This window comes from Gorilla gorilla, chromosome 16 (genome assembly GCF_029281585.2).
Source record: "Gorilla gorilla gorilla isolate KB3781 chromosome 16, NHGRI_mGorGor1-v2.1_pri, whole genome shotgun sequence".
NCBI lineage: Eukaryota > Metazoa > Chordata > Mammalia > Primates > Hominidae > Gorilla > Gorilla gorilla.
The window spans coordinates 99,661,734-99,762,953 of NC_073240.2; the positions used below are offsets into that span (position 1 = coordinate 99,661,734).

The 101,220-nt window shown below is 43.4% G+C and overlaps 1 protein-coding gene across 1 annotated transcript; it reads right to left on the bottom strand.

The window, feature by feature from the left end:
- Positions 1 to 1,032: 1,032 nt before the first annotated feature.
- On the bottom strand, positions 1,033 to 79,849 carry FAM169BP (Protein FAM169B). The gene is made up of 6 exons (XM_055364069.2): positions 77,100 to 79,849; positions 49,815 to 49,900; positions 44,522 to 44,699; positions 15,730 to 15,912; positions 4,982 to 5,073; positions 1,033 to 3,660 (listed from the first exon to the last, which is right to left on the bottom strand). The coding sequence occupies exons 2-6, from the start codon at positions 49,818 to 49,820 to the stop codon at positions 3,541 to 3,543; spliced, it is 579 nt and encodes a 192-aa protein (XP_055220044.2). The 5' UTR covers positions 49,821 to 49,900; positions 77,100 to 79,849; the 3' UTR covers positions 1,033 to 3,540.
- Between the last annotated feature and the right edge of the window lie 21,371 nt (positions 79,850 to 101,220).

Below are 101,220 nucleotides of genomic sequence, written 5' to 3' on the forward strand. Positions count from 1 at the left end.
AAAACCTCAAATCAATCCAAATTACATCACCTAGGGAATGCCAAAATACAGTGTTCTACATCCATACCACGGGACGTTATTTGGCAATAAAAAGGAATAAGAACTGATGACACTCACCACAACACGGGTGAACCTTGGAAAAATTATTACGGCGTCTAAGTGAAAGACGCCAGCCGTGAAAGACCCCGTATGGTGTGATTCCACTTACATGACATATCCGGAAGAGGCAAATTTATATATAGATTAGTGGCTGCCGAGGGCAGGAGGAGGGGTGAGTGGGGAGGGAGAGACTCATGGGCGCGGTGTTTCTTTTTGGGGCACTAATGGTGGTGATGAGGGCACAGCTCTGTAAATATACTAAAAATCATTGCATTATTACTTTTTTTTTTTTTTTTGAGACAAGGTCTCACTCTATCACCCAGGCTGTAGTGCAATGGCACGATCTCCACTCAATGCAGCCTCAACCTCCTGGGCTCAGGCAATCCTCCCACCTCAGCCTCCCAAGTAGCTGGGACTACAGGCGCAGGCCACCACACCCTGCTAATTTTTGTATTTTTGTAGAGTCACAGTTTTACCACGTTGGCCAGGCTGGTCTTGAACTCCTGAGCTCAAGTGATCCACATGCCTCTTCCTCCCAGATTGCTGGGATTACAGATGTGAGCCACCTCGCCGGGCCTGAATTATTACTTTAAATGAGGGAACTTTAAGGTTTGTAAATAATATCTCAATAGAGCTGTTAAAAAATAAGAGACAGGAACACAGAAAACCGAAAAATAAAATTGATTTAATAAAAAAAACACAACACACACAAAGATGTGCATTATGGGCAGTCCTGCACACACTGCTGGAAGGGACCCCTGCACACGGCCTCACAGCTGGCATGGACTGGGCAGGAGGTTGCTCTCAGTTCCACGGCATTGCCTTCTAACTTGTGTGGTCAGTACATATGCCCTTAAACAAAGCCATCGATACATCAGCTGTTCTTCCCTGAGAGGTTTCTTTTATTGAATAGTAACTTCATCAAACCCCTGAGACATTTTTAAACATTTATTTTCATGTAAACACAAAATATTAACCATTCATCTCAAATAGCACAATGCTCACAGCACACACATCCCATGTGAAAGGTTGCATCTGACACCACACACAGGGCACCCTCTAGGCTGTAGACTTCACTCTCCTTCTATGGTCTGTGCCACCTGCACAGAGAGCCCAAGTGTAAGGGGGAGGGGGGAGGCAGGCTTCACGATGTCTCCATATGAAGCTCTAAACTATATTTCTAGTCAATTGGACCCTTCCATCTTTGTAATGGGTGCAAGAGAGATGAAAACTCCAGTGGAACACTCCAGAAGAGATTCCTCCAAAGAGAAGAGAGTTTCCTGAGGCCAGTATCCATACCTCACTTATATCCCCTGTCCCCGGCACAGAGCATGTCCCTGAGAAAGCATGCTGAATATCTATTGTACAACAGAATGGATGGATGGATGGATGGATGGACGGATGATGGATGGAGGATGGATGGATGGATGGAGGATGGGTGGGTGGATGGATGGATGGATGGATGGATGGATGATGGATGGATGGAGGATGGGTGGATGGATGGATGGATGGATGGATGGATGATGGATGGATAGAGGATGAATGGATGGAGGGAGGAAGAATGGATGGATGATGGATGGGTGGATGGATAGATGATAAATGGATGGATAGATGGATGGCTGGATGGAGGATGGATGGATGGATGGATGGATGGATGGAAGATGGAGGATGGATGGATGGTGGATGGATGGATGGATGGATGGATAGATGGATGGATGGAGGATGGATGGATGGAAGATGGATGGAGGATGGATGGATGGATGGATGGATGGATGGATGGATGGATGGATGGATGGATGATGGATGGAGGATGGATGGATGGATGATGGATGGAGGATGGACGGATGATGGATGGATAGATGGATGGATGGATGGATGGATGGATGGATGGAGGGATGGATGGATGGATGGATGGAGGGATGGATGGATGGATGATGAATGGATTGGATAGATGGATGGATAGGTGGATGGATGGATGATGGATGGATAGATGGATGGACGGACAGACAGATGGACAGCTGGGTGCATGGATGAATAAATAACAGGTCCCACCATGTGTGTCCTTTGACTGCTCAAGGGAACAGATGATATATTCCCAGAACTTGGGACTGTTGGTAGTCTCCTCACCAGGCCACAGGAGGGGCTTTATTACATCCTAAAAAGGTAAAACCCTATTCTTCTGTCAACAAAGTAACCAGGCAGCCCAGGGCTGACCCTGCAGCTGAACTCCAATGGCAAGGAGCAGAGGCAGCAGGGCCCCTGGCTTCTCCAAAGTCAGTGATGAGTACAGAGGGGTTTGGGATGTCCTCGGCAATGGGATTGGATTTGCATTTTCCCAAAAGGAGGGGCAAGAACTTGGGTTGTCTGCCTCAAGAGGGCCTGACCAGCTTTCTCTGGGAAAAATCCTACTGAAATCATCAAGGCTGGGCCCAATTGCAGAGAAAGCACCACCCCAGCTCTCGGGGAGCAGGCTTTGGGCTCCCTAAAGCAGCCTGGATTTGCGCCCCACCCTTGAGGACGGCAGGCGGCCCTGGGACAACTCTGCCTAGTCCATTGGATCTGGGGCCTAAGAGCAGGTCCTTGTCTCTGCATCCCAAGAGCGGCCATACACAAGCTACCAAGCAGGGCTCCATCAGTATTTGAGAAGGGGGAAGCCAATGTCACATTCGAGCCAGGCTATCATTTTTAGTTACTTTTACTACCACAAGCCTTTCCACTCAAGGCCACCAATATTCTAGAAGCACGATCTGCCCAAATTCCTACCCAGTGCTTCCCATATGAGCTCTCTGAGTGCCTTCTGTATACCAGGCCAGAAGAGCGCTCCAGGCCTACAGTAGGCACCATCCAGCCACTGCCCCTGCCCTCAAGGCACTCCTGATGTGGCTGAAGCCTCCCGGGAAAGGACACGTGTACCCCTGCAAACCTCTTTGGTGTCTGGAAAGGACACGTGTACCCCTGCAAACCTCTTTGGTGTCCGTAGTCTCACGGCAACAGCAGGGCTGGCATGCACAAACCTGCAATGGGTTTCTACAGCCCAGATGGAACGGGTGTGGCCCCTTCCTGAGCATCTTTAAACTTCTATAAGGAAAGAGGTACATTCAGTAAAACATCCCTGTGGTTCCGGTAAAGTCCCACCAATTTATCCTGAGAAACAGAAACCACGTTAGTTTTAACGAGTAAGCTTCTGAAACGTTTAGGAACTGTCAACAATTAACTTAGGGAAATATTTCCTCCCTGTGGCACGGTGTCGCATGCTGAGCGCAGCACGTTCTCAGGTACTCTAGAGCCTGAGCCCACCTCAGAGGTAGGTGGGGCCCGTGGGGTCACTGGCCCCTCAAAGATCCCCAGGGAAGGTACGCTCCCAGCCACACAAGTCTCAGACCCGTATCCTGGGAGCCCAGGCAGGCCTCTGGACCTGGCCCAGATGGGCGTCTGGAGACGTCAGGGACTGGGCCTTGTAAGCTTGCCTGGTGGCTGCCCTGCCAGCCTGGCATCCTCCTCTTCCACTCCACACTCTGGATCATTCTTTGTGTCTTCCATTTCTTCTCCACACATCCTCTCCTGAAGTCAGAAAAGAATCCACAGGCATTCCAATTAAATATGGCAATGGGGTCGTCCTGCACAGTCTGGGGCTGGACGTTCAGGACATGGAGGTGTCCTGTCTGGCTTGTGCCTGCACTTCCTGCTGAGATTCAGAATAGGCCAGGTTCAAACGCTCCAGCCAGCCATGGGGAAATCAGATTTTGTGCATAAAAGCACGTATTTACTGAAAGGAACTAAAGGACAGCCCAGCCTGGGGAGACCAGAGAAAGGGCAGGGAAGGAAGCACTGCTTTCAAAGCTGGCACCCCATGCTCAAATGTGCAGAATTCCCCCAGGTCCACACCCATGGGCGTTACAGTACCCTGGACATTTCTGCTTCCTCTAACAGGTTGAAAAGAAAAGTCAAGGATCAGCAGAAAAGGCCAAGTACAACGCTCTCTGTTCGGTGCCTGTTGGGTCTTAGGTTAGCCCATCTTTCCATGGTGAACCAAAGAAAATGAAAGCCCTCATCTGCCAGATGGCTAGAGCTAATGTCAGACAGGAAGCAGATTTCTAAAACAATCCAGCACTTACTGGGATATTTTCTGCTTTCATTGTTGAATCTTCTATTTCAGAGCAATATATTTTCCAAAATAAGCAGTATTTGTCCATGATGTACAAGTGTAAGTTTAAAGTAATTTTGGACTCTTTAGGGATTTGAAAGTAAAGACCCTTTGGCACCAGAGAATGGACATTTTCACAATACCCGGTGTGGGCAAGAGTCTGGTTTAGCCACAAGAAAACCAGGAAAACCTAAAATTTTATAAAATACTGAATGACAGCAAGCTACTAAGAAATATTCTTAATATTCCCTCAAGATTCTATTCTACAGTCACTCTGGATTGTACAAAAACCTAATACCTAATTCCACTCCATCCCAGCAATCTGGGCTTTTGCAGTGGAGGAGGAAAGAAAGACAAATTTGTCTTGCTTTTTGTTCTGCTTGACAGACACTGGTCCATGGCAAAATTTGAAATTCAGATTTTTCAATATTTCCTTAACGATGCAAGGTTACGGCCAATTCCCATGTGTTCTGTTCCATTTTGGTTTCGTTAGAGCTTGTCTAGTTAAGAGAAGAGAACCATAAAAAATCTAATTACAAAGGCCTCTCCGCGCAACACCCCCCTCCCATGATAGCCCAGAGATTCTGAGCCTAGACCAAGGCCCTGCTGCCACGAGAAGCCCACAGCCAAGTCGTCTGGGAAGCTGCCTGGCAGGTTCAGACCACGGCTTCACTAAGCAAGGACAACCTGATCACTAGGAAAGTGAGAGTTTCATGGGGTGATATAGTATCACCATACCTTGCTGCCGTCTCCAGGGCCAGGCTGTCTGGGTCTGTCATTCTGAGAAGTCCTCGCATGACGGCTCACGTCCTCGGAATTTCCTGGGTGTGCTGCCCTCCCCAAGCAACAGAAAGAGGGTAAGCAAATGAGGGTGGCTCCCAAGGGGCTGGACAATCAAGAGGAAATAGTACACTGGGGACCTTGCAAACATGTTGATAGCCATGAACCAGTTCTATCTCTCTCTCTCTCTCTTTTTTTTTTTTTTTTTTTTTTTGAGATGGAGTCTCCCTCTGTAGCCCAGGCTGGAGTGCAGTGGCACCATCTGGGCTCACTGCAACCTCCACCTCCCGGGTTCAAGCGATTCTCCTGCCTCAGCCTCCCGAGTAGCTGGGATTACAGATGCCTGCCACCATGCCTGGCTAATTTTTGTACTTTTAGTAGAGATGGGGTTTCACTATGTTGGTCAGGCTGGTCTCGAACTCCTGACCTCAAGTCATCCTCCTGCCTCAGCCTCCCAAAGTGCTGGGTCAGTTCTATCTTCTTGACCTTCACTTTGCCATTTGCTGCAATGCTCTCCAGAAGACAGGAATACCTGCCAGGTGTCAGGAGATGCAAAGTGATGGTTCCACTCAAGCATTTCTGAGCTGGAATTGTGATCTGTTCTTCCAACGATTCTGGCATTCAATGGACTCACATTTCCAGTTCTTGTCCTGGATCCTTCTTTTTGCTCACCAGTGGCTTCGCTCACAAGAGAGGTCATAATCACCCACGTTCAGTGAGTCTCCCTCCTCTCCTACCAAATCAGTACCGACTTGGAAAGGGATGACTTTCTCGTCCTCCTTTGCACCTCCACACCCCACGCCCCCAAATCCATATGTGTGTGTGTGTGGTGTTCAGATCCCTAAAAAAAATACACAGTTTTGCATTTCAGCTGAAAATACCTATGTAACACATTTTGTTTACTAAAGAACAAATGAATTATTTAGTTGTTATCTATATAAGTAAATTTTTAAATTTATTTACAGAACTGTATAAATTAGCAAAATTTGGTTTGGCAAAATTTAATTGTGGGCACTTAAAAATACTAGCACACTTGAGTTCTGTCGGCCATAGAGTTTTTATATCACTCAGTAGTAGGTGCCCACGTAGTTAGCTGGTAAATAAGTTCAGAAGCCAGGTCAGCCCTGTTCACGACTGCATCCCTAACGTCTAGGACAGTGCCTGGCACGTCTGTAGATGCCCCATTGACAGTTAGCGAATGAACAAATAAAGGAATACATGAATGAATGAATGAGAAAATGAAGTAGATAACCCATTATCAATTTTCCACCTTTCCTAATGTTTTTATGTGTTGTGAGCTATCAAATATTTACTTGTATTTCATTCCTAATTGAGGTTCATTAAATCTTTAAAAATGAATGCACTAATTACTCATTTGGAAGCACACCTGGAGGTATCAGAGCACTAATCACAGAGGTAAGTCATCATCCAAGGCTGCAGTAGACGACAATGGCCACTAAGGGGAGCCACACAACCTGTCAAAGAGCAGCATTAGACAAAAAAACACACCCAGTATGGTGGTTTTGCCCCCGGCACTTCCCAGCACACTGCACCACCACAAAATCGCTGTTGCTATTGTACTCTATAACGTATGAGTCACCAGAACAAACTGAGAAAAAAGGTCAGAACTGCAGTTTGCTGGGCATCAAACTTTCAAAAAAGTAGCCCCCGCTTCCCTTCTCATATTTTTCACATCTCTTGATGCAAAGATCCTTCTGGTTGAAAAATTAAATGCAAATAAAGTATTTGTGGATGACAACTGAATCCATTAAAAATTCAGCTGGAGAAGGAAAGCAAAAGTATGACTTACAGATTGAAAAAAAATTAATTTTTAAAGCAGTGGTCAATTATTTCCTGATCCCGGCAACAATTTTGTAAAAGAACATTTCACTGTTGACATATTCAGTTTCATTCTCTCTGGTAAAGAAACTTAAGGCATGTTCAGGCTGACCGGGAAATCACATCAGATGCAATTATGATCCTATTGGTCAAGTTTCAAAGGCTTTGTCTGTAACTGAGTGTAGGAAGAAAGAAATTTCCCACAAACTCCTTCCCTCAAAAGGTCTGCATAATCTGTAAATATTTTCAGGGCCATTATAACCTGCAGATGTTATCAACAGCCAAGATCGCACAAACTTTTAAAGACCTGGCCCGCCAATCAGGCTGCTTCAGAAATAGTCTTTAAAACATTTGCAAGGAGCACAAGTTAATTTCCCTTTGAAATGTTGTGAAATGTTCATGCCTTATTTAGAGCAAGAAGCAATTGATTCCACTGGGCTTCTTGCTTACAGTTCTATTTCTATGGCACATAAAATTATAGGATACCTCCAAAATAACCATCAGGAAAAAGAAGGGAGAGCAGATAAAACTTGAAAAAAACAGAACAAGTCAAGAAAGCAACTCTAAGAATCACTGACTAATTTAAGACTAACATCCAGTTAATGGCCTACTGAGATTCCCAGGGAAGAGAAGGTTCCGGAATCTGCATTGTTCGGTGACCCGTAAGAAGTTCTAATCCACTAACACTTGCTGATTTCCATGAAGAGAGAAACAGACGAGAAACTGCAGAGCACCGAGCTAATCTGTGATCACATTTGCAGCCCCAACTCACCAACTTGAAAAAAACCTGAGATGTCAGCACTAACTGTCATAATGGTTGCAAGCTGAAGCCGGTTGGCTGAAAACCTTCCTGAGTGAATTAAAATCCTGACTGCGGGCCCTCGAGGGGAAAGAAGATGTGGGTGAAACTGGGAACTAGCCATGATTTATACAGGCAGTGAAAAGACCATAACTTAGAATTTTTTTTTAAATAAAGAGTTTTAGTAATCTAATTATATCCTAATTATAATGATAACCCTTCTTCCTTCAAGGGACTCAAGCATGCTTCTGGAACATTCTCTGTGCAAGTCCCCTCATTTGCTGTTTTAAAACGAGAGTTGGTGAATCTCAGAGTGAATTAAAGTGACATGTTTGGCATATGACTTCCAGCTCAGTTTCCTCTGCCCAGACCACACCGACTCCCAGCTCTTGAAACAGTCCCAGTGGGATTCTCCAGGAGGAGCCATCTCCCCAATTAGGAGAAAACATCCTCGTCCCTGCTCACTCCTCTGGCCCGTGCGATTTCCACATTTCAATATGCAATGCATTTTCTTTTTCCATTCCCAGCCAAGCAACTGAAACATCCAAGCACAGAGGTTGTGCGAGGCCCCACAGCCTCATTTGTGAAGCGTGTCCATAAACTCCAACAGCTAGACAGCTCAGTGCCCAGGGACCCGACCGGCTTCCCTTCATTCCTAACTCAGTGCCACAGGGCAAGTCACTTAACCGCCTCATTAGGATCACAGCACAGCCCCGCCCTGCCATGCCTCCTTCCCCGGTGCCTGGTCACCCCATGAATATCTGTAAAGATCCATTAAGCCTTCCAGCATAAAAGCACAACTGATCACTATTATCATCAATAAACTCCAAGGCACACTCACCTGTCAACACCTAAGGTGGGTCAGTCACCACGTGGAGAGAAAGCCTGGCACCTCGGCTGCCTGTCAATCCCCTAATGAGCCACATGCAGCCGCAGAAATGGCATTCGACGCTGACGGGAGCACCCACTCCAGGAGTGAAGGAGAGCCAGGGCTTGCATTTTGGACAGTTAATTTAAATTAACTGTCCCCCTCACCTCCCACCCATGGCAGCACCTGAAGCCTGGAGGTGTCCGCTGCCCCAGCCCTGGCCTGGCCTCGCCTCTTAGTGCTGAGCTGAGAAGCGCTAAGCTGAGAAGCGCCTGCTATGGGCAGCCGTTCCCCATTTGCGAGATTTAGAAAGTTCACTGTCAAAAAAGCAACTTGGGGTCGGGCAGGGTGGCTCACACCTGTAATCCCAGCATTTTGGGAGGCCAAGGAGTGCGAATCACCTGAGGTCGGGAGTTCAAGCCTGGCCAATATGGTGAAACCCCATCTCTACTAAAAATACAAAAATTAGCTGAGCATGGTGTCACATGCCTGTAGTCCCAGCTACTCGAGTGGCTGAGGCAGGAGAATCCCTTGAACCCAGGAGTCGGAGGTTGCAGTGAGCCAAGGTTGCGCCATTCCACTCCAACCTGGGTGACAGAGCGAGATTCTGTCTCAAAAAAAAAAAAGAAAAGCAACTTGGAAACCCAGACACTGCAAGCCTGCTTTCCCATCTGGCTGATCAAAGGATTTCCCACCCGCTGCCTCCCCTGGAAACCCACCACCAGAGGCTCTGTTCTCCTGCTTCCTTCACTAAACCCCACTGGCAAACTGCCACTGGGGCACTGTCTCAAGCAACCAGAAACTGAAGACGGAATGCGCATCTGTCAACAGGGAAATAAATGACAAAACGTCCACGCGACATCATACTATGCTGCTGTGAAAAAGACCAGGCAGCGGTTTTGTAGAACGTTGTCTCTGCGATGCTGCCATTACGTGTGCAGTCCCCTCAGAGGTGAGGAGGATAGAAGACTTGCTTGTCATAGTAAACCCTTTTGAGTTTTCAACCAAGTGCACACATCACCTTTCATCACCTGTTCAGAATCGTGTTTTCAACTCACCTTCAGCTAGGCAGAGGAAACCGATCTTCTTATATGTTTCAATAATCTAATTGTAAAAGGGGAGTCCCTTAGTCCCAGGGAGCTCCTAACTGCTAAACTGGGGGTGATCTTTTTGAGCAAGAAGGATGGGAAGGTGTGCTTCACTCAGGGGGGGAACGTTGGAGGATAAGATGTCCTCACCCAGGTCCCGCCCCTCCTTTGTTCTTGCCACAACAGAAATAACATCTATATGGGTCTCATTAGATCACTGTAAATCCACGCTAGTATTGAAACCAGAAATAAATAGACACAGTGCCGTGTTTCAGTCCTACTCAGTCTGGAAGCCTTGCCTGGTGAAGCTGAACCTTTAGCCAGATATTGGTGCACTGGCCCCAGGACCCCCGGCGCTCCACCTCCCACAGGCGTCCTCGCTCCTCCGGACAGACCAGCAAGAACTGCCTGCAGACTGGGAGAAGGGAACGCAGCATGAGTCAGGAAGTCCCCCACCTCACCCTGGTTCACTCTGCACCAGCTCTCTGGGTCTCCGACACAGCCCACTCCAGTCCTCGAGCAGCCCTCCACCCGCTGATCTCTGCTGGAATCCCTGCTGCACTCAAACCACCTTTGCACCTGCCTACCATGGACACGTCCACCTCCCCGGCTTCTCCTGGTGAGGAGCTCTCATCTCCACCCTTCCCATCTGCATTCATTTACTAGGGCTCTCTAACAAAACACTGCAGACTGGGTGGCTTAACCCAGGAGTCTCCAACCCCTGGGCCACCGACCAGTGCCAGGACACACAGCAGGAGGTGAGTGGTGGAGGAGTGCGTGAAGCTTCATCTGTATTTACAGTTGCTCCCATTGCTTGTGTTACCACCTGAGCTCCGCCTCCTGTCAGATCAGCGGCAGCATTAGATTATCATAAGAGCGCGGATCCTATCGTGAACTTCGCATGCGAGGTTGAGAACTCCTTATGAGAATCTAACGCCTGATGATCTGTCACTGTCTCCCATCACCCCCAGATGGGACCATCTAGTTGCAAGAAAATAAGCTCAGGGCTCCCACTGATTCTACATTATGGTAAGCTGAATAATTATTTCATTATATATTAAAATGTAATCACAATAGAAATAAAGTGCACAATAAATAAATGTAATGTGCTTGAACCATCCTGAAACCAACCCTTTGTCCCTGCCCCATCCGTGGAAAAACTGTCTTCCACGAAACCAGTCCCTGGTGCCAAAAAGGTTGGGGACCACTGGTTTAAACAACAGAAATTTATTTCTCACAGTTATGGAGGCTGGACGTCCAAGATCAAGGTGGCCCAGGGTTGGTTTCTCCTGAGGCTTCTCTCCTTGGCTTCTGAATGGCCATTTTCTCCCTGCATCCTCACACGGCTGTTTCTGTTTGGGTCCATCCTGGTGCCTCTCTTCTTAAGGACACCAGTCACACTGGACTAGGGGCCCGCCCTTAGGACCTCGTTCAACCTTAATTAGCTTTTTAAAGGCCCTATCTCCAAATGTGGTCACACCAAGGGCTTCAACATATGAATTTGAGTGGGGGACCCAATTCAGTCCTTAGCACCATCCACCCTGGCCGCTCTTCATGCACCGTCCTTCCTCCCTCCCAAAGAACCTTCAAGCTTATCCTCTGCTCCCTCCCGGATTCCAGAGTCCACTCAAGGTTCCTAGACTTTTATGCCAACATTCATGGGTGAACATTTTCACATGGCAATGTCCCGAATCCAGGTGAATGGGAAACTGCTCCTGGTTCTGCAGGTGCCCATGAGGACTCCATTAGGCCCTCTTCTTAACATTTGGGGGGCCCCGGGGAAGAACACAGATGGAAACCTACAGAGTGCAATGCTAAGTGCAGGCAGGCCTCGGAGATACTGTGCGTTTGGTTCCAGACCACCACAATAAAGCAAATATGACAGTAAAGCAAGTCACGCAAATTTTTTGGTTTGCTAGTGCATACATGTAAAAGTTATGTTTATACTATACTGTAGTCTAGTAAGCATGCAATAGCATTTTGTCTTAAAAATACAATGTACATACCTTAATTAAAATATATTTTAATGCTAAACAATGCTAGTGATCATCTGAGCCTTCAGGAAGTCATAATCTGTGCTGGTGGAGGGTCTTGCGTCAAGGTTGGTGGCTTCTCAGGGTGGGGTTGCTGTGGCAATTTCTTAAAATAACACAGCAATGAAGTTTCTTCCACTAATTGATTCTTCCTTTCACAATAGATTTCTCTGCAGCATGTGATGCTGTTTGACAGCATTTTACCCACAGTAGAACTTCTTTCAAAATTGGAGTCCATCCTCTCAAACCCTGCTGCTGCTACTTTCTCAACTAATTTATGGAATATTCTAAATCCTTTGTTGTCATTTCAGCAATGTCCACTGCATCTTCAACAGGAGGAGCTTCCAACTCAAGAACCCATTTTCTTTGCTCATCCATAAGAAGCAACTCCTCAACTGTTCAAGATTAATCATGAGATTGCAGCAATTCAGTCCCATCTTCAGGCTCCACTTCTAATTCTAGTTCTCTCTCTATTTCCACCACATCTGCAGTGACTTCCTTTGCTGAAGTCTTGGACTCCTCCCTCAAAGTTATCCATGAGGGTTGGAATCGACTTCTTCCAAACTCCTATGAATGTGGATATTTTGACCTTCCATGAATCATGAGTGTTCTTAATGGTGTCTAGAATGGTGAATCCTTTCCAGAAGGTTTTCAGTGTACTTTGCCCAGAACCATCAGAGGAATCACTATCTATGGAAACCTTAGGAAGTGTATTTCTTAAATAAGGCTTGAAAGCTGAAATTATTCCTTGATCCCCAGGCTGCAGAATGGATATTATGTAAGCAGGCGTGGAAATAACATTAATCTCTTTGTGCATCTCCATCAGACCTCTTGGATAACCAGGTGCATTGTCAATGAACAATAATATTTTGAGAGGAATCTTTTATTCTGAGCAGTAGGTCTCAACCGTGGGCTTAAATTATTCAATAAAACATGCTATAAACAGACACGCTGTCATCCAGGCACTGTTGTTCCATTTCTAGAGCACAGACAGAATAGATTTGGCATAATTCTTGAGGGCCTTAGGATTTTCTGACCAGTAAATGAGGACTAACTTCAACTGAAAGACACCAGCTACATCAACCCCTAATAAGAGACTCGACCTGTCCTTTGAAGCTTTGAGGCCAGGCATTGACTTCTCTTTTCTAGCTATGAAAGTCCTAGATGACATGTTCTTCTAGTAGAAGGCTGTTTCACCTACATTGAAAATCTATTGTGTAGTGTAGCCACCTTTATCAATGATCTGAGCTAGATCTTCCAGATAACTTGCTGTAGCTTCTGTATCAGCACCTGCTGCTTCATCTTGCACTTTTATGTTATGGAGACAGCGTCTTTCCTTAAACTTCATAAGCCAACCTCTGCTAGCTTCAAACTTTCCTTCTGCAGCTTCCTCAAATCCCTCAGCCTTCATAGAATTGAAGAGAGTTAGGGCCTTACTCTGGGTTAGGCTTTGACTTAAGGCAATGTTGTTGCTGGTTTGATCTTCTATCTAGACCACTAAAACTTTCTCCCTATCAGCAATAAGGCTGTTTTACTTTCTTATCATTTGTACGTTCACCAGAGTCGAACTTTTCATTCCCTTCAAGAATTCTTCCTTTGCATTCACAACTTGGTTAACTGTTTGGTGCAAGAGACCTAGCATTCAGCCTACCTCAGCTTTTGACATGCCTTCCTCACTAAGCTTAGTCATTTCTAGCTTTTGATTTAAAGTGAAAGACATGTGACTCTTCCATTCACTTGAACATTCAGAGGCCATTGTAGGGTTATTAATTGGCCTAATTTCAATATTGTTGTGTCTCATGGAATAGGAAGAGAAGGAAGGAACAGCTGGTCAGGAGCAGAATCAGAACAGGCTCGTGTATTGATTAAGTTCACTAACTTACACGGGCATGGTTTGTGGTGCCCCAAAACAATTACAATAGTAACGTCAAATATCACTGATCACAGATCACCATGACAGATATAATAATAATGAAGAAGTTTGAAATATTGCGAAAATTACCAAAACATGACACACAGACACGAAGTGAGACCATGCTGTTGGAAAAATATCCCCGATAGACTTGCTCAAAGCAGGGCTGCCACAGCCTTCAAAATGTAAAACACGCAGCATCTGCAAAGTGCAATCAAGGGAAGAGCAGTGAAATGAGGAACGCCTGTCTTCCAAAGGTACAAACCAAGTTAGCAAAGCGCTATATATGACACGTTCTGCCCTCCTATCTTGACAAATATAACTTCCTAACAACAGGAGAAGCTCGTTTCAAATTTAGAATTCTTGGACTCCTTGGAGTGTTGCACCAGAATGTGGCAATACCAAGCGAGCTGGCCCCCAGCCGGCAGTCCACCCCCTTCTCCTCCCACCCCAGCCCCCGATACCTCAAGGGGCCTGTGAGTACAAATGTGGCCATCCTCCCCACACGCCATCCACAGCCCCCCAAGAGCCGCCCCTGGGCTCTAAGGATGTGCAAACTAGTGGCATGGTCCACCCTCATGAGCCTAGACCATGGGATGAGGTCCACTCAGGCCCACAGTGGCCACTGGCAGGAATCCTGGGGTCCTGGTACCCTGAGCCAGATTAGAAGGAGCAGCATGAGCCAGGTGGGTACCTCCTCTTGGGCCCATGGAGTCATCGCCCCCCTGGAGGGAGATGCAGTTGAAAGAAGGCTCAAAGCATGGGGCCCAGGGCAGGAGTCCCTCCTGTCCAGTTGGAAGGCATCAGTGAACTCAATAAAAACCTGACAGGCACATCTGGGTGTCTGAAGCCCAGAGAGAAGTAGCGTGAGTCAGAATCAGCACGTTCAGATCTTTCTTTGCAGGCAAAGACAGTGGAAGGACCAGAGGGATCATAGGGCCCTACAGGGTCTTAGCAAGGCTGGCCCAGGCTCAGTAGCCAGCCCTTAGCCTTGGAGTCCACTGTTCCTTTGAGTAAAAGGCTGTCTTCCACTTCCTTGCCAAAGCCTCCTGAAACCCTGAGGTGGCCTGCACCTGAAACAAGGAGGAGAGGGCCTGGAAGGACATGGGTGTGGACAGAGGACCAGCTGCCTGGGCCCCCGAATGCTCCTGCACCTGAAACAAGAAGGAGGAGGGGGCCTAGAAGGACATGGGTGTGGACAGAGGACCAGCTGCCTGGGCACCCGAATGCTCCTACACCTGAAAGTGAGCTACATGGTGCAGGAAGTCTCAAGCGCTCTTTGCAGAAATTCAAGGCTCTTCAGAGTTTTAACAACAGACTAAGAGTTTGAAAATACAAAGAAACAGCCAGACCCACTTGAGGAAAAGTATGTTTTTACCTGCTTTTCTTTATGACTTCACAGCAACAGAAGCTTCCTTGCCTTTCCTAACTGTTCTCTCCTATCCCTTGAGCCAGAAAGACACCAGAAACTGCATACTAAGCGTTCAAAAACAGCCGCACACCAAGAACAGGGGCAGAGCACAAAGTAGGGTGTGTGTGCTTCATGGGGGAGAAGGGGACTCAGAGACATGCTCTCCAGAGCCTCCGACCCTCATCACCTTAGAGTGTGATGTTTCACATCAGAGCTGTTTCATCCTCCTCTGGCAAACGTGGATAAAGAATATGGGAGGGAGGCGTCTTGTGCGTAGAGAGCTACACAGACGCTGGAAAGCCGAGCCCATTCAGAGCTTGCCTTTCTACCCGGTCCCTGCCTTCCCTTCAGCTCCTGGGCTCTCCCGTGGCTTCTAGTTCAAAGGACAAAGTGAGGAACTACAGGCGTCAAGTGAAAGAGCATAGGCACTCCAAAGCCCCGCAGCCCGCAGCCTGACGGCAGCTGTCCAGATTCCCTCCTCTCTGAGCTCGTTGATTTGTGATTGTTTCCAAATCCAATTATTTTCCAGCTTGGGAGAGTTCACTTCTAGTGATCAAACATGAAGTCTTGGTTTCTGCTGCAGCAACCAGAGATTTCTCAGAAGGAAGGAAAACCCCAAGTGCGTGCCGCCGAGCCAAGGCCTGCACATGCCCACGAGGGCTCCCCAGGGCCTCCTCCTGCAGAATCCCCCGGAATGCACGTGTGTTATCCATCACCCTTACCCAAATGCTTCTGCACGACACAAGGGGGGTTTACCTTGGTACATGGCAGGAGACATCGGGCAGCTAACCCCCAGGGCCTTGTCCTTTGGGAATGTCTCACAGAAGTCCCGCAGCATGGCTGTTCCCAAGCCTCGGCGCCAGTGTTTCCTCCTGATGAACACGGTGTCAAAGACAGGCAGCAGGTAGCACGCACCGGTGCCATCACCACACAGTCTGCCTGCAGAGAAAGAAAGAGACACACACTATCCCCTGGGCTCGCGGCTGACCCACTAGGACCCTGTAAGGCCCCTGCACAGCCAGAGTTATGGGTACCTCCTGGAAACATGGTCAGTTACACAAGCTAAACAAGTGATGCTAAAATAGCAGATCATTCTCCAGTTGACTGATCAGCTTTCTTTACAAACTCACATGATACAAGACCACTGGACTGAAATGAAAGGTGAACCCGGGATACTAGGCAGAGTGAGGCCACTCAGGCAGCATCCTCCTCAGATTCCTCCCTTCACTGCACACTGTTCAATGAGACCCTTGGAGCCAACCAGGAGTATCTGGCAACATCAACTATCTCCCTGCAGAAGTGAAACCTAAAGAGACCAATTCGACCCATCTCTAGGGTATGCACTTGTTTCAGTAACTCCAGCAAGGGCTCACCGTGTCCAATTATAGCAAAATGCACTTACCCCAAATAGACACAGCACCAGGCCCTGCTTCTCATGAAATATTGATGGCCCTGCTGCAGCAGAGCCAGAGAGGTGACAATTGGCACCCTCCCCACTTTTCACCCACAACTTAACTGTATCGCAACCAAAGTCAACACCAGCACAGTTGCCATTTCTGCAATGAGAACATGGCCTTTCAGCCAGGCACCTCTGTCATCACCCTAACTAGAACACCAGTTCTACACTGGGCCTACTAGCTCACCTTCCTCACCTCCAAACTGCACAGATGCCCATGCCCTAGATGCAATGGAAGAAGAAAACAAATATGGAGCATTTTCAGCTTCTGTTGGAAGTGGTGGTATTTGTCCCTGCCAAGATTCAGAAGTGGGTAATTTCCCAAACAAACAAAAATGACTCCGATTCTAATCAGCCAGACTGAAATGCAAAGATACACACTGCCATGGTGAACTGTTTGCAAAAATGGCCACGATTACTTCTTTCCTATGGCCATGCCCCTTTGCATCTGATTTTGAAGCTCCTCCCATCAAGAGATGGGATCAATTTCCCCTCACCTCTAATTCCAGCTGGCCTTGTGACTCACTTTGGTCAACAGAATGAGGCAGAGTGACAGCACCACCACTCTAAGCCTAGGCCTCCTGGGGTCCAGTGTGCCTGTGTTCTCTCTCAGATCCCTGCAACACACCACAAAAGCAAGCCCAGGGTGACCTGCTACCATGAAAGGAATATGGCCCACGCCCTGCTGCGGTCCCAGGGAATGTCTCGCCAGCCCCAAGCAGCAGAGCCACCTGACAGGCAGGTTACCATGGATAAACAGCAAGCCCAGCTAGACTAGAAAACCACCCAGCTGAGCTCAGCCTAAAATGCCAAGCAAAAGAATTGTTAGCTAAATAAGCAGTTACTATTTCATACCAAAAATGAATTTAAAAATAAATAATCTACAGCCAATAAGGAAGCTCATTTCTCTTGAGACACTAACTATAAAATATTTGGGATTTCAAGCTTGATGCGCTTGAGATAACAGTACCAACTTGCTTGCAATTATATTATTTCAATATATAGAAGATGAGAGCAATGTTCTTGTAATTGTGAAGTCTTCCAAAACTAAAAGGCTTTAATATTAAATAAAGATGCAATTTAATTTACAATAGCATTAAAAAGAAGTAAATAATTAAGAGTATGTTTAACAAAAGAATCTTGAACACCAAAAACTACAAGACATTGTTGAGAGAAATTAAAGAAGAGCTAAATAAATGAAGAGAAATTCCATGTGCATGGATTGGATGACTCAATTCTTACGATAATTCTTCCCAAAATGATCTGTAAACTCAATGCTAGCTCTATCAAAATCCTCTTTGTAATTCTACAACTAAGCATGTGAAAGGATGCTCCACATCATATGTTACTAGGAAATCACAAATTTAAACAATGAGATGCCACTACACACCTATTAGAATAGCCAAATTATTTTTTTCGAGACAGAGTTTCGCTCTTATTGCCCAGGCTGGAATGCAATGGTGCGATCTCAGCTCACTGCAACCTCCACCTCCTGGGTTCAAGCAATTCTCCTGCCTCAGCCTCCCAAGTAGCTGGGATTACAGGCATATGCCACCATGCCCAACTAATTTTTGTATTTTTAGTAAAGACGGGGTTTCGCCATGTTGGTCAGGCTGGTCTCGAACTCCTGACCTCAGGTGATCCGCCTGCCTCGGCCTCCAAAAGTGCTGGGATTACAGGCGTGAGCCACCACACCTGGCCTAGAATAGCCAAATTCTTTAACACAGACAACAACAAATGCTGGTGAGGATGTGGAACAACAGGAACTGTCATTCATTGCTTGTCAGAATACAAAATGGTGCAGCCACTTTGGAAGGCATTTTGGCAGTTTCTTACAGAACTAAACATACTCTTACCTTGTGATTCAGCAGTCACACTCCTTGATATTTACTCAACGGAGTTGAAAACGATGTTCACACAAAAATCTGCACACAAATATTTATTCATAATTACTAGAACTTAGAAGCAATCAGGATGTACTTTGGACGGTGAGTGGATAAACTGTGGCTCATCCAGTCAATGTAACATTATTCTGCACTAAAAAGAAATGAGTTATTACTATAAAAAGATATAGAAAAACCATAAGGGCATATTACTAAGTGAAAGAAGCTAACTGAACAATGACATTCCATTGGATTCCAACTACAGTAATGTGCTTCATAAAGACGTTTCAGTCAACAATGGACCACATGTGCAATGGAGATCCCATAAGATTAAAATACAGCTGGAAAATTCCTGTCGCCTAGTGATAGTCATAGGCATCATAAGTCGTAATGCAACACGCTCTTCATGTGTTTGTGGTGATGCTGGGGTAAACCCACCTACCACACTGCCAGTCGTGTAAAAGTCTAGCACATACAGGCCGGCCACGGTGGCTCATGCCTGTAATCCCAGCACTTTGGGAGGCCGAGGTGGGAGGATCACTTGAGGTCAGGAGTTTGAGACCAGCCTGGCCAACATAGTGAAACCCCATCTCTACCAAAAATATAAAAAAATTAGCCAGGTGTGGTGGCATGCACCTGTAATCCCAGCTACTCAGGAGGCTGAGGCAGGAGAATTGCTTGAACCCAGGTGGCAGAGATTGCAGTGAGCCGAGATTGCACCACTGCACTCCAGCCTGGGCAAGAGAACAGGCCTCTGCCAAAAAAAAAAAAAAAAAAAAAGTCTAGCACATACAATTATGCACAGTACCTAATACCCAATAATGATAATAAATGACTGATACTGGTTTATGTATTTACTATACTATATTTTTATTGTCATTTTAGAGCATACACTTTCTACTCATTAAAAAAACAAAATTAACTGTAAAGCAGCCTCGGGCAGGTCCTCTAGGAGGTATTCCAGAAGAAGGCAGTTATCCTAGGAAATGATAGCTCCACGCATGTTACTGCCCCTGGAGACCTTCCAGTGGGACAAGATGTGGAAGTGGAAGACAGTGATATTGACAATCCTCACCCTGAGTAGGCCTAGGCTAAGGAGTGTGTTTGTCTCTTTGCTTTCAGCAAGAAATACTTTTAAACTTTAAAAAAAATTTTTTTAATTAAAGCTTATAGAATAAGAAAATATTTATGTACAGCTGCATAATGTATTTATGTTTTAGCCAAGTGTTATTACAAAAGAGTCAAAAAGTTAAAAAAATCAAAAAGCTTTTGTAAAGTAAAAAGGTTACAGTAAGCTACAGTTCATTTATTATTGAAGGAAAAAGTAGACATTTAGTGTAACCTAAGTGTACAGTGTTCTAAAGTGCACAGTAGTGCACAGTACTGTCCTAGGCCTTCACATTCACTCACCACTCACTCACTCCCTGAATCACCCAGAGAAACTTCCAGTCCTGCAGCTCCACTCACGGTAAGTACTCTACACAAGCATACTGTTTTTAAATCTCTTTACTGTACCTTTTCTATATTTACATATGTTTAGATACAGAAATACCATTATGTTACAATTGCCTCCAGTAATGAGTACAGTAACGAGCTATACAGGTTTGTAGCCTAAAGATGACAGGCCATACTCCACAGCCTAGGAGTACAGCAGGCTCTGCCATCAAGTCTTATGTGAATACATTCTATCATGTTCACACAATGATGCAATTGCCTAACAATGCATTCCTCAAAACATATCCCTGTGGCTAAGTGACAAATGACTGTATATTACATTCTGGAAAAGGCAAAACTAGGGAGGCATGGTGACCGGGCGCGGTGGCTCACACCTGTAATTCGAGCACTTTGGAAGGCCAAGGTGGGTGGATCACCTGAGGTCAGGAGTTCAAGACCAGCCTGGTCAACATGGCGAAACCCCATCTCTACTAAAAATACAAAAACTGAGCCACGCATGGTGGCTCATGCCTGTAATCCCAGCTACTTGGGAGGCTGAGACATGAGAACTGCTTGAATTGGGGAGGTGGAGGTTGCAGTGAGCCAACATCATGCCACTGCATTCCAGCCTGCGTGACAAGAGTGAGACCCCATCTCAAAAAAAAAGATCTGTGGTTACCAGGGCCAGGAGTAAGAAGGATGAGTAGACAGAGTACAGAGGAATTTTAGGCAGTGAAACTACCCTGTGTGATATTACAACAGTGGACACATGCCATTAAACATTTGTCACAACCCATAGAAGTTACAACATGGAGTAAGCTCTGATGTAAACTATGAACTTCAGTTAATGATAATCTATTCTTATAGGCTGAACCTTGTGTCTCCAACATTCGCAAACCCACAGTACCTCAGAAGATACTTTCTTTGCAGATGGTTGGAGATAAGGCCTTTAAAAGAGGTCATGAAGCTAAAAAGGAGGCCATTAGGATATGCACCACTCCAACCTTCTTACAGGGACTAGTGTCCCTATAAAAAGAAATCTGGACACACAGAAAGACACCAGCAATACTCAAGTACAGAAAAGACCAAGTATGGACATAGTGAGAAGGCAGCCATCTGCAAGCCAAGAAGAAGCCTCTAAAGAAAACAAGCTTTCTGACACCTTGACCTTGAACTTCTGGCCTCCATAACTGTGAGAAAATTAATTTCTGTTGTTTAAGTCAGTAGTCTCCAACATTTTTGGCACCAGGAACCAGTTGCATGGAAGACAATTTTCCCATGGACCAGGAAAGGGAGGGGATGGTTTCAGGATGATTCAAGTGCATTACATTTATTGTGCACTTTATTTATATTATTATGGTGTAATATACAATGAAATAATTATACAACTCACTATAATGTAGAATCAGTGGGAGCCCTGAGCTTGTTTTCTTGCAACTAGATGGTCCCATCTGGGGGTGATGGGAGACAGTGACAGATCATCAGGCATTAGATTCTCATAAGGAGCACGCAACCTAGACCCCTCGCATGTGAAGTTCACAGTAGGGTCCGCACTCTTACGAGAATCTGATGCTGCCACTGATCTGACAGGAGGCAAAGGTCAGGTGGTAACATGAGCAATGGGAGTGACTGTAAATACAGATGAAACTTTGCTCACTTGCCCACCCCTCACCTCCTGCTGTGCAGCCCAGCTCCTAACAGGCCACAGACTGGTACCAGTCCATGGCCCGGACACTGGGGACCCCTAGTTTAAGCCACCCAGTCTGTGGTATTTTGTTATGGAAGCCCTAGAAAACTAGTGTATATGTCAATATTGGTTCATCAATTGTTAACAAACGTACCTCACTAGCGCAATATGTTAATAATAGGGGAAATGATTGGGGGAGGGGATACATTGGAACTCTGTACTTGCCCCTCAATTTTTCTATAAAACTAAAAACTATTCTAAAAATAAAGCTTATTCATATTTTTTAGTGTATCAGGTATTTTATAAAATGAGGTTGGACCTTTACTTTACATCATACATAAAAAAATTATTCAAAATGGATCATAGACGTGAATGTAAGAGCTAAAACAATAAAGCTTTTAGAAAAAGTAAAAATCTCCCCAACCTTGGGTTAGGCAAAGAGTTCTTAGATTCAACACCCAAAACACAATCAATTGACAAACGTAACTTCATCAATGTTTTAAATGTTTTGTTTCAAAAGGCACGACTGGGGAACATGGCGGACGGGAGGCAGGACTAGATTGCAGCTCTGACTGGGACAGACAGAGCAGTGTGTGGAGGCTCGCATTGTAAATTTTTGCTCCAGAACAACTGCAGGAATAAATCAGGAAACCTGAGAGGACCCACAGACTCCCTGAAGGAAGCAGATTGCTCCTGCAGGACCCGGGAGACACCCCAAATACTGTGCTGGTATCCATGACTGAGAGACCCACAGACGGTTCACATCACAGGACTCTGTGCAGACAACCCCCAGTACCAGCTGGAGCCTGGTAGACTTGCTGGCTGGCTAGACCCAGAAGAGAAATAACAATCACTACAGCTTGGCTCTCAGGAAGCCACATCCATAGGAATAGAGGGAAAGCACTACATCAAGGGAACACCCCATGGGACAAAAGAAGCCTTCAGCCCTAGCCCTTCCCTCTGACAGAGCCTACTCAAATGAGAAGGAACCAGAAAACCAACTCTGGTAATATGACAAAACAAGGTTCTTTAACATCTCCAAAAAATCACAGTAGCTCACCAGCAATGGACCCAAACAAAGAAGAAATACCTGATTTACCTGAAAAAGAATTTAGGAGATTAGTTATTAAGCTAATCAGGGAGGCACCAGAGAAAGGCGAAGCCCATTGTAAGGAAATCCAAAAAATGATACAAGAAGTGAAGGCAGGAAATAGATATTCAAGGAAATAGCATTAAAAACAAATCAAAACTCTGGGAAACAACAGACACACTTATAGCAATGCAAAATGCTCTGGAAAGTCTCAGCAATAGAATTGAACAAAGAGAATAAAGAAATTCAGAGCTCAAAGACAAGGTCTTCAAATTAACCCAATCCAACAAGACAAAGAAAAAATAATAAGAAAATGTGAACAAAGCCTCCAAGAAGTCTGGGATTATGTTAAATGACCAAATGTAAGAATAATCAGTGTTCCTGAGGAAGAAGAGAAATCTAAAAGTTTGGAAAACATATTTGGGGAAATAATCGAGGAAAACTTCCCCAGCCTTGCTAGAGCCCTAGACACCCAAATACAAGAACCACAAAGAACACCTGAGAAATTCATCGCAAAAAGATCATCACCTAGGCACATTGTCATCAGGTTATCTAAAGTTAAGACAAAGGAAAGAATCTTTAAAGCTGTCAGATAAAAGCACCAGGTAACCTATAAAAGAAAACCTATCAGATTAACAGCAGATTTCTCTGCAGAAACCCTACAAGCTAGAAGGGGTTGGGGCCCTATCTTCAGCTTCCTCAAACAAAACAATTAGCCAAGAAATTTGTACCCGGTGAAACTAACCTTCATATATGAAGGAACGATGTAGTCTTTTTCAGACAATCAAATGCTGAGAGAATTCGCCACTACCAAGCCACCACCACAAGAAGTGCTAAAAGGAGCTCTAAATCTTGAAACAAATCCTGGAAACACATCAGAACAGAACCTCTTTAAAGCATAAATCTCACAGGACCTATAAAACAAAAATATAATTTAAAAAACAGAAAAAAAAAACCAAGGTATACAGACAACAAACAGCATGATGAATGGAGTGGTATCTCACATCTCAATACTAACATTGAATGTAAATGGCCTAAATGGTCCACTTAAAAGATACAGAATTGCAGAATGGATAAGGATTCACCAGCCAACTACCTGCTGTCTTCAAGAGACTCACCTAACACATAAGGACTCACATACACTTAAGATAAAGGGGTGGAAAAAGACATTTCAGGCAAAAGCAAGCAAGAGTAACTATTCTTATATCAGACAAAACAAACTAAACCAGCAGCAGTTAAAAAAGGCAAAGGGGGCATTATAATAATGATAAAAGGTCTTGTCCAACAGGAAAATATCACAACCTAAACATATATGCACCTAACACTAGAGCTCCCAAATTTATAAAACAATTACTACTAAACCTAAGAAATGAGATAAACAGCAACACAGTAATAGTGGGGGACTTCAATACTCCACTGACAGCACTAGACAGGCCATCAAGACAGAAAGTCAACAAAGAAACAATGGATTTAAACTATACCCTGGAATAAATGGACTTAACAGATATATACAGAATATCCCATCCAACAACCACAGAATATACATTCTATTCAACAGTGCATGGAACTTTCTCCAAGATAGACCATATGATAGACCATAAAATGAGCCTCAATAAATTTAAGAAAATTGAAATGATATCAAGCACTCTCTTAGATCACAGCAGAATAAAACTGGAAGTCAATTCCAAAAGGAACCTCCAAAATCATATACATACATATGGAAATTAAATAATCCACTCCTGAATGATCACTGGGTCAAAAATGAAACCAAGATGGAAATTTAAAAATTCTTCACACTGAATAACAATAGTTTCACAACCTATCAAAACTACTGGGACACAGCAACGGCAGTACTAAGAGGAAAGTTCATAGCCCTAAACACCTACATCAAAAAGTCTGAAAGAGCACAAAGACAATCTAAGGTCACGCCACCCCAAGGAACTAGAGAAACAAGTACAAACCAAACCCAAACCCAGCAGAAAAAAAGGAAATAACCAAGATCAGAGCAGAACCAAATGAAATTGAAACAAATAAACAAACAAAAAATACAAAAGATAAATGAAACAAAAAGCTGGTTTTCTGAAAACATAAACACAATTGATAGACCATTGGCAAGATTAACCCAGAAAAGAAGAGAGAAAATCCAAATAAGCTCAATAAGAAATGAAACAGGAGATACTACAACTGACACCACAGAAATACAAAAGATCATTCGAGGCTACTATGAACACCTTTACATGCATAAACTAGAAAACCTAGAGGAGATGGATAAATTCCTGGAGAGATACAACCCTCCTAGCTTAAATCAAGAAGAATTAGATACCCTGAATAAACCAATAACAAGCAGCAAGATTGAAATCGTAATTTAAAAATGACCAACAAAAAAAGTCCAGGATGAGATGAATTCACAGCAGAATTCTACCAGACATTCAAAGAAGGATTGGTACCAATCCTATTGACACTATTCCACAAGATAGAGAAAGAGGGACCACTCCCTAAATAATTCTATGAAGCCAGTATCACCCTAACACCAAAACCAGGAAAGGACATAGCCAAAAAGAAAACTACAGACCGAATCCCTGATGAACATAGATGCTAAAATCCTTAACAAAATACTAGCTAACCGAATCCAACAACATACCAAAAAGATAATCCACTATGATCAAGTGGGTTTCATACCAGGGATGTAGGATGGTTTAACATACACAGGTCAATAAATGTGATACACCACATAAACAGAATTAAAAACAAAAATCATAAGATCATCTCAATAGATGCAGAAAAAGAATTAGACAAAATTCAGTATCCCTTTATGATTAAAACTCTCAGCAAAATCGGCACACAACGGACATACCCCAATATAATTAAAGCCATCTATGACAAATCCACAGCCAACATAATACTGAATGGGGAAAAGTTGAAAGCATTCCCTCTGAGAACTGGAACAAAACAAGGATGCCCACTCTCACCACTCCTCTTCAACATAGCCAGAATCTGGAAGTCCTAGCCAGAGCAATCAGACAAGAGAAAGAAATAAAAGGCATCCAAATCAGTAAAGAGAAAGTCAAACTGTCACTGTTTGCTGATGATATAATCGTTTACCTAGAAAACCCTAAAGACTCCTGTAGAAAGCTCCTAGAACTGATAGAAGAATTCAGCAAAGCTTCCAGATACAAAATTAATGTACACAAATCACTAGCTCTTCTATACACCAACAGCAAACAAGCAGAGAATCAAATTAAGAACTCATCCCCTTTTATAACAGATGCAAAAAAAAAAAACTTAGGAATACACCTAACCAAGAAGGTGAAAGACCTCTACAAGAAAAACTACAAGACACTGCTGAAAGAAATCACAGATGACACAAACAAATGGAGACACATCCCATGCTCATGGATGGGTAGAATCCATATTGTGAAAATGACCATACTGTCAAAAGCAATGTACAAATTCAATGCATTTCCCATCAAAATACCACCACCATTCTTTGCAGAATTAGAAAAAACAATTCTAAAATTCATACGGAACCAAAAAGATCCTGCATAGCCAAAGCAAGACTAAGCAAAAAGAAGAAATATGGAGGCATCACATTACCTGATTTCAAACTATACTATGAGGCCATAGTCACCAAAACAGCATGGTACTGGTATAAAAATAGGCACAAAGACCAAAGGAATAGAATAGAGAACCCAGAATAAACCCAAATACTTAAAGCCAACTGATCTTCGACAAAGCAAACAAAAACATAAAGTGAGAAAGGACAGTCTTTTCAACAAATGGTGCTGGGATGATTGGCTAGACACGTGTAGGAGAATGAAATTGGATCCTTATCTCTCACCTTATATAAAAATCAACTCAAGATGGATCAAGAACTTAAATCTAAGACCTCAAACTATAAACATTCTGGAAGATAACATTGGGAAAACCCCTCTAGATATTGGCTTAGGCAAGGATTTCATGACCAAAAACCCAAAAGCAAATGCAATAAAAACAAAGATAAATTGCTGCGACTTAATTAAACTAAAGAGCTTTTGCATGGCAAAAGGAAGAGTCAGCAGAGTAAAAAGACAACCCACAGAGTAAGAGAAAATATTCACAAGCTATACATCTGACAAAGTACTACTATCCAGAATCTACAATGAACTCAAACAAATCAACAAGAAAAAAAACAATCCCATCAAAAAGTGGGCTAAGGTCATGAATAGACAATTCTCAAAAGAAGATATACAAATGACCAACAAATATATGAAAAAATGCTCAACATCACTAATGATCAGGGAAGTGCAAATCAAAACCACAATGCAATACCACCTTACTCCTGCAAGAATGGCTATAATAAAAATGTAGTAGATGTTGGCGTGGCTGTGGTGAACAGGGAACACTTCTACACTGCTGGTGGCAATGTAAACTAGTACAACCACTATAGAAAACAGTGTGGAGATTCCTTAAAGAACTAAAAGTAGAACTAACATTTGATCCAGCAGATACCCAGATACTACTGGGTACCTACCCAGAGGAAAAGAGTCATTATAAAAAAAAAAACTTTTTTTTATACTTGTACATGCATGTTTATAGCAGCACAATTGGCAATTGCAAAATCAAGGAACCAACCCAAATGCCCATCAATCAACAAATGAATATAGAAACTGTGATATGTATATATGTATGATGGAATACTACTCAGCCATCATAAAAAGAAATGAACTAATGGCATTCATAGCAACCCAGATGAGACTGGAGACTATTATTCTAAGTGAAGTAACTCAGGAATGGAAAACCAAACGTCATATGTTCTCACCCAAAAGTGGGAGCTAAGCTATGATGATACAAAGGCATAAGAATGACACAGTGGACTTCGGGGACTCAGCGGGAAAGGGTGGGAAGGGGGTGAGGAATAAAACTCTACAAATAGGGTGCAGTGTCTACTGCCTGGGTGATGGGTGTACCAAAATCTCACAAATCACCACTAAAGAACTTATTCATGTAATCAAACACCACCTGTTCCCCCAATAACTTACGGAAATTTAAAAAAAAAAAGACACCACTAAGAAAATGAAAAACAAGCCATAGACTGCAAGAAAATGTTTACAAATCACATTTCTGATAAAAGAATTAGATTCAAAATATATAAAGAATTCTTACAATTCAATAAGAAAATAAACAACCCTATTAAAAATGGACAGAAAATCTGAACAAACATTTCTTCAAAGAAAACATACAAATGGCTACTTATCAATTAAAAAATATTTCACATCCTAAGTCCTTAGGGAAATGCAAGTTATAACCACAATGAAATGCCACTTTTGGCCTACTAGAATGGCTATAATAAAAAAAAAAAACAATAACAACTGTTGACAAGGATGTGGAGAAATTGAAACCCTCATCTATTGCTGATGGAAATGTGTTATGGTACAGCCACTTTGTGAAACAATTTGGCAGTTATTTAAGAAGTCAAACATAAGCTTACCCAATGACCCAGCAATTCTACCCCTAGGAACCTACCCAAAAGAAATGAAAACAATGTCTATGCAAAGATGTGTTTGTGAATGTTTATAGCAGAGTAATTCATAATAGCCTAAAACTGGAAACAACCCATCAACTAATTTTGTTTATGATAGATGCATAAACAAAATGTGATATTCATACAATGGAATACTACTCAACAATAAAAAGGAACAAAATATTAACACATGTTACAATTTGGATGAACCTCGAAAACACACTGTGCTAAATGAAAAAGAAACCAGATGCAAAAGATTGCATATTTTATCATTCCATTTATGTGAACTGTCTTGGAAAGGCAAGTTGGTAGAGACAGAACAGATCAGTGATTTCTTGGAGCTGGGATGGAAACAGGCTGACAGCAAACAGCCAGTACTTTTTGGGGGGTGACGGAAATGTCCTAAAACTGGATTTTGATGATGGTTACACAACTCTCTAAATTTGCCAAAAATCACTGGCTTATACGCTTATAATTGGAAAATTTTATGGAATGTAAAAATTATTCAACAAATTGAATTATTCAATTAATAATTATTCAAAATTATTCGAAAATATCCAGTAAAATTGATTTCTTAAAAATACAATGGATTAACTTTTTTAAAAAAGATTATAACAAATCAATTATAAAAAAGAGAAAAGAGTAACTTTACTGTGAAGAAATCTAGCAGACACTCCCTTAACTGTGATCAGGGTTATCACCAGTAGTAACATTCATATCGTGCACCCTACCTCTCTGATATGATGTGAGGAGAAAGGTACTTCCCTTTCCTCCCAAATTCAAAGCCCCACAGTCTAATAATGAGAAAACATCAGGCAAGTATATATTAAGGGACATTCTATAGATCACCTGACCGGTACTTCTCAAAAGTGTCCAGATGGTGAAAAATAAGGAAAAACCAAGAAAAGTTCTCAGATTGGAAGAGTAGACTAAAGAGACTTGAAGACTAAATGTAACATGTATGCTGGATCAGGAAGAGGAAAAGGACATTGGTGGAAAATTAGCCAATATTGACATCTTTGTTTTGATAATTATTCCATGGTTATAGAAGATGTTGACACTAGGGGGTTGGAGGGTGAAGGGTGAACAGGCACCTTCTGTACTATCTTTGTAACTCTTCCGTAAATCTAAAATTCTTTCAAAATAAACAGGTAGAGGAGGAAGAAGAAGAAACAAAAATCCTCCAGCAGCCTTTTATAAATGCTGATCACACCTTCAGGTTGGTCGAATAAAATTCATCTGGTAACATCAACTCCCAAAGCCGATTCTTATTACAAACCCAATCATGAACAGGGGCTGAAGCAATAATCCGGTTGTGCTCAAGTGGGCTTGCTACTCATAATCAGAACATAAAGTCCAAGGAAACCCTAGCAACATAGCACAGAATATTTGACAGGAACCATAGCAACGATCTCGCCCATGCTACCCATTTTATAGACATGGCAACTGACAGGGTCAAAAAAAGGTTAAAAACAGGGAGGATGTGGGACTTGGCCCCAACTGTCCAAAGATGTCTCTCTTCAGCTCATGGGGCATCTTTTGATCCCAGAGCAAACCTAGACCAACCCATGCCGCGAAGTAGTTGGGGTCACAACTGAGCCAAGAACAAGATCTTCTGGTGCCCTTTCTTCTTCTTCTACTTCACGCCTAAAATCACTTCCACTGACTACACAAGTTATCTCTCTACCTAACAACACTTTGAAGACTAAAGCCTATTCCAAAATGTGCACTATCCAAAATCAGATGAAGCTGTGTCCCTCAGGTAAATGTTCAGAAAGGCCTGTTACGTGAGGATAATTAGTCCTGGATAAAGGGTCAGGGGAACAGATCCAAAGAGACCACAATTCATAGTAAATAGTGGGGGAGGGCAGGTATGGCAAAGTACAGACCAGTCAGAACATACAACCCATAAGACCACAGCAGGGTGAACCAACCAAACTGTCAGTAGCGTGAGACGGTTTTAACCATGAATGCTGATAGTAGAAAACAAAAATGGCTAAAAGTGAACATGCTAAGCATCAGAATTTACAATATTCAAAAAGAACAGAAGAAACTCAAAGAAAATAAAGGGAAAAAGACAAAAAGGATAGACATTAATGAAATAGAAAGGAAAGAGACAACAGAAAGTTTTTAAAAATTCAAGAGTTGCTAAAATAAGAAAGGAGAGACAGTATATCAAGTATATTATGAATTAAAAGAGATATCCCTACAGATGTGGCAAAAGTTTAAAAGAAAAGAAAAGATGATAATAAACTTGAAAACAAATAAAAAGGACAAATTCCTAGGATAAGACAACCCACCAAAACTGACTCAAGAAAAAACCAAAAAACTAACTTGTCCTATGAGGATTAAAACCTTAAATCAGTAGCTTAAAATCCTCCAGCACTGAAGACATCAGGCACAAATGATTTTAGAGATAAGTTCTATCAAACTTCCAAGAACACCTTCAAGAGAACAAAAAATAAAGAGAACATTCCCCCTCTCAGTCTATGAGTATAATATAGCCTTTGAGGGAAAAAGAAAAAGCCAAGCACAGGAAGAATATGTCAACAGTAGTCATTTGTGAACATAAAGAAAATAACAATAAACAAATATTAACATACTGGATTCAACAAGACATACAAAGCTAATTTAGGTCACCATAGGGGGCTAGTTTCTCTGCTCATTAACCTAGCTGCTCTGGAGGAGACGCAAGACCAATAACCCACGCAAAACAAAGAAAAGAAAAACTAGGGTTACTTTAATGAAGATACGAGTGACTTCTTGGAATACCTAAGACAGAATTCACAGATTGCCCACCAGGAAATGACAGGGGCAGACAGCTAGAAAGTAATGGAAGAAACTGTATCTACTTCAAAAAGGCGATTTGTCAGGAAGGAGGAAGATTAAAAAGACAAGTGGCGGGACAAATTCCATAATGTACATCTCTGCCCAGCTGCTTTTGAGAATCAAGACAGGCCACCAGGAAAGTTACGGTGTGGATGTCAGAGCACAAAACAAACAAGTGCCTGGCCAAAGATGACCCAGCTTTCAGCAAATTTCCTTTTGCAGTATTTCTTTTGTGGAGCTGTGACGCACCCATCCAGGTCTCATCCTGATAATTTTAAGAGACATTGTACTGACGGTGGCTGCTGCAACTGCTGTGGCTCTGTAGAGTGTTTTACGAAGAACTGCTCTAAAAATCCAAATTCAAGTCAAGTAGTAACAGTTGCTAGTCCAAGAGAATGAGTGCAAATTATGACGATATTTAGGATACTCCTAAACCACAGAAATCCAATACAGAGATGGCTAAGAGTTCAATTTTGCTAAGTGTTATTACTATCTTTTAGTTACAATCATGCTATTATGTCTGTCCTGGGCCCACTTCACGAGGTTAGAGCCAGACTCCCTTGGAACCTAGCACAGTTAAGCATCCATTGAAGATACTAGTAAGTGGTCAGAATGTTCCTAAATTCTGCCCACCAAGAACTACTACACCAATTTAGATTAAATAATTTTTTGGGAAAAAAAATGTTTAAATTGCATTCTCTAGAACAGGGGTTGGCAAACCTTTTCTGTGAAGATCAGAGAGTAAATGCTTTAGGCTTTGGGAGCCATAAAGTCTCTGTTGCAACTACTCAACTCTACAGTTGAAATGCAAAAGCAACCAAGGACAATATGAGTGGGCATAGCAATATGCCAATAAAACTTTATTTACAGAAACAAGCGATGGGCATGATTTGGCTCACAGACCATAGTTTGCTAATGTCTGCCCAGAAAAACATCATTTTTAACAGGAGGAACTAAGCTTTTATAATATCTATTTGTAATAATTATATGTTTCTCAAAAACAATTAAAAATAATGCATTCACATGAACCATCCCAAAATAGGACACACCTGGAGAAAAGCTTTAGTTATATTATTTTCCCTTTTAAAATTTCATTTATTTCTACATATTTTACTATTATAACAGGAATGAATTTATAAGGTGCCACAAAATTTGATTTACTTTTTAAATATTCAAAAAAAGCTCAGGAATAATGATAATAAAAAAAAACACTTGACCTAGCAGATTTATCCCAGGTAGTATAACATAAGAAAATCTATATCAGTAATGTACCTCATTTAAAGATTACAGGAGAAAGGCTGCTTCAGTTCAGCATTGTGCTGGACCCTGAACATTACTCAATCCATTAATCAGAAAACAGAATTTTTTTTTTTTTTTTAGACAGAGTTTCACTCTTGTTGCCCAGGCTGGTGTGCAATGGCATGATCTTGGCTCACTGCAATCTCTGCCTCCCAGGTTCAAGTGATTGTTTTGCCTCACCCTCTGAGTAGCTGGGATTACAGGCACACACCACCACATCCGGCTAATTTTGTATTCTTAGTAGAGACGAGGTTTCTCCATGTTGGTCAGGCTGGTATCAAACTCCTGACCTCAGGTATTCCACCTGCTTCGACCTCCCAAAGTGCTGGGATTACAGGTGTCAGCCACCGCACCCGGCCAGAAAACAGAAAATTTTAAAAAGCAAAAGAAACTATAAGAATGGGCAATCTTTTCAATGAATGGTGCTGGAAAAACTGGATATACATATGCAAAAGAATGAAGTTGGACCCTTAGCTGACACTATACACAAAAATTAACTCAAAATGGATCAAAGACCCAAATGTAAGACCTAAAGCTATAAAACTCTTAGAAGAAAACATAGGGCAGAAGCTTCGTGACACTGGATTTGGCAATGATTTCTTGAATATGACACCAATGACACAGGCAATTGGACTTCATGAAAATTTATAAATTTTGTGCATCAAAAGTCAGTATCAACAAAGTAAAAAGGCATCACATAGAATGGGAGAGAAAAATTGCAAATAATATATCTGATAAGGGATTATTATGGTCTGAATGTGTCCCCCAAAATTCATATATTGAAACTTAACCACCAAAGTGATAGTATTAAGAGATAGGGCCTTTAGAGGGTGATTAGGCCTTGAAGGCTCCAGCCTCATGGATGAGATTGGCACTCCTATGAAAGGGCTGGAGGGAGTGAGTGGAAGGAGGCCCTTTTCTCCCCTTTCCATCCTTTCACCATGTGAGGACACAGCATTCATCCCCTCAGGAAGATACGTTAACAAGATGCCATTTGGAGGCAAATGGCAGGATTCATTTGGGTCCTCACTAGACACTGAACCTGCTAGTATCTTGATCTTAGACTTCTCAGCCTCCAGAACTGTGAGAAATAAATTTCTATTGCTCATAAATTACCCAATCTGTGGTATTTTGTTATAGCACCACAAACAGACTAAGGTGGGGGTTAATATCTAGAAAATATAGAGAACTATTCAACCTCAACAACATGAAAACAACCTGCAAATCCATAGCTTACATCATATTCAACAGTGAAAAGCTGCAAGATAGTCCTCTAAGATCAATAACAAGGATATTCACTCTTGCCACTTCTATTCAACATAGTACTAGAAGTACTAGCCATAGCAATGAGGCAAGAGAAAGAAATAAAAGCCATCCAAACTGGAAAGGAAGAAGTTAAATTGTCTCTGTTTGCAGCAGATGACATAACCTTTACTTTGTCTTTCTTTCTCTTTCTTTGTTTTTTCTTTCTTTCTTCTTTCTTTTTCTTTCTTCTTTTCTTTCTTTTCCTTCCTTCCTTCTCTTTCTTTCTTTCTTTCATTCTTTCTTTCTTTCTCTTTTTTTTTTTGAGACAGGGTCTCACTCTGTCGACCAGGCTGGAGTGCATTGACGTGACTGTAACTCACTGCAGCCTAAACCTACCAGGCTCAAGCAATCCTCCTGCCTCAGCCTCTCAAGCAGCTGGGACAACAGGCACATCATCACACCTGGCTAATTACTTTTTAATTTTTTTTGTAGAGACAGGGTCTCCCTGTGTTACCCAGGCTGGTCTCAAACTCCTGGGCTCAAGTGAGCCTCTGGCCTTGGGCTCCCAAAGTGCTGAGATTTCAGCGATGAGTCACTATGCCCAGCTGACACAATCTTATATATAAAAAAATCCTAAAGACTATATTTAAAAAACCGTTAGAACTAATAAACAAATTCAGTAAATTTGCAGGACACAAACTCAACATACAAAAATCAGTAGTGTTTCTATACACTAACAATTAACTATCCAAAAGAGAAATTAAGGAAACAATCCCATTTACAATAGCTACAAAAAAAATAACAAAATACCTTAGGAATAAATTTAACCAAAGAGATAAAATTCTATACAATGAAAGCTATAATACTGATGAAAGAAACTGAAGAAGACACAAATAAATGAAAATATATCCCATGTTCATGGATTAGAAAGATTAATACTGTTGAAATATCCCTGCTACCCAAAGCTATCTATAGATTCAACACATTCTCTATCAAAATTCCAATGACATTTTTCACAGATATAGAAAAAAAATCCTAAAATTTGTATAGAACCACAAAAGACCCAAATACTCAAAGTGATCTTAAGCAGAAAGAATAAGGCCACAAGCATCACACTCTGTGATTTTAAAACATATACAAAACTATAGTAATCAAAATAGCATAGTATCGACATAAAAACAGACTGGTATACCAATGGAACAGAACAATGAGCCCAGAAATAAACTCACACACGTACAACCAATTGATTTTTGACAAAGATGCCAAGAACACACATTGGAAAAGGACAGTCACTTCACTAAATGGTGTTGGTAAAACAGGATATCCACATGCAGAAGAATGAAATTAGGCTCTTATCTCACATCATACACAAAAAAAACTCAAACTGGATTAAAGATTTAAATGTAAGGCCGAAACCTGTAAAACTACTATAAGAAAACATAGGCAGAAAGCTCCATGACATTGGCCTGGACAATGGTTTTTTTAATATGATCCCAAAGCATAGGCAACAAAAGCAAAAATACACAAAGGGGACTACATCAAACTAAAAAGCTTCTGCATGGCAAAAGAAACAATCAACAGAGTGAAAAGGCAACCTACAGAATGGGAGAATATTTGCAAACCATACATCGGATGAGGGGTCAATATCTAAAACATATAAGGAACTCATACACCCTAATAGCAAGAAAACAAATAACCCAATTTAAAAATGGGTGCATGATCTCATTTATATGTAGAATCTAAAAAAGTCCAATTCATAGAAGCAGAGAGTAGGATGGTGGTTACCAGGTGCTAGAGGTGGGGAGAAACTGAAGATATTGGTCAAAGGCTATAAAATTTCCTACAGACAGGAGAATAACTTAAGAAATCTACTGTACAACACGGTGACTACAGTTAATAACATACAGTATACTTGAAAATTGTTACGAGAGTAGATTTTAAGTGTTCTCACTACAAATAACTGATAAATATGTGAGGTAATGCATATATTCATTAGTTTGATTTAGCCATTCCACAATCTATACATATTTCAAAACATCATGTTGTACACCAAAAAAATATACAATATTTACCTGTCAATTTAAAAAACTTTAAATATGAATAATGTTATGTAACCATCATCACCATCCATGTCCAGAACTCTTTCCATATGGTAAATGGAAACTCTGTACCCATTAAACAATAACTCCCTGTTTCCCTCTCCCTCTAGTTCTTGAAACCACCATTTTGCTTTGTATGAATTTGAGACAAATTCACAATTTGAATATGAGTATTTTTAAATTAATATTTTTTAATTGACAGATAAATACTGTATATATCTTTGGTGTACAATATGATGTCTTGAAATATATATAGATTATGGAAAGGCTTATACAATATATTTATTTGTAATATATTGATCACCATCCCCCAAATTAAATACTAATAAAAAATAAGACTTTGTTAAATAATGTTGATCTTTGAAAAGCCACAAACCACTGTAAATATCTAAGATTTTTTTTTGCTCCCCAAGAACAAATCACTGTCTCACTGGGGGCAATATCTCCTTGCTGAGAATGTGTGCCTTAGGTCAGTGGTTCTCACACTGTAGAGTACATGAGAATCACCTGCAGGGCTTGTTAACACAGACTGCTGGGCCCAACTGCAGAGTTTCTGATTCAGTAGGTCTGGGGTAGAGCCTGAGAATTCCTGTATCCTATACTACATGAGCAGCACAAAGCTGTGTCCTCTGCAGGGCTCTAAAAATTAAGAATTGTCAACAAAGGGCTGCCTGGTGGTCTTGACTAAGAGTATTACAGCCCAGGTTGAGGCCAGAATACTTTTAGGCAAGACCACCAGGATTCCTCCATGGATTATTATGGGATGTCTGCCAAACCCATAGCTCTTTAAAATTGCCCCACCATAGCCTCAGTTAAAGAGACAGGGCTAAATGGCCATCTCTGATCCATAGCACCCAGCCTACCTGACCACAGTTGAGCAAAAGGTGGACCCATGATCCATCCATAAGAAACCAAACCGCCGGCCAGCTGGACTAGCACTATAGTAGGTCCTGGCCCTTGAAAGCGGGTACAGTTAGAGGCCAGTCTGGCATCACAGCAAACTAAAGTCAACATTCTAAGGGAGCAAGAAACGTAAGTAAGTAAAGGAAGCTGGTCTGCAAAGAGACTAGCGGAGTAGCAACCCACTAACAGCTGTGGGGTCCCCATCCCGGCCTTAGAAGCCAGGCAGCACCTCACGAACTTCCCCTGCCCTCTTCCAGTGCCCTCCCTTCTTGTAAGTCCAGGCGTAGACTTCTGTTCCTTGCAGTGGCAAGCCCCTTCTCTTTGGGTGGCAGATTCGGTACCCGAAACAACACTGCACTCTTGCCACTCCATTTTTTGCTATGCTTCTACTAAAGTCCAGAAGACGGCAAGGGGTCCCTGCTTGACGGGACAACAGTGCAGGAGGTCCCTGTGGGCCTGATGTCTGGGGAAGGCAGAGAACAGAAGGCCCTGGTGACAGGCAGGGCTGAGGCCGACTCCACAGTGTCACTCTCATCTCACAGGTCCCATGCTTGCCTGGGCTCCAAACCACCTAGTCTAATATTTTTAAGTGTTGCCCTTGTATTTGTTCAAGGACTTTCAGAAATCATTTGTGTTGGGCTTTCAGGAATCTGAAATGCAAAAGTGTTCTTTTTAGGTTTTTATACAAAACCACAATACTTATTAGCTCTGCCTTAAATTGGCCGACTCTCCACTCCCCAGTGAGTGTTTTCTTCCCTTGAATGCTAACAGTTTTGTGGAATGGTGGTTTTAGAGCAAAAGTTAAAGTAAAACCTCACAATTTTGATTACCTAGGGAAAATTTCAACGTGAAATAGTGAAATGGCTAAAGTGTCAATATTTTGTAAGAAAGACAATTACAGAACCATCAAACAAAGGGAGAAACTCAAACCACCCTACTAGCAAAATGTGTCCAAAGAGGGGTCTACCTGAAAATATCTTATTTGTTCTATATAAAGGCACTCACTTGTTTGAAAACTGAATGGGCTCTTCAGCAGTAATGGGACACAAACTACTGATACACACATTATGGTGGATGAATCTCAAAGGCATTATTCCGAGCAAAAGAAGTCAGTCTCCAATGGCTAAACACTGCCTGATTTCATGTACAGGATATTCTAAAAGAGACAAAACTGTAGTGGTGGAGGACAGACCAGTGGTTGCTGGGGTTATTGGGAGGGGGGGATGAAGCGTATGGGGGAGGTAATGAAACTGTTGTTTATTTTCACTGTGGTTTTGGTTATTCAAACCTATACATGGGTTAAAATTCGCAGAACTGTAAACTCCCCCTAAAAGTGAATTTTACTCTATAACTTTTAAAAATTTAAAGTTACATGCAGACAGAAAAGATATAGCTAAAATGCTTAGAAATAATGTATACTCTGCCGGGCACAGTGGCTCATGCCTGTAATCCCAGCACTTTGGGAGGCTGAGGAGGGTGGATCATGAGGTCAGGAGTTCGAGACCAGCCTGGCCAACATGGCGAAACCCCGTTTCTACTAAAAATACAAAAATTAGCTTGGCGTGGTGGCACGTGTCTGTAATCCCAGCTACTCAGGAGGCTGAGGCAGGAGAATCGCTTGAACCCGGGAGGCAGAAGTTGCAGTGAGCTGAGATTGTGTCACTGTACTCCATTCTGGGCAACAAAGCAAGACTCCATCTCAAAAACAAAAAAAAAAGAAAAAAGAAAGAAAGAAAAGAAACAATGTATACTCTTCAATAGGCGTATTAGTCTGTTCCCACATTGCTATACAGAAATACCTGAAACTGGGTAATTTATAAGAAAAGATGTTTAAGTAGGTCAGGGTTCCACAGGCTGTACAGGAAGCATGGCTGGGGAGACCTCAAGAAACTTTCAATCATGGCAGAAGGCAAAGAGGAAGCAGGCACATCTTACATGGCTAGAGCAGGAGGAAGAGAGAGTGAAGGGGGAGGTACTACACACTTTTAAACAACTAGAACTCTTGAGAATTCATTCACATCATGAGAACAGCAAGGGGGAAGTCCACCCCATGACCCAATCACTTCCCACCAGGCCCCCACTCCACCACTGGGGGTTACAACTGGACATGAAATTTGGGTGGGGCCACAAATCCAAACCATATCAGTAGGTAAAACCTGGCCCCTGTGATCCTATTTATGCAATGAATTTGTATATTTTGTTTTCCTCACAGAATGAAATTATAAACTTCAGCCAAGCCCAGGCTAAATTAACAGACATTCTGAATCATATGGATTTAAGATTATGAAGAGAAACTGTTGTGCTGAAAAGTGAAGAAGCATGCCATTTGCTGTGCCCATCTCTCAAACATCAATACAACATCACCACAAAACACTGTGACAGGCACCAAGACAGAGCCAAGACTGGAGAAACATCATTAACTGTTCTGAACTTTTGAACTATAAACCCCTCCTGTAGCCAATTAAACCACATGTACTCACTGGCAAATTTTCTTAACTTACATATGTAAAATAACAAAATATAATAAAATATACCTAATCACCATCAAAATTACTTTTTGTTTAATTTACCTGCATGCATAGCAACCATTTTTTAATTCATCTAAATACATCCCTCTCTCAACTTATAGGAAGAGATGGGAAGGCAAGGAACAAAATTCTATGATCTATATATGAATAGAATATTAGATAACGCTGGTGAGATGAAGTGGTCATGCAAATCCCTATATATAATAACTATTAAAAAATAAATTTAATAAAACATTTAAAGACACTGCAAGGCATCCAAAAGCAGATAGAAGCCAGAGGAAAATTTACTTTCAGAAAACTGGAATAGGTAGAACCTGTGAGTTTTCAGCTTACCAGCCACAGGATTAATTCCACCTGTGAGGCTACAAAAAAAATTTGTAGGAAAAACCACAGCCTTACCAGCTAAACTTGTCAAATATCAGAATTCAGGATGGGAAAAAAACACAGAAATTTAATGAGGAAGCCCTAGCAGCAAGAGAACCACAGAACTAGTGAGACCCAAATTCAGAGCATAAACTTCCCAAATCTGGCTTATAGCTAATCTACATATGAGTGGAGCAGACCCCAAGGGATCCGGCAAAAAAGAAGTCAGAGCCCAGAGAGATACCCACTCTTGAAAGATGGAATTGCACAGAATTAGACCTGTGACTTTGACACTTTCTTTAACCAAGGACATTCCTCAACTTGGGCAGCTGTAGCAACAGAAGACTGAAGTCAAATAAATTGTTTGAAGGGTCAGATTACAGAATCCAAATCTGGCAGAAGCAAGGAAATCACAGAGAAGGTAAGTCACATCCATGTCCAAATCTTTGTTGAACCACCAACTTTGCAGGTACAGGGAAGAACTCTACAGGGCCAGGCTAAAGAAGGAGCCATGGGAAGCCATACAAACAGATGTCAGCAGCTACATATCACAAGGGAGATGAAGTGTGCAGTTTAAATCCAGGCAAGTTCAATGCCTGCTAAAACAAAAATCTCAAAATCCTCAGAAATCAAAAAAGAATTTCAGTTGCTGCAACGACTAGTTTTCAACCAAAAATTACTAAATATGCAAAGAAACAGGAAAGTATGACCCTTAGTCAGGAAAAAAAATAATGGTGGTCAGTAGAACTGAGTTTACATAGGCCCAGATATTGACAGACAAGGACTTCGAACCAGCTTTACAAATATATTCAAATAATTAAAATAATTCCATGACTTCAAACCAGCTTTACAAATATATTCAAAGAATTAAAATAAAATAATCCCAAGAATTAAAGAAAAAGATATAATCAAATGAATAAATAGACAGGGAATCTCAATAAAGAATTGAAAACTATACACAATAATACAAGTTTTAGCACTGAAAAGTACAATAACTGAATTTTTCAATAGACTTAGCAGCAGATTATAGATGGCAGATGAACCTGAATATAGATCAAGATAAATTAAACCAAAGGAGAAAGAAAAATATTCCAAGAAAAATAAAATTTCAGAGGCCTGTAAGACAATATGAAGCACCCTAACATACATATGGCTGCAAACCCAGAAAAAGAAGACAACTGGAACTGTGAGGAATAAATTTCTGTTGTTTATAAATTATCCAGTCTCTTGCGTTTGTTATAGAAGCACAAATGGACTAAGATATAGATGTATCACAGTCAACTGCAAGAAAAAAGTCAAAGTTAAAGAGAAAGCCTTGAAAGCAGTCAAAGAAAAAATGATGTTTTGTTTATGAGGGGACAAGAATAAGACGAATGGCTGACTTCTCACCCAAAATTATGAAAGCCAGATGATATTGGAACAAAATATTCAAAGTGCTGAAAGAAAAGAAGTGGTCTCTAATAATTCTGTATCTGGATAAACTATCTTTCAAATATGAAAGTGAAATAAAATAAAAACATTTTCAGTAAACAAAAATTAATGGAATTTGTTGCCAGCAGAATGGCACTATAAGAAATACTAAGGGAAGCTGTATTAGTCTGTTTTGTGCTGCTATAAAAGAATACCTGAGGCTGGGTAATTTGTAAAGAAGAGAGGTTTATTTGGCTCCTGATTCTGCAGGCTGTACAAGAAGCATGGCACCAGCATCTGCTTCTGGTGGGGCCTCAGGAAGCTTCCATTCATGGTGGAAGGCAAAGGAGAGCAGCCATGTCACATGGAGAGAGAGGGAGCAAGAGAGAGATGGGAGGTGCCATGCTTTTTTAAACAATCTGCTGTAGTATGAACTAATACAGCTAGACTCACTCAGTATCACAGGGAAGGTGCCAAGTCATTCATGAGAGATCTGCCGCCATGACCCACACACTTCTCAGTAGGCCCCATCTCCATCTCCAACAATGGGGGGTCACATTTTAACCTGAGATTTGGAGGGGACAAATATCCAACCTATATCAGAAGTATTTTGGCCTGAAGGAAAATGACACCGGATAGCAACTGTTTAAAAGAGCGTGGCACTTCGCCACTCTTGCTCCCTTGCAGATATGAATGACATCACCGGTCACCATAACCTGACAGTTCTAAACACTACACCCAACAACCACCAAATATACTCTTTTAAGTCCCCACAGAATGTTCCCAAAGATAGACCACACACTAGGCCATAAAACAGCTCTCAGTCATTTTCAGAATATTAAATATAGCAGGCTATATTCTCTTACTGCAGCAGAATTAAATTAGAAATCAAAAAAAAATCAGAGATAGTCCCCAAATACCTGGAAATTAAAAACTCACTTTTAAAGAACCCACAGAAATCACAAAGTATTTTAGAAAATATTTTCAACTGAATAATAATGAAAATTGATCAATTAGACTTCATCAACATTTAAAACTTTTGCTCTCTGAAAGCCACTGTCATCAAAATGAAAATGTTTTCAAAACATATATCTGATAAAAAGCTCTTATCTAAAATATATAAAGAACTCTTGAAGCTCAATAATTTAAAAAAACAATTAAAAATGGGCAAAAATATTTGAACAGACACTTCATCAAACAAGTTATATGACCATCAAATAAGCACATGTTCAATGTCATTCATCATTAGTGAAATAGTGAAATGTGAATTAAAACCAAAATTAGCCACCACTTCACACTTTATAGACTGGCTAAAATGAAAAAGATTGACAATACCAAGTACTGACAAGGATGTGGTGCAACTGTAACTCTCAGACATTGCTGCTGGTAATATATATATATATAGATTCCACAGAAATAGCCTCATTGTGTCTCCCTAAAAATGTTAATCCATAAAAAGGCAGTAAAAAAATTTTAAAGTTGGCAATGAAAACCTGAAAAATACATTTGCTTCATTTATTTTATTTTCTACAAGTTTGATACTTTTTTTTTTTTATTTGAGACAGGGTCTCACTCTTTTACCCAGGATGGAGTGCGGTGGCATGATCTCGGCTCAAGTGATCCTCCCACCTCAGCCTCCTGAGTAGCTGGGACCACAGGCATGCACCACCATGCCCAGCTGGTTTTTGTACTTTTAATAGAGGTGGGGTTTCACCATGTTGCCCAGGCTAGTCTTGAACTCCTGAGCTCAAGCAATCTGCTCACCTTGGCCTCCCAAAGTGCTGGGATTACAGGCGTGAGCCACCATGCACGTTTGACACTTTTTAAACCCACTAAATTGCCGAGTAACTAACAGTCCATTGCCACTTCAAAAACCAGTTCATTAATGAAAATAATGTGACCTCACAAGCAGCTTCAGGGAACTTTTCACTGAATTTGTAGGATTCATCAGAAATGAAAAGGCAGAATTCAAGCACCCAGTCTGACCTGCCTCAGCTCAGCATCCTTAGGTCTTCCCTCTCCTCCAAGGCCCTGAATCTGCCTGGGGAAGAGCATAGCAGCTGCAGACAACCCCTGTGTCCCTCCTCGGAATCAGGACCCTTGGTATCACTGCCTCCGGGAATAGCAGCAGGACCAGGCAAGACCAAGGTCAAGCTCCTTCTGCCGCCTACCTGTGGTTTCACACATCAAGCTGGCATCTGTTAACAGTTTTCGTTATTATTAGTAGGATGTCTACGCCACAAATGATTTGGTTACAGACTCAAAAACAGCCATTTGGTAGAAAATGACCACTGATGAGTCTCCCAGGAAAGAGGAATTACAAAAAGCTTCCTTTTCATTTTAATTTTTCTCTAGGCCCCTTGGTCTATCTTAAATGGTGAAAGAACATGACCATTCAAAAAAGTGAAAGGGCATCAAAGTCTGAGGACAAAGGCTGTCGTGAGGAAAGGAGCTGAAAGACACAGAGGATAAAGCTACGACTGACTTTGCAAATAATTAACCAAGAAATGAAGAAGTGGTTTGGATAAGAAACTGCTGTATCTCACTGAGGAAAAAACAAAAAAGCGAGAAACACAAATTTATCGCGTCCTGGACAGGTCAAGCACACACACAACGTGAACGTGGCTCAGAACCAAACTCAGCCTCTTTAGCGCCCAAGAAAAACATCTAACTCGTAGTACATCCATGGCAGTTTACTGAGAAGATTAATTTTTGCTAAAATTGAGAACTTTTTGACAACCAAATGATGGGGCTGGAATTAGTTAGGTGAGAGATGTTGACAGCCTTTAAAAATTAAATACAGAGGCCAGGTGCGGTGGTTCATGCCTGTAATCCCAGCACTTTGGGAGGCTGAGGCAGGAGGATCACTTGAGCCCAAGAACTGGAGGCAGCAGTGAGTTATGATGATGACATCGCACTCCAGCCTGGGTGACAAAGAGATCCCATCTCAAAAAAAGAAAGGAAAAGAAAAGAAAGAATGAAAAAAAGAAAGCAACTTTAAAGAAGAAAACCAGTGGCCAGGCGCAGTGGCACACACCTGCAATCCCAGCACTTTGGGAGGCTGGAGTGGGCAGATAGCTTAAGCTCAGGAGCTCGAGACCAGCCTGGGCAACATGGCAAAACCCCATCTCTACAAAAAATACAAAAATTAGCCAGACATGGCTGTAGTCCCAGCTACTCAGGAGGCTGAGGTGGCAGGATCACCTGAACCCGGAAGTTGAGGCTGCAGTGAGCCATGATCGTGCCACTGTACTCCAGCCTGGGTGACATCAAGCAAGACCTTGCCTCAAAAAATAAAAAAAAAAATAATAAAAAAGAAGAGACAAATCACTTCAGCAAAATGGTACTAGTCCCACACTTAGCACTGGTCACTGCCCTTCAAGTCAGAGACTTTCACCCTAACCTTGTTATCATGGCCGGACTCCCTCTCTTCTAATGTCTATAAATCTTGGCATCCAAGCTGCTTTGGCTCCACATGTCAGCTATTAGCAGTGGTATTTTTCCTGACAACTAACTAGTAACACTGAAGGAAAGAAATGAAATTTTATACCATTAATTACAATTAGTTATTTTTTAGAGGGGACATGGCACTGCCTGGAAATCAAAGGGACATGCTTTTCACCATGTTTGCCACTGAGACGAGAAATGTGGTGGAAATGGAATCCATACGTGGGGTTTATTTACACCCAACTTAATCCGCGATACTTCCTGTGCTAGAAGATTCTCTCCACATAGGTGGTGCTGAGGAAGCCCTCCAGGCCAGGCAGACCCCTAGACAGCCCCGCTCAGTCCAGCCTGAAGTGGTGGCCGTGCATCCCTCACCTTTCATCTTGGTTGTGTAAAACCCAACAGCCGCTCCACGTCTCCACAGGATTTTAGCTTGTTCCTTCACAGAGTGAGGTAGAAAAAACATGTCATCATCATCCAAATTTCTCTCCAATCTTCCAAAAATAATGGCGTTTAGAATGAAAAGCACAACCCTTTCCCCAAACGACTGAACCTTTGAAGAAAAAAACAGAAAGAAAAAGAACAACAGTCAAGTGAGACAAGAGAGGAAAATCATGCGCAATAAATTCTGCGCTTGGATGTGACGCACACGTCGGGGCCAGGTGTGAGCTCCTCCATCGAAGATTCATTTTGTGCTCAAAGAGCCAAAACGTGAATCATGGCATCTCACAGGAGCTTCCATACCACTGACCTTTGGCACCATGCGGCCTGCAGGAGCAGAGAACGCTGCCAGGGGCAGCCCCTGGTCCCCAGGGCCATGGACCAGGAATGTGAGACGACAAAGCACAATCCATCACATGGTAACAAAACAGGAAATTAACACTGGGGGGCTGCGGCAACCCATTTCAACTGACTTGCTGGATGTATCCTGAAATAAACCCGATTTGTCATTTTCATGACAGCAGGCCCCGGAATTCTGGCCGTCAGAAGGAGGGTAAATGATGTGGGAGATCAATTGCTACACCAAAAGCAAGTGAGTTTCAATGGCTTGTGACAGATTTAGAGCACACGCTGGTGTCCTAATCCCAGAGAATTACGGGGACTCAGGGCACAGCCCGTTCTAAGGCTGTAAAATTGAACCATCTCTTGCCTGTAGCAAAGTTATCACAAGTGAGGAAATTGTATTGTGGTCAAAGTCAGGCCCACACAGTTAGAAGCTCTCCCCTTCGCAAATCAAAATGACTTCACACTCCTGCCTGTTACAATGCTCTGCATTTGTGTAGCCCACGGATGGCAAATAGGTGGCAGAAACCAAGGTCTCCCACCCCTGGATTCAGAGCAGACCTATCTGTCCAGCTAAGCGTGGACACGGTCTCAGAAGCCTCCTTAACGCAGGCCTTCAGACAGCCACGAGCAACTGCTAAAATGTGGCAGGAGGTGAAACCAATCAGCTATTTACAAAGTGACAATGCTGTTGTATTGGAACTTACTCTGCAACACTGCTAGGTGACAGCCTCTGCGTGCGTGTTTGTCACTTTATCCTATGCATTACCTCCAGATCGACAAGGCCACTAACTGGTCCAGGACATCCACCCACATGCTACCGTGTGATTCTCGCCACCTGCTGGGGAGGTCTTGGTTCACAGGTGGGGAAATGGAAGCTCAAAGAGGGTGATTACATTTATTGATTTCCCTGCCTCATTTCAAAGAGGATTTGAGACAGCTGGGCAAGGGGTCTGTCAGAGGCAGGCACAAAACAACAGGCTGGGGCTTTCCAGTCCAGCCAGCGGTTTCTTTCTTCATCTTTATCCATTAGAAATGAGATTTGGGGAAAGGGGATAATACAAATATTAATACTTCGTTTTATATTTAATACCTGACTCTTGGATTGTCATCATCATCATTTGTGGTTTGTGGGTTGTTACCCTGGATTTGCTGGGAGATCCTCAGCAACTCACAACCTCTTTGAGTCTTGGTTTCCCCCTCCGGTCAAGGGAGAAGATCCTTCATGTGGTCTCTAAAATACTTGCACGTTTTTCAAATGCTCTGATAATAAAAATAAGGCAGCTTGCAGCAAATGGCACGAAGCGTTCAGTGCCAGTAAACTTACGAATTGGCCAGAATGTAACATATTTCACCTTCATCTGGAGCTAAATCTTAAATGAGAAAAAGATTAGTGAAAACCACACTAGCTTGGCTCTGAGAAGCCATCACATTTTGTATCTCAGACAGCGGCAGCCAAATCAATTTCAGACGTTGAGAATAACTAGCTAGTCACAAAACCAAATTGGTGTCGTGGAGGAGGTTATATTTTTCAACTTATAAAACCAAAAAGTTCAGAAGAAAGCCAGAAGACAAAAGCAGATTGCATCTGGCAGAAGGGAAATATCCAATCAAAAACTGGCAGGAGAAAAAGGAGGAGAAAGAAAATGTACTTAATTTGTCCAATTTCATTATGGGGGAGGAAAACGTGTGACATGTGATTTTGACTCAGAAATGTTTCTGAAAACACAAAACTAAGTTCCAGTTCCCATCCCTCATTAGGACCACTAATTAAGTTAACAAGAAAAACATTAAGAAATCTTGTGGGGTTTTTTGGTAATTTGTGAAGAAGAGCTGGCTAGGAAACAAAATGTAATTAAAAGAAAAAGAAAAAAAAGTCAAGATCTGAAGTTCTACAAACAGAGGGGAAATATTCCTATGTACAGCTGGGGTAGGATAGATCTTTACAACATGGTTCATTAAGTGGAAATAACACCCAAGTTTCTTTCTGTTCATGATATAGGCCACATTGTCAGAAAATGTGGTGGTTTTCTCATTTAAACTTAGAAGAAGAGATGACAAACGAAGGAAGCAACAACTCTTGTTCTGAAAAAATTATTTAAGGAGCCATCCACATTCTTCATAGCATTCAGAACAGTCAGTCATTAAGTGGCCACCTGGCCCACCTGCAGCACCAGAGCTGGGGCAGCAACGCAAACCAAGATGCCAAGCACCACACTGGGTACATCATGCTCACTTGCTGAATCTCAGGCCGTCTCTAATGTGCTGGAAGAAAAACCTTTTCAAAATAATATCTACTGAGTCGATTAAAACGAGACCTAAAAAAGACAACTCATAGAATGGGAAAAAAATAATTGCAAATCATATATGTGATAAGGATTATGCATATGAAAAACTCTGCACATGAAACCCTGCATATGAAAAACTCTCACAACCCAATAGTAAAAAGTCAAATAACCCAATTAAAAAGTGGGCCAAGGATCCTCATAAACATTTTCCCAAAGAGGATCTATAGATGGCCAATAAGCACATGAAAAGATGTTCACCATCCTTAGCCATCATGGAAATGCAAATTAAAACCACAGTGAGATTCTACTTCACACCTACTAGGATGGAGAACATTAAAAAGACAATAACAAGTGCTGGTGAGGATATGGAGTGACTGAAACCCTCAGACACTGCTGTTGAGAGTGCAGAATGGCATAGCTGCTGGGGAAGGCAGTTGTACAGTTCCTCAATATATGAAACATAGAGTTACCACATGACCAGCAATTCTGCTCCTAGATATATACTCAAGAGAACTGAAAACACGTATCCTCACAAAAATTTCCATACAAATGCTTATAGAAGTATTATTAATCATAGTCAAAAAGTGGATACAACTCAAATGTCCATCAACTGAAAAATGGATAAATGAAATGTGGTATATCCATACAATGGACTATTATTCACCCCAAAAAAGGAATGAAGTACTGATGCATGCTGCAGTGGATGAACTCTGAAAAGATTAAGCCAAGTTACAGAGGCTGTTTACAAAAGACCACCTGTAGTATGATTCCATTTATAGGAAATACCTAGAATAGGCAAATCCATAGAGACAGAAAGCAGATTATGGTTTCCAGGGACTGGGGAAAGACAGGAATGAGGAGTGATGCTAGTGGGTAGAAAGCTTCTTTCTAAAATGATGAAAATGTTCTGGAATTAGTGGTGATTGATATACAATGTTGTGAATATATTAGAAGTCACTGCATTGTACACTTTAAAAGAATGAAGATTATGATGTATGAATTCTATCTTAATGAAGCTCTTGTTTAGAAAAAAATCAAGAACTAATTTTTTAATTGCTCAGCAGGAAAAAAAATAAAAATAAAATAAAACCTGGATTAACAACTTGGGAACATTACCTGAGACCCCTTATAGGGATTATCTAATTTCAGAACCTTCGAGGTATTTGTTGTGTAAATGAAGACATCGAGGCTGAGTCACACAGCCAGTAAGTGATGTAGCTGGGTACAAACTTCCATCTCCTTGACATCAGGCTGGAGATCTTTGAAGTGTTGTGCCTGGGACTATTTCCCCTCTCTGTTTGTAGAACTTTAGGTCTTGACGTTTTTTCTTTATCTTTTAATTGTATTTTGCTTCTTAGCCATTCTCCATACTGAACCGGAAAGAATACTGATATTTCATTCATTATTTACAGGGCTCTATGAAGGGAACCGAATGGCATTCCAGACAACTGTAAACAAGATCACACATTTCAAGACTGCAGGGAAGCATCATCCTTCTTCCCACCTATGGAATTAAGATAAATATACCAATTAAATGAAAATGGGTGAATGTGAGGCACACAGTCCAAACTCTCAGTTGGGTACTGGCTTCCTCCTTAGCCTCTGCCCTAGCCAAAGTTCAGCCAACAGGATGCCACCTGGACCTCTGAGAAGCTCTTCTGGCTCCTGCCTTCACACCTGCCATCCCAGGTCTCTGCTTTATAACTGCTCAACAGAGGCACAGCTCTTCAAAGATCACCAGGTCTGATGTCAAGGAGACAGATGTTTGTACCCAGCTAAATCACTTACTGGCTGTGTGACTCAGCTTCAATGTGTTCATTTGCAAAACAAATATCTTGAAGGTTCTGACATTAGATAATCCCTATAGAGTCTCAGGTAACATACAGGATAATATCTGCTACAATTCTAACTCATGCTAAGAGCCAATAAACATTACCTGAATGCGCTAAGCAGAAGTTTCCCATTCAACAGAGAGATGGTATATGTTAAAGTTTTAAAACTTAGACATGAGGGGCCACTCAGGAAAGTAAAATAGATGTATCAGTAGCCAGATATCTGCTATACATAGCACTGAGTGCTGTTTTCCTTGCTAGCAGGGTGTTATGGATTGAACTGTCACCCCCAAAAAGCTGTTGACATCCTCATCCCCAGTTGTGTGAATGTGACCTTATTTGGAAAAAGAGTCTGCTGGTCAACCAACATGAAGGGATTCAGTTGGTCTCTAATCCAATATGACTGGTGTCCTTATAAAAAAGGAGGATTTGACAGAGACGGAAACACATATAGAAAACAATGTGGAAATACAAGGAGAAGGTCATCTACAAGCCAAGAAACCCCTGGGGCTACTAGAAGCTAGGAGGGAAGCCAGGTACAGATTCTCATTTACAGCCCTCAAAAGAAAACAACCCTGTCGATTGCTTCATTTCAGACTTTCCAGCCTCCAGAACTCTCAGACAATACATTTCTGTTTTGTGGTACTCTGTGGTACTAGGAAGTGAAGACATGGCTAGACTGCTTTAAATTATCAAATTATCAAGTAGGCACTGTGACTTTTAAAACTTCTTTTACAACATTCATTTAGAATTGCATCAACTCACCTTCATCAACCCTTCTCTTGCAGGATCAGAGGTTCTTAGTGCATCTTCCGTGGAGCACCAGGATTCCTTTATGTAAACAGCCACAACTAGAGGGAAAGCCAAAAGAGGATGATGTGCACACAGCAAACTGGCCAACAGAGGGGCAGCTTCACAGCACAGAGCCACTGACAAGGTGCAAAGGGAAGATGATTTGTGGGGAAAGCAGGTGATATTTTTAGAGCTGAATTTACTGACCAGGAAAGAGTGACCGCTCTCACATGAAGGGGGCTTCACAGATGTTTCAAAGGTGGCCTGTTGTTGATGCCAAAACAGGTTATAGCCCAATGTTTGGGGACACAATGGGATACACACCAATATTGACAAATCCAATGGGTAAGAATTACTTTTTTTTGAGTCAGAGTCTCGCTCTGTCACCCAGGCTAGAGTGCAATGGTGCAATCTCAGCTCACTGCAAGCTCTGCCTCCCAGGTTCAAGTGATTCTCCTGCCTCAGCCTCCCAAGTAGATGAGACTACAGGCGTGAGCCACCATGCCCCGCTAATCATTGTATTTTTTGTAGAAACAGGGTTTCACCATGTTGGCCAGGCTGGTCTCACACTCCTGACCTCAAGTAATCCACCCGCCTCGGCCTCTCAAAATGCTGGGATTACAGGCATGAGCCACCATGCCCGGTCAACCCTTTTCATGTTAAAAACACTTATCAAAGTCCAACCATGTGCCACAGCCCAGAATTTCCCCAATTTAGTAAAATTCAACATGGGCTAAGCACGTTAAACAAACTGATTTAATACCTGTGTATTGAGCATCACCTTGGCCCTGGGCTTGGTGCTGCCTTCTTTTACATGAGTTTCTTTCATTCTCACCATGAAACTGTTACCAGCATCTTTCTCCTTAAAGGATGCTGAAGCTCTGAGAGGTGAAATGACTTGTAGGCAATCAGCTAGAAGGGGCTGAGGTGGGGTTCAGCCCTGGGCCACTAGACTCCTAAGTCAGTGCTCCTTCTAAGAGGCTCGAGATGGGTCTGGTATTAAGAATGGGGTGAATCACATGGGGTGGAGGGGGTGTCTTTGGATGAGAAGGTCCCTGAGCTAAGATCTACAGGAGAAGGGTAGGGAAATCCTCCCCTCCTCCCCACACCCTTACCCCAGGCATCTCCAAGCCCTGCTGACTCTGCCTCAGAAGCATCCCCGGAACCATTCCAAGTGTAGACATGGGTCCCGCTGCTCAGCAGGGGAGACCTGGACATGACTCCAACTTCACTAAGCCCAACATTCCTCATCAGAGTTGCCCAAACCGATCACCCCAGGTGGCTGGGAAGTTTCCATGAGGATCGGTACTGAAATGCCCAGCATAGGGCCTGGCACACGGGAAGTGCTCAGTGTCTACTAATCAATGAGTTGATTTCTCCTCTTCCCTTCATGCTGGCATCACAATGTCCCATCAGTTCCTCCAGCTGCCTCATAACAAAATCTGTCCTCTTGGTTCCAGCTCCAGATGGCAGCTGGGTGAGGCCACCACCATCTCCACTGACGGCTGAGACAACCCATCGCCTGGTTCCCACCTCAGTCTCCCCTGCCAATCCATCCCTACTGACTGGTCACCCTAAATCCCACCATGGTCTCTGCCCCTTGTCTCAACTCAGCAACTTTCCTTTCCTTTCTTAAAAATTACATTTTTTTCTTTTTAAAATTTTTTCCTTTTAAATTTTTTTCTATTTTTAATTTTTGTGGGCACACAGTAAATGTATATATTTATGGGATACCTGAGATGTTTTGATACAGGCATGCAATGCGTAATAATGGAGTATCCAACAGGGCACTTACGTCTGTAATCCCAGCACTCTGGAAGGCAGAAGTGGGCAGATCGTTTGAACCCAGGAGTTCAAGACCAGCCTGGGCAACATGGCGAAACCCCATCTCTGTGAAAAATACAAAATAATTAGCTGGGTGTGGTGGCACATGCCTGTCATCCCAAATACTTGAGAGGCTGAGGCTGGAGGATCACTTGAGTCCTAGAGGTCAAGGCTGCAGTGAGTCATGGTTGCACTCCGGCCTGGGCAACAAAGTGAGACTCTGTCTCAACAAAAAAAGGAAAGACAAAAAATGGTGTATCTGTCCCCTCAAGCATTACATCCTTTGTGTCACAAACAATCTGATTCTACTCTTTTAGTTATTTTAAAAAGTACAAGAATTACATTTTAAACACCAAAGTTACTTTGGTTGTTTTCTGGTGTCTTTTTTATACTCCTTTGATCATCGTTTTTATATCTGCTTCTCAAGCCCAGTATTTGAGCCTGAGGGTTCCAGAATCCACAGAATTATAAAAGAGGCCTCTTCCCAGTCAAACCTTTTTAGATGGAGATTTGGAGGAAAGTGTGAACATGGAGTAGAAACAAAAGCAGTTGAACATTTCACATAAGCCTCGAGATTTTAAAACAAATGTTGTGGACCACTCGGGGTCAGCTGCCACAGCCTTTCTCCCTGTCCTCTCTGCTACTAAAGGAACTTTAGTAGAAAACTCTGTGAAGACCAAGCTACAGTGGTGTGATGGTTAATAATGAGTGTCAACTTGATTGGATTGAGGGATACAGAGTATTAATCCTGGGTGTGCCTGTATGGGTGTTGCCAAAAGAGATTAACATTTGGGTCAGGGGGCTGGGGAAGGCAGATCCACCCTTAATCTGGTGGGCACAATCTAATCAGCTTCCACTAAATATAAAGCAGGCAGAAAAACATGAAAAGGAGAGATGGGCCAAGCCTCCCAGCCTACATCTTTCTCCCATGCTGGATGCTTCCTGCCCTCGAACATCAGACTCCAAGTTCTTCAGCTTCGGGACTCAGACTGCTTCTCCTTGCTCCTCAGCTTGCAGACAGCCTATTGTGGGACCTTGTGGTTATGTAAGTAAGTTAATACTTAATAAACTCCCCTTTATACATATATATAATAATAAATTCCCCTTTATGTATATATATAAAATACTCAATAAACTCATATATATAGGATATATATATATATCCCATATATATATCTCCTATATATATATCTTATATAGGATATATAGGAGATATATAGGATATATATATAGGATATCCTATGGATATATGTGATATATATAGGATATATAGGATAGATATATGATATATATAGGATATAGATATATCCTATATATATCATATATACACATATATACACACACGTATATATACACATATATACACACATGTATATAGACACATATATACACACGTATATAGACACACATATATACACACGTATATAGACACACATATATACACACGTATATAGACACACATATACACACGTATATAGACACGCATACATATACACACGTATATAGACACACATATATACACACGTATATAGACACACATATATACACACGTATATAGACACACATATATACACACGTATATAGACACACATATATACACACGTATATAGACACACATATATACACACACGTATATAGACACACATATACACACGTATATAGACACACATACACGTATATAGACACATATACACACATGTATATATATACACACACATATACGTGTATATATACATACACGTATATATACACATATATATATCCTGTTCTGTCCCTCTAAGAAAACATATATATATCCTGTATATATACACACGTATATATATACACATATATACACACATGTATATATATACACATATATACACACATGTATATATATACACATATATACACACATGTATATATATACACATATATACACACATGTATATATATACACATATATACACACATGTATATATATACACATATATACACACATGTATATATACATACACATATACACACATGTATATATACATACACATATACACACATGTATATATACATACACATATACACACATGTATATATACATACACATATACACACATGTATATATACACACGTATATACACACGTGTATATATACACACGTATATACACACATGTATATATACACATGTATATACACACGTGTATATATACACATGTATATACACACGTATATATACACATATATACACACGTGTATATATATACACATGTATATACACGCGTGTATATATATACACACGTGTATATACACACGTATATACACACGTGTATATACACACGTATATACACACGTGTATATACACACATATACACACGTGTATATAGACATATATACACACGTGTATATAGACATATATACACACGTATCTATATACACATATATATACACACACATATATACGTGTATATATATACATACACGTATATATACACATATATATATCCTGTTAGTTCTGTCCCCCTAAGAGAACCCTGACTAGGCCAGGCGCGGTGGCTCATGCCTGTAATCCCAGTCCTTTGGGAGGCCGTGGCACGTGGATCATGAGGTCAGGAGATCAAAACCATCCTGGCTAATATGGTGAAACCCTGTCTCTACTAAAAATACAAAAAATTAGCCGGGCGTGGTGGCGGGCACCTGTAGTCCCAGCTACTCGGGAGGCTGAGGCAGGAGAATGGCGTGAACCCGGGAGGCGGAGCTTGCAGTGAGCAGAGATCGCGCCACTGCACTCCAGCCTGGGTGACAGAGCGAGACTCCATCTCAAAAAAATAAAAACTAAAAAAGAGAACCCCGACTAATACAAGTGGCATTAGCCAGGTATTAAACATTAACTCTGCATAGCCAGCCCCTCCTCCCTAGAGACCAACAGCATCTAACCCACCTTGTCAGTTTCATATGGGTGAATTATATCATCTCTGACAATGGTTCCAAAATTGATAGAGCCAGCTGGGAGCAAAGAGCCAATTAAATGTTTGACATCTGCCTTCATTTATTCAACTCAGTTCACTTCCAAAATGGCACCTACTAGAACTTCCAGGAGCTTTATAAGCTATAAGGATTATTTTCCTGCTTAACAAGGTGAATCAATAAAAGCTGTTGAATTTACTAATACACTGTATTGCTATAACGCAGATGTTCAATTTGCTAATACAGTTTCAACAAGAAATGTGTTATGATTCGGTGTTTATGTGCTACCTTGCAAGTTTCACAGTGCACTGCAGACCAGTAATTAGTCACACAAGTTGTCACAAATAAGACTGAACTGTTGTTGTTTTTTCAAAACTCATCTTAAACTGCTAAGTATACATAACAATGAAACTGAAGTCCAATCACATGTAACAGTTAAAAACAAACTGCCTCAAAACCAACTCTTGAAAAATAGAACCAGCCTTCTGGAAAGCAGTAGCTTCTGATCAGTGAAGTGTAACACCTTGTCCAGAGAACACAGGAGGGAGACACAGCCCTTGGAGAGAGGCAGTCCCCAGCTCAGCAAGGACAAATGATGGCTCCTGGGGTGCTGACAGGTGCCACAGAGCCAGCCTCAGGGTATCACTGCTGAGACCCTGGAGCCAGCAACCTCCAAAGGTTAGAAAAAGGAAGTCACAACATCCTTGTTTTCAAAAAGGAAAAATATGGTCCTGATCAGTCATTTCCTCCACCTAAGGACTGAGAAGAGCCTGGACACCTGCAGAGAGAGATGCGCGGTGCTGAGAGCCATCGGGAGGGCATTGTGAAGAGCTGGCCTCACCACGCCAATTCAATTGCCCTGTCCCCGAGTGGCAGGTGACATGGACCACAAGGAAGATGTCAGTAATAGATTTTATTCTATGACACTCCAAGGTCTCCCAAAGAAGTAAAGACAGTGAGGTCCCTAAGGCTAATTCCTAGAGGCCTGGATTCACCCAAGGCTATGCATGATCCGCTGAATTCAACTCTCCATGGCTGAGTTCCCCACTGTGTGACTGGTGCTGTCCTGGGCCCCAGGAGCTGATGATTAAGCCTCCATCCTTGCCTCTTGGAGCTGGGAGCCCACTAAGAACAAGAGAGCTAAATAAGATATTCCAGTACAGGGCAGGGAGTGATCAGTGCTGGAATCGAGTTTCATGAGGACCCAGAGGAGGAGGTTGACTCTGCCAAGGGGAACTGGGAAAGCATTCCCAGAAACTCCACCAGCTCCGCATCACTGGGTGAGGTTTCAACAGACAGAGACGGTGGGGAAGGCTGATGCAGGCAACCCGGGAGCAGAGGCACAGCGCCCTGTAAGTCCTGGGCCATGTTCAGGGCATCCCAAGCGGCAGGGGTAGCTGGGCAAGGTCTAAATATGGAAGAGACTGGGCTGCAAACACCATCTCAGCAAAACATTGGCTTCATTCACTCGGAAGCCACTAGCCGACATCAGCGCCAATGGAGAGTAAGATGACTCAAGGCATTTTAGAAACGGCTCTACATACTGTCCATGGTATAGGAAAAGGAATTGGAACCTCAGAGCCAGACAGGGCCCAAATTCTGGCATCTCCAGTTACTAGTTGCATGACCTAAACCCATTCCCTCCCCAGCTTTGATTCACCCTCTTGTCAAATGGAGATCACATCCTCTTCTATTGTTATAAAGCAAAGTAGGTGAGAGAGTTCACCTCACCAAACCACTTCTCCTTAGGTGTTTGAAGCATTCCAGTAATTTCTAGAAAGTTCCTCCACCTGCTTCAAACATTGCTCTGGGATTACAATGAAGTATGAAAAGGCTGTGTAATATTTTCATTGTCAACAAGACAATGGAAAGTGTTCTGTAACTCTCCGTTTCTCCCTGGGAGATCCCTGTCCAAACCATCTTTCTGCTCCGGTTTGCACAGAAATGTCTGTCTTTCACATCTTGAGATCTGCCCATCCAGTGAGTATTTACTTTTCACACCACATTTCCTCATGACCATCCCCTTTTCTGTCAGGCAGTTAAGCTGACCACAGCTTTCCTCGCTCTGCCCTCCCAACGTAGTGGGCACGCATCAGTGCCGGATTCAGACACATAACAGGACTTCTGACAAGATTTTTTAAACTTTGTGTCTTGCCTAAGACTTCTTAAAGAAGCCGAACCTTTTTATCTGATTTTTTAAATCTATAAGTAAGCAAAACAATCCTTTGGACAACGTTAGCATGACCTTTTCACAGTACAGGTCAGAGAGACCTGGTTGTCACCTGTTACCTTGGATGGATGGGCTGTGGCAACTAAGAGTGAGTGGTGCCTTCAGAAGGATTTTGAGGCCGCAGCCAAATTCAGCAAGGAGGAGTCTACTTAAGGAATTAAACTATATCCTGGCTTAAGAAACTTACAATTTAAAGGAAGACACAGAATGGAGTTAAATCAGACCCAGGCTGTGTGGTGTGATTTAGTAGCAACGTCCAGCAGGGATTGGTGGAGCGCGAAGTTGAGCTTGCGGTCCCTCTGCACCTGCCTCAGCACAGAGATCAGCAGGAGGTACCAAAGCAGTGCACAGACCCTCCGGAGGTCACAAGTCTGTGGAACGTGTTGCTTATCCAACCCACACGTAGAGCAGCTATAATGTGCAAAAGACATATTACATCCAATCAAGGAATCAAACTAGACCCCGGCTTAAGAAACTTACAGTTTAGAGGAAGACACAGAATACAGTCAAATCAGACCCAGGCTATGTGCTGTGGGAGGGCCAGAAGGGAGAAGAAGGTCATTTGGACCGAGGGATGAGGGAGTCTCCAGTGGCAACTGACTTAACCAGGTGGGAAGAATGAGTCAGGCCAAAGTAAGGGGAGAAGGCCATGCCAGGTGAGGGAGGTGACAGAGATGTAGAGATGTGACAGGCAAGGACAGGAACTGCAGCATGCCAGAGCCACCAGCGTTGAGAGTGGTGAGAAGGCAGGAGGAGGCCCATCAGGCCCATGAGGGCCAAACTGTGGACAGCTACTATGCTTCAGAAAAGGATAGGAACGTGATCCAGTTACTGCTTTAAAATAATAGCACTGACCACCACAGCACTCATCAAGCGCCTGGCGCAATGCCAAGGGCACATGCAGTATCTCTTCTTTTTTTTTTTTGCCTTTATTATTTTTTGACACATTATTTATAATTGCACATATTTATGGGGTACATGTGATATTTTGATACATGTACACAACATGTAATGATCAAATCAGGGTAATTAGCATACTTATCACCTCAAACATTTATTCCTTCTTTGTGTTGGAGACATTCAAAATCCACTCTTCTAGCTATTTGAAAACATAGAATAAATTGTTGCTAACTGGAGTCACCCTGCAGTGCTATGGAACCCTAGAACGTATTTTTGCTATTGACCTGCACTTTGCATCCATTCACTAGGCCCTCCCTTTCATCCGCCAACAGCCTTCCCTGCATCTAGTAACCACTATTCTACTCTCTACTTGTATGAGCTCAACTACTTTAGCTTCTACATATGAGTGAGAACATGTGGTACTTATCTTTCTGTTTTGGCTTTTTTCACATTTCGACATAATGTCCTCCAAGCTCATCCATGTTGCTGCAAACTACAGAATTTTGTTCTTTTTTATGTCTAAATAGTATTCCATTGCATATACATTGTCTTTATCCATTCATCTGCTGATAGACACTTAAGTTGATTCCATATCTTGGCCATTGTGAATGCTACAGTAAATATGGGAGTGCAGATATTTCTTCAACATACTGATTTTATTTCCTTTGGATATATACCCAGAAGTGGGATTGCTGGACCATATAGCAGTTCTATTTTTAGATTTTTGAGGAGCCCCCATACTGTTCTCCATAATGGCTGTACTACTTTACATTCTCATCAACAGCATACAAACATTCCCCTTCCTCCACAACCTCATAGCATATGTTATTTTTTGTCTTTTTCATAATAGCTGTTCTAACTGGCGTAAGGTGATAGCTCACTGTGGCTTTGATTTGCATTTCACTGATGATTTGTCGTGTTGAGCATTTTTTCATATATCTATTGGCCATTTGTATGTCTTCTTTTAGCAGATTTGTATTCAGCTCATTTGCCCATTTTTTAATCGGATTATTTGTTGTTGTTGTTTTTTGCTGTTGAATTATTTGAGCCCCTTGTATATTCTGGATGTTAATCTCTTGTCGGATGAATAGTTTCCAAATATTTTATTTGATTCTGCAAGTTGTCTCTTCATTCTGTTGTTTATTTTTCTGTGCAGAAGATTTTTAGTTCAGTATAATCTCACTTGCCTTATTTTGATTTTGTTTCCTGTGCTTTTGAGATCTTCTCCATAAAATATCTGCTCAGAGCAATGTCCTGAAGCATTTCCTCTATGCTGTCTTCTACTATTAATAGTTTCATAGTTCCAGGTCTTACATTTAAGTCTTTAATCTATTTTGAGTTGAATTTTGTATATGGTGACAAATAGGGGGACTAGTTTCATTCTTCTGCTTATAAATATCCAGTTGTCTGAGCACCATTTACTAAAGAGACTGTCCTTCCCCCCAGTGAATGTTCTTGGTACATTTTTCAAAAATCAACTATCTGTAAGTATATCGGTTTATTTCTGGGTTCTCTATTCTGTTGCATTGGTCTACATGTCTGCTTTTATGACAGTACCATGTTGTTTGGGTTACTACACCTTTGTAGAATATATTGAAGTCCAGTAGTTTGATGCCTCCAGCTTTGTTCTTTTTGCTCAGTATTGCTTTGGCTATTCGAAGTCATTAGTAGTTCCAAATTAATTTTAGAATTTTTTTCTATTTCTGTGAAGAATGCCATTGGTATTTTGATAAAGAGTACACTGAATCTATAGATTGCTTTTGGTAGTATGGTCATTTTCACAATATTAATTTATCCAACCCATGCACATGGAATGTCTATTTTTTGTGTATCCTCTTCAAATTTTTCATCAGTATTTTATGTTTTCCCTTGTGGAGCTCTTTGACCTCCTTGGTTAAATTTATTCCTAGTTTCTGTGTGTCTCTGTATGTGTGTGTGTGTCTACTGTAAATGGATTTCCTTTCTCGATTTCTTTTTCCACTAGTTTGTCATGGATGTATTGAAATACTACTGATTTTTATGTTGATTTTTGTATCCTGCAACTTTACTGAATTGGTTTATCAGTTCTAAAAGCTTTTTTGGTGAAGCTTTCATGGTTTTCTATATATAAGATCATGCCATCTGCAAACAGGGACAATTTGACTTCCTCCTTTCCAACTTAGATGACCTTTCTTTCTCTCTTTTGAATAGTTGCTATAGCTAGGTCTTCTAGTACCATGTTGAATAAAAGTGTCAAAAGAAGGCATCTTTATCTTACTCCAGATCTTAGAGGTAAAGCTTTCAAATTTTCCACGTTTGGTATGATGTTGGTTAGGGGTTTGTCATATATGGGCTTTATTGTGTTGAGGTAGGTTCCTATTATACCTAACTTGAGAGCTTTATCATGAGACAATGTTGAATTTTGTCCAATACTTTTTCTGTGTCTTTTGAGGTGCTAATATGGTTTTTATCCTTGATTCCACAGATGTATCACATTTATTGATTTGCATATGTTGAACCGTCTTTGCATCCGGGAGATGAATCCTACTTGATCATGGTGAACAACAATCTAATGCATTGTTGAATTGGTTTGCTAGTATTTTGTTGAGAACATGTACAATTATGTTCATCAAGGATATTGGCCTATAGTTTCCCTTTTTTGTTGTTGTTGTTGTGTCTTTGACTAGTTATGATATCAGGGTAATTCTGATCTCATAGAATGAGTTTGGAAAAATTTCCTCCTCTTTAATTTTCTGAAAGAGTTTGAGAAGAATTTGTATTAGTTATTCCTGAAATGTTTGGTAGAATTCAACAGTGAAGCCATCAGGTCCTGGGCTCTTCTTTGATGAGAGACTTTTTATTACTGATTCAATCTCATTACTCACCTATCAATAATAACCTTGATAGGTCTCTTCAAGTTTTCTCTTTCTTATTTGGTTCAATCTTGGTAGGTTCTATGTGTCCAGAAATATATATATATTGCTGCTAGCTTTTCAAATTTGTTGTAAAGTTGTTTGTAATATTCTCTAATGATCCCGTGTACTTCCGTGGTATCAGTTGTAATTGTCCCTTTTCATTTCTGATTTTATTTATTTGGATATTTTTTCTTGGTTTTTTTGTTTGTTTGTTTGTTTGTTTTTTGAGACGGAGTCTTGCTCTGTCACCCAGGCTGGAGTGCAGTGGCGCGATCTCGGCTCACTGCAAGCTCCGCCTCCCGGGTTCACGCCATTCTCCTGCCTCAGCCTCCCGAGTAGCTGGGACCACAGGCGCCCGCCACCGCGCCCGGCTAATTTTTTTGTATTTTTAGTAGAGACGGGGTTTCACCGTGTTATCCAGGATGGTCTCGATCTCCTGACCTCGTGACCCGCCCGCCTTGGCCTCCCAGAGTGCTGGGATTACAGGCGGGAGCCACCGCATCCGGTCTTTTTTTCTTATCTGTTAAAAAAAAACTAACTTTTATTTGTTGATCTTTTGTATTTTATTTAGTCTCAATTTATTTTATTTCTGCTCTACTCTTTATTATTTCTTTTCTCCTACTTATTTTGAGTTTGTTTTGTTCTTGCTTTTCTAGTTCCTTGAGATGCATTGTTAGGTTATTTGAAATATTTTTACTTTAGGTGTTTATTGCTATAAACTTCCCTCTTAGAACTGCTTTTGCTATCTCCCAAAGGTTTTGGTATGTTGTGTTTCTATTTTCATTTGTTTCAATAAACTTTCAAATTTCCTTCATAGTTTCTTCATTGACTCCTTGATCATTTGAGAGCATGATGCTTAATTTCCATGTATTTATACTATTTCTAATGTCCCTCTTGCTATTAATTTCCAGTTTTATTCCACTGTGGTCAGAAAAGATACTTGATATGATTTCAATTCTTTTAAATTTGTTTAGACTTTTTTTGTGGCCTAACATGTGGTCTATCCTGGAGAATGTTCCACGTGCTGATGAAAAGAATGTGTATTCTGCAGCTGTTGGAGAAAATATTCTATAAATGTCTGCTAAGTCTATCTGGTCTAAAGTGCAATTTAAATCTAATGTTTCTTTGTTGATTTTCTGTCTAAATGATCTGTCCAGTGCTGACAGTTTGGTGTTGAAGCACCCACCTATTATTGTATTATAGCATATATCTCCCTTTAGATCTAATAATATTTGCTTCATATATCTGGGTGTTCTGGTGTTGGATGAATATAGATTTATTATTGTTATATCCTATTGCTGAAGTAACCTCTTTATCATTATATTATGACTTTCTTAATATCTTTTTACCATTTTTTAAAAGTCTATTTAATCTTCGCATAGCTATTCCTGCTTGCTTTTTGTTTCTGTTTGCATGAAATATCTTTTTTCATCTCTTCAGTTTCAGTCTATATGTGTCTTTACAGGTAAAGTGAGTTTCTTGTGGGTACCATATAGTGGGGTCATGTTTTTTATCCATTAAGCCAGTCTATATCTTTTACATAGAGAATTTAATCTGCTTACATTCAAGGTTATTATGGATAGGTGAGGACTTATTCCTGTCATTTTGTTAATTGTTTCCTGGTTGTTTTGTATGTAATTTGTTCCTTTCTTCCTCTCTTACTGTTTATAATTGTAGTTTGATGGCTTCCCATAGTGATAAGATTTTATCCTTTTGCCTTTCTCTTTTGTGAATCTGTTCTCCCAGAGAGTTTATTTTTGTGTGTTTTCACGAGAGTGATTACCATATTTTTGCCTCCAGATATAGGACTCCTTGAGCCTGTTTTGTAACGTCAATCTAGGGGTGACATTACAAAGTTTTTCTTGTCTGGGAAAGACTCACTTTTTGCTTGTCTGGAAAACACTTTATTTCTCCCTTATTTCTGGAGTATTCTTGATGGCAATTTTTTTCTTTTGGCATTTTGAATACATTATTCCATTCTCTCCTGGCCTATAAGGTTTCTGTGGAGAAATCTGCTGTTAGCCTAATGAGAATTCCATCACATATGACTTGACGTTTTTCTCTTGCTGTTTTTGGAATTATCTCTTTGTCTTTGACTTTTGATAATCTGACTATAATATGCCTCAGGGAGGGACTTTTGTGGCTGAATCTATTTGAGGATCTTTGTGCTTTCTAAATCTGGATGTCCATATCTCTCCTCAGACTTGGGAACTTTAGGTTTTCTATGCCTTTTCCCTTCTCTTTTCCCAGAATTCTCATAATATGAATATTTGCTTCCTTACTTATGTGTCATAAGTCTTGTAGGATTTCATCACTCTTTTTCATTCTTATATCCTTTTTTTCCTCTGACTGAATAATTTCAAATGACTTATCTTCAAGTTCAGAGATTTCTTCTTCTGCTTGATCAAGGCTGCTGTTGAAGCTCTCTATCATATTTTTTATTTCATTCACTAAATTCTTCAGTGGTAATATTTATGTTTGGTCCTTTTTAATGATTCCTATCTCTGTTGAATTTCTCATTCATATTGTGAATTGTTTTCCTTATTTTGTTGAGTTATATTGTATCTTATTTTATCTTTTTTAGTTTCCTTAAGATCATTATTTTGAATTCCCTTTCTGGTAACTCATTAATTTCTGTTTCATTGGTGTCTGTTACTATAGAGTTATTGTGTTCCTTTGGTGATATCAAATTTCCTTGCTTTTTCACATGTCTTATGTTCCTATGTCAATGTCTATGCATCTGATGGAAGAATCACCTCTTTCAGGCTTTCTAGAGTATATTTTGTAGACAAAGACTTTCACTTGCAGTTGCATTTTAATGCACCAGTTGGGAAGGGTGTCATGACTCTTTCCAGATAGGTACAATATTATAGCCTCCGTGCAGGTTCTTTATTTGTGCACAACATCAGGAGTAACTGTGGGTGCCACAGTGGCCCAGGCTGTAGAAGTTTGTGGCAGCAGCAGCAGTGGAGTAGGTTGCTAATGTCCTCAGTGTCAAGGGATTTGGGGGTCCTCCTAGGCTCATCTTCCCTACAGTGTGGAGACTCAGCCAAGGGGATCCCTCCTGATGTCAGGTCTGACATGACCTACAAGTAGCTGCAGTGGTGCTAGGTTCCAGATTCAGGTGCTTAAAGCAACTGTGGAGCCAACATCCTAGGCTCAGGGTCTCACGAACCTATTTTGGTACTCGGGTCTTGGGGTACAGGTTCACTTTCTGTGGCAGGGTTGGTTGAAGGTTGCCCACAAAGCCAGGATCTGTGAGTCTGAGGCATCTTCTAGCAGCTCTGGCCCACAAGGTTGCGTTGTAGCTGTGATTCTACCCACAGGAGTTAGGGCACAGAACTGGCCCAACTCCAGGGAAGAAGAGGTGCTCTAAGGTTTGGGCCTGGAGAGCAAGGTACAGCTGCAATTTGGGAGCCTGAGCCAACAGGGTTCAGTGGCAACCTGGGTCCCACAGGATAAGGCACCATGCAGTAGTGACTCTAGACACTGGGCGGGTGGGGCTCACCAGTATTCCAGACTCTATGAGACCAGGTGCAGGAGTAACAAGTACCCCAGAATGGTGGAACACAGCTGTCCTTTGGGCCCTGGGAGACTGGGGAGGCTAGGAGGCAGCAAAGCTGTAACTCCACTCCCCAAGGAGAAGGCTGTCTCAGCAGCTCAGACTCTAGGGATCTAGTTCAGCTTCAGGAAAGCAGGATACTAGAGTTATTTGGCCAGTAGAAAAGGGTGTCTGAGATCAGTCACTGCTCTGTTTCCCTGGGACATGGGATACTACATCAGCTCAGCCCTGGGATGTGTAGCTGCTCAGCTCAGCAAAAGCTCTAATTCTCCACAGGGCAATGTACCACTTCAGCTTAGGTCTGGGGGCTGTGACTGTTCTGGGTGCCGAGGCACCGTTTCCCTGGGATGCAGGGCATCACCTCAGCTTAGGTATAGGATGTGTGACCACTCTGGATAACAAAGATATCATTTCCTGATGTAGGGTGCTGCTTCAAATTAGGCACTTGTAGGCATGGCTGCTCTGGGCAGCCAAGGTACTATTTTCCCAGGAAGCAGGGTACTGCTTAAGCTCCAGCCCAAGGAGGTAGAGCTGGCGGTAGGTGGAGCCACTTCACCTCTCCTTGGCCCCATGGGGATGGGTGTAACACCTGCTGGCAACTTCGCTTGGGGATGTCAGGCCATCAGGCTGGGGTGGTTCTGTGGCAGCTTAACCTCAGAGATGAAGGGAAGCTGTGGCCACTCAACCCCAGAGCCAGACATACCCAAGCCATCTTTCCAACTCCAAAATAAGAGAACGCAGTAGCCATGCAAGGCATAGGGGCAGGGCACAATATTGGCTCCTACCCTGGGGGGAGCATAGCTGTGTAGACTCCAGGCAGACCCTTCAGCGGGGCTGAGTGCCTGTGAGGGCTGCGGGAGACCCCAGCAGTGATGTCTGTAGGTGTGATGGGGTGAGGTCCAAGGTGGTAATGGGGTTTTCTGGGATCCCCTTGCTTACTTCCTCACCATAGGAAAAAGCTCCTCCTGGTTCCCAGATTATCCCAGTTGGGAGATGAAGTGGCAGAGGCCCATTGTTCCATTCTCTACGTGGCCATCCCGAGTTTCTGTGCTCACCAGGGTTTCTCTTAAACCTCTGATTACACTTTGGCACTCTCTCTCTCAGTTATTTTCATTAACAGGTAGTTGTTTGTTGTTCTGGCTGTCTTTGTAGGGGGTCAAGCACTAGGGGCTTTTAGTCAGCTATCTTGCTGACATCACACCAAGTTCTCCAGTATCTCATTTACTGGTTACTATAGCTAGTTCCATTTTCCAGGTGAGGCTCAGAGGGTTAAGAAACCTGCTCAAGGGCTGGGCATGGTGGCTCACGCCTGTAATCCCAGCACTCTGGGAGGCCGAGGCAGGCGGATCACTTGAGGTCAGGAGTTTGAAACCAGCCTGACCAACATGGTGAAACCCCATCTCTACTAACAATACAAAAATTAGCCAGGCATGGTGACAGGCGCCTGTAATTCCAGCTACTCGGGTGGCTGAGGCATGAGAATCACTTGAACCTGGGAGGCGGAGGTTACAGTGAGCCGAGATCGTGCCACTGCACTCCAGCCTGGGCAACAGAGCAAGACTCCACCTCAAAAAAAAAAAAAAAAAAAAGAAAAGAAAAAGAAACCTGTCCAAGGTTGTGTGCCTAGAAATAGCAGCGCTGGAATTGGATGTGAACCCGGGTGGGTCTCACTGGCTCCAAAGCCCCTGTTCTAAGCAGTATGCCCCAAATGAAGAATGGACAAAAGACAAGAGGGCAGAGCTGGGCCAGACCCAGGCAGAGGCCAGCAGAAAGAGAAAGGAAAGGGCTATATGAGGAGAGGACAAACCAAGGCACTGTGCTGAGAAAGGAGAGGCCAGCCAGGGAAGACCTTAACAGGGTGAATGCCTCATGCCTGTGTAATACTATAATGGTGGATACATGTCATTATTCATTTGCCCAAACCTGTAGAACATACAATACCAAGAGTGAACCCTAATGTAAACGATGAGCTCTGGGTGATAATGATGTGGCAATGCAGGTTCATCAATTGCAACAAATGTTCCAGTCTGATGGGAGATGCTGACCACAGGGGAGGCTCTGCACGTGTCGGGAAAGGGGGCATATAGGAAATCTCTGTACCTTCCTGAGCCTGAAACTGTGAAACCTAAAGCTGTGACCCTGAAACTGGTCTAAAAAGATAAAGTCTTAAAAGGGAAAAAAAAAAAAAGGTTCACACTGACTGAGGGTGGAGACTGGATTAGGATGGGGGTGAGGCTGGAGGGAGAGAAAACAATGGGAAGCCGTGGGGATGCAGCCAGGAGAGGAGAGATGGGCTGCAGCAATCACGCTGACTGGGACGGAGGTACTGAGGAAGAGATACAGGCTGGGAGTAGACTCGTCTGCAGCAGAAAGAAGGCGGTAGCAGCCAGGCACGGTGGCTCACGCCTGTAATGCCAGCACTTTGGGAGGCAGGGGCGGGTGGATCACCTGAGGTCAGGAGTTCAAGACCAGCCTGGCCAACATGGAGAAACCCCATCTCTACTAAAAATACAAAATTAGCCAGGCGTGGTGGCGCATGCCTGTCGTCCCAGCTACTTGGGAAGGCTGAAGCAGGAGAATTGCTTGAACCCAGGAGGCAGAGGTTGTGGTGAGCCGAGATCGCACCACTGCACTCCAGCCTGGGCAACAAGAGCAAAACCCCATCTCAAAAAAAAAAAAAAAGAAGAAGAAGGTAGCAGTGAGGGCAGCCAGCCCTCAAGCTTCAGCAGAAGGTTGCAGGTGCCTTAACTAGGAGGAAGCAAAGAGGAGGAAGAGGAGGAAAGTGCGGGCTGCAGTTTCCAAATGCCTGATAGAGATGGCAAAGTGAGCCTGGCCAGCAGGCAGCTGGATACATAGCCGGGAGCTGAGAAGAGAGACAGAAGAAGGATCCATGTCCCATGCCATCACAGACACCAAGGAGGGACCCATTCCACTCGCACACATACTATCTCCTCAAACTACCTGCAAATTGTTCATGTCTGACCCCTGGTCTGGAAGAGGCTTCAAGTGCCCCTTCCTGCCCCTTTTTGCTCCCCCATCCATTACTCTCCTGGAGTCTAAGTCGCCACTGCCCTGTTACAAATCCAAGAAATATGTAGTTCCACAAAAAAAGAACACAGTTAAACCAAAGTGACAGGCCATCTTCTCAAAAGCAAAACACACGTAGGAAAAAAAAATGCTGAAAAGTTCTGGCAGAGGACAGCACATAAACACATTCCAAGGCATTGCGCGACTTTTGTGCAACATTGAACTGGCCAATAATATAAGGGGAGGGGAAAATACGTGAGTCGACACAGCAACTGTCACATCGCATTACTCAGCCTACCACTTCCATACAGATGTCTTCCTTAAAGACAAACACTTCCCCAGATGCCCCATGAACTTCAGCGCCTCTTTGCCACAGAGAAGGAAACATCTGGTTTGCAGTAGATTTGCATCAGCCTCCCTCTGTTTCTCAGGCCTTTCTTGCCTTAAGCAATTTTGTTTTCATGAGTCTAGATTTTAACCAGAGGAAGATGGAGCGAGGTGGGGTGCCTGGATCCAGAGGTACAGCTGAACTGCAAGGTTTTGGGGACAAAAAGAAACCCACGCTAAAGCTGTACATCTAGGAAAGGAGTCTTAAAATCACCAGCTGGACCAAGGCAGGCTTGGCACGTTTCTCGGGTTTGGGGGAAGCAAAAAGAGATGCAGACAGCCCCCCAAATGCGGTGGTAAAACCTTCAGTGTGCCTCCCAGAAGCAAGCCACCCCCACCACACCAAGCCCAAGGCTCCGTCCTTGACACTCGAAATATTTTCCATGGAGCGTCCCTGTTTTCCAAATACCATGAGTCCCTTGGTAAGAAAGTGGCATGCTGTTTTCCCCTATATTTAAATCCAGCTCACAGTAAGTGCCATAAAGAGGGAAATCCCAAACTCTCGCCAACATGCGCTTCCAAAACATTTTGCTGTCCTTGTGAATAGCCAGCCCTTCAATTGGCACCTTTTAGGGCCCAACGAAAACAAATCTCTCTGTTCCTAGCACGGGGCTCCTTTAGGTTGTATGAGAAGTGGCTCGGGTCACTACTCAACCTGGGGGCCACCTAACACTGGCCAAACATCTGTGGCCACATGGGCACCTTAGCTGCCCAGAGACGCAGGTATTTAAATACAGCCTGAGTTTCTGGCCAGAGCTCTTTTCCCTCAAACTGTCAAACCTACTTCAGCGAGGCTCTGCCAATGTGGAGGGTGGGATTTGACCTGCCTCGGACTGACGTTTCCCTTTGCATGATCCAGAAAGAAAGCACAGACTAAAATATAAAGATGCTATGTCCACACGCTCATGGCAGGCATGTTTACAGGGTGCCTGCTAACCAGGTGGTCCCTGAAGCAGGCTCCAGGAAATCTCCACTCTGCATCCTTTGTGTTCATGAGTCTGCGGGGCCATCACACTTCAAAGCCAGAAAAATTGCAATCACTGCTCCACACGCCAAAACCCAGACTTCACTAGGTCAGCGAGCCTCTCCCCATCTCCCACCACCCCAGTTGTTTTTCATTTTTTTCACTAGATAGACACAAACTGCCCTCATCCTGCTAGTCAGCACTGCACTGCACCCATCCATCCCACCAGAGGGCCCAGCCCCTCCCTTCAAGGCCCACCAGCAGGGACCAGGAGCTGCTCTAGCTGGGCCCCCTTCTGGGAGTCCCAAATTCACAACCCCCACCCGCTTCCAGCCCTCCATCCCTGACCCATCCCCAAAATCTGGGCAGCCTGCACAGCAGAGAGGAGCAGCCCAGACAGGACCTCCTGGCCCCAAAGAAGTTCCCTGAGGTTCCCTCCCGACCACCACCTGCCCCCGGCACAGCCCAGAGAGGGTCTGGCCACAGCCCCACCATGTCGCAATCTCCCGGCCCAGGACAGCCATTCGGAAGGCAGGCTACACCAAGGCTCTGGTTTCAGCTGAATGTTTGCCTTGGCCCCTGCTGTCCCTGTAGGCTATAACGGGCATGCTTTTCCAGGAAAAAATCATCATTTTTTGATTCTCTGCTTGTTTTTCTCCGGGTGCACATGCTGTGCAATCACCAAAAACTGTAAATCAATTAGCAGCCATTTGAAGGGTTACTGCTATGCTTGGTCACAAAACGTCCTGGGAGTTGGCTGGAGGGATAGATGTTCTAATCAGGGAAGTCAACAACTGCAAACACTATTGCTTCAGCCTTCCTTCTCCCTCAGTGTCTTGATTTCTGTTTCTTAGCCCAGCTGCCTCCCCATCCCACATCTCCCCCATGCAGAGACCTAGCTAATATTTAGCAAACACCCTCTGGGGATGCTGGCCACCCAACAGAGCCCAGAAGATCTAAGTGGCAGGACCCCTCCCTTCAGAGAGGTTATAATCTGCCAAAGAAGGTCAACCACAGGCAACGACCAGGGCGAGGAATAGCAACAGGTGATAACTACAAGGTGCTACACCCCACAACGCAGACACGCCTACAGCACAGGTTCCCACCCAGGTAAAGGATCCAGGCCCAGACTCCTCCTCCAGCTGCCGAATCTTACTTCCCCCTGCTTTTGCTGTTCCCCAGACCCTTCAGATGGGAGCTCAGGTTGACCTTGCCCTATGCTTTTTCTCCTAGATAACCAAGCATGGCTGGTACCACCACCTAGCCACGCTGAAACCTTCCTCACCATTGCTTTCAATCCACTCCATGTGTCTCCAACCCGTGCCCCCTGCCAGGCAAGCCCCCAGCATCTCTGCCCAGGTTGCCAGCAGCCTCCCCAAGATTCACTGGCGTGTCCTTCCTTCCAATCATGGGTAGGGCATTTTGCCAAGGACTGAAGATACAGAGCCAGGATCCCCGTCCCCACCCCATCCTCCATAACATCACCAGGCTTCTTTGGAAATCTCCGCTTCCTTTCAGCGCTCCTTCAGCATGCCCCCCAGGCAGCCAAGGGCTGAGAGCAAGCCGGGAGGGCCTGCTGCTGCAGGTCCACAGCCCCTAGCGCTGGGGACACAGCCAGCCTCTGCAAGAGCCAAGTGCGGGCACCACCACTGAGTCTGGACGCCAGGAGGCAGAGCCAGAGGTCCTGAGGAAATGGGCAGTGGGCGGTGGATAACTTATCTGGTTTCACACCCCCATACCGGCCAGACTGCCGCTTCCCTGCCAAGAACCAGGGAGGGCTCCCAACTGCTTCCAGCAATACCCAAGAGCCTCCTTACTCCAAAACCTTCTGCAGCACTGTGGCATCATATCTTTGTCATTTTACTCAATTATAATTTTTTTTTTGTTTTTCTAAAACATTTGATGACAAAAGTTTTCAAACATTTGTTACAGTGGACACCCACACACTCACTACCTAAATCTACCATGAATATTTTATCATCCTTACCTGTCTGCCTATCTATCTATACCTCTCCTATCATAGGTTTAATTTTAATTTTGGGGTCTTTACTCTTTAGTCTGTACATGCGGAAGCTAATCAGTTGTGAATTCCTGTTGCCACAGAGGTTTCCAGAAACTTAAATCATGAGTAGAAATAAATGTTATATTCATTTTTATATTATGGGTGTGGATTTTAATTTTATCTCATTTGGTTTTTTTACATGTAATTCCTCAATCCGTTTGGAGTTTATTTGGGTTGTTGTATAAGGCAAGGGTCTTGCCTTTGTTTATTTCCCAAACAGCTGCATTTGACTGCATATCAATTACAGTTTGCCATTTTTAATCAGCCTCTGGAACATTCTTTGCCTTGCCCTCTGATCATCTGACTCCTGGGCTTCATATGAAAAAATAAAATAAAATAAAAGTTGTCAGAAAGAGAGCTGATAAGAGGAAATCTTACAAGACAAATCAGCAAGTTTCCTGACAAGTACAACAGGAAGACTCCATCTGGAACTAAAGGTGTGGCCCAGGAGCTTGCAGAAAAGAGGCCCATTCAGAAAGGGTCAGATGTTACGAAGGTGTTACAGTGGGGGATGGACAAAGGTGCCTGTAACTGAGTGCAGAGCCCCAGGCCTGGCACAATCCTTAAAGAATAAGGTGGGGAAGACCAGAGCACTAAGTAAGCTCAGGCAGGCTGGGAAACTGCTCGTGAAAACAGGGTGAGGGGCCCGGGTAGGCTGGCTGGACTTGGAGAGAACCTTGAGGAAGAACATGCGTTGGCCAGATGCTCTAATGGTCACAGAGGACCATCTTCACTGGAAAGCCAACTGGTCCCCAAATTAGGAATGGCTTGGAAACTGGAAATAGTGGATTAGAGTATAAGGCAAGGGTCTTGCCTTTGTTTTTCTGTTGTTGTTGTTTGTTTGGTTTTTTGTTTTTTTTTTTATTATTATTATACTTTAAGTTCTAGGGTACATGTGCACAACGTGCAGGTTTGTTACATATGTATACATGTGCCTTGTTGGTGTGCTGCACCCGTTAACTCATCATTTATATTAGGTATATCTCCTAATGCTATCCCTCCCCGCTCCCTCCACCCCACAACAGGCCCCAGTGTGTGATGTTCCCCTTCCTGTGTCCAAGTGTTCTCATTGTTCAATTCCCACCTGTGAGTGAGAACATGCGGTATTTGGTTTTCTGTCTTTGCGATAGTTTGCTCAGAATGATGGTTTCCAGCTTCATCCATATCCCTACAAAGGACATGAACTCATCCTTTTTTATGTCTTACCTTTGTTTATTTCCCAAACAGCTGCATTTGACTTCATATCAATTACAACTTGCCATTTTTAATCAGCCTCTGGGACATTCTTTTAGAGATTTGCTCCTTTTAGAGATGCTCAAGTCTCTAGACCCAGTGAATTCACATCCCAAGGAGCAGAACCTGTGAATGTGATGCTGAAGTTGAAATCCACTCTCTGTAATTATACAATGACAGGAATGGCCGAAAAGACCAAACATGAACCAACGCTGCCCCAGTGCATAGGGGGATAACATCAGCCTTAGTATTAATGCCTGGTTCTCCTAGCATCCCCTCCTGACAAAGGTCCAGAGTGAATTGTGGAAGATGGTCTATAAGGACCAAGAAAAGAAAGACTAGACTTAAAATCAGTATGAATTCCCCAAAACCAGATGATACAAAACTGGCCTCACCTCCTTTTCTCAGAGTGTTCCCAGACTAGTGTTAGGAGAACAATTAAACATAAGCCATCTTGGTTTCAGCAGCCAGGTTTCCCTCCACTCAAAATTTCAAGCATTCATTTCATAAAGTCTCTTGAAATCTTTTTGTGGATGAGCCAGCAATGTATGCTAAACAATGGGTTGAGTGTGTTTTTAAAGGTATAATAATTGCATGAATAATGATCAGCATTTTTTTAGGTACTTGGATTACAAATAAAGAAAGCACACCATCAGGGCTGGGCATGGTGGTTCATGCCTATAGTCCTGGCACTTTGAGAGGCCAAAGTGGGAAGATCGTTTGAGGCCAGGAGTTCAAGATCAACCTGGGCGATATAGGGAGACCTTGTCTCTACAAAAAAAAAAAAAAAAAAATTAATTAGCCAGGTGTGATAGTGTACACATGTATAGTCCCAGTTACTCAGAAGGCTAAAGCTAGAGGATTGCTTGAGCCTAGGAGTTCAAGGTTACAGTAAGCTATGAGCTCCATAGCCTGGAAAACAGAGTGAGATCCTATCTTAAAAAAAAAAAAAAAGAATGCATGCCTTCAAAGGACACAAGCTATACAGTCAGAGAAAGAGCTAATATAACTGGATGGAAGGACCCACTCTTTAAACACAATGAAATAATAGACCCAAGAAAAACATAATCAGAAAACACAGGCATAAATCTTCATGACCTTGGGTTAAGTAATGGTTTCTTAGATATGACACCAAAAGCAAACACAACAACAAAAAAATAGATAAAGTGGACATCATAAAAATTAAAAACATTTATGTGGCACATATACACCAGGGAATACTATGCAGCCATAAAAAGGGATGAGTTCATGTCCCCTGTAGGGACATGGATGAAGCTGGAAACCATCATTTTCAGCAAACTATCACAAGGACAGAAAACCAAACACCACATGCTCCCACTCATAGGTGGGAATTGGACAATGAGAACACTTGGACACAGGGTGGGGAACACCACACACCAGGGCCTGGGGTGGGGGGAGGGGGGAGGGATAGCACTAGGAGATATACCTAATGCAAATGACGAGTTAACAGGTGCAGCACACCAACATGGCACATGTATACATACGTAACAAACCTGCACGTTGTGCACATGTACCCTAGAACTTAAAGTATAATTAAAAAAATTAAAAACATTCGTGCTTCAAATGATACCACCAACAAAGTGAAAAGACAACCCACAGAATGGGAGAAAAATTTTGCAAATCATAGAGCTGATAAAGAATTTGTATCCAGAATATATAAAGACTAGATTTTAAATCTCACAACTCAATACTAAAAAGACAAATAACCTGATTTTAAAACAGCAAAAAATAAGAATAGACAGTTCTTTAAAGAAGATATACAAATGGCCAATAAATACATGAAAAGATACTCATATCATTAGTCATCGGGGAAATGCAAATCAAACCCACACCCAGGGACACCACTTCACACCCACTAGAATGGTTATTGATTTATTGCCAATAATAATGTTGGCAAGGATGTAGAAAAATCGGAATCCTCAAACATTGTTGAAGGAAACATAAAACGTTGCAGTGGCTTTGGAAAACAGTACAGATCCTCAAAAGGTTAAACATAATTACCGTATGATTCAGCAATTCATCCCACTCCTGGGCTCCCAAGAGAAATGAGAACATATCCCCAACTCAAAAACTTGTACACAAATTTTCACAGTGGCATTAGTCATAGTCCAAAAGTGGAAATAATCGAAGTGTCCGTCAACTGATGAATGGATAAACAAATGTGATGTATCTGCATAGTGGAATATTATTCAGCCCTAAAAATGAAGGAAGTACTGTAACATGCTCTAACATGGATGATCCTTGAACACATTATGCTATGTGAAAGAAGTCAGGCACAAAAGGGCATATATTGTATGATTCCATTCATAAGAAATGTCCAGAATAGGCAAATCCATAGAGAAAGTAGATTAGTGGCTGCCTGGGGCTGGGGAGGGTAGAAGGATCGTGATAGATAAAGGAAGTGGGGTTTGTTTTAGGGGTAATGAAAATGTTCTGAAACTGATTGTATGATGGATGCACAACTCTGTGTATGCTAAAAAACATGAACTGGAAACCTTAAATAGAGGAATTATATGGTATATGAATTATATCTCAATAAAGCTGTTATTTATATATAGTGGAATAAAGATAAGTTCCTATCTTTAGGTTTGAAACATCAACTACACAAACTTTGAAAGAGAGTGATGTCTTAATAACAAGTTCATGTGGAAAGCCCAGGGCCGGGCACGCAGGCGGTGAGTGAAGTGTCAGGTGGGTCAAACTTGGGCAGGAAATGCCCAGGTAAACTGAGGCTAGCTTTGTGGAAGCAAAATGTCCAGTCCAAGAAGAGTGAACACTTCCCCAACCACCACTCTAATCTCACGGTTCTCTAGACAAGCATTTCGCAGCCTGCGGTGTGCCTGCAAATCGCCTGGGGATCTTGTTAAAGCCCAAGTTCTGACTCTAGGTCTGGGGTGGGGCTTGAGACCCTGTATTTCTTTCTTCCCTCCCCTTCCCTTCTCTCCCCTCCCCTCCCCTCCCTTTCCCTTTCCTTTCTTTTTTGAGACAGAGTCTCTCTCTTGTCGCCCAGGCTAGAGTGCAGTGGGATGATCTTGGCTCACTGCAACCTCTGCCTCCTGGGTTCAGGCGATTCTCCTGCCTCAGCCTCCGGAGCAGCTGGGATTACAGGCGCCTGCCACCAAGCCTGACTAATTTTTGTATTTTTTTAGTTGAGTCAGGGTTTCACCATGTTAGTCAGGCTGGTCTTGAACTCCTGACCTCAGGTGATCCACCCACCTCGGCCTCCCAAAGTGCTGGGATTATAGGCGTCAGCCTCGGCACCCAGCTGAGATCCTGTATTTCTAACCAGCTCCTTGGTGATGCCTTGCTGCTGGGCACAGGCCACGCTACCGAGTCGCAAGGCAGGAAAATAAGGCTCAGAGACACTCAGGAACTTCACCAGGGCCACCCGCTCCTGAGGGTCAGAGCCAGGATCTGAACCCAGGACTAACTTACTACAAAACCCAGGTGCTTCCACAATGGCACCCATGACACAAGTTCTGATGTCGTGCTAAAAGAAGCCTAGACCTGAAAGAGGGACCCAGGGTGTGACAAGCTCTGCAGCCTGCATCCCAGGAGAAGCAATTGGAGACTGAGAGATGTGTGATCTGGTGGAGGTGAGGACTTTGAAAATGCGGCACACCTGAGTGGAGAAGCCATGCCCACCTACCTGGATGACTCCACGCGAGGCACAAGGCCAATGGAGAGGCATATGGCCCTATCAGTTTGGGCTCCTCATGAAGAATGTTCTAACAATCAGAGCTATCCCAGAATAGAACAGGCTCCTGGGGGTGCAGAGGCCCAGACCACAGGCCAGTGCCTCCCAGAAAACACTTTCGTGATTTTGACACATCTGAACACCACCTGTCCTCTTATTAGCCCTGCCATAAATGAGGCATCATTTGCTATAATTATAAAAATACCTTACAAAGACAAAACATAGCATTCTAGCTAAGGGTACTCAGCTGGGAGGCCTACTCTTTTTTTTCAAAAATAAAAAAGGTGATTAAAGAGTGTTAGTCAAGCACTAAAGGCATATTGGCAGGAAGCAAAAACGTTTTCCTCAAAATATTGAAAATTAAAACCCAAAAGATTATCCTTTTTCTCCATCTGAAATTCAGCCGCACCTCCTTAAAATCATCTTGGAAAACACTGGATCTAATGACCTCAACACCCTTTCAAACCATGAGTTTCTAGAGCCCTGCGTTCCTTCTCTAAAGAGAAATAGCCCTAGTTTCTTCAAGCGTTGCTCAAAAGGTTTCAAGTCCTCTCATCCGTCATCCCCATTACTCTCCATGGATAAGTGCTGTTTGCTTCAGTCACAGCCTGAGCAGCACCAAAGAAAACTGAGCTATAACTGAGCTGGACCTATCCTTCCATTAGTGCCACATCGCACCTGCCTTAAGGCTCACCTGATGAGAGCCACAGTCTCTTGACCCAGGGGGCATCGAGACACATCCGCTCCAGCCCATCCCTGATCAGTCGGGCCTTTTGGATGGACTGCATGACATTTATATAAGGAGGCAGTTTGGATCAGTATAAGGAACAACTTTCTGACAATTAATAAGAATCCAAGAAGAGGCCGGGCGCAGTGGTTCAGGCCTGTAATCCCAGTACTTTGGGAGGCTGAAGCGAGTGGATCACTTGAGGTCAGAAGTTCGAGACCAGCCTGGCCAACACGGTGAAACCCCATCTCTACTAAAAATTAGCTGGGTGTGGTGGCACACGCCTGTAATCCCAGGTACTTGAGAGGCTGGGGCAGGAGAATCGCTTGAACCCGGTAGGCGGAGGTTGCAGTGAGCCGAGATCGTGCCACTGCACTCCAGCCTGGGTAACAGAGCAAGACTCCATCTCAAAAAAAAAAAAAAATCCAAGAACAGTAGCTCAAAAACAGACTAAGATTGTCCCTGGGGAAGTCCCCAAGCAGAATCTGCCAGGGTGGTGATTCCAACTGCCAAACTTTCACCAGAAGCTACAGAACAGGCCCCCCACTCTGAAATCCATACTTCTCTAGCACAACACGCAAAGACAGAGGAGGAACAAGCCAGGGTGCACTTCCCGGAGGAGCCCGGGAGTCCTGCAGATTTCATGCCTAGGCTCTGCCCTGGGATGGTCCCATGCATCAGATTTCCTGCCATAAATAATTTCATTCTCACGACTGTCTTGTGAAGTAGGTAAGCTGTTTGCATTTTGCAAATGATGAAACCGACGCTCAAAGAGGTTAAATAACTTACCCCCTCTGCCAGTCAGCTGGCAGAGCCAGGATTCCAAGTCAGCTCCATCCGACGTCAAAGTCCATATTCATCCTATTATGCAGCACAGGACACAGGAAGAAATGAGAAAAGCTGAAGGTCATCATCTGATGTCAGTCTTGAAGGCTAGGATGAGTGGTTTTGAGTTTACACGGAAGATCAGAAAAAGGCCCCAACTTTTTTGATGAGAGAAGTTTTTTAATATGTATAAACATTTGAGATCCATTAATAATTAACAAATGAGAATAACGAAAGGAAATGAATGAAGTAACAAATAAGGAGACGTAAGTGGAAGCTGAAGTCCTTGCAAAGGCACAGGAGCAACCTAGGAAAGGGGGTTCCTGGCAGCCTTCAGCCATGTCCCCTCAAAGAATATAAACCAGCCTCTGTCCAGAGAAGCATCCAGAAAGAGCCCGCCAGGAGCCTCGGGGACAAGGGCACCTGCTCTCACCCCCGCTCTGTGGAAAGTGCAGTCACAGTTTCTTAAAGGGGAAAGGCGGAAAGCTTCATTACTTAGCTCGTAACAGCAGACTGCCACCACGAACGATAACCACTTGCCACAGGGGAATTCACAATTCCGGGATGTTTTTCATTTGCTTGCGGAGTTATCGGAAGTGACTGTGATGGGTTCAACCACCTTATCAATAATTAACTCATACCCAGGGCTTATCAAACAGCTTCTGACTCCTTTAGCTTCCATTTAAACACACAAACACACAAACATGCACGGCCTTCACAAATAGAACTTCTCCAAGAAAGTGGCAAAGGAACTAGTGATAGCATTCTCCACGGTCACAGCTAAGCATAGAGGGGAGGTGACACATTTGTCAAAGCTGTGAAGAGGGTCCCTGATAGCATCGGCTGCTGCACAGTCCACATGCTTCAAGCCACAAGACATGCTCTGGAAATGTGCGATGTGTTTGGGAAAGAACTCGTGTCTGCTTCCAAATACCGGATTAAAGAGCGAGAGCGTGGGGCTCCAGGAACACCTGAGTGCTTTTTTTGAAACCATGCAAAATCACAGCCAACACAATTGAGCCCACAGCAGTAGGAAAACATTTCGAAATGTTATTTAAAGTGCTATTATATATAACGAATGGTCCATAGTGAGATGTCTTGGAGCTTATGAATATTTATTATAGTACATTCTTGAAAACAACAAAAAAATTAAGTCCAATACAAATGAGAAACAGATTTATAAGAGTCAGTCATATGTTTACATTATGCAAATTGTAGTTAAAGACCTATAACCAGAATATTGTTAAATGCCTAAAAGGGGGTGGTGGGGCAGCTGATATGTGAGCATTTTCTTAAAATGGGCAAACAATATTCTTAGAGTTTTTGACAATCTGTGCACTGAAGGGTTCATGTGGGTACATCTTGGTACTTTCAGCAACATGGTGGTGGAGTCACAAATCCAAGGCAATATCAAAGGCCTGAGGTTCTCATAGGTCCTCTGTTCACAACAGCCAAGGCTCCACCGGACAGAGGTAGGAAGCACCCTGAACCTCGACAGAAAGCTCTCACACACATCTCAGCCACCTCCAGCCCTGAAGCAATGAGGAGGCTTTGCCTGCATACTGAAGACTCCCACACAGCTAGCTAAGCACACTTGAATTTCACGTTTAGCAAACACAGAGGCCTTGAGGACGTGCAGAATAGCTTGCCCCAAAGATGTCACCTTGGGCTTTGTGACACGTACCATGCGGGGCATCCTCTGAGTACAGGTCCCAGACAGACATGCAGGTGACAGGCAAAGGTCTATGTCTAAGGAAGCTGGAAGCTGAAGGAGGCCCCCATTTGCAGATATAGTAAAAGATCCATAACCCCAAACTTTCACCAGATACCACATCATCGAAGGAGGGCGGACCAATAGCATTAGTCCGTTTTCACGCTGCTGATAAAGACATACCCAAGACTGACTAATTTATAAAGAAAAAGAGGTTTAATGGACTCACAGTTCCACATGGCTTGGGAGGCCTCACAATCATGGTAAAAGGCAAAAGCCCTGTCTTATATGGCAGCAGGCAAGAGAGAATGAGAGCCAACCAAAAGCGGAAACCCCTTACAAAACCATCAGATCAGCCAGGCACAGTGGCTCACGCCTGTAATCCCAGCACTTTGGGAGACCGAGGCGGGCAGATAACCTAAGGTCAGGAATTCGAGACCAGCCTAGCCAACACGGTGAAACCCTGTTTCTACTACAAATGCAAAAATTAGCTGGGCGTGGTGCCACACGCCTGTAGTCCCAGCTACTCGAGACACTGAGGCAGGAGAATCGCTTGACCCAGAAGGTGGAAGTTGCAGTGAGCCGAGATTGTGCCACCGCACTCCAGCCTGGGCAACAAGAGCAAAACTCCATCCGCCCCAGTAAATAAAAAAACAAAAAAATAAAACCATCAGATCTTGTGAGACCTATTCACTACCACAAGAACAGCATGGGGGAAACTGCCCTCACGATTCAATTATCTTCTGCCAGGTCCCTCCCACAACACCTGGGAATTATGGGAGCTACAATTCAAGATGAGATTTGGGCAGGGACACAGCCAAACCATGTCACCAATTAAGATGTATTATTATTATTTCTTATTAGGAAAGCAATACTCAGCCATTGTAAGAGATCTGCAAAACACAAGATAAAACATAGGTATAATAGAGGAGAAAATTTCTGCATAGGATTAAAATTAAATTGAGAGCCCTCACTGAAACGAGTTCCTTCACTTCTTCTCAGGGAGGACAGACGGGCTGCACCCCTTCTCTGCTCCCCACCTCACACTGTCCACTGCCACGGCCCCCAGGCCCCTGCCCCAGACGCCATGGAGCCTGGTGGTGCCTCTTCTCCAGAGGACTCACTCGAGGATCTGAAATCCAGCCACAAATGGTCTCTCCATAACACAGAGGAAGAATGAATGAGTTACAGATTACCTAAACTTCACCACCAGAAACAAAACCCCACCCAGTCATCACCTTGCAAAAAAATCCCTACCATGCCCTAACTGTGTGGTCTTAGGCCAGTTACTCCACCACTCAGAGGCTGCATGTCCTTGTCTGAATGTGGGGGATGAGAATGGACCCCTGGGTGCACAGGGCTGTGGTAACACTCCAACAAAAGGACCTCACTCAGAGCTTACAATTCTGTGCGCTGTTGTTAATAAGAACAGCAACCTCGAAAGCAGCTCCGAGGCCTGCCACTGTGGGCAAGAGGCAGTTCTCGTGTCTTTAATACAAAAACAAATATATAGGTCGGGCGTGGTGGCTCACACCTGTAATCCCAGCACTTTGGGAGGCCAAGGCAGTCGGGATCATTTGAGGTCAGGAGTTCAAGACCAGCCTGACCAACATGGTGAAACCCCATCTCTACTAAAAATACAAAAAAAATTAGCCAGGCGTGGTGGCACACCCATAGTCCCAGCTACTCAGGAGGCTGAGGCAGGAGAATAGCTTGGGCCTGGGAGGCAGAGGTTGCAGTGAGCCGAGATCACACCATTGCACTCCAGCCTGGGTGACAGAGCAAGACTATGTCAAAAAAAAAAAAAAAAAAAAAAAAAAGGCTGGGCGCGGTGGCTCGCGCCTGTAATCCCAGCACTTTAGGAGGCCAAGGCGGGCAGATCACGGGGTCAGGAGATCAAGACCATCCTGGCTAACACAGTGAAACTCCGTCTCTACTAAAAATACAAAAAATTAGCCGAGTGTGGTAGTGGGTGCCGGTAGTCCCAGCTACTCAGGAGGCTGAGGCAGGAGAATCGCTTGAACCCGAGAGGCAGAGGTTGTAGTGAGCCGAGATCACACCACTGCAGTCCAGCCTAGGTGACAGAACCAGACTCTGTCTCAAAAAAAAAAAAAAAAAAAACCCAACAACAATATATATGTCAATAAACAGAAATACGAATGCACTACTGGATCCCTAAAACCTGAAAATAAATCAGTTCTGCTTTCATGTCCTTCTAAGTTCAGCCTATGAGCACAACCATCATCTCCTAGGGGTTTGATTCCATCCATTGTATATGATGAAGTCAAGATGCCTGTTTTTGAAATCCATTAATAACCACCAACCTGTCTTCGTGTCCTGGGGATTAACAAAACCAGTATCTTATGTTGAGGTTCATCACGGTGCACCGTGCAAAAGCAGACATATGAAGCTTCACGTTTCACCTGAAAAAATAATAAAATAACCGTTTTGTTATTTCATCATAATACGGGCACGGGAATTTACTTAACATTAATTAGCATGGTGTGCGTTGAAAGCACACTGTTGCACGGAACACAGGCTTAATTTGACGGAACACAGGCACCACAAAAATGGAAACCTTCCCCATGCTGAGCTAAACACAAGGGGAATTTTAAAAACTTCTTCTCCCATCTCCCCCCCAGCACACCCTTTCTTCCCCACGTCCACATGTCCATCTATCCACGTGTCAACCAGATACCTACTTGTCGGCCAATCACCATTCGGCTCTCCCTTCCAAACGCTTCCTACTGCAGCAGCTTTCTGGATCCCAATCTGCCCACCTCGGGCCCAGCTCTTCTCCCAGGGCCCCGGTGGCCACTGTATGGACACAGCCTGGGACGTGCCCGCCTCCCCCCGGGATGCCACTCAGGCTGCCTGCTGCCCTGGCTCAGTCCAGCAAGCAGTTTCAAGAAATGCACACCTTTGGCCAGGCGCAGTGGCTCACGCCTGTAATCCCAGGACTTTGGGAGTCAAGGCAGTTGGATCATTTGAGGTCAGGAGTTCAAGACCAGGTTGGTCAACATAGTGAAACCCCATCTCTACTACAAATACAAAAATTAGCCGGGCGGTTGTGCCACATGCCTGTAATCCCAGTTACTTGGGAGGCTAAGGCAGGAGAATTGCTTGAGACTGGAAGGCGGAGGTTACGGTGAGCCGAGATCGTGATGCTGCACTCAAGTCTGGGCAACAGGGTGAGACTCTGTCTCAAAAAAAAAAAAAAAAGAAAGAAAGAAAAAGAAATGCACACATTCTCTGGGCCCTAGAGGCCCAGTCTAGGCTCCCTGTCAGCCCTGGGACAGAGAAGCTCAATTCTGAGCACTTGTTTGTTATAAGAGACAGAAACCAGTGTCTCCAATACTGAGATTGTCCCAGAGACTTCTCTGAAGTGCCCACATCCAAAGCCCTCTTTGTGGTCATCAAATGAAAAAGGTCAATGTGCTCTGGTACCAAGTCTGTTTTGAAAACCAAGAAAGGTATAAGAAAATTACAAAAGAACACATTGGCTGAGCTGGGCAGCCAGGTTGCTTGTTAAAAGTTGATAGCAGCCAGGCGCGGTGGCTCACGCCTGTAATCCCAACACTTTGGGAGGCCGAGGCGGGTGGATCACCTGAGGTCAGCAGTTCAAGACCAGCCTGCCCAACAAGGCAAAATCCCGACTCTACCGAAAATACAAAAAAAAAAATTAGCCGGGCGTGGTGGCCAGCGCCTGTAATCCCAGCTGCTCAGGAGGCTGAGGCAGAGGAATCGCTTGAACCTGGGAGGCGGAGGTTGCAGTGAGCCGAGATAGTGCCACTGAACTCCAGCCTGGGTGACAAGAGCAAAACTTTGTTTCAAATAAGTTGACAGCAGGCCTCCACAGTTTCAGAGAATGATTTCTTAACAAATCTTGCAACCTATAAATGTCTTGGTCTTTGGCGTCACTTTAATGAAGAGTCCCCAAGCTGGCCCTCCCGAAAGGTTGTTTGCAACATGGTTCATCCACAAGCCAGCTGTTACAGGCCATTAAACACAAAATTTACAAAGCATTGGATCAACACAGAAAGACAGTTGAGTACAATGGCTCATGCCTGTAATCCCAGCACTTTGGGAGACCTCAGTGATCACTTGAGCCCAAGGCTTTGAAAGCAACTTGGGCAACATAGTGAGACCCCATATTTACAGAAAATAAAATATTAGCTGGGCGTGGTGGCACATGCCTGTAGGACCAGCTACTTGGGAGGCTGAGGTGGGAGGATTGCTTGAGCCTGAGAGGTAGAGGCTGCAGTGAGCTGTGATCACACCACTTTACTCCAGGCTGGGCAACAGAGAGAGACCCTGCCTCAAAAAAAAAAAAAGAAAGAAAAAGGAAAAGGAAAAGGTGCTTGTTATAAACCACATTTTATTCAGAGAGTAATCTCACCCATTTTTTTTTTTTTTTTTTTTTTTGAGAGGGAGTCTCGCTCTGTCACCCAGGCTGGAGTGCAGTGGCGCTATCTTGGCTCACTGCAGGCTCCGCCTCCCATCACCCATGTTTTAAGAAATACAAAAATACAAAAGTCAAAAGCAAACACATCAAAATGCTCACAGCAGTTAACTATGGATGATTTCATTTTCTCCATCCTTTGTAACAGTTCCTAAATATTAAACGACAAGCATGTACTAGAAAAATTGATAAGTATTAATATTATTGTATCTTAAATGTGATAGGACAATTTCAAGACTGGAAAAAGAGTTAATTATCAAAAGGAAATATTTTTAGGAGGACCAAAGTGAAATGACATGATGTATGTTCAAACCACTTCCTTATCTTTCTTTTTGTTTCGAAAAACTTCTCTGCATTCAAAAAGAAAAGTTAAACCTTCTTTTCTTCCTTAAGCAATGAGGAGGTCCAATACTATTCCAAATTAGACTATTTCAACATCCCGAGTGGCAGGAGACGGCTTCCATTTCTTTCTTTCTTTTTTTTTTTTTTTTTTTTTTTTTTTTTGAGATACAGTCTCTGTCTGTCGCCCAGGCTGGAGCGCAGTGGCGCGATCTCAGCTCATTGCAATCTCCACCTCCCATGTTCAAGCGATTCCCCTGCCTCAGCCTCCTGAGTAGCTGGGATTACAGGCACATGCCACCACACCCAGCTAATGTTTTGTATTTTTAGGAGAGCCAGGGTTTCACCATGTTGGCCAGAATGGTCTGGATCTCCTGACCTCGTGATCCACCCGCCTCAGCCTCCTAAAGTGCTGGGATTACAGGTGTGAGCCACCGCGCCCGGCCTCCCATTTCTTATTAACTACAAAAATAGTAAAATAGTAGGAAATCAAATGATTGTTTTCATGAGACTTTCTTTTTCTTTTTTTTTTTTTTTTGAGACAGAGTTTCACTCTTGTTGCCCAGACTGGAGTGCAGTGGTGTGATCTCGGCTCACTGCAGCCTCCGCCTCCTGGGTTCCAGCAATTCTCCTGCCTCAGCCTCCCAAGTAGCTGGCATTACAGGCACCCACCACCACACCCGGATAAATTTTTTTTTTTTTTAATTTTTAGTAAAGATGGGGTTTCACCATATTGGCCAGGCTGGTCTCGAACTCCTGGCCTCAGGTGATCCGCATGCCTCTGCCTCCCAAAATGCTGGGATTACAGGCGTGAGCCGCCGCACCCAGCCAAAACTTCCTTTTTTTAGAAAGGGAAAAAGGAAATAGGTATAAAGTCATTTCGCATTCCTATCACATTAAAACAACTTAATTTTAGTAGCTGTCTTATGCTGTCACTAATAACACTAAAATTCTTCACTCACTGAGTATTCTACATATTGGGGTGGGGTGAAAGTAATGTAATCCATAAAAATGTGTGAAGTAAATGCAGATGATTGAAACTCCATCCTAAAGTACTTCAGGGCTAACTCTTGTAATTCTCCCCACTTCCGAGATGACCTAGCACCCCCACACTCCATGCAACTCTGCCTCTCACCACACTGGCTCGCTAAGACAGCCCCTAGCCTTGACCGAGTTTTTGTCTTTTTGGCTTAATAGCCACTAGGGGGCGCTAGAAGCGTGTGAGGAAAGCGACCTCCATCTGCAGATCAAAAACGTGGAGGCTTTTGATCACAGATGAGCGTTGGATTCTTCAGGGAATGACTGCGAGCTAGCATCTCCAAAATCTCCAGGAAGCCACACAATAAACTGTACAAGCCATTGTTTTCATTAACTCAGGAACAACTTCAGTGCAGTGAAATAAAACCCTGTCTTTCTCAACCAACTTTGCCCGCCAGATAACAATACCTGCTGTGAGTGAAATTGTATCTGTATAAAACAAGAGAACTTTGTCTCTTTCAACAGATCGGCCTCAAATCTGAAAGAAAGGTAGCTGACATACGTATTGACTAAAACTTACATATTCTTTTTACTTACTACAGGGAGGGAAATAAAGATCTTAAAAGTAACACAATTTTAATATTTCACCCACAATCCTACTGTCCTAACAAATGGTTTTCATTTCTCTGTTGCTTTTCAGTCCCTACTCCAAATGCATAGAATTGCATCAGTGCCAAAAATCAAAATTGATATAACTTCATTCCACATCACAAAGTTTTGGAACTGAATCAAACCTCGGAGACTGAAGACCAACCAATCCCCTCATTTACAAATGGGGAAACCGAGGGAGCTGGGCATAGCACACAGTATCTCACTTAATTCTCATAACAACACTATAAGATATGTGCTGTTATTGTCCCCAGTCTAGAGATGACAATACCGAGACCAGAGAGGTTAAGACACTTGCTCAAGGTCACACAGCTAGTAAGTGAGTGGTAGACATTCACACAGGCTTTCTGGCTCACTGCCTGGCAACTCTGGATGGACACTCTGGACTCCAGAATCCCAATGCAGGATTCATTCTGTTTCTGAGGGTGCACTTATTCTAATACTTACTCCAGAATGGTTTTTTTTTTAATCTATTATATTCTTTCAATAACATTCTACTCTGTAAATTAGATTTTACAGAGCTCTTCGCCAAGGAAGATCACGTATACCTTCTCCCCAGTGGGAAGACAGAAAACCTCAGCTGGGGCCCCAGCTCCTTCCCTAAGTGAGGCATAGTAAGCCAGAGCTGCTTCCTGATGTGCGTCAGGATCATCTTCCAACACATCTACTGGATACATGCCTGCTGGGGTGAAAGAGGCAAGAAAGGACATTAGTTTTACTCTTTTGTGAAAGGAAAGTCACTTATTCCTTGAGGAGTTTTTTAAAAAGTGAACACTTGGGCCAGGCACAGTGGCTCACGCCTGTAATCCCAGCACATTGGGAGGCGGAGGCGGGAGGATCACGAGGTCAGGAGATCGAGACCATCCTGGCTAACATGGTGAAACCCCATCTCTACTAAAAAATATACAAAAAATTAGCCGGGCTTGGTGGCGGGTGCCTGTAGTCCCAGCTACTCAGGAGGCTGAGGCCGGAGAATGGTGTGAACCCGGGAGGCGGAGCACGCAGTGAGCCGAGATTGCGCCACTGCACTCCAGCCTGGGCGACAGAGCGAGACTTCGTTCCCAAAAAAAAAAAAAAAGTGAACACTTGCTCTAAAAATCATGTTCACCTATTTTTTTTTCTTTTTTTTTAGAGACAGGGTCTGGCTATGTTGCCCAGGCTGGACTTGAACTCCTGGGCTCAAGTCATCCTCTGAAGTAGCTGGGACTGTAGGCACATTGCACCTTGCCTGGCTCACCTATTTTTTTAAAAAGTTAAAACAAACAAACAAACAAAAAGCAGCCCAGCAGAGGGTACCAAAGAAAATAGAAAGCATTCCTGATGGCAGGATTGGCCCCAACTCCAAGGAGATGAAGCGTGAGCCCTCTTAAGATGGCTGTAGAGTCAGCCTAGAGACCATGCAGACATGCTGGTACCCTGAGCATGAGACTAACGGGATAGACTTGATGACTTGGTCAAAATCCAGCTTGAGTTATTATTTTGCTTGCTTACATTGGCCGTGCAGGTTCATAAGATTATGCCAATTCTTCTGCTTTAATTGGGCTAGTCTTTGTAAGACTCTGTAAGAACACTGCTAGTATGAATTATAAAACTACATATCCACACACAGACGGGCTATCGTACATATTAATGTGCCGGTTATTCGTCAACTCTTCCTCTGCATCTCTTTCCTCTCACCTTACTTTTGGAGGTAAATTATATCCTTGAATACTCAGATGATGGTTTTGCGTGTGTGACAGGTCTCGTTCTGTCACCCAGGCTGGAGTACAGTGGTGCGATCTTGGCTCACTGCAACCTCGGCCTCGGGGTTTCAAGCAATTCTTGTCCCGTAGCCTCCCAAGTAGCTGGGACGACAGACACGCACCACCATGCCGGGTTAGTTTTTATATTTTTAGTAGAGCCAGGTTTTCACCATGTTGGCCAGGCTGGTCTTGAACTCCTGACCTCAAGTGATCCACCTGCCTCAGCCTCCCAAAGTGCTGGGATTACAGGCGTGAGCCACCACACTCAGCCAGCTAAAACAAATAGATAGCATCCAACTTCAGCTGAGAAGCAGCAATCTGTTTCCCACTCTGCAGAGACCAAAGATTCTGGCTGACATGTCCCCAAGTGGGGAGGGGGCTGTATCCCCAATCTGTGGACCCCACCTCAGCCTCCAATTCACCTCTGAGCATCCCATAGGGGAAGGAGGCTGCCACAGCAACTGCCTCCTCCTCTGCCTCCTCCTCCTCTTCCTCCTTCTCTGCCTCCTCCTCCTCCTCCCCCCCCCCCCTCCAAGATAAGCCTGGACGTAAACACCCACTTGGTGCCCCTTGTGGAAAAGCAGTTTCCCCTGCTTGTTTCGGAAGCACCATTCCCCCTGCCAATCACTATTCTGGAATCAAAGACTGCAATAAGTGGCAAAAAGTGTCAAGTCTTCAGTCCACCAAGTTTGCCTAGGAAGAATTTCACTGCTGGGAATAGCTCCTGGAGGGAAAGGCTCCTAACTTTGGAGGATGTCAACAGCTTCAGTGGGCCAGGACTCAGCCTCTGCAGAAGCCTCACCCCCTTGTCCCCCACCTTCCAGGGTGAAAATGTCATGGGCATACAGAGTGGTAAATAAACAGCTGAGTAAACACATTCTTTCAGCCCCCTGGCCTGAACCTACAAGCCTTCCCTACTCCTTACTGCGCCCTCCAGGTACACAGCTTAGGAGCCAAATGGATCCGCGATGGCACCCCAGTTCCTTCCTCAGGGACCATTCAGATCTGCCATAAACACCAAGCTGAGCCTGCACCCCCTCTCTCCCATCGTCCTGACACCACCTCTCTCCCATCGTCCTGACATTCATCCCTTAGCTCAGGGCCTCAGCATCTTAACTTTTTCTTTTTTTTAAGACATGGTCTCACTCTGTCACCCAGGCTGGAGTGCAGCAGTACGATTTCAGCTCACCGTAGCCTCAACCTCTCAGGCTCAAGGTCCCCTCCCACCTCTGCCCCCCAGGTAGCTGGGGCCACAGGTGCAAGCCACTATGCCCAGATAATATTTGGTGGTGGTGGTGATTGATTTTTTTTTTTTAGAGATGGGGTTTTGCCATGTTGGCCAGGCTGGTCTCAAACTCTTGGACTCAAGCATTCCACCCACTTCAGCCTCCCAAAGTGCCGGGATTACGAGCTTGAGACACCGGGCCGGGCCCTCAGCATCTTGTAACAACTATCTGCTCCATCCATCCATCCGCCCTCCCTCCATCACCAATTAAAATAACAACAGCAGCTGATGTGTTTTTGGCTCCAGTTGCCAACAAGATGCTGAGCACTCCACAGCCGTGATCTCACTGAATCCTGCTTAACTCATTTACGGAAGAGGAAACTGAGGCCTCTAGAGGATAACGCTTGGCCAGTAAGGGGCAGCACTGGGGCATGAGCCCAGGTCTATCTGATTTCAAAACCTGTGTAAAACATTCAGCTGGTGCTACTGACCGGATCAAAACAGTCCCCTTTACCAAGCTGAAATGCCATTTAAAAGTCCCAGGTCAGGCCAGGTGTAGTGACTCACGCCTGTAATCACAGCACTTTGGGAGGCTGAGGTGCGTGGATCACCTGAGGTCTGGAGTTCGAGACCAGCCTGACCAACATGGTGAAACCTCATCTCTACTAAAAATACAAAAAGTAGCTGGGCGTGGTGCCAGGCACCTGTAGTCCCAGCTACTCAGGAGGCCGAGGCAGGAGAATCGCTTGAGCCCGGGAGGCAGAGGGTGCAGTGAGTTGAGATTGCACCACTGCACTCTAGCCCGGGCGACAAGAGTGAAACTGTCTCAAAAAAAAAAAAAAAAAAAAAATCCCAGGTCCCTCCTCTGTCATACCCAGGGTGCCCTGTGCCCTCCGCTGCAGAGCTCTCTCTGCCTGTCCATCCTCAAGGCCCATCTCAAATGCAGCCAGCTCTCTCCTGGAGCCCTAAAACACAAGGGCAAGGACTCTGGGGGACACTGAGTCCTGTGTTCAGCCCAGGATAGGATGAGCACATGTGGGCCACATCCTCTGTCTTGCCGGACTCCCTAACTCACAGCTCAACTCTGTCTCAGAGCAGTCACTCCCCAACTCACAACAACGAGAGGAGCTGGGGCATGCCGAGTACAACACAGCTTCCCTCCCCTCCCCAGCCCACCATGAAGACCCCTTCCCGTGCTTTTCCCATACAAAGCATTTAGTCCATTTGGGTGGTTGTTCCACTAAGCTCTCTGTTGAAACTGCTATTCATTTCAACTCACTGGGCAAGTGGCTTCCCACAAGTCTGAAAAAAGATTCACTGAATGTTCAAAGAAATTAAGAAAAACAAACTGGAGAGAGGGCTGCTTCCACCCTGGGGCCTGCACGCATGCTGCATGCTCCTCCCATGGAAACCAACTTCAATAGCGACCTTTCTCAAAACACACCCAGGAACTCCAGCGTTAAGGGGCAGGGACAGATCTGATCTTGATTTTTACTTTCTGTCGCTGGCCCTGTGTTCTGGGAAAGATGTTTGTCAGATCTGGACCACCCGTCTCCTACAGCAAGGTTGCAAGTTCAACGGAAGAGCATTGATTGACCAGCCCCAAGAAGATGCTGACCTTGGCCCTTTGTGAATTGACCTCCTGCCAGGGGAGTGCTAAGACACTGTGGTCATTTGGATTTGCAGGGAGGGGGGCACCTCACCCAAGGCCGTCAGGTCTGACACCTGGGTGCTCAGGGTCCTGCCTGATTCTTGCAGGAAGCCTAGACTTGCTTGGCATCATTTCTGGTCACATGTGATCAGGAGAAATGCAGTGAATGTTTTGCTCCTTCCACACCATGAAATCGTTTCCCCTACAGGTTATGCTGTGGGGGCTGTCACACTCCCTCAAAGAACTCAGTGGACTCTGTCCCAGGGCACCACTGCCCCAGAGCTCTAGTGCCTGGCCACCCAAGAGGCCACAGGGACAGGTCCCTGGGGCAGTGTTCTCAGCACTGAAGCCACCAGGATCAGCAGACACAGCCCAGCTCAATGATCCTGAGAGTGGGGGCAGCATCAGGCCCACCTCCGGAGAGCAGGGTCCCAGAGGCCACAAAAATTAACCCTCTCAGACCACAGCAAACTGGGGGAGAGTTTAATGCTCATAAAGTAACGTGGCACCCAGAGGCTTGGTTCCCTTTTAAAGATTGAAAGCAGGACGCAGTCCCCTCTTTCCCCAGGAAGAAGAGCCACAGAGCAGGCACCAGGGCCACCTCTCCCGGGGCCGTCCCTCAACCCAGCCTGGGTGACTGGTGACAAGGGGTGTCAGACTGAGGCCTGCAGCTCCAACCCACACCAAGGCCGCAGGCTGCCCAGCGTTTTTTGTTCAAATTTGTTCTCTTCCCTGAGGGATACTTCCCTCTCACACGGAGAATGTTTGGGTTGGCTTTCTGGAAGACTGGGTGGGAGTGAAAAATAGCTGCTTAAGGCATGAGGGGAGGGGGGATGCAACACTCACTAGGAAGAAAGATTCCCCTCCCCACCCCTGGGAGAAAGAAACCCCCCTCATTACCCAAGAGGAAGACCCCTCCATCTCCATCCCAGGAAGAACACACACACACACACACACACAGACACACACACACACCCTGCCCTGGGAGCAAGGAAGCGCCTCTCCCCCGCTCAGAACCCCCTCACTCCCCGAAAACCCCGCAAGGCTGAGCTTTGGGAAGTAAACAAGTCCCGGCGCTTTACGCAGGCGCTGGGGGCCCAGCCAGGCCGCCACACTCGCTTCGCTGGTGACGGGAGGCACAGGCTTCCAGATGTGAAATGCTAACAGGCTGTAATGGCTTGAACTGAACAGGAAATATTTTTCCAAAGCCAAAAGAATGTAATCTTTTCAGTACAATGTAAAATGCTTTTATGAAAAAGGCACACAGTTAAAACGATAATTCACTGCAGACTGTAAAGAAACCGAAACCCCCAGCAAACCCCAAATTTAAGAATTCCCTTTAAGCATATGTTGACTTAGTTACCTTAAAAACAAAAATAATGGTATGTCTTAAGGTGTTCTTTAGGGAAAATGCTTGAATCATTCAGAATCTTCGTATCAAAGCTTGGGTTCCCAGGGCTGCAGCAATAGATTCACTCCCTCGGCCACTGCCTGTCCCATCAGCCACGACCACGGCTGGGTCAGCCACTGCTGATCAGTCCAGCAAGGCCTAATGTCCAAGGCCCTTCGTAGCACCTTTTGGTCCTTCCTATGTAAACTGCAAGGTCAACTAATGAAGACCTTGAACGGGATCAATGTTTTGCAATTAATCATTGATTTAGTATCACTAGCAAAATATTCTCTTCAAAGACTACCTTACCACAAAGGTTAGCAAAATCTTTTCAGTTTAACAAATGTAATTTGTATCATATGGGCCCATTATTTTAAGAAACATTACCGAAGATGTTTTACATTTTACTAGCCTCACTCTTAGAAGCTTGGACTTTGCCGAAAGCCACTACCTGGCAGTAACTATGAGGCAGTATGTCATGGGAAAAGCTGGCTGAAATCACTCGATTTTTTTTAGTAACGTGGGCTGTCATTCTTCAACTACAGTAAGAACAATTCTTGCTCTGGATAATGTGAACACATTTTTAAGGACACAAAATTATGAAGTAGTATTCAAGTCTTTTTGTTTTGTTTAGTTTTTTTTGTTTTCTTGAGGCAAGGTCTCACTCTGTTGTCCAGGCCAGAGTGCAGTGGTGCAATCGCGGCTCATTGCAGCCTCCACCTCCCAGGCTCAAACAATCCTCCTGCCTCATTTATTTATTTTTTTTGTGGAGACAAGGTCTCACTACAGGCTGGTCTCAAACTCCTGGGCTCAAGCGATCCTCCTATCTTGACCTCCTAAAGTGGTGGCTGGGCTTACAGGTGTGAGCCATTGCACCTGGCCATCAAGTCATATATATACATATATATATATACTTTTTTTGATATATATACTTTTTTTTGATATATATATACTTTTTTTTTTTTTGAGACGGAGTTTCACTCTTGTCACGCAGGCTGGAATGCAGTGGTGCAATCTCGGCTCACTGCAACCTCTGCCTCCCCAGTTCAAGCGATTCTCCTGCCTCAGCCTCCTGAGTAGCTGGGATTCCAGGTGCCCGCCACCATGCCCAGCTGATTTTTTTGTATTTTTAGTAGAGACAGGGTTTCACGATGTTGGGCAGGCTGGTCTGGAACTCCTGACCTCAGCTGATCCACCTACCTCGGCCTCCCAAGGTGCTGGGATTACAGGCATGAGCCAGTGCGCCCGGCCTCAAGTCCTATTTTTAAACAATAGTTAGGAATAGATACTGCTTATACAAAACCTTTTCTATTTTTGTTTTTCTTTATTTTGTCACATAGGTGGCCTGTTTCTTTCTTCACAAATCAATTTTCTTGTAAAAGGAATTTATTATAGAAGAAATCCTTATTAAATAAGAAATCTGCCAGAAGTGGGGAGGGTTAAATGACTAATTTTGGACTCAGCAGAGAGCGTGAAAACTAGTTTCTAATCAGAAAGAGGACAACATCAGAAAATATAGGAAGCTTGTGGCAAGAGCTCTGCGGGGGTCTGAACCCAGGTGTTCTGCACACCCACGGTAGTGGTGTAGCATCCAAAGGGAGAAGAGTTCCGAATGCCACCTCAGCAGCTCAGAATCCAGAACCAGAAATGTAGCAGGCGTCCTGATTTCTAGGAAGGTATGTGCTTCACAGCACAGTCCAGTCCCCAGAGCTGCGTGTTCTTAAGTTGTATGCCTTAAGAAAATTCAATACTCACAAATGCAAACTTCATTCTGAGCCTCCAAACCTCACCACATGATGCTTTAAAACTCAGAGCTACTTTTAACTTAAAGTATGCTTATGTTTAACTTTTTTTTAAGGAGGGCTGTTGGATTCAGTAAGGAATGCCCACAGTTGTGCGAGGCAGTGCCTGGCATTTATTTAATATCAAAGAATCTGAGGTTTTGTGCAGTCATCACCACAGCCTCCCTGGTATCATGCTGGCCCTTTCCCAAGCGCATCTTCGGAACGCTAGCTGCACAAGCTATGCTTCAGATATCCTCATGAAAGGGGGTTTCTGAAGTCAGCAAGATTAGAAAAGGGTGGCATGCTGCGCCTATCAGAAATCGAGGACTTTTGGAAATCCTGCAACAACAGAGTTTGCTTAACTCAGCATTTATTTCCCAAACGTACTTAACTAGAAACGCTTTGTCCCAGAACGTTGACAGGTAACAAAACCACCTTGGAGAAGAGTGCTTTGGAATGATGTCACAGTGGGAGGACCCATCACTGTCAGACAGAAGGCAAACAGGGAAGCACCCGGAGTTCAAGGTCAGAGCGTAAGAACTCATGGCCATTTGAAAGAGCCATGGTGACAGCAGCACATCCCTCTACCCAGAGGAGGAGAGAACAGAAGGTAAGGCAAATAAACACTTGGATATTTTTGTTGTTTTTTGAAGAGCATCTGATTGCCAAAATATTCTTAGCAAAGAATTTTTTTTTAAGTTGGAAGACAGAATGTAGAATATGTTAGAATTTCTTGAGCAGATGAGCAAAATTGTCAGGGAACGAGGAGGCGCTGCCGGAGGTCTGCAGGTGGTGGTGGTGGTGAAGGTTCTATTACCCAGTAATTGACAGGCAGCCTGTTGATCCGTTATCACGTATTTAGTATTGGACAACTTGCAACTTGTCATTGCCTTGACTGAGAATAAGTCACTTTTCCCAAATCTAAGAAGGTAAAATATGCAGATGCCTTTCTTTGCCACCCACACAAAGGTTTATATAATCCCAATTGCTTTTAATAAGAAGGTCTTGTAATCTGAGCATTGGTACCTCTTACTTTTAGACAAAGTAAAACTATTTTTTACAAGATAAAACTATTTTTTCCCTTTGAATCAATCAAAAGGAGACGAGGTGGGACTAAAACATACTGTTCCTTTTGCATTCAAAGAGGTGTCACGTCTGGGGACCAGTGGCTCTCTACATTTGGGACAGACAGGAGGATATAACGCCTCAAATATCTGCTTCCTTTTGAATGGTAACCAAAGCCAGGTCCTGACCTTGACCCCGTGCAGGAAGCTCAGGCTTCCCTCACCACTGACCATGAGCCACCCCATCCCTGTGGTCATGATGATGTTGCCCTATTTGTCTAACCTTTACCAGGAAGGAAGAGGGCTTTGGCACGTGCACAGGAAAACACGGAAAGCCCGACTCTTCGTATCCTGAATTTAATTGACCAAGAACTTGTAAAAATACCAAGTCCCAGTGTCAGTAATACCACAACACCATGCGGTGGCCCCAAAGCTGGTGGGAAAGTGCTGTGGTGGAACAACTGTCCAGCATGGATCCGGAGCCCGAAACCACACAGCACACATGAGAAGAAAAATAACCCCTCGTCACCAGAATGCGTTTACCCATTAGTCACAGAATAACATTTCTCAGAACTTACCCCCAAATTGTGTCTATTAATGGGCTTTATAAACTGTCGTCCAAAGATCACATCCTTACATGTTCATCTATTACATTTCAAACAATAAAACCTCTGAAAAGGAAAAAAAATGTTTTTGTATTTGGCATGCCTCGTTCTGTGCAAGTGATGAGGAGACTTGAAAGCACATTGGTCCTCGCCTGCACAGCCTAGTTCTGGATTAAGTTGGTGCACACTGTCTAAGTACTTAGACTCCAGATATGCTGCACTCGAAAAACGTACGGTGTTGAACGTGTTTATCTTGAACTTAGACAATGATTTACCAGGGAAAATGCAGTCACTTCCAAATAATTGAAAATGTATTAAGATGACTATATTTTTACAAGGGCACTGAACTCATTTGTGTAAAACTGAAAAGTAAATGAGGAAATACATGCAGAATACTAATATTTGTATCAAGGTTGCAATATTGGTGCCAATTCAGTTTTAAATTGAAGAAATAGTAAAGGAATGTAACATTCTGCCTTCTGCAAATAAACAATATTTCCGAAGTACTTACTGGGAGAAAATGTATGGTATCACAAAATATGGTGATAGGCTATATTAAAATGTACTCTTTTACACCTGTAATCTGAGCACTTTGGGAGGCCAAGGCAGGCAGATCACGAGGTCAGGAGATCAAGACCATCCTGGCCAACATGGTGAAACCTCGTCTCTACTAAAAATACAAAAATTAGCCGGGCATGGTGGCAGGCGCCTATAGTCCCAGCTACTCGGGAGGCTGAGTTAGGAGAATCACTTGAACCCGGGAGGCGGAGGTTGCAGTGAGCTAAGATCACAGATCGAGACTCCGTCTCCCCAAAAAAAAAAAGTGATCTTTTAAACCTGACATTTGCATAGAGTTTTCCAGTTTACCAAGGGCTTTCACATTTCCTCTCTTGTTTGAAACTTACGTCAACCCTATGAAAGCAATGAAGCACGAAGCCCTAACCCCATTTTTCAGGTGTGGAGACAGAAGTTCAAAAACAAGAAGTTATTAGTAATGAGGCTGGGGCTCAAACCCAGGTCTTGAGATTTCTAGCAGAGCCTTCACTGCCTTACCTACTTACTAATTTCTATTGTCCCACCCACACACTGTGCAAACGGCAGCCAGGGCTCAGCATTGCACTGTTGAGAATACCACTGAACTAACTTGCACACCCACGTTCATAGCAGCGTTATTCACCATAGCCCAAAGATAGAAGCAACTCAAGTGTCCATTGATGGGTGAGTGGATAAACAGAATATGGTATACACATACAATGGAATATTATTCAGACTTAAAAAGGAAGGAAATTCTGACGCATGTTACAACGTGGATGAACTTTGAGGACATTATGCTAAGTGAAATAAGCCAGTTACGAAAGGACACGTGCTGAATGGTTCCACTTATATGAGGTACCTAAAATAGGCAAATTCATAGAGACAGCAAATAGAAGTTAACAGGGATTTTGGGGAAGGAAGAGTGGGGAGCTTTTAATGTTTAATGTTTGCAGAGTTTCTGTTTGGGATGAATAAAAAAAATCCTGGAGATAGATGGTGATGAAGCTTGCACAACAATGTGAATTTACTTAATGCCAGTTATAAATGGCTAAGATGGTAAATTTTATGTTATGTATATTTTAACACAATAAGTAAAATGTTGGCTGGGCACAGTGGCTCATGACTGTAATCCCAGCACTTTGGGAGGCCAAGGCGGGTGGATCACCTGAGGTCAGGAGTTCGAGACCAGCCTGGCCAACATGGTGAAATCCCGTCTCTACTAAAAATACAAATAATTAGCTGGGCATGGTAGCGAGTGCCTGTAAGCCCAGCTACTTAGGAGGCTGAGGCAGGAGAATCACTTGAACCCAGGAGGCGGAGGTTGCAGTGAGCCGAGATCGTGTCATTGCACTCCAGCCTGGGCAACAAGAGCAAAACTCCATCTCAAAATATAAAATAAAATAAAACAGGCCAGGCGCAGTGGTCACGTCTGTAATCCCAGCACTTTGGGAGGCCGAGGTGGGTGGATCACGAGGTCAGGAGATCGAGACCATCCTGGCTAACATGGTGAAACCCCATCTCTACTGAAAATACAAAAAATTAGCCAGGTGTGGTGGCACGCACCTGTAGTCCCAGCTACTCCAGAGGGTAAGGCAGGAGAATTGCTTGAACCTGGGAGGTGGAGGTTGCCGTGAGCCAAGATCACACCACTGCACTCCAGCCTGGCAACAGAGTGAGACTCTGTCTCAAAAAAATAAAAGAACTAACTAAATAAATAACACATAAAATGTTAAAAACACTGAATATCTGGCCCCTTCCTTCAAACGTTTTGTTTTATATGGAAAAGTATGACACATTATTATTTTAGATTGTTTTCACGGATGTAAAATACATATAACATGAAGTTTCTCACTTAAACATTTTTAAGTATACAGTTTTGTGGCATTATGTGCATTCACACTGTTGTGCAATTATCATCACCACCTAGTTCCAGAACCTTCTCATTTTACCAACTAAACTCTGTACTCCCTGTACAGAAGTGACTAACCCTTCCTGGCAACAGCCATCCCACTTTCTAACTCTATCAATATCACTACTCGAGGTACTTCAGATAAGTGGAACCTTATAATATTTGTCTTTTTGCAACTGGTTAGTTTCATGTACCATAATGTCTTCAAGGTTCATCCATGTCGTAGCACATGTCAGAATTTTCTTCCTTTTTAAAGCTGAATAATATTTTTTTCAGATTATTAGGTTTATTGAAACCATCCTCTTTTTATTATATGTATAGACCACATTTTGTTTATCCATTCTTCTAGCAATGGACACTTGGGTTGTTTCCACCTCCTGGCTATTGGGAAGAAGGCTGCTGTGAACACAGGTGTACAAATATCTGTTCAAGTCCCTGCTTTCAATTATTTTGGCTATATATCCAGAAGCAGGATTGCTGGATCATACAGTAATTCTATGTTTCCTTCTTTGAGGAACTTCTACACTGTCTTCTGCAGCAGTGACACCATTTTACATTTCCATCATCAATGCACAAGGATTCCAATTTCTCCACATCCTCAGCAACACCTGTCATTTTTCGTGTTTTCGTTTGGTTGTTGTTGTTGTTATTTTGTTTGTTTATTCTGAGATGGAGTCTTGGTCTGTTGCCCAGGCTGAAGTGCCATGGAGCGATCTTGGATTACTGCAACCTCCACCTCCTGGGTTCAAGTGATTCTCCTGCCTCAGCCTCCCAAGTAGCTGGGATTACAGGTGCTTACCATGACGCCTGACTAATTTATTATATTTTTAGTACAGATGGGGTTTCACCATGTTGGCAGGCTGGTTTCAAACTGCTGACCTCAGGTGATCCTCCCACCTCAGCCTCCCGAAGTGCTGGGATTACAGGCGTGAGCCACCATGCCCAGCCAGTTCTCATGCTTTGTGACTTGCATTTCTCTAATGATTAGTTATGTTGAGCATCTTTTCATAAGCCTACTGGCAATGTGTATCTCTTCTTTAAAGACATGTCTATTCAAAGCTGGGCATGGTGGCTCACGCTTGTAATCCCAGAACTTTGGGAGGCTGAGGCAGGCAGTTCACTTGAGGTCAGGAGTTCAAGACCAGCCTGGCCAACATGATGAAACATGGGAGGCAGAGGTTACAGTGAGCTGAGATCGTGCCACTGCACTCCAGCCTGGACAACAGAGCAGGACCTGGAAGGAAGGAAGGAAGGAAGGAAGGAAGGAAGGAAGGAAGGAAGGAAGGAAGGAAGGAAGGAAGGAAGGAAGGAAGGAAGGAAGGAAAGAAGGAAGGAAGGAAGGAAGGAGAAAGAGAGAGAGAGAGGGAGAGGGAGGGAGGGAAAGAAGAAAGAAAGAAAGAAAAGAAGGAAAGAAGGAAAAGAAAGAAGAAAGATGTCTGTCTGAATCCTTTGCCCATGCATTCATTTTTAACATCAACTTTGAAAAACTTCCAAGAGGGAGAAAGATACATATTCATTCAGTAGGGGATAAGTGTGTGTGTGTGTGTGTGTGCTGCTTCCTCTAGAATATACTGCAATAGGAAACCAAATCAGACAATCAGAGTGCCAAGAGTTCAGGCAAGACACAGTGGTAACTTCGTCTAGTGATGGCATTGAAGATGGCATTGAAGACAGAGATGGGAGACTCGAGCCAGGTTTTGGCAATGGACATGGCAGAACTTGCTGCTAAGCTGCAGATGCAGGGTGAGGGCCAAGCTGACCTTCTCCTTTAACTCTTCCCCTCAATAAAATTCAACTGGCAGCTTCCAAACTGTGACAGACTTAGACTGTTTCCAATGTTACTTTATAAACCTATTAAGATCCTAGCCTTCCCAAAGGGTTAAACTGATGAACACACCAACAGAAGAATGACATGCGCATTACTCTAAAACAACAAATATTTTTACGGTATTTTAAACTGAGCAAGTATGAAAAGGAAAATGAAATGCCCACAAGAGGATGGCTTTCATATATTAGATTGAAACCTGGAGAAACTCAAAGAATGATACCATGACTCTCCTCAACATTAGGCCACGCAGATGTTTGGACACGAGGGCAAGGGCACCCACTTCGAGGTCATTCAGACTTGATTTCAAAAATCCCTGAGCATATGATTAAAGAAATTGCCAGGGAAGAATCAGCATAAACTACAGAATTGGACCCATCAAGACCACAGATATTAAAACTATTTCATATAGAAGATAACGATACTAAATAAGTTTCAGGAAATTTAAATAAAGAATGTAAAGGGCCAAGATTTTTCAAATTGCCCAGTAAGATTCCAGGGGGAAAGAACTTCTAGAAAGGAATGTCTTTAATAGCCAATAAACTGGAAAATGTGTCTGAAGAAATTACCCAGAATGCAGCACAGATGAACATACAGGTGGAAAACTTGAAAGGCAGGTTAAAAGAAAGGAAGAATAGAATGATAAAGCCCGGCAACTATCTAATTGAGGTTCCAGATGGAGAAATTAGAATGAGGAAGAGTCAAGATTTGAAAAAATAATGCTTGAAATTTTTCCAGAATTAATGAAAAACATCTACCTTAACATTCTGGAATTCCAACCAATCCCCAAAGCAGGGAAAATAAGAGAAAAGTCCCCACTTAAACACACTGTAGTCAAACTGCAAAACAATAAACACAAAAAGATGACCATAAAAAGAGCCAGAAGGGCTGGGCGTGGTGGCTCACGCCCGTAATCCCAACACTTTGGGAGGCTGAGGTGGGTGGATCACCTGAGGTCAGAAGTTCAAGACCAGCCTGACCAATATGGTAAAACCCCATCTCTACTAAAATAACAAAAATTAGCCAGGCATGGTGGCATGCGCCTGTAGTCCCAGCTACTCAGCAAGCTGAGGCATGAGAATCACTTGAACCCGGGAGGCAGAGGTTGCAGTGAGCAGAGATTGTGCCACTGCACTCCAGCCTGGGCAACAGAGAGAGACTCTGTTTCAAAAAAAAAAAAAAAAAAGCCAGAAGGAAAAGACAGATCCTTTCAAGAGAATGGCAATTAGGGCCAGGCGCCGTGGCTCACGCCCGTAATCCCAACACTCTGGGAGGCCGAGGCGGGCAGATCACCTGAGGTCGGCAGTTTGAGACCAGCATTGCCAACATGGTGAAACCTCCCCCCCTCTACTAAAACTACAAAAATTAGCTGGACATGGTAGCACGGGCCTGTAGTCCCAGCTACCTGGGAGGCTGAGGTGGGAGAATCACTGGAACCCAGGAGGCAAAGGTTGCAGTGAGCCGAGATTACACCACTGCACTCCAGCCTGGGTGACAGAGCAACACACCGCCTCAAAAAAAAAAAAAAAAAAAAGAGAGAATGACAATTAGATTAACAGCTGCCTTCTTAAGAGCAACTGTGGAAGCCAGGAGACGATGGAGTACTATTTTTTAAAGTGCTAGAAGAAAAATAACTTTCATTCTCCATCTAGCAAAAGTAACTTCCAAGTATGAGGCAAAATAAAGCAATATTTAGAAAAATAAGACCCGAGGGAATTTGCTACCAGAAGATCCCCCTAACATCATTTCTACAGGATGCACATCAGGGAATAGAAAAACAGGCCAGGTGCGGTGGCTCATGCCTGTAATCCCAGCACTTTGAGAGGCCAAGGCGGGCAGATCATGAGGTCAGGAGATCGAGACCATCCTGGCTAACACGGTGAAACCCCATCTCTACTAAAAAATACAAAAAATTAGCCGGGCGTGGTGGGCGCCTGTAGTCCCAGCTACTCAGGAGGCTGAGGCAGGAGAATGGCATCAACCCAGGAGGCGGAGCTTGCAGTGAGCCTAGATCATGCCACTGCACTCCAGCCTGGGCGACAGAGCGAGACTGCATCTCAAAAAGAAAAACGACTCCCGAAGAAGAGGTGATGGTTGCCATGCATGCATGAGGGCAGACCCCACTGCCACCACTCCAATGAAGCACTTTGGCAGGCACCCCCCACTGGAGTGTTGTGGCCAGTGGACGATGTGACAC

What these genes read in the sequence shown, in the direction of transcription:
- FAM169BP (XM_055364069.2), bottom strand. An exon ending in TTACACAACCAAGATGAAAG is followed by an intron (nt 15,913 to 44,521) that starts GTGAGGGATGCA and finishes CTTTCTCTGCAG; the next exon opens with GCAGACTGTGTGGTGATGGC. An exon ending in GTCTCCTGCCATGTACCAAG is followed by an intron (nt 5,074 to 15,729) that starts GTAAACCCCCCT and finishes TGGGGAGGGCAG; the next exon opens with CACACCCAGGAAATTCCGAG.